This window comes from Panicum virgatum, chromosome 3N (assembly GCF_016808335.1).
Source record: "Panicum virgatum strain AP13 chromosome 3N, P.virgatum_v5, whole genome shotgun sequence".
NCBI classification, from domain to species: Eukaryota; Viridiplantae; Streptophyta; class Magnoliopsida; order Poales; family Poaceae; genus Panicum; species Panicum virgatum.
Window position 1 is genome coordinate 28,745,212 of NC_053147.1, and position 137,960 is coordinate 28,883,171.

At 46.3% G+C, this 137,960-nt stretch overlaps 13 protein-coding genes, 3 long non-coding RNA genes and 1 other non-coding gene across 24 annotated transcripts; 7 read left to right on the forward strand and 10 right to left on the reverse strand.

Annotated features, from left to right (window-relative positions):
- Nucleotides 1-7,193: 7,193 nt before the first annotated feature.
- Nucleotides 7,194-10,300, reverse strand: LOC120665547. Its single transcript, XM_039945139.1, has 4 exons — nucleotides 8,981-10,300; nucleotides 8,614-8,745; nucleotides 7,672-8,516; nucleotides 7,194-7,589 (listed from the first exon to the last, which is right to left on the reverse strand). Exons 1-4 carry the CDS (start codon nucleotides 10,222-10,224, stop codon nucleotides 7,348-7,350), a joined length of 2,463 nt encoding a protein of 820 aa, XP_039801073.1. The 5' UTR covers nucleotides 10,225-10,300; the 3' UTR covers nucleotides 7,194-7,347.
- Nucleotides 10,301-18,684: 8,384 nt separating this feature from the next.
- LOC120665548 lies at nucleotides 18,685-21,363 on the forward strand. Its single transcript, XR_005671204.1, has 2 exons — nucleotides 18,685-20,936; nucleotides 21,205-21,363. It is a non-coding gene; the product is annotated as an uncharacterized LOC120665548 (long non-coding RNA).
- A 340-nt stretch (nucleotides 21,364-21,703) lies between these two features.
- Nucleotides 21,704-24,352, forward strand: LOC120665549. Its single transcript, XR_005671205.1, has 2 exons — nucleotides 21,704-23,925; nucleotides 24,194-24,352. It is a non-coding gene; the product is annotated as an uncharacterized LOC120665549 (long non-coding RNA).
- Nucleotides 24,353-29,442: 5,090 nt separating this feature from the next.
- On the reverse strand, nucleotides 29,443-35,249 carry LOC120665550 (ricin B-like lectin R40C1). Of its 5 annotated transcripts, XR_005671206.1 has the most exons (6): nucleotides 34,880-35,249; nucleotides 34,267-34,728; nucleotides 32,736-33,047; nucleotides 31,956-32,622; nucleotides 30,574-30,775; nucleotides 29,443-29,743 (listed from the first exon to the last, which is right to left on the reverse strand). XR_005671206.1 is itself a non-coding variant. In XM_039945140.1 (4 exons), coding segments are annotated over exons 1-4 (930 nt in total). In that variant the 5' UTR covers nucleotides 35,144-35,248; the 3' UTR covers nucleotides 29,443-29,741. The 5 variants fall into 5 exon arrangements, 2 of the variants coding, with proteins under 2 accessions (XP_039801074.1, XP_039801075.1); XM_039945140.1 differs by lacking the exons at nucleotides 31,956-32,622; nucleotides 32,736-33,047 and having other exon boundaries at nucleotides 34,880-35,248; XM_039945141.1 differs by lacking the exons at nucleotides 31,956-32,622; nucleotides 32,736-33,047 and having other exon boundaries at nucleotides 29,443-29,864; nucleotides 34,880-35,248.
- A 2,449-nt stretch (nucleotides 35,250-37,698) lies between these two features.
- Nucleotides 37,699-43,591, reverse strand: LOC120665553 (1-(5-phosphoribosyl)-5-[(5-phosphoribosylamino)methylideneamino] imidazole-4-carboxamide isomerase, chloroplastic-like). Its single transcript, XM_039945146.1, has 9 exons — nucleotides 43,443-43,591; nucleotides 43,201-43,315; nucleotides 43,070-43,128; nucleotides 42,566-42,773; nucleotides 41,384-41,469; nucleotides 40,265-40,366; nucleotides 39,581-39,714; nucleotides 38,739-38,787; nucleotides 37,699-38,249 (listed from the first exon to the last, which is right to left on the reverse strand). The coding sequence occupies exons 2-9, from the start codon at nucleotides 43,304-43,306 to the stop codon at nucleotides 38,070-38,072; spliced, it is 924 nt and encodes a 307-aa protein (XP_039801080.1). The 5' UTR covers nucleotides 43,307-43,315; nucleotides 43,443-43,591; the 3' UTR covers nucleotides 37,699-38,069.
- A 60-nt stretch (nucleotides 43,592-43,651) lies between these two features.
- Nucleotides 43,652-47,797, forward strand: LOC120665554 (DNA-directed RNA polymerase II subunit RPB7). Its single transcript, XM_039945147.1, has 6 exons — nucleotides 43,652-43,898; nucleotides 44,009-44,174; nucleotides 44,316-44,366; nucleotides 44,633-44,698; nucleotides 45,101-45,169; nucleotides 47,421-47,797. The coding sequence occupies exons 1-6, from the start codon at nucleotides 43,783-43,785 to the stop codon at nucleotides 47,484-47,486; spliced, it is 534 nt and encodes a 177-aa protein (XP_039801081.1). The 5' UTR covers nucleotides 43,652-43,782; the 3' UTR covers nucleotides 47,487-47,797.
- Nucleotides 47,638-52,881, reverse strand: LOC120665552 (protein ABCI12, chloroplastic-like). Of its 3 annotated transcripts, XM_039945144.1 has the most exons (9): nucleotides 52,463-52,881; nucleotides 51,246-51,362; nucleotides 50,550-50,786; nucleotides 50,241-50,405; nucleotides 50,052-50,127; nucleotides 48,685-48,749; nucleotides 48,304-48,455; nucleotides 48,043-48,212; nucleotides 47,638-47,952 (listed from the first exon to the last, which is right to left on the reverse strand). In XM_039945144.1, the coding sequence occupies exons 1-7, from the start codon at nucleotides 52,832-52,834 to the stop codon at nucleotides 48,306-48,308; spliced, it is 1,182 nt and encodes a 393-aa protein (XP_039801078.1). In that variant the 5' UTR covers nucleotides 52,835-52,881; the 3' UTR covers nucleotides 47,638-47,952; nucleotides 48,043-48,212; nucleotides 48,304-48,305. The 3 variants fall into 3 exon arrangements, with proteins under 3 accessions (XP_039801078.1, XP_039801076.1, XP_039801077.1); XM_039945142.1 differs by having other exon boundaries at nucleotides 48,043-48,455; XM_039945143.1 differs by having other exon boundaries at nucleotides 47,717-47,962; nucleotides 48,043-48,455.
- A 1,169-nt stretch (nucleotides 52,882-54,050) lies between these two features.
- On the reverse strand, nucleotides 54,051-55,311 carry LOC120665555 (membrane protein PM19L-like). Its single transcript, XM_039945148.1, has 3 exons — nucleotides 54,877-55,311; nucleotides 54,498-54,763; nucleotides 54,051-54,410 (listed from the first exon to the last, which is right to left on the reverse strand). The coding sequence occupies exons 1-3, from the start codon at nucleotides 55,001-55,003 to the stop codon at nucleotides 54,294-54,296; spliced, it is 510 nt and encodes a 169-aa protein (XP_039801082.1). The 5' UTR covers nucleotides 55,004-55,311; the 3' UTR covers nucleotides 54,051-54,293.
- A 155-nt stretch (nucleotides 55,312-55,466) lies between these two features.
- TRNAE-CUC lies at nucleotides 55,467-55,539 on the forward strand. The gene has a single exon. It is a non-coding gene; the product is annotated as a tRNA-Glu (tRNA).
- A 2,918-nt stretch (nucleotides 55,540-58,457) lies between these two features.
- Nucleotides 58,458-59,933, reverse strand: LOC120665556 (translation initiation factor IF-2-like). The gene is made up of 3 exons (XM_039945149.1): nucleotides 59,317-59,933; nucleotides 59,069-59,210; nucleotides 58,458-58,992 (listed from the first exon to the last, which is right to left on the reverse strand). Exons 1-3 carry the CDS (start codon nucleotides 59,907-59,909, stop codon nucleotides 58,528-58,530), a joined length of 1,200 nt encoding a protein of 399 aa, XP_039801083.1. The 5' UTR covers nucleotides 59,910-59,933; the 3' UTR covers nucleotides 58,458-58,527.
- A 1,646-nt stretch (nucleotides 59,934-61,579) lies between these two features.
- On the reverse strand, nucleotides 61,580-63,579 carry LOC120665557. The gene is made up of 2 exons (XR_005671209.1): nucleotides 62,668-63,579; nucleotides 61,580-61,910 (listed from the first exon to the last, which is right to left on the reverse strand). It is a non-coding gene; the product is annotated as an uncharacterized LOC120665557 (long non-coding RNA).
- Nucleotides 63,580-68,542: 4,963 nt separating this feature from the next.
- LOC120663332 (putative CCR4-associated factor 1 homolog 3) lies at nucleotides 68,543-69,550 on the forward strand. Its single transcript, XM_039942139.1, has one exon. It carries the CDS (start codon nucleotides 68,625-68,627, stop codon nucleotides 69,324-69,326), a length of 702 nt encoding a protein of 233 aa, XP_039798073.1. The 5' UTR covers nucleotides 68,543-68,624; the 3' UTR covers nucleotides 69,327-69,550.
- A 2,506-nt stretch (nucleotides 69,551-72,056) lies between these two features.
- On the reverse strand, nucleotides 72,057-78,568 carry LOC120665558 (stromal 70 kDa heat shock-related protein, chloroplastic). Its single transcript, XM_039945150.1, has 8 exons — nucleotides 77,854-78,568; nucleotides 76,827-77,079; nucleotides 75,669-75,748; nucleotides 74,061-74,203; nucleotides 73,881-73,979; nucleotides 73,523-73,712; nucleotides 72,940-73,338; nucleotides 72,057-72,834 (listed from the first exon to the last, which is right to left on the reverse strand). The coding sequence occupies exons 1-8, from the start codon at nucleotides 78,334-78,336 to the stop codon at nucleotides 72,439-72,441; spliced, it is 2,043 nt and encodes a 680-aa protein (XP_039801084.1). The 5' UTR covers nucleotides 78,337-78,568; the 3' UTR covers nucleotides 72,057-72,438.
- Nucleotides 78,569-83,934: 5,366 nt separating this feature from the next.
- On the forward strand, nucleotides 83,935-85,280 carry LOC120665559 (chitinase 2-like). The gene is made up of 2 exons (XM_039945151.1): nucleotides 83,935-84,564; nucleotides 84,668-85,280. The coding sequence occupies exons 1-2, from the start codon at nucleotides 83,963-83,965 to the stop codon at nucleotides 85,074-85,076; spliced, it is 1,011 nt and encodes a 336-aa protein (XP_039801085.1). The 5' UTR covers nucleotides 83,935-83,962; the 3' UTR covers nucleotides 85,077-85,280.
- A 799-nt stretch (nucleotides 85,281-86,079) lies between these two features.
- Nucleotides 86,080-88,949, reverse strand: LOC120665561 (endo-1,3;1,4-beta-D-glucanase-like). Its single transcript, XM_039945152.1, has 7 exons — nucleotides 88,641-88,949; nucleotides 88,532-88,553; nucleotides 88,300-88,420; nucleotides 87,084-87,174; nucleotides 86,889-86,978; nucleotides 86,683-86,792; nucleotides 86,080-86,570 (listed from the first exon to the last, which is right to left on the reverse strand). The coding sequence occupies exons 1-7, from the start codon at nucleotides 88,771-88,773 to the stop codon at nucleotides 86,430-86,432; spliced, it is 708 nt and encodes a 235-aa protein (XP_039801086.1). The 5' UTR covers nucleotides 88,774-88,949; the 3' UTR covers nucleotides 86,080-86,429.
- A 1,332-nt stretch (nucleotides 88,950-90,281) lies between these two features.
- LOC120667722 (endo-1,3;1,4-beta-D-glucanase-like) lies at nucleotides 90,282-96,279 on the reverse strand. Its single transcript, XM_039947740.1, has 5 exons — nucleotides 96,265-96,279; nucleotides 91,105-91,195; nucleotides 90,889-90,978; nucleotides 90,690-90,790; nucleotides 90,282-90,293 (listed from the first exon to the last, which is right to left on the reverse strand). The coding sequence occupies exons 1-5, from the start codon at nucleotides 96,277-96,279 to the stop codon at nucleotides 90,282-90,284; spliced, it is 309 nt and encodes a 102-aa protein (XP_039803674.1).
- A 20,192-nt stretch (nucleotides 96,280-116,471) lies between these two features.
- Nucleotides 116,472-121,311, forward strand: LOC120665562 (4'-phosphopantetheinyl transferase HetI-like). 2 transcript variants are annotated; one of them, XM_039945153.1, is made up of 8 exons: nucleotides 116,472-116,639; nucleotides 117,457-117,632; nucleotides 119,031-119,095; nucleotides 119,189-119,290; nucleotides 119,404-119,559; nucleotides 120,062-120,160; nucleotides 120,580-120,697; nucleotides 120,777-121,311. In XM_039945153.1, exons 1-8 carry the CDS (start codon nucleotides 116,509-116,511, stop codon nucleotides 120,881-120,883), a joined length of 954 nt encoding a protein of 317 aa, XP_039801087.1. In that variant the 5' UTR covers nucleotides 116,472-116,508; the 3' UTR covers nucleotides 120,884-121,311. The 2 variants fall into 2 exon arrangements, with proteins under 2 accessions (XP_039801087.1, XP_039801088.1); XM_039945154.1 differs by lacking the exons at nucleotides 116,472-116,639; nucleotides 117,457-117,632 and adding an exon at nucleotides 117,650-118,442 and having other exon boundaries at nucleotides 119,026-119,095.
- Nucleotides 121,312-137,960: the final 16,649 nt, after the last annotated feature.

Genomic DNA, 137,960 nt, shown 5'->3' on the forward strand with positions numbered 1-137,960 from the left:
ACCAAAATTGAAGCGCGACCTGTATCTTACCAATGCCCCTTTACGCACCTAGTACGCATCAAGTTTACGTGATGAACAACAACCCTAGGCATTTGTCTTAATTATATATATATCCTCTTCAGCTCTTCCTCGCATATCCATATATATAATCTTCTCAAGAAACAATGCTCAAATTCTTTGATACTCCAAATAGCTACAGAAAACGACACATGCTACAAGATATATGCTGGCCAGATCTAGCATGGCGCGGCAACGCCGTGCCTATAGTTCTAGTTACTTGATAGGAAAAGAGGTACCTGCCCTCAATGCTAAGCATCCGTTTGGCATCCAGTGGCCGCCGTGCTATCTTTGTCCACCCTCCTTGCTCCATCCATTTCTCACTATCAAAGCAGCGGCTATCTGCGACCAAGCCTACTACAACTAGCAACTCTAGAGGATAACAAGATAAGATACTGGCAATCTGATCGACTGATCCCTTCATCCTTGCTAGTGCAGATTTAAAGAAATTTTACAATAATTGAAAAAAATAGGAGCTGTCCATCTAATAAAATTCTACGATGGTGAAGGTAGGAATTACTTAAAATAAAGTACCTGGCACTTCCAAAATGTGGGACCAAGTACTAAAAAGTGAGACCGAATATTAATTTTATTTAATTTTTATAAATAATTTTCATAGATTAACGGCTAGAAAAAAATCAAGGTAAAAGTACCTGCAAGTACTCACCAATCATTGTAAAAGAGCTCGCAGATTTATGTTCAGCCTTACTCGCAATTCACTGGTTGGGATCATTTACCCTATCCCATACGGAAAAGGTATAATGCAGAAGAAACGTAAATTTCCAAAAGCTAATGTTAAAGCTGTTTATTTTAAAGGACAACAAAAACTTGACGTGAGTTTTATTAGGAGAAATATATGTTGAAGTCGTAGATTCTAGTGTTTATGTCAAAATTACCGAACAAGCAAGCCCGAAAATATATGTTAAAGTTCAGTCGAGAGGCGGCCACTGGGGTTTTAGTTATATTCAGATAGGGTAGATGTAGGCCGTAAGATTTTTCATTCAATAGACACAAATTATTGTTTTTCAGTGTTTTATCAAGGAACACAAATATGATGGGTTAGGCACAGGATCTCAAATCATAAAATACTAGCATGGTGATGATGTAGTAATTTTGTTCAATAATCATTGTGTATGTAAGCTTATGTAGAACATTAGTGAAATTGAAAAATAACCCACTACTAGAAAAAGGGACATTCGTCCACGTTCAATTAATACCGGTTGCTTTTGAGCCAGTACTAATGTCAATTTAGTATCGGTCATATAGCACAGTACCTCCTGGAACCATTTAGTACCGGTTGGTGTTCCGACCCGGTACTAAATAGCTCCCGGGTCCCTCCAACCATTTAGGGCTATAACACCAACCGGTACTAAATGGCTAAATGGTCTGTCTCGGTTACTTCAAAAGGATGACATCTTCAATGCACTCACTTGTGTTGCGTAGGTGGGATGGTTGAAGAGACTAAGCGTGAGGCCACAGATCACAAGTTCAAACCTCGACACACATGCATTTATTTGGATGTATTTTTTTAAGGAATATCACATTTAGTACCCGGGCGCTACGACCGGTACTAAATGGACGTTAATTTAGTACCGGCTGGAGTACTAATGGCACCCATGGCCCGGTACAAAAGCATGTTTTTCCTGCAGTGACCATTGATATATACCAGTCATGGCAACATCATCGAAGTTTAAATTTCTAAAAAGGAGCTTTGAAATATCTTTGATAGTTTTTTTGCTGGAAATATCTTGCGTAGTTTCTGATTTTTTTTCAAGTTGGCTAACACATGCTTTGCACCTTTGTGCCAAAGGCAGATTTGATTTAATCTCGTGTATTGAAGAGCCAAGGGGTGAAAGTGAAAATAGGGGAGATCCTTACCCTTTTAAGTCAAAATGCAAGTCCATTGGGGGCAAGTGAGAACGAAAAGTTTGGAGGTCAAGCTAACCATACAAGCTAAACCATACATGGGTGTCGAGGTAGTAAAATGCAAAGTTCAAAGCACTACATGAGGCAACCAGCCAACGCACAAGTTGGGAGGAAGATATCACAACTTTCCCTAAAACAAACCCTCTTTATTAGAAAATGAATTTCAGAAAGCCCATGGAAAATGACAAATTTACTCAGTTTTGTTACTTTGCATCGAATCTTGTGGGAGGCTACTACCGTGGTTGAAATATCAGCTCGAGGTTGAAAACTAAACAAAACAACGGCAATCGGCACATGCGATTCACTTTGTCCGCCAACCAGCCAGTAGTGTTTTTCTCTCATACCAAATTAGCACCAGCCACCGGCTGCCTGCCAGCCAGCAATATTTTTCTCTCATAATAAATCAGCACCAGCCACCAGTCACAGTCAAGCGAACAGAGTGATGTCTTTTCCTTGCCAAACCACATGGCAGGTGGGCAATGGGCAGTGCCGGCATCACCATCACTGATGATTGATGAACGCTGCGCTCAGGTCGGGACCAGATGTTGCTTTTTGCTTGGATGAAATGCAGAACAAAAGAGGCTCGAAACTAATTTCTCAATCATATTTCATAGAGTGGAATGTTTAATGTTGTCTGGAACAAGGACCAATAGGAATACCTGTTGGTTTCGTAGTAACCAGATAGGTAAGTAAACCAGATAACAAACTTGTAGGTGTCAATTGTGAGTTGTGACTGCACAGAGCGTAAATATTTCTCAGCATCAGGTGTGCTTAATATTTGTCAGCATCAGCTGTGCTTTCATAGTTACAACAACCAATACTGGTAAGAAACGGTTTAACAACAGTCTGTGAATCATGAATCAACCCCTTTTGTTGATAACTTGTGAAGGCTATCAACAAATGAAATTTGAATGCCGAGACAAGAACAAATCATTTTTGAAAAGATGACAAGAACAAATCATATTCCTCAGCTTTCAATTACATCACTGACCTACTGAATTAATTCCAATAGAATGTTCAGAAAGTTCGCTTCTATCGAAGGTTGACCTGTATGAGCTGATAGTACTGATCAAGCCATACCTCATGTTCAGAAACTGTTGTAATTTTTTACCGTATATATGTGGATATAGAGGTCAGTTTAATCATGTATCTAAAAATCGCTAGCATCCTGTAAGCACTCTTGGATGTACGTAAACCATAAGATGGTAGCTTCCAACATTAAATGTCTGGCCCAGTACATGCAACGATAGAAATTTGAAAGAGAGCATCGTTAGTTCCCTGCCCAAACAAAGTGACGATCTTTTCAACATCCCTTGTTTTACTATTTGGCCTACATAAAACTGAAATTTGATTAGGAATCTGGTAGGCTGTTTGTTCAAGATTCAGGTTTTCATGTAATTGGCGCCACAAAGTACACAAAGGCTGATTCCAAATAGAGGCATTGGCATTTATAAATTGGATAGTGACATTTTTTTTAGATTATGGAAAATCCGGCCTCAAATTGGATAGTGACATGTTTCTCAAGAATCAAGATGATGTCTAATGCTGAGAATTGAAGTCCAGATAGTTGATTTTGAGATATATGGGACAGCAGTCCAAAGGGAAGTGTAAGGGCAGTATTTAGATTTGATAATTTTTATAATGGAATTGGATTGTGATAGGTTTGGTTTGCTTGTCCTTCTGGACACCTTGCCATGAGAAAGTTTTACTGATAGTGATAATCTTCGCAAGGAACTATCCCGTGAAAAGAATTTTTACCATATATAGTTAATGATAATAGAGGTAAAAACAGACTGCTCCACCAATCAAAATTCAGATTTTTTTCTTTTACTCTAATATAATCTTCAAGCACTGTATGCTGCACATGCAGACACTGGTCCACCAATCACAGACCGACACACGCTATTTGAGTACCCCATGCTAGCTATGAATAATACATGCACTCTCTTGTAATTATCGGTGAAATAATTCATCCCCGAACTATGGTGTTTGGTTCAATTTCATCCCTCAACTATGAAAATGTCTAACTTAACCCTCAAACTATCCAAATTGATCCAATTTCATTAATCTGCCAACAGGGCTCGCAGCTAGTTTGTAAAATTCTCTTCTTACCCTTAGAGGACTAAATTGGATCGATTTGGATAGTTCAAGGACCAAATTGAACATTTTTGTAGTTGACGATGAAACTGAACTGAACACGATAGTTCAAGATGAATTCAAATTTCACCATTTGAAAATTACAAGAGAACTATCAAGATGAATTAGGCTATTTCGCCATTTGATAATTACAAGAGAGTGCATGTATTATTCATAGCTAGCATGGTGTACGCAAATAGCATGTGTTGGTTCGGGGACTATGCCGGTGGCCAAATTTAAATTTTACATGAATTACATAGGGGAGAAAACGTCTTCTCGTGCACTAAACTGTAGGTCTCTCCATTATTATCAGCAAATGAAATCTTATCTTGACTTTTTTAATATCCTTGCTAATCAAATATGTTTCATGCTATTACTATGAAAAATTGTCATGGTTTCCCACATTTAACATTATTTGGTCTAGCAGCAAGACTCATTGACTTTGCACGAAAGCAGGCAAAGTTTCTTCTCAAACTCACAACCAAGTCAGCAACAACTACATTCAGACATGTGCAAAATTCATACAAAATAGAAAAATTAACACGCATTGTTGATCACCAATCTAATGGTCCTACCAAAAACACTATGACCGCTTTTCACCGTATATTTCCTACTTTTTGTGTACAGATATGAACTGTAATAAATGATCCTGCCAAAGTTACTATGACCACTTTTCACCTGATATTTCCTTTCACGAACAGCTTTTTTTTTAAAAGCTTAAGCCCTGTTTGGATCCTGCTGAACTTTAGCCTTTATTTGGATGTCAAAAAGAAAGACTAAATATGGGTTAATTGTTCAGCTGGTTGCACAAATAATAGCTAATTGGTATTAAAAACCATTAACCCTTTGATTATCTTTGATCAGCCAATTAATACAGCTGGGGCTAGCCCTTCTATTTTAGGCCATCCAAACGGTACCTTATAATAAATGATCTTGCCAAAAAATAGTACTATGAACATTCTTCACCTGATATTTCCTACCTTTCACGTACAATGTTTTTTTTAAATACTTGTAGTAAATTAGACCACATATGTAAGTTACTATTGTTTATGCTGCTTCTAGAAATTTGGCATGACAGCAGACAAACAATTTCCATGCACACACGAACAAGGAAAAATAGACTTCAATCGAATGCAAGACAAGTGAATATGAATCTAATTGCATGAATCACATCAATACATGACATCTCACACTAAATAATATTTTTTAGACAAAAAGGAGTGTAAACAAAGTTTAACTTAATTCTTGGTTCATTTTGTGCATTTGGTTATAATTACTAGATTGGATAAGAGGCTCTTACATTCCCACCACCAAACCCAATTCAATATCTGTTTGAAACAAAAAAAAGTGCCAGATAATTCATTTTGTAATCACACATGAAACAATAGCACAACATGATAACTTTAGAAGTCTTGTCATAGACAATCAAGTTAAAAGGTCCACACGAAAAAAAATCGAGAAAAACGCGGAGCGCTCGCGTCGCCCCCGCGCAGGGCGACCCGGGCGGCTGGAAACTCTAGTGCCGCCCAGCCCCCGCCGCCTCGATCCGCCTCGCCGCTGCTCGAGCAGGTCGCCGGGATGCGCAGCCCGCGATGACGGTGGCGGCGGGGCCTTTTCCTCTCCCTTCAGCGGTTCTCGGCGGGCGCGGCCGCGCCAAGCTGCTTGAAGTTGCCCGCCGGCGGCCAACGGCGAGGCCCGGCGACTGCGGATCCGGCACGGCGCCTGCCGGATCCGGTGCCTGCGCGGCCGTGTGCGCGTGTGGGGTGGCTGGGGCTCTCGGCCGGCGGCGGGGGCGAGCTTGCTCGCCGGCGGTGCGGCGGCCCTTCGTGGCGTCGGCGGCGGCTGGCCACGGATCCAGTGGTGCCCCAGCCGGATCCGGTGGCCGCGCGACGGGAGGCGCGTGGATGGGGGGGCAGCCGGCGCTGGGATGCGGCGACGGCGGCGACAGCTGGCACGGACGACACCGGCGGCGTTGGCGGCTGACAGTTGCGGCCGGTGTGGGCGTAGGGGGCTGCTGGTGGTGGCCGTGGTTGGCCATGGCCGGCCGTGGCTGGCTGGGCCGGCGCTCGGGAGACGGAATCTGAGGTGAGGTGGCTAGGCCCCCTTTTTCCTCCTCGATGGCGATGCTGGTCCGGCGCCGCCATAGTGGTGGGGCTGGGGGCTGGTTGGTACATGCTAGTGGCGTCGAGGTGGCGCTTGAGGCTGTGCCGGGCTTCTTCCCGTGGAGGCGATGCGGAGGCGAGTTGGCGTGGGCTACGGGCTTGGCCAAGAACGTGCGGCAGGCATGGTGCTGAGTCGGGCGAAAGCCTTCACTGATGTGTCGGTGGCGATGGTGGCAGCGCCCTTCGGCACCGTTCTCCCTGTTGAGGGCACCATTGTGAGGCACAATGTTCCTACTGCACGGGGCTCTTTAGGGTAAAAATCATGTCCATCTATGGACGTGCGATGGCGGCGTCATTGGCGTCGTGCCCTCGTTGGAGGTGCCGTATTTGGAGTCCCGCCTTGGCTAGGTTGTGGTGGTGGTTGGTTGGTGGTGCTGTTCGAGCGCAGCGGCAGAGGTGGTGCGCATGGTCCGTGCTGGCAGGGAGGTGCAGAGGACCCATGGGTGCTGGAGGTCTTGAGCTAGCGCACTTGGTGTAGTGGTGATCCTGGTGACGGCTGGGCGGAGGTTATTGCTTTCGGAGAGGTTTCAGATATCTGAGTCCTTGGCAGAGGAGTGTGAGGCGGTGGGTGAGGCGAGGCCCCCACGCAGAGTGGCCAGGATCAGTGTTTTCCATCGGCGCCGCGACGGGAGTGTTCTGCTGAAGTACCACTGGAGCAGGGGGATCGACGATCGTGTGCGCGCGGCTTGAGGGTGATAGTCCCCATGGTGGAGGAGTTCGAGCTGCGGCTCAGGCCTACAGCGGGCCGCGACATTTAGCGCGGCACAGCGTTGGTGACAGCGGCGCAGTTCGCGAGTGGCTTCTTTTGGCTCTCTCCCAGATTGTGGCGGTGTAGTGTTTTATTGTGTGTGTTGTTTGCATGTGTTGTTTGTGTGGTGGTGGTGTTCGCTTCGGCGCGTTATGTACGAATGCTTCTTCTTCTTATATGATGTGGCAGTGCTCCTGCCTTTTATTTCAAAAAAAAGGTTCACACGAGTACATGCTCATGATCCACATGTTTCAAAACACACTGCATCTCATAAGTTTCATGATGCACAATAAGTTATAAATATTGCAGCATACTTTTCTACAGAAGTTCTAAAGCTCGAGAGAAGGTCACGCTGTTAAAGCACCTTCGAGTCCTAATCGGTGGTTCATCACATAAGAAGGGATCAAGATCTGGAGACACAATGTAAGATCTTGCAATATCAACATGGCCAATTGCCTTTGGTTTCCGTTTACCATTGTGCAATGCTTCAGTCTTCACCTGGACAGTAGTGAAACGTATAGGATGGTAGTCATGCGGAAGACTAGGTTTGCAGTTATCATCTAGCATAGTTGTAAAGGCAATTGCATTAGAGATGCATTTTTTAGAATTCATAACAAATAAAAAGTAGTGAGAAATAATCACCTTGCACCACACAAAACATAATGGCACCAGTACTTCTGTTTTCCCCAATGCAATCCAAGCACATTCTTTCATGCTCCCAAGACTTGTGCCATGAAAACTGCAAATCAATCCCATCACCAAGGTAATAAGAATAACCTTCTTCAATTAACTCATATGCAGTAAGTCCTCCACTTGAACAAGTGTAAATAAAACCCCTGGCAAACACAGATCTTTCACTTAGAAACACACGTCCAGGCCACCAGCTTGGCAGCTGTTTTGTTCTATCTTGCAAAGCATACGGTTCGACAGTTCTCCACCCTCTTTGACGCAGGTCAATCAGAAAACACTGGTTTGATTCAGCATCAAAAACCATAAAGGAATTATTACTCAGGACTACGTATCCAGACAGGTTAACCTCTTTTTCTATATCACAACGAATCCCAAATGTACCGCAGCATTGCACAAATCCTCGTTGATCCTCCATAACATAGAGATATTGCAAAGTATTACTTAAAGCAACCATACGGCCCCCAACTTCGCAAACAAGATGAACGCCACGAGTAGGCATTCTACAGATGTCTGTTGCCTGCATTGTATCGAAATTGAGATAATATATATTTCCTTTGTCTGAGACAGCATACATGAAGTTATCGAAAGAAGCAAAATGAGACCCGTGAGGATATTGATGCATATCGCGAAGTCTGAGAGTCTTATCATGGCATGTCAACTTTCCATCCAAGATGTTAATCCCAAACACAGCTGTTCGAGAAGCCACTTGACAAACAATATATAGAGCTATGTTGGTCTGGATAGCAGAGCGCTCAAGCATAACAGAACGTGAGAATGGTGCTCCAATAAACAATTTCCTGTAAACAAGCGGAAAAAAAGGAGAAATGTCCTTATGCATCAAAATTGCAAGAAACCTTAAAACTTGAAGTAGAGCTGAGACATAAGTTTTGAAACCTGCAGCAGGCAAGCATCTTGGACGATTCTACCACATTGGAGCTGGCTAGAACTTCCTGGGGGACACTTAACCTCTGGCTCTTCTTTATGGGAGAGGCTGTCACAGTCTTGTGTTTGAACTCCTCATACACCCTACAGTTGCGACGCAAGAAATACATTGTTTTCATAGTAGTTAATGACTTGCCATGCAAAAAACAGATTCAATATACAGAATTAAAAATATTTCAGGTACACAAGTTTCTAGAAACAATTTATTATAATTCTGTTGAACATGTGCATGCCAACAATATAACTAGCTAGAGGCTTGACAAAAATTGGATGTGCAATAATGGAATTACATAAGCAGAAAGATAAATAATCCACTTACTGTAGAATGCTGAACTCAAATCGATTTGGCTTGCTTGGCCACATGACCAACCGACGGCAGGTGGAATGCAAGACTTCAATGCCCTTAGGGACAAATCCTTCAGGGAAGTTCTTACAGTCATCTTCCAAGACTCGAAAGGTGGTGATAAGCACATGTTTGGTGTCACAATTGCAGTTGAGCTTCTCACCAATCCAAACATAACACATGACCCTGGCACCAAGATGTGTTAGGATCCCATTTCCTTCATTGTGGAAAGGGTAAACACGGTCAACCATTATAGGTGGCTCCATCCTGTGTTGATGCTGATCCACTTGGCACAGCTTATAGGCATAGACACTGCCAGTACCGGCACACAGGGAATAGATGGTGTTGTCTCCTTCCACATACACAGCACACTTCTGTATAGAGACATAGCGAGTGGGCTGCTTCTCGTTGGTGATGACTGATGCCCAGGTGAGGGTGGAGCAATTGAAGGTGAAGAAGAGGTTAGTTGGAAAAAGCGATAATAGGATGATGTGCCCGACCACTGCGTAGCCCTGGAAGACAGGGTTGTTATTCGGCGGCCCGTCGACTCCTTTTCTCCCATGAGGCAAGTGGAGATCGGCGACTTCCACCCAGCAGAAGGCATCCTTGTCCAAGCGTTGCATAACAAGGCGGGATGGGCCACGGAGCTCGGTGAGGTAAGGTGCCCATAGTTCGCCGGCGGCCGAGATGGGGAAGGTCGGCATAAAGGGGCCCAACTTCAAGCAAGGCAGTGGGGATACGGTGGTCCTCGTGCCGTCGGCGGCGCCCAGCTCCATGTGCAACTCCACGGCAAGGGGAGCCTCGATTCTCTCGAGATCCGAGAGGTAGAGTTCACGAGAGAAGCAGCAGAGCGAGAGCGAGCAACCGTCGGGGCTCCGCGTGGCGGTGGCAGCGCGGATGCGCGACCAAGTGTTCTTGGGTTTGTAGTCGACGCCATCCACCAAAATCTCGAGGGCGTCGCCACTCCGGCCGAGGACGCGACCGGAGTTCGCGACGCAGAACCGATGTAGGCGTAGCGAGCTGTCGACGTCGAATTTCCACACAACGCCGACCAGAACCGAGAAAGCCGGACTGTCGACCGCGTCGTCCGGTATGTAGGTGAACTCACCGCCGGAGCCGACGGAAGGAATCTCTGCTGAGCATCGGCGAAGCCAGCGGCAGAAGCAATGGCTAAAAGTGCAGCTGCTAGAGTCTGCCGGCGACGGGAGCGGCAACGCCATCGTGGATTGGATTCGGCACGCTAGGTTTGGCTGTGTTTCTCTTCTCTGTTCCCCTTTATCACTGGGTTTGGATCAGGCCGCACCAGGACTAGAACTCTAGAAGTCTTGTTGGAAGGAGGGCTCTGTTCTATCTATTGGGCCCCTTTTTTCGTCAAATAGTAGACAATCTTGCCGGCCCTGCTGTCATTTTTTATTTTCTCTTTCTCACCTATAATTTATTTGAATTTCTCCCTTAAAAAAATTAGTGGAGATGTAGCCACATACACATATTTAATTTTTCTTTCATTAAACAATGATATTATTTATTTTTCTTTCAGATAATATAGGTCTTTCTTTTCTTACATAAAACAATAATTTCAAATTATTACAAATATAAGAACGCACAGGCATGCATTTAATTTTCCTTCCATCAAGCAATAATATTATTAATTTTTCTTTCGGAAATAATATACATCTTTAATTTCTTCCATAAAATAATGATGTCAATATTATTCTTTCAAAACAAAGAAGGACGTGAATTATGGTTGAATGCATGTGCAAAGAAAAGTAAAATATGTACCAAAGGAAAGTAGTAAGCAGGTACAAGGGGTGGGTTTGATGAAAATGCTTGGTGTAAAAAGTATTGAGATTTTGGTAGAAATATTTTCTTTCTATCAAAAAATGGTCTCCACCCCCTTTTGTCACATCTTTAGATCTGACAAGTGGAACCTTCGTGAGGAGTAAGGTGGGTGTCATTTTGGTGAAAATAGTTCCAATCCTTTCAGTTTTTATAGTATAGATGACAAGCGATGTCTAGAGAAGGCTAACACTGATATGAGTACAAACATCGTCAGGCAGCTCTACTAACCAAACATGTCTACCAGACCTTTCGCCAAGATAGCTCCTTGCAAATCTGTGCCCTTCAAAATTTTCCTCCCGACCTTCATGGACGAATTCTGTTATATTGTGATCCAAATTCTGATGGGAGATTGTTGGAATTTAGGCTTGGCCCATTAAGACCCATGTGGTGCAAACTTTTAATCCCACATTGCTAGTAGAAGTTGAGGAGACCACGTGACTCTCCTATATATCTAACCCATAGGCTTCACCGGAGAATATCAATCATATTATTCCTCTTGTAAGCCGCCGCTAGGCGTTGTACACAAACACCCGATATAGTGAAGTTCTTGCTGGCTGGCGCCCGTGGTTTTTACCCTTCGCATTGGAGGGGTTTTCCATGTTAAATCCTCGTGTCTTTCTACGGTTTGATCTTTCTATTTTTCATCGTTTTGTTCGCCGTCGCTTCTAACAAGTGGTACCAGAGCCGTGGTTTCAAGTTAGGGTTTTGTGATGGCGTCGATGAAGTATGATCTACCGATGTTGGACTACAAGACAAGATTCTCGCTGTGGCAAGTCAAGATGAGAGCTATTCTGGCGCAAACCAATGATCTTGATGAGGCGCTGGAAAAATTCGGGAAGAAAAAGAAGGATGAGTGGACCAATGAGGAGAAGCGCAAGGACCGTAAGACTCTTTCTCTTATTCAGCTTCATCTATCTAATGATATTCTACAAGAAGTGCTGCAGGAAAAGACTGCTGCAGAATTGTGGCTAAAACTGGAATCGATCTGCATGTCGAAGGATCTTACCAGTAAATTGCATATGAAGTTGAAGCTGTACACGCTTAAGATGCAGGAGGGTGATTCGGTGATGGGTCACCTATTTGTCTTCAAGGAGATCGTTGCTGACCTAGGGTCGATGGAGGTTAAGTATGAAGATGAGAACTTAGGTCTTCTTTTATTATGCTCTTTGCCAAGTTCTTATGCAAGTTTCCGTGACACCATACTATTTAGCCGTGATGAACTAACCCTTGCGGAAGTTTGTGAGGCACTCCAGTCTAAGGAGAAGATTAAAGGCATGGTGCAGACAGATGGCTCGTCCTCTAGGGGCGACGCTTTGCATGTCAGAGGCAGATCAGAGCAAAGATCCTCAAGTGATAACAACGATCGTGGCAAGAGCAATGACGGTAGAGGCCGCTCCCAGTCCAAAGGTCCCAAGAAGAAATTCTGTAAGTATTGCAAGAAGAAATCTCATATGATTGAGGATTGCTGGAAATTGCAGAATAAGGAGAAAAAGAAAAATAAATCTGATGGTAAGGCTAGTGTTGCTTCTGCTGGTGAAAACTCTGAGTCAGATTGTTTGGTTGTCTTTGCTGGTTGTGTTGCTGGTCATGATGAGTGGATTCTTGATTCTGCATGTTCTTTTCATATCTGCACTAATAGAGATTGGTTCAGTTCCTATGAGTCTTTGCAGAACGGTGATTTTGCGCGCATGGGAGATGATAACCCGTGTGAGATTATTGGCATTGGCTCTGTTCAGATCAAGACCCATGATGGCATGATTCGTATACTGAAGAATGTAAGGCACATACCAGGGATGAAAAGAAATCTGATCTCGTTGAGCACACTTGATAAAGAAGGACTCAAATACACCGGTTCAGGTGGAGTTGTGAAGGTATCTAAAGGTTCTCTTGTATGTTTGCTGGGTGATCTCAGTCCTTCAAATTTATATGTTCTCAGAGGTTGTACTTTGCATGGTTCTGTTTCTGCTGCTAATGTTGCTAATGCTGAACCTAGTAAGAGTGACCTTTGGCATATGCGTCTTGGACACATGAGTGAACTCGGTATGGCAGAATTGATGAAGAGAAACCTGCTGGATGGCTGCATTCTGAGTGGCAAGAAGTTATGTGAGCATTGTGTATTTGGTAAGCATAAGAGGGTCAAATTCAACACTTCTGTTCATACCACAAAAGGTACACTTGATTATGTTCATGCTAATTTGTGGGGTCCTTCACGTAAGCCTTCATATGGTGGTGCTCGTTATATGCTTACCATTATTGATGATTACTCTAGAAGAGTCTGGCCTTATTTTCTGAAAAGCAAAGATGATACTTTTGCTGCTTTTATAGAATGGAAAGTTATGATAGAAAGGCAAACTGAGAAGAAGATCAAGGTGCTTCGAACTGATAATGGTGGAGAGTTCTGTTCGGATGCTTTTGATGATTATTGCAGAAAAGAAGGCATTGTTAGGCATCACACCAAACCGTACACTCCTCAGCAGAATGGTGTGGCCGAGCGTATGAACAGGACTATCATCTCGAAGGCTCGTTGCATGCTGTCCAATGCCCATATGAACAAGCATTTTTGGGTTGAGGCTGCTAATACAATATGTTATTTGATCAACAGATCGCCTTCTATTCCACTCAACAAGAAGACTCCTATTGAGGTATGGTCTGGTACACCTGCAGATTATTCACACTTGAGAGTTTTTGGCTGCACTGCTTATGCTCATGTTGATAATAGAAAATTAGAGCCTAGAGCTATTAAATGTTTGTTTCTTGGTTATGGTTCGGGAGTCAAAGGATATAAATTGTGGAATCCTGAAACTAGAAAGACTTTCATGAGCAGAAGTGTTGTTTTCAATGAATCTGTGATGTTTACTGACAGTTTGTCCACAGATGATGCTTTAGTTGAGAAATTGCAGTCACAAGTTAGTGTGCAGGTGGAGCTTATGGATGACCAGGAAAATGAAATTGTTGGTAATGATGTTTCAGATAGTGTTCCTGATACTGTTCAGCACTCACCTCCAGTTTCACAGTCTGATTTGCAGCATGAGGAGGATGTAGATTTACCTATTGCTCTTCGCAGATCAAAGAGGAGTTGTGGACCTCCAAACCGTTTAATTGAGGAGTGTAATCTGACTTATTATGCTTTGAGTTGTGCTGAACAGGTGGAGGATGCTAGTGAGCCAGCAACATATTCTGAAGCCATTGATTCTGTTGATAAGAAGAAGTGGATCTCAGCTATGCAAGAGGAGATGCAGTCTCTTGAGAAGAATGGCACATGGGAGATTGTAAGCTTGCCTGAGAAAAAGAAGACTGTTTGCTGCAAATGGGTCTTCAAGAGAAAGGAGGGTTTGTCTTCTAGTGAGCCTCCAAGATTTAAGGCAAGGTTAGTTGCAAAGGGTTTCAGTCAGATTCCTTGTGTTGACTATAATAATGTGTTCTCTCCAGTTGTGAAGCATAGCTCAATTCGGACTTTCTTTAGTATTGTTGCTATGCATGATCTTGAGCTTGAGCAGTTAGATGTGAAGACTGCATTTTTGCATGGAGAGCTTGAGGAGGAAATTTACATGGATCAGCCAGAAGGATTCGTAGTGCCAAGCAAAGAGAATTATGTTTGCAAATTAAAGAAGTCCTTGTATGGTTTGAAACAGTCTCCTCGTCAGTGGTATAAGAGACTTGATTCATTTATGTTGTTAGATGGTTTTAAAAGATCTGAATATGATAGCTGTGTTTACATTAAGATTGTTGAGGAATCACCTATATACTTGCTGTTATATGTTGATGACATGCTTATTGCTGCCAAGAGCAGAAAAGAAATCACTACAGTAAAGAAATTGTTGAGCAGTGAATTTGATATGAAGGATCTTGGTGTTGCTAAGAAAATTCTAGGTATGGAGATTACTAGAGACAGAAAATCTAGTTTATTATTTCTTAGTCAGCATAATTACATTAACAAGGTTCTTCAGCGTTTCAATATGCATGATTCAAAGCCAGTTAGTACTCCTATTGCACCTCACTTTAAATTGTCAGCTGCTCAGTGCCCTAGTTCTGAGGAGGATGTTGAATACATGTCAAAAGTCCCATATTCTAGTGCTGTTGGTTCTCTGATGTATGCCATGGTTTGCTCTCGCCCAGATTTATCATATGCTATGAGTTTGGTTAGCAGATACATATCTAATCCTGGTAAAGAACACTGGAAGGCAGTTCAGTGGATTTTCAGGTACCTCAGAGGAACAGCAGATTCTTGTTTGAAGTTTGGGAGAACTGATCAGGGACTCATTGGTTATGTGGATTCAGATTATGCTGCTGATTTGGATAGGCGCAGGTCACTCAGAAGGTTATGTGTTCACTGTTAGCAATTGTGTTGTAGTTGGAAGGCTACTTTGCAGCCTGTTGTTGCTATGTCTACCACAGAAGCAGAATATATGGCTATTGCTGAAGTATGCAAGGAGTCCGTTTGGCTGAAAGGTTTGTTTGCTGAGCTGTGTGGAGTTGATTCTTGCATTGATCTATTCTGTGACAGTCAAAATGCTATTTGCCTCACTAAAGATCAGATGTTTCATGAAATGACAAAGCATATTGATGTCAAGTACCATTATGTTCGTGATGTTATTTCACAAGGTAAATTGAAGGTATGCAAGATCAGTACTCTTGATAATCCAGCTGATATGATGACTAAACCAGTTCCTGTAGCTAAGTTTGAGCTTTGCTCAAGCTTAGTTGGTTTGACAGTTTAGCCCAAGAGGCTATTTGGCGCCAGAAGTTCTGTTCTTTGTTGTGTTCAGGTGATGATTTTGATATGCTACAAGAAGGAATTTGTCTCAAGGTGGAGTATGTTATATTGTGATCCAAATTCTGATGGGAGATTGTTGGAATTTGGGCTTGTCCCATTAAGGCCCATGTGGTGCAAATTTTTAATTCCACATTGCTAGTAGAAGTTGAGGAGACCACGTGATTCTCCTATATATCTAACCCATAGGCTTCACTGGAGAATATCAATCCTATTATTCTTCTTGTAAGCCGCCGCTAGGCGTTGTACACAAACACCCGATATAGTGAAGTTCTTGCTGGCTGACGCCCGTGGTTTTTACCCTTCGCATTGGAGGGGTTTTCCATGTTAAATCCTCGTGTCTTTCTACGGTTTGATCTTTCTATTTTTCATCATTTTGTTCGCCGTCGCTTCTAACAAATTCAAAAGCTTGGAAGTTGCCTTTCCTTGATTTGATTTTCCGGATGACGTGTTCATAAGTTCCCATCGCTTCTTCCTTCAAAAACTGATGACATTGGCACAATCGCTCACCAATCTAACTCTACGAAGAATAAGATCACTTCCAGGGATATCCCCGCTCTACAAGCTAAAGGTTCCAACGTCTCCGGATCGGTCATATCTATGGTGAAAGTAGACGCTCCTAAGAAGCCCTCTGCCTCATCCCATACTAACTCCTTCACTCACTCACTCACTCCCTCTCACAAACTTTGCTCTCGGGTTTTCAGTGAATTTTGGCTCAAGTTTGGTTTTAAGAAATCTCTCTCTCATTTCTTTGCTGCAAGATTATCCACACAATTGGATCGGAGGAACAACTTTCGGATAAGAGATTCATTTTGATTTTGCTAACATAATCCGAATTGAGTTGTTCTTGTTCGTTCTTGTTGCAAGCATGAAGGGTGTAGGTCGGAAAATTTTCGAAGATCTCAAGAAGATGGCGGGGTCAAGCACATCCCATTCGCGGAGTGGGTCAAACTCCCATCATTCTGCCAAACCTACATCAACACCAATCATGATGGACTACGAACAAGAAGAACAAGTTGAGGAGCAAGCTAAAGAACATCAAATCTACGCCATGATGATGATGATGATGATGATGATGATGATGATGATGATGATGATGATGATGATGATGATGATGATGACGATGACGACGACGACGATGATGATGATGCTGATGCACCGTACCTCAACTTGCGGGATGATCGCGAACGTCAAGTCTACGCTATGCCCAAGCATCAAGGATTTGGTCATACCAAAGCCTTCGACCCGGACCACTTCGAGAAAATAGGTATATGGACATTGATTTTTCTCGTGTTTGGCATGCGGTTGGATGGAATGGTTTTGTGCCCATTGAGGATAATGGTTCTCATCTTCTCACCATCCAGTTTCTTTACACTCTTCGAGAGGTGGATAATGGTGTTTATTTCCGATTTTTCGAAAACGAATACTATTTTATTTGGAGAAATTTTAGCCACCTCCTTGGTTTTAATGTTCGCTTCTGTTTCCCTTGAAAAAGCTTCCTGCGGTTTTAATCCTCATGATTTTTAGGGTTTGATTTCGGTTCAAGTTGTCCATGGTAAGTTTGCACCTCGACATAATGAGATTCAAAATTCGACTCCTCGTTTCATGCACAAGTGGGTGGCTGTCACTCTCTTACCAAGAGATGATCCACGACTAGTGCGCAATGATGAGTTGATGATACTAGACACCATGATCTACAAGATTCGAGTCTTCCCCGCTAAAGCAATGGCTTACAAATTTTAGGACGACGGATCATATTGAGTGCACTTCTTTGGTTACTCACATCGCATCGAACATGGGCATCTTAGATGGGAACCCCGTTCCCTTCATTGAGGATTGGATTTCTTCTCTCTTGGTTATGCGAATGAGATCACGTTGACAAACGCAGGGTATAATTTGTATAACTGTCAATTGCTAATCATTCCTCTTATTCCACAAGAGGAAGCTCGCAAGCATAGTATTTCTGGTTTACCTGGCATGACCACAAGAAGCAAGACCAGAAGGAAAGGATTTCAGCAGCCACGACTACAGCCTCCACATCAACATGAGGCTGGTGGCCCTTCGTGGCAGAATGCTAGCTCCAATGAGTGGGCACGCCAGGCCCATGGGCACCGGTCCACCAGTTCCAGCTCCAGCGTGGTTCCGATCTCCGCCCGAAGCACAGTTTCGTCCAGAGGTTTCAACTCTCTTACTCAGCAGCTGGGCGAGATGAGCATGCGCGCCAACAACATCGATGAGTCACTGGGCCAGCACATCCAGTCCACCGAGGACTGGCAGCGACACACAGGCGAGAGGATCTATGCCATGGAGCAGCAACAATTGCAGCTACAGCAGGAGTGGAGGACTTACTACCATTAGGCTGGGTTCAACCCCAACCAACAATATTTAGCCTGAAACTAGTTTGAGAGAGGACCCCCACAGGAGGTAACTTGTATCAAGCTTCCTTTTTACCGCTTTCAAAATCCTTGCATGAAATTCATAAAAAATTGCGAAACCTAGAAAATTCATAAAAATTTGCAAAACCTAGGAAAACAAAATTAAAATCTATATAACTAAAACAAAATAAAAATGTAAAACTTAAAAAACCGAAGAATATTTACTTACTTTCCAATATGTGTAGTAAGCATGTGTAGTTTTTTCTTGTTGAGATGGTGAATAGCTGTTATGCTAATTCCTTTGTTATGCCTAGTTACAACTTTATGCTCTGGCTAAATTTTGAGTTTGGTGGAACCTATCAGTGTGTGTTCTTGGATAAACCTGAACTATAGATAGTGTAGTCACATTCCTCCGTGAATACGATATCCAAAATACTCCTAGGTGAAACCTACAGCGGTATTTGTGCGCTTACGAATTTATTCATAATATCGTAAAATACCAACACCTGCCGCACCTGTGCATGTCTCATGGTGGGGGCACCGGATTTGCTCAGTTTTGCATGGGCTCGTTCGACCGGTGCGACTGCCTGTGGCCTCGATCCTCGGCATTCCTCTTTCTCGTCCTCACACGTGTTATCATTGAGAAAGCTCCGCTGTTAGAGGATGGACAATGATGTAATATGTACATCCATATCGCTGGAAGAAAAGGAGTCCATCCGGCACTCGGCGTGTCTGTGCTGGCCGCGTGGCTTCCACACCTCGCTGGCGACCATCGGTATGTTGCGTCGATCCTACGCGCTGCAAACAGAGGCATACACAGGCAGGACTATGAGAGGCTTTTGTGTCGTCCCTGCCTGCCGAGCAAATCGTCTCCACCTGGTTCGCCTCGCTAGGTGGCAGCTCTCGCGCGTTGGCTCCACGCAGTACACCATAGAACTCGCAGTCCTTGCCTCCAGCGGCGCCGCAGGTCTTCTCCTATCTCCGTGGTGCTCCAGCTCATCCCTCGTGCCCATCCCCCGTTGCCTGCCAACCTCCATCACGGTGGCCGCGGGTGCCTCGCTTCCTTGGCTACTCCACCGAAGCGACCGAATCCCGTTGACCCGTCGCTCTCATCGCTGGCGCTGCCTCCTCCATCTCCATCCAAATCTCGGATGCATTGACTCCTGTAGCATTAGCAGGCAGCAGCTCACGGCGGCGTCTATGTGCGAGTGCAGTGTGGTGGACCTGTCTGAACGCACGGACAGGGAGAAGAATGGTAGCTCGCGCCAAAGGCAGGGCGCCACGAGGAAGCTGCCGGAGCTGTGGTCATCCTTCCGCTCCAACAGGCTGTGGTGGTCGCGCGCCCTCTACATGCTCTGCACAATGACAAACCCGTCTCCAGCAGGCGAAGCCGCCGTTGCCCATTCCCATAGGCTCCCCTGCCAAAGGCTTGTTGCTGGCCACGAAGGCTGCGACAGACTCGACATTTGCCTCGGCCTATCGTCATAAAGGTCTTTCACGTGAGCAATCCAGCTACATGCCTACATCTCCACTCGTGCCGACAAAGGTTGTCTGCCTCAATTCAGGTAATCAGGGCTAATTAAGGCACCTTATCACATTTGCTCATCACGAGTCCAGTGCCAATTCTGGGTATAACTAGCCCTCTCTCTCCTCAAATGGTGTAGTGGTTGATTGAAATCCTTCCTGTACACTCTTTTGTTTTCCCAAATTGATCTGCAATTCCTACCTGCAACCTTTTGTGTGCTCATAATTTTGCTATAGGTCTGTCAAGCATATATATGTGCTCGAGCATGCAGCGATTCCCAGTGAGGCATCTCTGTGGGTGATGAATACATTGTGTAGCAAAAGAAAACTGGTGATAACCTACGTCTATTTCATCGTTTTTGCCAATTTTGCAAATCTTATAATCAACATCATACAAATATGTTCATATTCCTATTTCTAAGCTAAGGTTCTGTAATCAGTTTCTTTTTTACTTAACTAAGGAGGTATGTTGGCAAGTTTTGATACTCTAAAACCTACCATCAATCTGGCACCTGCGCACCTCAACTCTTATACTAACAATATCACCTCATATAAATCATCTTTGACTTTGCTAGCAATATTGGAAAAATCATCTGAATAGTTTTGGCTACATCTGAATGCTAAACAGGGTATATTGTTTAGCTATAGAAGCTATTTAGCTCACTGTTATTAGGTTTGTAAAAATTTTCCCATCATGTTGCTTTGATCTGTGTAGCTTTATTTACCTCTGTTGTGCAACTTATTCGGCCAGATGGACCATGGACAACAAATTTACACAAGATAAAATTGTAGTGTGTAATTCAATAGACCGTGCAATGATTTTAATTTATTAGGAATTCCACTGAGTCTTTTCTTTATTAAGAAAAGAAAGAACATTTCAGAATATACTAAATGTTCAGAAGTACTATCTTGCTGATCTTTATGGGTGTTCCAAAGTAGCCAGGATAGTAAAAGATTACATATCAAATTAAGTTATTGCATGCCTATATTTAATGTTATGAAGTTCTCTATCTCAAATTAGTATGTATTTTAGTATACCAGAATTTCATAAGATAGGAAGGTACAATCAGTTTAGTCTAAGCATACTAATATGTTTTTTCCTTCAGACTTTCATAAGATAGCAAGGTACAATCAGATTGATTCTTTTCTCATTTCCTCTTCTATTTTTTGTAGTATTTTGTTGTCCCATGGTAGTATCAGATTGTTTCTTTAAAGCATTGAATTTGTAATGTTGCTCAAGGCACCCTACAAGGCATCAACCATACAGCTATGCACCTTTATTCTTATTGTTATTAGATTAAGGGGATAATGATTTCATTTACATATCGTTTTTTGTAGACTTTACCCTATGAATTGCAAATCCAAAGAACAAGAACCATGAAAAAGATCCTTTTTGGAAATTTTAGGTGCAATCATGAAATCGGTATGTGGTATCAACTTAGCCTTTGATTCTAAATGTTTGACCCTTTGGGCGAAAGGTTCATTTCCTTTTCTCATTACGTGCTTTTATTTATTGCAAGTTCTTTGGGTTCTAAGAATTGAGGTAGTAATCTTGGTTCTTGATATTTTGAATGGTTACATATCTCACACGATTGATGCTATAGTTTTTCACCTCATGTTATCTCCTTGCCGAAAGCGTCAATATTGTTTCATGCTATAATGTGTGACTCTGACTCACTTTCATGTATCAGTTTGAAGCAGGCCGGCAATACAAATTGGCACTATCTTGCGCATCCTACTCAGAGCCACAACATATGCAGTCATTTGTGCTTTATCATTTACAATTGTAATTGATCTATCTTTGTGATGAATGATTGCATGGCCCTAAGCAGTTCTTGAGTTATGTTCAATGCTTTGGTGTCAATTGATAGATGATATCTATTTGTACTACTGTGCATTAGTTTGCTGGCTCTTAAAAAAAGGCCTTGCCTTTTGTTGCTTGGACGACTGATAGCACAGGCATGCACCTTCCATACTCCACGGCACCCACCAGCACACGCAGATGCAGCACCGGCGCAGCGAAGCGTGCCAATCTTCCTAGTAGTCTATGTCAAGCCTCTCTCGTGCGGGAGGCCGGGAGCTGCCGCATGACAACTTTTGGCGTCGCCGTGTTTTGTGACGCTTAGGTATAGATGGCCAAATGGGCTGGGTGTACATATCGCTGGAAGAAAAGGAGTCCATCCGGCACTCGGCGTGTCTGTGCTGGCCGCGTGGCTTCCACACCTCGCTGGCGACCATCGGTATGTTGCGTCGATCCTACGCGCTGCAAACAGAGGCATACACAGGCAGGACTATGAGAGGCTTTTGTGTCGTCCCTGCCTGCCGAGCAAATCGTCTCCACCTGGTTCGCCTCGCTAGGTGGCAGCTCTCGCGCGTTGGCTCCACGCAGTACACCATAGAACTCGCAGTCCTTGCCTCCAGCGGCGCCGCAGGTCTTCTCCTATCTCCGTGGTGCTCCAGCTCATCCCTCGTGCCCATCCCCCGTTGCCTGCCAACCTCCATCACGGTGGCCGCGGGTGCCTCGCTTCCTTGGCTACTCCACCGAAGCGACCGAATCCCGTTGACCCGTCGCTCTCATCGCTGGCGCTGCCTCCTCCATCTCCATCCAAATCTCGGATGCATTGACTCCTGTAGCATTAGCAGGCAGCAGCTCACGGCGGCGTCTATGTGCGAGTGCAGTGTGGTGGACCTGTCTGAACGCACGGACAGGGAGAAGAATGGTAGCTCGCGCCAAAGGCAGGGCGCCACGAGGAAGCTGCCGGAGCTGTGGTCATCCTTCCGCTCCAACAGGCTGTGGTGGTCGCGCGCCCTCTACATGCTCTGCACAATGACAAACCCGTCTCCAGCAGGCGAAGCCGCCGTTGCCCATTCCCATAGGCTCCCCTGCCAAAGGCTTGTTGCTGGCCACGAAGGCTGCGACAGACTCGACATTTGCCTCGGCCTATCGTCATAAAGGTCTTTCACGTGAGCAATCCAGCTACATGCCTACATCTCCACTCGTGCCGACAAAGGTTGTCTGCCTCAATTCAGGTAATCAGGGCTAATTAAGGCACCTTATCACATTTGCTCATCACGAGTCCAGTGCCAATTCTGGGTATAACTAGCCCTCTCTCTCCTCAAATGGTGTAGTGGTTGATTGAAATCCTTCCTGTACACTCTTTTGTTTTCCCAAATTGATCTGCAATTCCTACCTGCAACCTTTTGTGTGCTCATAATTTTGCTATAGGTCTGTCAAGCATATATATGTGCTCGAGCATGCAGCGATTCCCAGTGAGGCATCTCTGTGGGTGATGAATACATTGTGTAGCAAAAGAAAACTGGTGATAACCTACGTCTATTTCATCGTTTTTGCCAATTTTGCAAATCTTATAATCAACATCATACAAATATGTTCATATTCCTATTTCTAAGCTAAGGTTCTGTAATCAGTTTCTTTTTTACTTAACTAAGGAGGTATGTTGGCAAGTTTTGATACTCTAAAACCTACCATCAATCTGGCACCTGCGCACCTCAACTCTTATACTAACAATATCACCTCATATAAATCATCTTTGACTTTGCTAGCAATATTGGAAAAATCATCTGAATAGTTTTGGCTACATCTGAATGCTAAACAGGGTATATTGTTTAGCTATAGAAGCTATTTAGCTCACTGTTATTAGGTTTGTAAAAATTTTCCCATCATGTTGCTTTGATCTGTGTAGCTTTATTTACCTCTGTTGTGCAACTTATTCGGCCAGATGGACCATGGACAACAAATTTACACAAGATAAAATTGTAGTGTGTAATTCAATAGACCGTGCAATGATTTTAATTTATTAGGAATTCCACTGAGTCTTTTCTTTATTAAGAAAAGAAAGAACATTTCAGAATATACTAAATGTTCAGAAGTACTATCTTGCTGATCTTTATGGGTGTTCCAAAGTAGCCAGGATAGTAAAAGATTACATATCAAATTAAGTTATTGCATGCCTATATTTAATGTTATGAAGTTCTCTATCTCAAATTAGTATGTATTTTAGTATACCAGAATTTCATAAGATAGGAAGGTACAATCAGTTTAGTCTAAGCATACTAATATGTTTTTTCCTTCAGACTTTCATAAGATAGCAAGGTACAATCAGATTGATTCTTTTCTCATTTCCTCTTCTATTTTTTGTAGTATTTTGTTGTCCCATGGTAGTATCAGATTGTTTCTTTAAAGCATTGAATTTGTAATGTTGCTCAAGGCACCCTACAAGGCATCAACCATACAGCTATGCACCTTTATTCTTATTGTTATTAGATTAAGGGGATAATGATTTCATTTACATATCGTTTTTTGTAGACTTTACCCTATGAATTGCAAATCCAAAGAACAAGAACCATGAAAAAGATCCTTTTTGGAAATTTTAGGTGCAATCATGAAATCGGTATGTGGTATCAACTTAGCCTTTGATTCTAAATGTTTGACCCTTTGGGCGAAAGGTTCATTTCCTTTTCTCATTACGTGCTTTTATTTATTGCAAGTTCTTTGGGTTCTAAGAATTGAGGTAGTAATCTTGGTTCTTGATATTTTGAATGGTTACATATCTCACACGATTGATGCTATAGTTTTTCACCTCATGTTATCTCCTTGCCGAAAGCGTCAATATTGTTTCATGCTATAATGTGTGACTCTGACTCACTTTCATGTATCAGTTTGAAGCAGGCCGGCAATACAAATTGGCACTATCTTGCGCATCCTACTCAGAGCCACAACATATGCAGTCATTTGTGCTTTATCATTTACAATTGTAATTGATCTATCTTTGTGATGAATGATTGCATGGCCCTAAGCAGTTCTTGAGTTATGTTCAATGCTTTGGTGTCAATTGATAGATGATATCTATTTGTACTACTGTGCATTAGTTTGCTGGCTCTTAAAAAAAGGCCTTGCCTTTTGTTGCTTGGACGACTGATAGCACAGGCATGCACCTTCCATACTCCACGGCACCCACCAGCACACGCAGATGCAGCACCGGCGCAGCGAAGCGTGCCAATCTTCCTAGTAGTCTATGTCAAGCCTCTCTCGTGCGGGAGGCCGGGAGCTGCCGCATGACAACTTTTGGCGTCGCCGTGTTTTGTGACGCTTAGGTATAGATGGCCAAATGGGCTGGGTCAAATGGGCCGCACTAGACATGACACGAAAAAAACCTTACCCTAACCCAGCCCAGCCCACGACCAATAGGGTCAGTACCGACCCGACCCGATGCATAGGGTCGTGTCTGAGTCAAGACCTCGACCCATAGTGCCGACTCTGACCCGACACGACTAATAGGTCCGACCCGATCAGACACGACTAATTTTGTTCCTAGCACAATTTAGCCCATTAGTAGCCCATACTCCCCCCCTCCCAAACCCTAAATCCCTAATCCCCATCCATCCCTCAATCCATCCGCTCCACGCCCAGCCGCCACTGGCCACTCTCTTTCTCTCCCTCTCGTCACGCCTACTCTGCTCCTCCCCGCCGGTCCGCCCCTTCACTTCCCCCGGCGACTATCGAGCAAGCGGCGGTGGCGGCTGGTGGGCGCACAGCTGCGGGCTGTGAACGGCGCGAGCACCTTCCAACGGGCGCGAGCAACATCCGGCAAGGGGCGCGGCGGAGGCCGGCAACCGGCGCGCGGGGCGGCGGGCGCTGGCAGCCGGGATGCGCGGCGGAGGATGGTGGCCGGCTGGGGGCCGGGGCGGGCAACGAACGACGGCAGCAAGCGCGCAGCGGAGGGTAGAGACCGCCAGGCCGGCGGCTGTGGTGGGCTCGGGTCGGCACGAGCACGCCGTGCCGACCGTGCCTATCGTGCCGGCCCGACACGATTGCCTGCCGATAGGGTCGTGTCTGGGTTTGAGGCGAGGCACGCAGTGCCGGCACGGCACGCACGACTAACTAGTCGTGCCGAGTCGTGTCGTGCCTGATTCGTGCCGTGCCGGATAGGGTTAGGGTCGGGTCGGGCCGTGCCGGCCCATTTGGCCATCTATACGCTTAGGTAGTTTATCCTTGTACACGGCCTAAATCTGGCTACCATATGATCATTTCTTATTTGCGATGAATGAGGAATTCGTTGTGTCTAGCTGCTCATTTGCAACAACAGGGTCTGTGCTAATATTCTTCCATGACATGCATAATTGGATGTCCTCCTGCTGAGTATAATTGCTGGATCGTTTGGTGCTTCCTTTTCCACCACTGGCTGGATTAACAATATCATCAAGTGGCATTGACAAATTCATTGTATCGATATCAGTCTCATCGGACATGAGGCCCGTCCAAGAACCACCTACTGCTGTCATATGCAAAAAAGAAAACAAATTTATGGTTAGCAATGTAATTCTAACATTAAGTTAAGAATCAACTCAGAAAATAATTCTGTCATCAAGTATATGAATAATTCTGTCAAATCCTAATGTGCAGCACATGTTCTTCTAAATGCATCTAAAAATGTAGTGTATTTTCCTTTTCTGAAGCTGAACGCACACATCAGACATCCTTTCTAGATGCAGAAACCAGACCATCCAAGAAGACAGCCAATTTCATTTTGTAACATTATGTGCTATTCAATTGCAAGAAAAAATTAAACTGCATCTGCTATTTTGTAAAGCATATGCAACATAACTTGTAGGGAAGAATGCATCTGCAATTAGTCAGCATGACTTCTAGGCATACATCATCAATTCCAAGATGGTACTCAAAATAAGCGCAGGATATATTGTTATTTGCTTCTAGGCATCACTGCTAGGAAACAATTATTCCAATTGAAATTGATTCCTACCCTGTCAAGGGCGGCTGGAGGCCCGCGGTGAAGATCTGAACCTTCTGCGCCTCGGAGAGGTGGCCGGCCTGGGGAAGAAGCGCCTCGAACCGCTCCTGGAAGTCGACGACGGTCGCGGTACGCTTGCACGCCATCAGCTCGCCCAGCGAATTGGAGGGGGGGGGGGGGGCAGAGGTTCAGCAGCTCGGTGAACCGGCGCCATGGCGGCATGCCCTCATCGCGCTAGACTTGCGCGTACCACCGCTGGACGCCGCCTTCAAGATTGTACAACGCCATCCACACCTTCTCCTCCTCGGCGATCCGCTGCTGATGGAAGGACTCACATCGGTTGATGAATGCGAGGGGATCGGACTTGCCGTCAAATTTTGGTAAGTCCATCTTCTGGAACAGGGGGGGCGATCGTTGTGGTGCTCGCCCGTGGCCGGCGACCGGGGGCCCGACGCCGAGGCATCGGTGGTGCGCTCCTGCTGGAGCACGTCGACCTTGGACTGCAGCGTGTCCAGGTTCATGGCGAGCTGGCAGATCATGGCCGCGAGCTCCGCCATGGTGGGTTCGGCCATGGAGTTGACGGAGGGCGACGGCGGCGGTGGCGCGGTGGTGTATGGTGGTGGGGTGGACGACAAGGATCACCTGGAAGTGATACCAGGTTGTCAAGGGTGTCGGCGCCCAAGACAGCGGGGCCTCGACTACGTAGCTCGTAGTCTCGGCGGGTAGACGCGCTAGGGTTTTTGCCTAGCTGCTCAATGGTGAAGGGGATGAGATTAAGAGTAGAGGAAGGAGGGTTGGAGAGAGGTGTTCATTGCTTAATCCATAAGAGTACTGATTAGACTGACTTCAACAGCTATCGCAAAAGCATTTTTGCCTCGTCTCAGCATACTGTGCATGCGAGAGACGTCCTCCAACAGACGACGCAATCGCGCAAGACATATTGCCTTCGAGGAGAGAGATGAAGCAAAATTGCATCGTCTCTCTCCTCAAAGGCATCTGTAGGGGAGGGGCCAGGGAGGCCGAGCGCAAGGAGGGGAGACGAGGCCGGCAGCGAGAAGGTCCCGCCGGCCGCTGCGAGGAGGGATGGGGAGCAGAGGCCGGCGATGGCGGCGGCGCCCCGCGCGGGGCTGTCGAGGACGCGGGGTCGGGCGGGGCCATGGCGTCGAGCTCGAGCGGCCGCGCGCAACCCCCCTCCTACCCCCCCTCCGCCGCAGCTGCGCACGCGAGGTCGGCCCTCGTTCGCGGCGGCCCGGTTCCGCCTTCTCCGAGGAGGCCCCCGCCAACCGCTCCCGCCCCACTGGAGGCCATCGCTCCGCCTCCGTGCCGCTGGATCAAGGCCGCGGACGGCCGGTGCGGCGAGGGAGGGAGGGAGGCAGGGCCGGCGCAGATCCGGGAGGGAGGCAGGACCGGCGCGGCGAGGGAGGGAGGGAGGGAGACTGAGGGAGCAGAGGCGGCCCGGATCCGGGGATGGAGGGGGCCGGCGCGCTCGAGGGAGTAGGGATCCGCCCCGCCACCGCCACCGCCTCCGCCGCGTCACCACCCCGCTTCACCTGCTCCGGCGAGCGGCAGGCGCGGGGCACGGCCGGCCGCCCGCGCGTGGAGAGCCGGCAGGCCACCTCCCCCCGGTCCTCGTCCTCCTCGCGCTCTCGCTCCTCGCCCTCCCCTACAGCCGCCACGGGCGAGGCCGGCGCGGGGCACGGCCGGCCGGCGTGTTCGGGTGGCGAAGGATGCCCCGGACCAGAGGAGGAGGAGGCGGCGGAGGATGCCGCTCCGGGCCCTGGCGGAGGGCCGGCGAGGGAGGTGGGGCGGAGGAGGGAGGAGGGAGCCGCCACCGCTCGGCCGGCGTGGCGAGGGAGGAGGGAGCCGCCGCCGCTCGCCTCGTCTCGTCCTCGCCTCGTCCTCGTCTCGGCCGCGCGCGAGAGGAACGGCCGTCAGTTGCTTTTGCCTCTGTGTGTTGTTGGAGACGACGATTTTTGCCGTGGAATGCATCTACTGTTTATGAGAGGCAAACCGAGTTTGCCCCTCCAAAATGCACCTCTGCTGTTGGAGTCAGTCTTACATGATATATAAAGGCCCATGGGCCCACAGGCTGCTAACCAAATGGAAACAAACTCCTCAAGTCTAGGGATCCTTGCATGCCGATTGCATGCTTGCCTGCCGAAGATCACGCCTAGCCACTTGTGGCCGGCGGCTGCTGCTCTTGAACGCGCGGCCTGCGCCGGTATTGGAGACCCCACATGACATACCCTCTTTGCTTTCCAATCACAAGAAAGAAAAAGAAGAAACAGCTCACCTCTGGGTCGCAGCGGCGGAGCCAGGGGTTGCTGGGGTGCTCCAGCCCCCCTACCTCTGTACAACCCATGGAGCTCCCCCTACAAATTTCAACCATGAATCAAGAGGAGGAGAAAGAAAATGAGGAAGAAGAAGAAAAAAAAGAGGGGAAGGAAGAAGAAAAGAAAGATGAGCCCCCCCAAAGTCCAAATTCTAGATTCGCCACTGCTAGGTCAATAGCGTAGGGGACATGATGTTGGTATCATGGACGTGAGAGCAGGCCTTCGATGTCTCGGTGGTGTGGAGTTTGGACAGGCGTCACCGCTCAGCTTCTTGCGGCATTGCGTTGGGACGAAAGGTGAAAAGCACACTGGGCGCGAGGTCGAGGACAGGAAATTGGCGCGTCGATACGGAGGACGAGACGCGGTGCCGGTGGCGTTGGGGATTGCTGGCGGCGGGCTGAGGAGGCACCGCCCACTTGTCTTCACGCAATCGCGCAGGAGGAGCGCGAAAGGGCGGGGAAAAAAGTTGTTGCGCGGGAGAAAGATGCGAGCGATAATATTTCATTCCCGCGAAAGAAAACCGTGGATGGGGCTGCGGGGGCGAGCCCCCAGGCCTGGGCGTGAGAGGGGGGAATTTGAAGGGATCTCTATAATAGGGATCCCATTAGAGGGTCGGCTGGACTTTGTTTTTGACTTAAGCCTTCAAATTTAGAGTAGGGATCTTATTTAGAGGGTTTGCTGGAGATGCTCTAAGCACTGCTCCTATGCGCCGGAGGATGAGGTCGGATAGCCCTAGCACTGTTTCATTGCATGTGCGGTCGCGCGTTCGGCCTCTTTTTGGCTTCGCATCCCAAGCCCCCGCACGTAGCGGGGAGACCGATCACGATGGTGCCCACGTTGAACTTCTGATAGATGACCGCTTAAGACGATCCCAGTACATTACACACAATCTGCTCTAATTATTCGTAAGTGTAGCAGATGAAATGCAGGGTGCTCATTTAGATAGCTAACCGGTGGCCAAACTCGTCTTATAGAATCAGGACACATAATAACTGGACTAACACACAGACGCATTATCACCACAAATCATACGCAACATCCTTCTATCGACACGGCAGCAGACAGCAGATTGATCTCTTACTCTAGATAAGGTCCAATGCAGCTCCAGCCTCCAGCGCAGTACTTTTCTGCAAACACAAGCTCTGTTACGCGGATACTCCTAGGAGGTGGCGTATCCGTATCCGTATCCGATACGTATCAGATACGGATACGCCCCGGATACGCCTCGGATATGTTTCTAGCCGCATCCTGAAAAAACGGAAACGTATTTGCTTGGATACGCGTATCCGATACTTTTGGGCCAGATGGGATACAACCCAAAGCAGTAATCAGCCCACCCAAATGCTGTTTTGATAGTAAGAGATGATACAAAATGATAAACTTGCTGCAATAGAATTGTAGAACTAGATGAACAGCAACTGAAGAACCCCTTGTGGAAAATCAATTGTGCTTTTAGAGAATGCTAGTTATAGAGGTAATGTTATATGGACATGCAAGTATTGCACATCTGAATATAGGGGAAGTTACTCAAGAGTAAAATCTCACTTGCTGAATATCTATGTGATATTTATATATAATTATTAATTATCCTAACCGTATCCCCGTATCAGTGTTTTTTGGAAAAGTGTGTATCCGCGTATCCGATACGTATCGCATCCGATACCCGCGATACCCGTACCAGTATCCGTGTAACATAGAACACAAGTAGCAAGGCATTAACATTATTTTATTTGACATAAAGCATACTTAATTACCCAACGACGGCTAATATTCTATCAGCCTATCAGTTTCTACCACCCGCTACTATATTTTTGCTGGTAGCTATGATGTGCAAAAGTATATAGATTCAAAATTCAAGAATGGCACAGGTAGAATTTAGTGAAACGCGTGCTGTAGCCAGAATTACACCATTCGCAGCAATGCTAGTGAAATGTGTACTGTATATTAGGAGACTTACACCAGCTGATGAACTTCCAGTGCTGCTCGTCTGCAGTGTCCCAACGCGACAGCACGACCTCCCCGGCACTGAGGCGGGCCTCGAAGTTGAGGGAGAAGTTGTCCATCATGTGAATGCATCGGAAGCCATTCCCTTTGTCCAAGTCCGTCGTCCATAACACAGACCCGTCCAGGTAATTTGGGTTATACGGCTTAAGCTTCAACTGTAAAATTGGATCAATGATTCCTCAATCAGTTTCCTTTCTAAGATCAACCAGTCAAGCATGCAAGAATAATACATCTCCATTATCTCCTGCTTTCCAAGAAAATCAACTCTAATAACGTCTACTGCTGTTTCAATTCCTGTGACTGCAAAAGTGGGAAGTCCACTCCTGTTAACAAAAATGTAAAATATGATAGTCTTTGGACAAGACCACATTAGCAATAGAGCTTTGCAAAAAATGTAGAACTATAACTAAATCCCTAGTAAATTGTGAAGCTGGATTAAACCATGAGCAGGGGGGCTTTCTGCTTCTGCTTCTGCTCCATAACATGGTGTTGACCTCATGTCAATGTGGCACCCTATGGGTAGTGTTAGAGCAACTCCAAGAGCGTAGGTAAATGTATTTGGCTGGGTAAATTTAGATTAGGAGCGGGAAAAGCTGCATCCAGCATACTCTCCATCTTCCTTCCCTTGCTATCTTGCTCGGCATCTACACGCCTTAGCTATCCTTTTTTGCCGAGCGCTCTCCCCTCGCCATCTTCTTCGCGCACGCGCGCCTCTTTTTGCACCGCCCCCTCTTGCCGGTCCAGCATCCACGTGCCGCTCCCAGCTGCTTGCACTGGCACCGCCCCGTGGCGCAGCTTCCCGCCGCTCGCGCCAGCGCCGTCCCATCGAGCAGTCCCGACCGCTCGCGCGGAGCCCATCCCTGTATGCCAACGACCCTTTTCTGACCACCTCCGACTCCAGCTCTTGCCTCAAATCAATCGCAGGTTATACGGCTCCCCCACTGCCGGCAAGCCCTCTTCTCGCCGGAATTTCACCTCCACCGCCGCAGCCATACCTGGGGACTACATTGCAAGCCCCAAATTATTTGAAGGGTGTTTAGTGCAAAATCCAGGATCTCGTGGCTGTAGATTTGGAGAGTCTATTGGTTTACCCTCTGATTATGAAGCTCTCTATTTTTTTTACAAGCCTTCTAAAACTTTAAATTTAGCTAGGACTATACCTAGACTCTTGGAGTTGCTCTCAGACCTTTAGAAGGCATGATCAAGAAAACACATGAGTTATGTAGAAATGCAACTGAAACAAATGATTGAAAAATGCAGAATTCGTAGTAGTTGTTTGGATTGGTGCAGGAAATTTATAGGGAAAGGACTATTAGGAAGTGTAACAACCCTAACCTTGGTTAAACAAAACAAATCTATTTCTTATGATTTCTTCAAATAAGGTTACTTGAAGATGGACCAGCAAAGCATTGATCTTTATCCTTTTCCTATCTCTATCCAGATCGTTTTCAGCCATCTAGCTTCTCTCTCCCTAGAGCTACACTTCGGTACTTATGTGAGCGACTGACTGTGTAATATCAAGCGATGTTAGGGGAGTGCACAGCCAGCAGTGTGAGATCAATGGATGGGGTGGCAGGCAGTGCGGCACAGAGGTGCAAGAGGCTAGCCATGCGATTTGGAATGACAGGAGGGCAGCGGCCAGCTTGCAAGCTCGAGCAGCAGCAGTCAGCTAGCAAGCTCAAGCAGCAGCAGGTCTTCAGTACTCCATGCAAAATACTGCCAATCTGGCACCATCATGTTCCCCGAGTGAAGAGGTTTCTGTTCTGTTCCTTTTTGTACTCCATTGAGACTTGACACTTCCCTTCCCCTCGCCCGTGCGCATCTGCTACATCACTCTTTTCATCTTTTGTTCTCTATGCTTTCATTTTTTTCTGATTTCTTTCCATGATTTCTGTGTTTTTCCTTGGTCCTACATTAGTGACAGAAAAAGAGGTCTGATGGATGTTTGATTTCGAAATCAGGTGAACAGGAATTTTGCCTCCAAATTTCCTATGCCTCAACCCTACAAAACAAAGAGGCAAAATTGGATCCATACCACCAAAAGAATCAAACTTCAGATATATACCATCAAAAGATCCCACTGTAGATATATACCATCAAAAGAATGAACATTACCATTCCGTTGGCTTCCGTTACCTTCATCGTTACTTTTTTTTCCAATATGAAGTTATAGTGTTGCCCTTCTATCAGAAAGATAGCAACGCAAAGCAGACCGACAAAAAAGCACTCGGCCTCTCATCGACTCGCGGCCCCTTACGAAGGGGCAGGCGACCGGCGACCTCCTCGATGTCAGCGGTACCTCTCCCCGGCGGCACCGGGAACCATGGGAGCACGGCAAGCTCGGCGATGCTGAATGCGCTCCCCATCGGGAAAATTTGCCCATCCGAGCGCATCCCGACGGCGCGGGTGGGGAGCTATAGTCCTTTTCTGAGTAAGGGTACAATAGTCACAGTTAACTTGGAGTTATCAGAAATGGTAGACTACAAAGAAGTGTCTTTTTTAATGGTATATATCTATAGTGTAATTATTTGATGGTATATATCTAAAGTTTAGTTTTTTTAATGGTATTAATCCAATTTTGCCAAACAAAGAGCACTACAGTTCCAGCTCCTATAGAAATGAGAGAATCCTTACTTTCATTCTATGTATTCATTCAATGTAATTTCTGTTAAACGAAGGAAGCCCTTGGTGTAAGAAGGCACTCATTCACTCACTGTTGACAAATTGACTAAGAAACTGTTGACAAGTTGACTAGACAAGAAATGTTTAGTTTGTAGCCCAGCTAAGGTGCCATTTGGATGCCTCTAGATTTTAGAATCAGCTTTCAAATCTAGTTAGGGATCCAAACGTCCTAGATTTTGCTCTCAGCTTTTAATAAATTTAGTTGACCAAAATCTGATTTCTATAATCCTCGGTTAACTAGAGAGATTTTAAAATTTATTAAAAGCTGAGACTAAAATCAGCAGAGTAAAATTGGCTTGGCGGGATTGCCACCACGTGTTCATGTGTCCCGCTCTACAGCCGGGTCTAGGAACCACGAAAATTATCAAATCCCAAACTCCAACCCTCTAGTGGGGTGAATGAAGCAAGTCGTCAATGAAGATGAGCAATTTATCGGAGAAGTCTGGACGGATATAGAATCCAATAATACTTAAGAAATTCGACAGATTTTGTCTCTTATTAAATCTTTCAATCAATATAATAGGCCAACGACTCCAGATCGGATTGCGCTAGAGAAGAAGAGCTCAAATAGAAGGGGAGGGAAACACGGCGCTGCCCAGCGTCGATCATGGTGAATGCGAATCACTGAAACCACAACATATTCAACCGCTAGGGAGGACCTCCCAGGTCCCAGCTGATACTGGAGACCACCCAAAAAAAAAAGATTCTGAAGACGACCAAACAAAGATAATGGAGGCGACAACCGCTGCCGAACACAGAGAAGCAACGGACGCCGCTCGATCTGGAGCACCAAACTACAGATGGGAGGGTAAATTGGGAACGGTAGCTGGCGGTATGAAGCAGATTTGAGAGGTTTCAATATGTTCTCTTCTATATTGAGACTGAAAAACGATATTTTTATTTTTTTTTTAACTGAGGGAGATCGAAAGAAGGGATTGAACAAGGGCGGCGAACAGTTGCTTACCGGGCCCAAGCCTGCGGAGCCCGAGATGGCCTCGCCTGTGATGCTGTTGACGAGGGCAAAGGCGGGGTAGCCATCCTCGTCCTTGAACATCTCTCCGGGCCGTCTGTCTTTAACCCAATGCTGGAACCAGTCGTCGCGGCGGGTTGGAGCGAGGCAGACGGCGCCGTTGCGGATTGTGACGCTCAAGCCCTCTGCAGCCTTGCAGCAGATGCGTACCGTGGGCTCGGCCTCGGGATGCCAGCCGTAGGGCGTCTCACCATTCCAGGGGGTCATCTTCCAGCTCTGGAAGTCGCTCTTGTCCGGATCCGAGAGTACAAGAGCAGTTCCCCCGTGGACGGCGTCCAAGTTGAGGCGGATGTTATGCATCATGCGGATGCAGCCGAAGTCCTTGCACAAGTCGCCGCTCTCCGTCCACAACACCGACTGGACGAAATCGTCCGGGCAAAATTGCGTCAGCCTCACCTGAAATTAAGGCCCAACAAAGGGATATATGAATCCAATCTCCATCCTTCGAGAACTTCAGAGATCCAAGAGTCGCGCATCACAAAAACGGGCGAATCAGTCGAGCATTGAAAAGCTTGCTAAGAGGGCGGACAAAATTAAAGGTACAGACCGGGTAGGAAGGGCCATAGGGATGTTGGATGGCGAGGCCAGTTGCCTTGTTGACGAGCGAGAAGACGGGGTTGCCCTCCTTATCCTTGATGTGCATGCTAAGGCGAACATCCTTCACCCAGTGTTGGTGCTCGTCGCCGGGGTCGGCGGCGGTGAGGACGAGGGTGCCGTCACGGACGGCGAGGCAGGACCCCTCATCAGCCTTGCAGAAGATCTTGAAGGTGGGCGGAGAGCCCTGCGGATTCCGGCCGAAGTAGCCGAACATCTCTCCCAAATCTTTTCCTGGAGAGGTTTTGCTGGACCTGGAGCGGTGTATATGTAAAGGGAATAAGAATCCGAGGTAAAAAGGTCGGCGGACATGAGTATTTTGGGCGGCCGCGAGTTGCTACATATTTATATTTTTTACTCTATCACTTTGTATTATTAATTGTGCGGGGTCCGACTATTTATCTTGTTCCGATTATGATTTAATAGACAATTATTATACCCGTGCCTTATTACAGACAAAGTTATTATAAGTATACATATATTTGCTAGTGCGCTAATTTATAGAGTCTACGTGATCAAGTCTTGAACGGCGTGTTTGTCCGACTCGCATATGAGATGGACCAAGGCCAACTTGTCAATGACACAAGATGGACCAAACAAAAAAATGAGGTGGAAACCTTATTCATTTTAGAAATATGTATAAATATAGATTGATTTATTTGAGTACCGATTAGAACTCCCATTGATGTGTTAAACAATAATTGCTTGTTTTAGGAATTGTAGAGATTTAAGGATAATTCTTATAAAATCGAGCATGCCCTTCCAAATAACAAGATTGTATTGGATTCCAAGGGTCCGATTGGATCCTTAGAATTGAATCTCATTTCATGAATTGTATCCCAACAATTAAGTCCCATAGGAAATAAAATTCCTAGAATTTGATTCTATTGAATTTTCTTGTTCGGATATATGTACAAATTTTTTATTAGAATTGAGTTCCAAATATTGTTTGGATGATTAATATGGAAATATGGAGTCTCCCATCTATTATCCAACTAAATGTTGCTCTCTGTCTCCCTCTCCCTCCCCCTCCACATGATGATCCAGCTCAGCGCTACTGTCTCTCATTCTCATCCTTCCGAGTTATGATCTAGCTCAACATTGAGATCTCTCTCTATTTCCATCATATGGATGTCAACAAGTACAAATTACTCTCGTGCCCGTGGGTAAAAACCCGCTAGGGCAAGGATCCGGTATGTATTTATGCCCATGGGTATAGGTGCGGTTTATACTTAATCTTGAGGGGTAAAATTTTGAGGGTTTGGAAATCATATACATATGCCCGCTCTACCCATAAACCCGCAACAACAACTAACATTTGGACCCCGTATACAAGTAATAAGCACTTCCAGGGTGATGTAGCCATGAACATGTTATTATATGTTCTATTAATTAATATGTTGATTTGAATGATTGATGGTTTTGCTCCATTTTAATTGCTAATATTAGTGTTGTTTGCATGATCATGGCCGCATACACCCGCATACCGCCATGATCATGCAAACAACACTAATATTAGCAATTAAAATGGAGCAAAACCATCAACCATTAAAATGGGGCGGACTGGGGGAGGGAGGCAGATAGCAACATTCAGCTGGATCATATATCCGAACAAGAAAATTCAATAGAATCAAATCCTAGGAATTTTATTTCCTATGGAACTTAATTGCTGGAATACAGTGGTTGAAATATCAGCTGTTCAAGGTTGAAAAAACAAACCAAATGACGGCAAGCGGCACATGCAGGCGGGGGAGAGCCGAAGCGCGCAGGGAGAGGGCAGGAAGCGGCGTCGGTGGGTGGGCGAGCAGTGGCGGCGCGCGGAGAGGAGGAAGTCAGGGCCAGGAAGAAGGGTATGGGAGAAAAAGGGTCTCGCTTCTGAGAAACACGGCGTCGGAGACGCGTACGAGAAAATCGAGTCTCACGTTGTTTCGCCAATTGTTAGCTAAGCGGCGTTCCAGATAAGCAAGAAATAATCGAAGTGTTTGGGTGGGATTTTGGCTTATTTCCATCCATAAAATGGCTTATAATCGTATCCAAACAGGACCTATGTCCTGCCCCCGTCCGTTTGTTCCTGTCATCCTGTGCGCAGCAGGCTGTCTTTCCATGCCAAACCACATCAGGTGCGCTCATGTCGGGACCAGGTGTTGCTTTTTTTTGCTTGGGTGAAATGCAAAAAAGAAAATGCAAAACAAAAGAGGCTCCAAACTAATTTCTCAATCATAGTCATATTTCATAGAGTGGGATGTTTAGTGTTGTCCGGAACAAGTACCAACTGGAATTCCTGTTGGTTTCGTAGTAACCAGATGTAGTGATATGGTATCATGGTTCATGGTTCTCTACACATAAACTAATGCCGACACATAACCAGATGTAGTGATATGGTATCATGGTTCATGGTTTCGCAGTAACCAACTGGAATTAGATTGGTTTCGTATTAAACTAATCTAATGTGATGTGCAGTTATCTTTTCGTATTTAGGAGCAACTAGTTGGTCAACACAGTATGATAATGTCACCAACTATGCATGTGGCTAGTGGTTACATGGTTATTATTCCAAATCTATTGTTCAATTCTGCAGACGCCAGACTAGTCTCATGGCCTACCAACATGCTATTGCTATGGAAACAAGTCCCAACCCAAACACATACTTGGTTCAAATTCAAAAGTGTGAATTTCAATAGGGGGGGGGGGGGGCTAGAACTAGCGCTCCTGGCTCCATTTCCTTCTAAATCCTTAAATTTGAATGAAAACCAGATAACAAAGTTGTGGGTGTCGATTGTGAATTGTGACTGCACAGAGCATAAATATTTCCCAGCATCATCTGTGCTTAATATTTGCCGGCATCAGCTGTGCTTAATATTTGCCGGCATCAGCTGTGCTTACTCATAGTTACAACAGACCAATACTGGTAAGAAACGGTTTAGCAACAATATCTTAATCATGAATCAACCCCTATTGTTGATAACTTGTGAAGGTTATCAACAAATGAAATTTTAATGCCGAGACAAGAACAAATCATATTCCTCAGCTTTCAATTACATCACTGACCACTGAATTCCAATAGAATGTTCAGAAAGTTTGCTTCTGTCGAAGGTTGACCTATATGAGCTGATAGTATTGATCAAGCCATACCTCATGTTTCTTCACAGTTGGCCAACCATACTTTGCTTCTTGTGCCAAAGGACAACATCTTTGTAGGGCAAATCTCCTCCAAATATATCTAGAGCACTCCCAACAGTAACATCCACTCGACTTCTGCCTGCTTTCTTTATTCTCTCTAGGTCATGCATTGTTGACACACCTCCAGCGTAAGTTACTGGGATCTACAGAATAAAAGATACAAATGTGATCTCAGTATCTCCCAAATAAAGAGTAAAAGAAACTCTAAAAACATGACGATACCTGCATCGTAAGTACATTAAAATTTCATTTGTTGATAGTCTTCACGAGTTATCACTTATGATAACTTGAGGTCAAGATAAATAAGCATGGAAAGATTGCTAATCAGCTAGTTCTTGATTTGACTTGACTGACACCTCTAAAATAATTCAGGAGAGTTTTAAATTATGACCATACGCAACTACCAAGTTAGTGCATTGCTCTTGAAATAACAATCACCATCAAAAATATTTGTTACAAAAGACAAAGGGGTATTCTTTGTTTTATCCTATTTTGGTATTTAATTTGCTGGCAGCATATTACAAACAGTAAAATGAGATGAAAATTATAATATGCAGTACAAGAGAAAAGCATGTAAAGAATGAAAAGATCAAGAAAGAAACTGGAAGTCCAAAGTTAATGTCTGTACATACTGGTGAATGGCGCCCTAATAGTTCCACAAGGTCCTCATCAATTCCCAACCTGTAATTTACATCCTAGCTTAAATAAGAAAGGGTAACTGTGTGATAGCAAATTTACACTGCTAGAGCAGGATTATCAACAAGATTTCAGAAGATAAAAACTATATAATGCAAACTGATAATATTCCCAAGCGGAAAATTAGATCAAACTTTTGCCTACATTAGACCTGAAACAAAGAGCTACTCCCTCCATTCCAAATTATAGGTCACTTTGGCATTTCTAGGTAGTTTTTCCTATACACCTAGATATACACTACGGCTAGATACATAGCAAAATTATGTATCTACAAAAGCCAAAATGATCTATAATTTGGAATGGATGGAGTAGATTTTAGATCCCTAGTAATAGTTACTAAAGGCCTTTATATAGTTAATGCAGATTTTTTCCTTTTTGTTGGTGGTTCACGTTGGGTTTCATCTAGCCTACACCCTCTTGCCTGGTACGAAAAGGTTATGATGTTGTTATTAACACACAAAAAAAGAGACAATGTAGTAGGACTTTCTCTTGGGAGCAGCAGATTAATTTCAAACTTTCAACGGTAGAACAAATTTAGACCTTTATCAAAAATCTCACAGAAGAAAAGATCTCTAAAGATTAAATCAGCATATGAAGACTAGTCTATCATATAAATGAGAGACAAATAGGATGCGACAACTTACAAAACAATTATATCCCATAAGCACTGTTTCAAAATGTGGTCCTATGAAATGCCTAGGCGCTGGGCAGAGCAGCAGCACCATAGCAATACTAATTTATACAAAAGTGGACTAGATAACAAGGAAAATAGTTGCACCTTTTGCCCTCCACGTCAACACCATGAACCAAAAACTCATCTGCATAAGCAGCAAGATATTCTAATGTCGGTTCATCCACAAAGACATCACTGAACTTCTGCCACCTTTCAGTTACAATGGTATATTTGCCATCCTAACCAAGAACACTATGGTCAGAAGATTAACAAAGAATGGAATAGTAAATGAGATGACAAAGTGTTCATACAAGGAATATGCTTGTTTTCTTTCTCAGGATTACAGTTCATGGAATGAAGAGTAGCATTTCGTTCAAAACTACATAAACATTTTTTAGCACTCTAAGATAGGCCTTGTATGCAGCCCTCTTGCTTATGTATGTTCCCACCAAAGAGTGCACCATAAAAATGCATCCAGCCTCAGTTCAAAAGAAAATAGTTAGGTAATTTCTTGGTTAGTTGCGTTTGGTCGCTCTAATGTTCATGTGGTGCATATGTAGCAAGTAAAAGATGTAAGGGTGTGTGTTGTACTTCAAATTTCTCTTCATAATGCATAATACATAACTCTCCTGTGTATTCGAGGGGGGAAATAGCATAATTCAGCGAATAACAGCCCCACATTGCTCACTTGTTTTATGATAATTCCAGTATCACAGATAAAAAGAACCAAAAGATGAACATAACATCCACAAAATGAGTTTTAATATAGTTGCCCTATGTAATTGGTACCTTTTTTCGACAACTAAGGTCCAACACAAGCCTCTGTTTCCCAACCAGCTCAACAAGTTTCCTTAGCCTTTCAATGTTCATCTTGCCATCGCTAAACACATACTACACAAAAAGACTTAGATTCATGAGTTAAAGATATCCAAATAATAGAGAAGCACACTGCAGTAAAAACAAACTACAGGCATTTTCTTGTGCAGAGTTTATATAAAAAAGACAACAAGCCATAAAAGGGGGATAAAAAAGGAGCTTTCCCCTCCACATTAGGCCAGCTCCAGTGTGTGTAGAAAGCGAACCGTGGGTGGAAAAATCGAACAGAGTACGTAGTGGCAGTCGATGTTTGCGTGTCAGAAAAGAAATCACATTCTGCAGAAGCATCGAACCGGGATGAATAAAAAATTCAGTGTGCACAGCAGGAACACCAAGATGAACCGGGAGCTGGCTCACAGGCAAGCGCAGGACTTGACGCGTGGACAGAGATATGTAGTTGTGTGTTGAGTGGTGGGCCCCATCAATCGATGCGCACGCTGTGAACCACGAACGCTCTACAGGTTACATATTTTGCAGAGCAAAATCGCTGAGACACTGGAGGTGCCCTTAGAACAAGCTAGCTCAGGACTGGCATCAACGGTTGCTTGAGCAGAAGCTAAAGGTGTTATTAGCAAAGAATCATCAATGCTACCAGCTGAAAAGGGACTGAATATCTGCTTCTTGCACCACATTCTAAGTAGCATGCAGGGATAAGAATTACAACAAGGATGACCACCTAAGAGTATTGACCAAGCCATGACAAGACTATTGACAAGCCCAATCAGGAAGAGGCATAACAAGAAGCTTATCACAGGGTTGTCCAAGAATGGTGGTAACGTATTCATCGACGGCAGCAATGTGACTACAAATTAGCATATGTTCATCGAGATGAAATTTAAATCGAGAGAGCAAAGACGCAAAACACATTGGCATTGAAGGAATTGCCAAAATGTGGTAACAGAAACTTGGTCAAGAGAAGTAATGAGGATGATTGGTGAAAGTACAACTAACAAACACGTCTATACAAGATGTCACAAAACGAAGCAAAAGCAGAATAATATAGTTAACACAAATTAGAGCATGAGCACATACAGAGGTTACTATCACGTGACTTGCCCCTTCATTAAGGTACGATATTGCATTCTCCAAATTTATTCCACCTCCAACTTGCAAACCACCTAGTATTATGATAGCCCATGTTTATTATAGTTTGTCATGATGATATCTCATGGCTTACAGCAGAAGCAAACCATACTAACAGAAGAACCACCAGAAGATGTACAAAATTCTCCATACACAAAGGTTGACGACCCCCTAAAGAAATTAACAAGCACAACAGATTGTAGCACTGAGATCATTCTTTATCCTGGGCTCTCACATATATTAGGGATTCAGCAAACATAAGTGTAGATGGAGTACATGGGTATCAGCAACAGACAGCCTCCAAACAGCCTTGAATAAAGCTTTCTATGGGGTGTCAGGCTCGTATATTTATGTGTTAATCCTCACCAGGTAACTTTATATCTTTTTTTCTATATAGTGGAGTCCTATCAGAATGGCACTTTAAGACAATGAAATTAAGTGTTGTACAAGAAGTACCACCTTTCTGTTTAGTAAATTTCATGATACATTACAAAGGTGGTATTATGATGCGCACATATTTGACAAAACAAGACACCTAGTAAGCTCTGTCTTAAATGGGATACCATACATTGGTATGCATAAGCAGACTCATCTAGTCTAAAAATTAGAAGCTAGAGTCACCATAAACATTTATGATATCCGTGATCCACGATTTACCAGACTTCACAATTTATTTTCATTGACCATAGATTGGGATGATAAAAATGAGGTAAACATAATTTTTCCAGCTAGCATCAGCAGCATTTGATTATTTAATATATTATCCTTATCCAGGCTACAAACAATTATGAATAAATAAAAGGGACAGTTTGTGCAGCTCATGGTGCTTTACCAAAAACAAATTTACTTCCAATTTTTTTGAAACAATATTTACTTCCAAATTTCAACAGCATATACTTCCCCAATATTGTACCTGATATTTCGATCGGCTATTTTTTAAAATAGACACTGCCTTTCATGCATATAGTCATATACATCCAGATTACACAATAGGAGCAAAGAGCAAATGACATGTGCTACAAGAAAAAATACTAATAAGGACAAACAACCAAATATACCGAGAGTTGTATGCACGAGACTAATTCAATGAACAACCATAGTTCTTGCAGCAACTAGACAACACATTCTCACCAGGATATGAATGTAACGCCTCCAGTGATGAAGCTTGGCTTGCAGGATCTGCGCCTAGCATTATAACATGTCCACCAACAAGTTCATCTTCTTTATAGAGTTTTGCGAATTCTGCAGCAGATTTGTCTGATTCAAAGTTTGTCACAAGTTCTGTGCCATCATTTGATGAATCCCGAAGAGTAGAACCAACAATCTGTTTAACTTTCCCCTGAAAATTCAATAAACACATCTCATAAGATAAACTATTATTGAGTGCTAGCTGAGCTGAGGGAATACATGGATAATGACGACAGTTCAGTAATTTTAGCACAATTAGTCCACAGCCTTATCACACAGCAAGAAATCAAGAAGCATACAAATCGCACAAACTGGTTGTTGCATGACACAACCAGGGCACTGATTTGCAACCAAGTATAACTTCAGATGACACAATGACCGCAGCGCCTTTTGATTTCGCACACATAGGCATCAAGATAACAAACTAAAGGCATCGTTCTTACACACCTTGTGTATGTCAATGCATGGCCTGAAGCTAACAGCGGCGCAAATGACCGAACGCCCTCCTGCCACAACGCACGGCCAATCAATCAATCTCAAGCCATGAACAAAAGGCAATCGAAAGGGAGCACACATACCCGACGCGCCGCATTTCGAGAGGCGGGCCGAAACCCACGAGCCCGCCCAGCCGTGCCGCGGCGGGCACCGCGGAGAAGGTACCCTCGCCGGGCACCTCGACGCCATCCTCCGGCACTGCGGTAGGCAGCGAACAGACAACACAGCAGGAAATCAAATGAGGAGCGGCAAGCAAGCAAGTACGATCCTCCAGGCCACGGATATGCAGGCAGGGAGGGGTAGCAGGATGAGAGCCGGCGCCTACCAGTACCGGTGCCGCGGCGGCCGGCGGCAAACGGGCCCGGCGGGATGGGGCGGCGGCGGCGGCGGCGCCTTCGGGATGGCACTGCTTGCTTCGAGAGTTCGAGTGGTGTGACGGCCAGACCAAAGGGCGGCTCCTAATTGCGGGATGAGGCGTTAATTGAACGGTCCAGATGCACTTATATGTGGATCCGACGACGGAGACGGCGCCTCACGGGTTTATTACTCTGGTGTCGCGGGAGAGGACAGAGAAAGCATTACCACTAGGCAATCAGAAAAGACTCTCGCGCCTCCACTCGCCTCGCCGCCGGCCGCCGCCCGCCGCCGAGGGGAGCGGAGCAAAGATGTTCTTCCACATCGTGCTGGAGCGGAACATGCAGCTGCACCCGCGGCACTTCGGTCCGCACCTCCGGGACAAGCTCGTCTCCAAGCTCATCAAGGACGTCGAGGGCACCTGCAGGTAGGGTTTCCCCCTCCCCCCATCCTTAACCTAGCTATCTAGGGCTGCGAGGAGGAGGGCTTGGGCGGCGCTGAGACGGCACGCGGGTTGCTCGCGCTCTTGTCTTGCAGCGGGCGGCACGGGTTCGTGGTGGCGATCACGGGGGTGGAGGACATCGGCAAGGGGCTCATCCGGGAGGGCACCGGCTACGTCACCTTCCCCGTCAAGTACCAGTGCGTCGTCTTCAGGCCCTTCAAGGGTGAAATCCTCGAGGCCGTCGTTACCATGGTCAATAAGGTGGGTTTGTCTACTTGCATCCTACCCTCCATTGTTGTGAAATTATGTTCTGAGGCGTTGGGTGGTGATGATATTGGTGTTGGAGGAGGTGATTGCAGGGCTGATTTAGTGGCTAAGCTGTTTGTGTTGTTGGTTCTGCAGATGGGCTTCTTCGCAGAGGCTGGGCCAGTGCAGATTTTTGTGTCGAATCATGTGAGTGATCTGCTTTTCTTGGGGATGCTTTGTTGTTCAAATTACCCAAATAAGCTTCAGAACTTCTCTTCCTGATAGGTTTCCTCAACAGTAATGAATTTCGTAGGAAGTTACTGATACTTCCTTAAAACAACTATGACTACTATATCTGTTCGATAAAAATGTCCGCTTTTTACAGCCACAGCATATTGTTAAATTTTACTGTCAGACAATATTGTGTTGCTGAGCAATGCTATGTTCCTGTGTGCTATTCAATCGCAATGCAGTTGATTCCTGATGATATGGAATTCCAATCTGGTGATGTGCCAAACTACACTACTTCTGATGGATCGGTATGCTTCCATCCTATATAGTTGTAGCTAAAAGTCTTCTCAATCATATGTAACTAGTGCTAGCTAGTTATAGTTTTTAAGTTCATCAAGTTCACAGTAAACGTAGACTTTTTTTCTGATGGATATTCGTTGGATCATTGTTCTCGTGTATGCTTTGGCACCTGTTTACTCTCAAGTATCAGTTGTTCTTAGTCATACTTTTGAAATAATTTTTCTTTATATATATCCACCTGCATGTTACACCAATGCATATTTGCAGTGACAAATTGTGAAGATATTTTATTTTTAATAAAATAAAGACCAGACGTGCATTGGATATCATGTTGTAAGAGGACTTCTGTTCAAAGCTAGTTTTAAGTCATTTTCCTGTGCTTGTTTTCAGTTGCTTGTTTGTCGTTTCAGGTAAAAATTCAGAAGGAGAGCGAGGTGCGGCTGAAGATTATTGGTACTCGTGTTGATGCAACAGAAATTGTAAGTTTATTACCATCTAAATTGTTTTACCATGAATGTTCGAACTTCAATATGCTTTTTCATTGTTTAGAATTTTGAGTAGAGATCTGTAGACGACCACCACAACTTATGCAATGCCACTGGATGTTTGAGTATTATTTGTTTTGTTTTAATACCTAGTAAACAATAACCATGCTGTTCTTTTGTCACATAAAAACAATGTTGCCCTGTACTTGCAGAGTTGTAGTTTGTATCCCATTCATCCCAAATTATAGGTCATTTTGACTTTTCTGGGTACATGCCTTTTGTATGCACCTAGATATAAGCTATGTCTTTAAAAAAGCCAAAACAACCTATAATTTGGAACGGAGGGAGTAACTAACTAGGCCTTTGATACTCTAGGGCTCTAGATCAGTTTAGCACTGCCCTAGAAGATCTGCTGGCACAAGTATCTTTCTGTGACAAGATGCTTTGCTTGTATATCCCTTGCTAAAAGCATAGTAGACACCTAAAGGAAGAATGGAGGAGAAGTATATTAGTACCTATCTTCAACATCACCCTTGTTTTTGAAGATAGGTATTAATATACTTCTCCTCCATTCTTCCGGCATCTTGTTTGACCGAAAAATGAGATTAAAAAGCTTAGTTAACCATACTATTGCTCTATCTCCTAGGCATCTCCACACCTCAATGGGGATACCATCAGGGCCTAGGAGATAGAGCAATAGTATGGTTAACTAAGCTTTTTAATCTCATTTTTCGGTCAAACAAGATGCCGGAAGAATGGAGGAGAAGTATATTAGTACCTATCTTCAAAAACAAGGGTGATGTTCAAAGTTGTACTAACTACCGTGGGATTAAGCTGATGAGCCATACGATGAAGCTTTGGGAGAGGGTTATCGAGCATCGCCTAAGAAGAGTGACAAGTGTGACCAAAAACCAATTTGGGTTCATGCCTGGAAGGTCAACCATGGAGGCGATTTTCTTAATACGACAATTGATGGAGAGATATTTGATGGAGAGATATAGGGAACAGAAGAAGGACTTGCACATGGTCTTCATTGACCTTGAGAAGGTATATGACAAAGTACCGAGAAATGTCATGTGGTGGGCCTTGAAGAAGCGCAAAGTCCCAACTAAGTACATTACCCTCATTAAGGATATATACAAGGATGCGACGACATTTGTCCGGACATGTGATGGCAACACCACTGACTTTCCTATTAACATAGGCCTACACCAGGGGTCAGCATTGAGCCCTTATTTATTTGCTTTAGTGATGGATGAGGTCACAAGGGATATACAAGGTGAGATCCCTTGGTGTATGCTCTTTGCTGATGATGTGGTGCTAGTTGACGAGAGTAGGGCAGGAGTTAATAGTAAGTTAGAGCTGTGGAGATGCACGTTAGAGTCGAAAGGGTTCAGACTTAGTAGGACCAAGACCGAGTACATGATGTGCGATTTCAGCGCGACTAGGCATGAGGGGGGAGACGTTAGTCTAGATGGACAAGTGGTGGTCCAGAAGGATACTTTTCGGTATTTAGGATCGGTGCTACAAAAGGATGGCGACATTAATGAAGATGTTAGGCATAGAATTTCAGCTGGCTGGTTGAAATGACGGCAAGTTTCTGGCATCCTTTGTGACAAGAGGGTGCCACAAAAGCTAAAAGGCAAATTCTATAGGACAGCAATTCGTCTGGCGATGCTATACGGTGCTGAATGTTGGCCTACAAAAAGGTGACATGTCCAGCAACTGAGTGTAGCAGAGATGCGGATGTTGCGGTGGTTTTACAGGCACACAAGGAGGGATAGAGTTCGGAACGAAGTTATTCGGGATATGGTCGAAGTGGCACCAATTGAGGAGAAACTTACCCAGCATCGGCTGAGATGGTTTGGACATGTCCAACGAAGGCCTCCTGAGGCGCCGGTGCGTAATGGGGTTCTTGAGCGGGTCGATAATGTAAAGAGGGGTAGAGGTAGACATAAACTGACGTGGGATGAGTCGGTTAAGAGAGACCTTAAGAATTGGAATATCTCTAAAGAAATAGCTTTGGATAGGAGCGCTTGGAGCCTAGCTATCAATGTGCCTGAACATTGAACTTATTTCTTTCGGGTTTCATCTCTAGCCTACCCCAACTTGCTTGGGAAAAAAGGCTATGTTGTTGTTGTTAAGCAACTTCATTGTATAGTTGAATTCCTGCCTCTATAGTGCCATTTAATCATTCGATGTTATTTGTTTGCTATGGTCTGACAGTTCAATCCTTCAATTGCAGTTTTGCATTGGCACAATAAAAGACGACTTTCTGGGTGTTATCAGCGATCCTGGTGCAGCAGTATAAACGGTTTAAGAAACAAGATAGCACTCCAGTGTACTGCGATGTACGGAGACTCAAATGCAGTGTAGTGTTAAAACTGCAAGGGTTGTACGGATATTTCAACCTGTATCGAGATTGAGATGTTAGGGTTTCTCTTAACTGTAGTAACCTATCCTCACCACCGAAACTTTTTTCCAGCTGGCTTTGATTAACTGGAAATCACGAGTTGTTTGTCACAAACCACAACTTCACCATTTGTATCTTCAAGTATCTTACCATAACTATGGTCAAGTACAGATAAGAAAAAATTGAAGCAAAGCTATAATTTCGCGTTACAGGTTTCAGGATGGATGTTTGACATGTTTCTACAACATAATGGAGAAGCAACACTCGCATTTCCCTTTTGAAGTTAAGAGTCAAATCTGACAATTATCATCGAACGCTTCCATGTATTTACACTTGCCGATGCTGACGCATGTAAACGTTGTGCCTACAAATGACTGACGTCAGATGACTAAAAAATCGTTCAGAAAAATGAACATGTACATCTCTTCATATATATAGAGTGCATTTAACTCACCTGCATGAGACATCGTGTTAGTGTAGTCCTACCGGTTTCCAAGGGAGGGGATCATATTTACTCCTTGTAACCCTAGTTTTCGTTCTCAACAAATCTTGTTCTTACTTTGTTTCCACAGCATTGAATGTGCTGCTTCAAGAAGTCCTGCCATTGAAGTCTTTTAACCATGCCTAGCGGTAACAAGAATAGTTCTCATGATAAATCCCGATGTGTCCCTGAAACAATGGATAATTCATGGATAATTGAATTCCTTTTTGGTACCATCAAACCAACTGATCAGAATAGGAAGCCAGGCCCATTAGAGCAAACAGGCAAAGCAATGAAAATAGATCCGCAAAGCCAAATGAAGATTCTGTAAGGAAGTAGATCTTGTGATTGCTTGGATCACCACGGAACCCTCGAGCTATCATTGCCTGGACAAATAAGATAGGAAGTTAAGAGTCAAAGCAATCGAATGCATCAGGATTATCATCCTATTATCACAAAACCTTACTTCTAAAGATGTGACCCAGGCCATGGAAATTTGGAATTAAGAAAATTTCTAATAGATAGTAGCTCAACATAATATAATTAACTCACAGATCATGTTACATTCATAGTAACTCAAGTCAAAGAAACCAAAAAAGATAGAAAAAGTCTAACCTTGGATATTTGCTCTGCATGATCAAATATATTTTTGAATATCCGTCGGATATAGTTGAAGAAAACTGCATGTTGCATGTAAAGGATATTTCAGTAAATATTTCCAATTCAGATACAAAATAGAGCCATAATGGTAGCCGCATATATCCTAAAGAAACAGAAGAAATTGCCATACTGCTGAAATTAAATAGGGTATTCAGCTAGAGTATATGCTTTGCAATTGCGCATTTATAAGAACCATCATCTTACAATCTCCAAGGAGCTATTTTTAAAGTTGCAACAGTATGGTACACTACATCTTCTGTCTTCAAACTAAGTAGGCATTTTGAGATGGCCTAAGTTGCCTGTAATTCTTGCAATGCAAGATATCTCATCTCACTCTTCCTTCAATCTTGTCACCAGAACAAATTGGTAGCGACAATGTTCAAAAAGGCGCTAGGCGGTTTCTAGGCGGTGACCCACCGCCCAGAGCCTAAGCGAGCTTAGGCGAGCCTAGGCGTTTCAAGGCGATTTGCTAGGCGGTGCTATATATGTAGATATTTCTTGCCATACACATCAACTATCTCTAAAAAAAAGGAAAACTTGAGAATAATGGGCCTAAAGTTAGCTAGAAAGCCCATCAAGCAGCCCAACCCAAGTCTCAACCCTAACTTATCCCTAGCCTCAACCTTATCCTCCCCACCCACCCTCCTCCACCCGTCTCTGCTGCCCAAGCCGCCACCCTCCCGCCCCTGCTTCCTCCGTTGCCCAGGACGACGTCGCCCGCCCGCCCGCCTATGCCTCCTCCTCCTCCTCCGCCACCTGCTCGGCCTCAGCCTCCTCCGCCACCGTCCAGTGCACGCCGCCGCCGCCTCTCAGGCTCCCACCTCCTCCACCGCTGCTTCCGCTTGATGTCCCTTCCTCCCTCGCCGGCGCATGGCGTCCCCACCTGGCGGATCTGCACGGCGGCCACCAGGGATGGAATTGCGGCCATCCTTTCACCGCCGACGAGCTGGCGCCGCCTAGGGGACCGCCTACCCCCATAGGCGAGGCGGGACCCCCTCGCCTAGAGCTTAAGCACGCCTAGGCAGCCGCCTAATTCCGCCTTCTTGAACATTGGGTAGCGACATTAATCATTTCATGAATGACTGAAGCCAATTGAGTGATTCGGACTAAATGGCAATTTTGGATGATTTAGGACAACGTCAGGTATATCCATATAATGAACAAAATATTTAATCAACGAGAAATTTTGTTCCTCCTGGCAAGCAGACAACATGCAGTAATTGTTAACAAGTTCTGGCTGTGATTGTTAACAAGTTCTTTTGAAGTCAACGATTACAAAGGTAGAAAAATACTGTTCTCCAGCAGATGCATAGAGTACTTACTATCTATAGTTTCCATAGCTGTCAGCTTCTTCCAATTTATCCGGCGTGCTACAATTGCCAGTGCTGAGTTGCGAACCTAGTTAAATGTTTCAGCATATTATAATCAAAATTTAGATCTCAGGTAGTAGAGCATCTCTCTAGATAGAAACATAAGGTATAACCATTAGTTTGCATTTACAATATACTTGCCTCATCAAATACTAAATTAATGAACCTCAATGAAAGTAGTAGTGTAAGTATTATCTCAGGTACTGCTACACCGATGTGCTTCAGTGGAATCATAAACCACCACAAAGCAGAAGCAAGCTGCTCAGGAGTGGTTGTTGTCAAGCAGAGACTTGCGCTTTGGAATATCTGCACACAGACATGTTTGAGAGTACATATTAAAAATAATGATAAACATTGCGGTCTCCACTCAAGTGGTGGTTGGCAGCCATATACAATGAGCATAAGAAAGTCTTCGCCAAAATATAGTTGTATGTCAAATGAAGGACATACCGCAAAGGAGAGGCTTGCCGAAGTACTTGCAACTGATAGGCCTTTCCTTGTAAATTGTAGTGGCCCCAGTTTCATGATTGTGTAAGAATACCCACTTGTGGAGCAAGGAATGTTCGGTATGCCTAGAACAGAAGAGGGAGGAGTTCTTGTCTGAACCAATGAAGGCGCACCATCGGCACCAAATCCCAGCATTATGAATATGAATCCTGAAAGGAGAGCAACCCTTCCAAGTTGATCCTACAGAGTAAATACAATTTGGTTTAAAGGTATAAGCAAGCGAATCTCCACAAGGATAGTTTCAATATACAAAGCATCACATGCTATGAAGCAGAATGATAAATAACAAACCTTAATCCTAGAAGGAAAAGTAGCAAGTACATAAGGAAAATATCTAACATTGCAATCTTTCAATGTCATGGAACCAATTTCTCCTAAGATAAAAGGTGGACAGCTGAGACTGGTTAAGTTAAAAACAGACGTTCCAACTTAATTGCCAAACTCAATGCAATTTTATGAAAACTTCATACGGATGTATCACAAATCATAAACTGCAACTATTTACAGAAATCATTGACACACCATGTATCATCATAAAGAAACTCCAAAATAATCGAAACCACAGCACACTAGTAAGCCCAAATAAAACTCTACAAAAGTACTAATGCATTTCAAACATGTCAGAGCATTAAATCATACCTTCCAAACATGATTTGGCAAAACCCACACTGAAAGAAGAGCCAGGAATACTACCAAACCGAACCGCATATAAATGTTTGACCTGGCTGGTAGGACAACAAGGGCCAAGAGCCACACCTGCGAAAACAATTATTTGCATTGTTTAATTGTAGGAGGCAACAACCGCAACACCATTTAGTGTATATCCAAACTTGGTTAGACTTATGTTAATAAGGAAAGGTGGCTAAAACAATGAAAATTGGTTTGGTAACATGATGTGATGATATCAGACATCACCAGGCAAGGAAAAATGATGTTTCCACCCACCAGGATATCCAGAAATACCCATACAAATTATTCAGATTACTTGAAGAATGTAAATGTTTCAAATAAGCAGGCAGTCAGGCTACGCCTAGTACCTAGCGATGGTACATTTTGCCGGCAGCTAGAATGGTGCCATGTTGTTAGGTGGAATAAATTCATATCAAAAGAAGAAAAAACCAATCTTACCATGCATCCATGATCTCTGTGGTCAAAGATCATCTTTCTCCCTCTAAAATTCGTTCCACTTTCATATAAATACCAAGTCCTAAACCACTGGAGGAGAAAAAAAACGCCTACGTGCTATGCGAGCAGCCAAGGCGGTGCTACTCGGCCCAGGCTTTGCCTTTCGAAACATAGTATGAGGTATTTATAGAGGCGCCATATGGTGTATACTGGTGGTCCAAGACATTGATTTTGCTTATGATATGAAACATAGAGGGAAACAACACCTTGGAGCATTCACACCACACGAGAATTCTCACTACAAAGTAATGAATTAAAAGTCATAATCAGGAAAATAGATCTTCTATGTTCGAGAGCACTTTATTATACAGGTGAGACACAAAAAGCAGTTTGATCAAGCATATATGAGCACTCCTAACTTTAGAAGCATAACGGATGGCTCTATTGATTAGAAAAGGGTCAAGACAAACTCTGGTATATGCAGTAAAGAAAGCAAGAAAAAGGAAAAGGAAAAGTTAAGAAAGAAGGTACTTGCAATAGCCCTCCAGTAGTTTCTCAACTGGATAATTTTAGATATAGGTTGCTGTAAAATGCACTGACATAACAAAGTAACTCTCTCGAAATAAAGCACTATCAGTACACGGATATCGTGCCTCCCCGAGTTTTTTTTTTTGACAGGACATCTTTTGTTAGTCTATTACAGTAGTTGCTAAAATCACACAGCTACGTACCAGCTTGACGCGCGGGTCGACGGAGTGGAGGAAGGTGCGCGGTTTGTCGACGAACTGGCAAACGGGCGTGGCCGCAGCACCGGAGATAAGCCTGAGCACCTGCTCCGGGCCCGCCCCCGCACGGCCCGCCGCCGCGCGCGGGATCCACTCCGCCCACCTGGCCGCTGCGGACGCCGCGGCGTTGTCCCCGCCCGAGGACGAGGGAGCCGCGGGCGCGGGGGGTGACGCGGAGCATACGAGCAGGGTGAGGCGGCTGCCCCTCCTCCGCGCCCTGGGTTTCGCCGGGAGGGGGAGCCAGCTGGGCGCGGCCTTCGCCGCGGGGGGGCGGAGGGCGAGCGAGTGGAGAGGGCGGAGGTGGACGGCTGCGGCCATCGGATGGAGCGTGCGCGGCGCGGGCGGTCTGGACCTCGGCAACGAGCCCACGACTGAGGCAATTTACCCTTTTGGGCTACCCATAATGGTTTTCTGGGAACGAACAGCGGTTTATTTCTCGCGGTAGTTCAAATTAGTTAGCTGCAGAAGCAGATTCAGGACATATTTAGTTTCCAAAAATTTTCCTACGCAACAGTAATTTAAAATATTTAACTACTAGTAATTACTAATATTAAATGTGGATAACTGACAAAATTCATTTCATAACTCCTAGGTGAAATCGTGAGACGAATGTAATAAACCTAATTATGCAATATTAGATAATGTCGTGCTACAATAATAATGGATTAACTAGATTTAATAGATTTGTTTCGTAATTTCCCGTCCATCCCTATAATTAATTTTATAATTAATTTATATTTAATATTTCTAATTAGTGTTGTAAAAGTTGCCCAAATTTTTTTGAGAACTAAACATGCCATCAGTGTTTTCCCATGTTTTCTCGGTACATCAGTGGAATTGCCGGAATTCGTAGATCCCGTGTATCTCCGGTTCAAAATTCCGTTAAAAATTATTTGAATAAAGTTGTTTGTATATTATATTAGAGCATTTTCAGCAGTTTGGCAAATCGAGTTGCCATCTTTGATTTTTGGTAAAAACGTTAAAAATACTCCTCCAACAGTTTGGCAAAAGACTTGGCAATTTTTGGCAACTTGGGAAAAACCAGCCTCCAGCGCGTAAATATACGCGCGCGGCGCGCAGTTGGCATCGTGGTTTCTAGTCAGGTGGGAGGGTGAAAAAAGAAATAAGTAACAGAGAAGGGTTCCTAATTTAAGTTTTCAAGAGGTGGAAGGGCATAAATATAATTTTGTTTCTCTCTCAGGATTTCTGATGTAAGTTAGATCTGGATTTGGCAAGTGAATTATGCCAAACTGTTGGAGATAAGCTCTTTTTTTACTTGGCATATCTATTTAAAAGTTGGCAAAACACAAGATATGCCAAGTAAAATATGGCAAACTCTTGGAGATACTCTTAGAGCATATAAATTTCTCTTGTATTCGGTATGCTCTGAGGAGATAAGCTCCTATCTTTTGTCTTTTCGTTTTGGTTTGAATTTTGCGAAGTTGTTTTCCACCATGTAAAACTATCATAGAAAACCCACCGTATTTCGAATTTTCGATTGTCGCAATGTGCAACTTTACTCGCAGGCTCACTCCATGGAAAAGAATCGCCATACCATATATATATAGTTCAATAATTCACCACGAGACCCACACCAAACACCTTGAAAGCGAATAGCACACACGAATTTCAAGCACCCACCGGCCACACACACACACATCGATCACGCGCGCACGCGCAGACCGCCGACCCACTGCGTGCCCAAGATGACAAGTCTCTCGTATACATGTCCGTCGTCGCCGCCGCCGTCTCAGACTCTCAGTCGATCACGTCATGATCAGACCCTGCCGCCGATGGGGGTGGTGAGGATGGCCGCGTGCGCGCCGGCGTGGAGCGACCCGGCGCAGAGCAGCTGCGTCCCGGCCAGGATGATGGTGAACGCCTCCAAGGTGCGCTGCGCGGAGAGGCAGAGGCCACACATGTCAGAGACGAAATTACCAGGCTCAAACTGGAAGGTCTCGCGCGCGTATAGTATTAGTACCAGGCTCGCGGGCCTCCAGCTGACATTGATCTCCTTGCAGGCCAGCCCCATGGCGAGGAGGGTGAGGGTCCAGGTGACGAGCGCGGCGGCGGCGGCGGACATCATGTTGGCCGGGAGCCCCTGGGCGACGTCGTGCAGGCCGGTGAGGGAGGTGGAGATGCCGACGACGCCCGCGACGAGCGCGAAGATGACGAAGAACCCCGTCGCCAGGTTGCCGATCGGGAAGTAGATCGGGAACAGGCGCACCGGCGGGGACACGCCCTGCACTGCACAAACAAACCCACGGCGGCGAACAGCAAGCTCAGCGGTGAGGTGATCCACGGCGAGCAGGTGAGAGCTCGCCGGAGGCCGGGCCGATCGAGAGGGCTAGCTAGCTTACGTGAGTTCCTGCTCTCGTCGATGCTGTAGTTGATGGCCCCGCCGGCGATGGCCGCGACGACGACGTACATGATGAGGTTCAGGAACAGGAGGGCGGACGCCATGGACCGCTGCCCGCCGGACGCCATCGCTTGCTGCTTTATTTCTCCCTGCAGGCGGATCGGCTGGAGAGGGATCGGAGATGGGTAGGCTTTGGGCTGAGGTCCTTCGTCCTTGTGGTGCGTCAAGGCGTCAGCGCGGCCGGCATATATGCGCGCCGGGAAGGATGGTGCCGTTTCTTTGGCTGGAAGGTAAGATCGGCGCCAAAGCAAGGCAGAGAATCAGGGCCAGAGATGTTCTTGCGTTTTGCTTTGCAAGGAAGCCAGGCGCCATTCCTTGCTGCCGACTGGAGAGTTGGGAGGCTGCTGGAGCCCGATGCTTTTTGCTGCGGCCTGCGGGCAAGGAAGGGATCCCGCTGCAGGGGAGCGACGCAGATTCGTCGGCCGCGCAGCCGAAACCCAATCCGGCGGAACAATTATCCATTGGCCACGGCTGACGGCTGTGGCTGGTAAAGACAGGGTTTAATAGCTTATATTTTCTGCTACAACAGAATCCGTTGTAGTCTAGCTGGTTAGGATACTCGGCTCTCACCCGAGAGACCCGGGTTCGAGTCCCGGCAACGGAAATTTTTTTCCTTGCCTCTTAGATTTGGTCACTCGCTGGATAATGAACAGAGTATAGTTCTTGTGCAAGCTTGAAGAAGGATATATATATGGCAAATTTGTAAAACTCTGAAGTTATCTGAACGACTGAACTTAAGGGTCTAGTGGAACCAAAAACACAAAACATGTTATTTGCTCAATTTATCTATAATTTCAAACCGAAAAACCTCACAAGTTATTTAACATGTTGTTCTTTTGCCAAATGAAAATACCAAAAGATGCGGATAATGAGATTGATGCCAAGAAAATGTTAAAGAGAACCATGGTTACTCGTAGAAACTTCATTTTTTTTTTCTGAAAGTTTGTAGACTGTATAACTTGAAAATTTAGAACCTAAATGAATTAGGTAAAAATTATATAGCCGAAGTAAAGAACATAGGAGCAATAAGTGAGTGTGTGTACGATGAATAAGGAGGAGTGTGCTTGGATGCATCAAATCCTTGAGTTTTAAGAAAATTGGTGAATCAACAAAACCAAGTGCGTAAGATGTTTGCTGATCTTGAAAACATCGTATGGATGAGAAGAGACAACAAAACCTTGATATTTGCTCACAAAAAGATAGTTTCCGAGAGGTCACTATGTAAGAGTGTGTACTTTACATGTAATTAGTGTATGGACTAAGAGGCTAAGGTGGTGGCAATACTCATGATAATGCTGAATCATGGCAGACTTAATGAAAATGGGCTGAAAGTCTCTTCATAGGTGACGTCATGTTGTTGGGATCAGCCACAAACCACCCAATACAAATACATATTTGGTGAATGTGCCTTCAGCTATTTTTTGGATCCTAGAAGTATTATATGGCTAAGGAAGAAAGGCATGTAGTTCCTGAGAGAAGAGCCGGGAAGAAGGCGATCATTTCCATATAAACCTACCGGGAGCATTGAGGGTTGATTTCGGTGCCGACCAATGATAATACTCCATCCGTTTTAAATTATAGATAGTTTGATTTTTTCGACCCCAAGTTTGACCACTCGTCTTTTTTAAAAAAATTGTGCAAAATATCACTTCTTTTGTTGTAACTTGCTTTATAAATACAAATTCTTCAAGAATGACTTAAAATTGATTATATTTGCACAATTTTTTTTAATAAGATTAGTAATCAAACTTGATGTTAGAAAAGTATAACGATTTATAATTTGGAACGGAGGGAGTATGTCTCATAGGTGGAGGTACACTGTGACGAGTATGATGATCGTTAGGGCACCTTTCAAATCCTATGTAGAGTGGCATCTTTCTTCTCCCATTCATTTAAAACTTAAAACTCAAACGTACCCCCTCAAATCACTATATTTAAAATCAAATTGAATTTCTTACAAGCAGCCACATTTTTTATCGCTAGTGTTAGATTGAAGATGTGTACACAGTACTTGTTCATCATTAGTGTCGGGTACCACGATTAGGGACACCATAATCGGGGTACTAAGATCACTCTAAAAAACACACGTTAAGGCAACTAGGCCCGCGAAGGCCCATGACCTCCTTCTAATCTGGAAGAAAGGAAAGCACTCAAAGAAGCCCAGCATACGGCCCATTCGCACCCCTCTCGGGCCCCGCGGTACGATCTCCGCCTCGCTCGAGGGCTCCCATCGGGACCCTCGACTGCGCCACAAATTTCCGCCTCGCTCGAGGGTAGCGAATCTACCCTCGAGCGGGCAAATCATCTCCGCATCGCTCGAGGGCAGCGAACCTCCCTCGAGCAGGTAACTCATCTCCGCCTCGCTCGAGGCCACCCCTCGGCGTAAGGGACAAACGGCCCTGCCGCTCAACCGCCCGTTGTACGGAGGTATTGAATGCCAACCACTCCTCCACGGTGCCCAGGACAGACGGTGTCAGGCCGCCATTCCCCACAGTGGCTGTGACTGGAGTCCCATCCGCCAACTCCGGTCACTGCTCCGCCATCCCGGGCGCTGTGACAGCACTGTGGGACCTACGACGCGGGACGCAGCGTGCTCGGCACTGCTCTCGTACTATTCTGCCAACTCCGACCGTCCGGACTCTACCTCATCACACGTATGGCCCCGGGCCCGCCTCCTACTCGGGAAGGGGTCCGGCGTCGCCACGCGCCCCCCGAAGAGGGGTGCCCAGCGATAGCAGCCGGAGGCCCGCGCCTCCCCCCTCGAGGGGTCCGGGACCTCCACATGTCTCCCGGACCTCCTAGAGCGCATGCCAGCACTCCGTCTGGGGGGTCCGGGGCCGCCGCGCGCCCCGCCGCCGCCGGTGCATGCAAGAACCTGACTTGCGGGGCCACGAAACGCCACCACGCCACATCTGGAGGCATGTACACCCTATAGTGACGACCACACCGTCTACTGGGGCCGGCAGGACGCCGGCGCGATCTCCGGAGGACTAAGGACGATATCCAGGACCACTGTACTCCCGCGATTCGGGGGGGGGGGGGGGGGGGACGACGACTTCCACGCTCCCCTGCTCATGTACACCGCCCCTCCTTGTGATTATAAAATGAGGAGGCGGGCTCACTTTAAAGGGGACATCCGGGACAACGGAGCGAACATTGCCACACTCTCAGCACCACTGAGCGCTCATCTCAACCGACTCCTCTTCTAGCAGAGACCTGGGAGTTTTCCTCCCTCTCTCGCCTCGCTTGTACCCCCTACTACAAGCACTCCGGGTGCAAGATAATACAGTGCCCTCGCACACCCCCTTTGCTGGACGTACGGCCCCGCGGCCGGAACCAGGATAAACCGTGCGTTACTGTGTTGCCTCTTGCATCAACATCTGGGACGAGGAAACACACAGCATTTTACTAGTTGGGATCCGCACCCCCGGGTCAGGTCACCGACAATTAGAAAAAAAAAAATCTCATCATGAACTTCACGAAACAAAATGCCATTCTAATCTGCATGTACGAACAGAAGAATAGCTAGGCAAACAGTAGATATATCGGCACGTCCAGCCTTGATCTCAACGTTCACACAAATACATGAAAATTACATGGATACATATTTGCAAAGAGAAACACGTAACGTCGCTGGAGGTGTACCCCGGCCGGCTGCAGCGGCACGGACATCTAATACTGCGCCGCGGACCTGATGACGCCGTCGAACGGCGCCTGGCCGGCGCAGTCCAGGCTCGGCCCGTAGCTGGCGCCGAGGACGTCGCAGTAGCGCTTGTAGAACGCGACGCGGCCGCTGGTGGCGGCGCACTGAAGCCCGCCGGTGAGGATGCTCGTGGTGAGCCCGAAGGCCGGCCTGCGCCCGGCCGCCCGGTCCGCCGGCGTCGGCGCCCACCGCCCCGTGGCGACGGCGTGGCACGACGGCTGGGCCGGCGCGCGCGGGGTCATCCACAGCCACAGCGCCGTCCTGAACGCGACGACGGGGTCGGCCGTGACGGCGTCCGGGTCGCCGAGCAGGTCGGCGCCGATGGCCTCCCCGGCCGCCCCGTAGTTGTAGTTGCTGACAAAAGAGAGAGCTTCAGATTGTCAGATCGTTCAGGTGTGCCAGCAGAACGAGGGAGGCTTCGGTTTCTTACTAGGAGATCTGCATGGGCCCACGAGCATGGTACGTCTTGTTCGACGCGCAAGGCCACCGCGCGCTCGGCACGCAGTGGTCGTCGTCCGACGGGGCGCCCTTCACCTCCTTGTAGCAGTAGCCCCAGGAATAATACGGCCCACCTGCAGTACGTGTGCGTGTACGTGGAAGAACATTTAAATTTTAATTACACTGCGATTCACCGTATAAAAAAAACGATCGTTTTTGCGTGCGACGTGTACGGTGTACCGGAGGTCTCGTGGGAGGTGTGCGCCAGGAAGGCGGCGACCTCCCGCTTGCGCGCGGCGGCGGAGCCCGTGGCGCCGAAGGCCGGGAACGCGCGGGCCGCGGCGAGGAAGGCTTCGTAGGTGTAGAACCCGCGCGCGGGGCACGCGGCGTCGTCGCGGTGCGGCAGCATCCGGTCGAAGAGCTCCCGGGTCAGCACGGCCGCCACGCCGCCGCTGGCGCACTGGCCCTGGCAGCCGGCGCCGCAGTGGGCGCCACCGAGGCCGCAGTAGCCGTACCGGCTGCAGCAGAGGCCCCCTGGGCACGCCGCGCCGCCGGCCTGCGCGCCGCACCGCTGCGGTGGCCTCGGAGGCGCCGCCGCGCCGCCGTGGGCGCACTGGCTCTGGCAGCCGGCGCCGCAGTGCTAGCAGCTGCGGCCGCAGTAGCCGTACCGGCTGCATCAGAGGTTGTTGGGGGCACAGCGCGCCGCCGGCCTGTGCGCCGCACCTCTGGGCGCGCGCGGGCGCCGCGGCGTAGGCGAGGGCCAGCACGGCGAGCGCCAGGGCGGCCGTCATGGCCTTGAGGCGCCTGGCAGAACTTGGTGGGACGAAAACCATGGCGATTTCTGAACCTTTGGATCAGTTGTGCGTTTGTGTGGTGGTGAAGTCGAGGATCACTGCGCGGCCAATTTATAGAGAGAATGCTTCATCTGTAGCACTAGTACACTACAACCTAGTGGGCAGTGGAGCAGCTCAACGGTGGAGCGGGTGGATGATTCCCACAACTGCTTCATCTCTAGCATACAAAACGACCAGTTCTAGTGCTCAGTTTGCGCACGAAATTTATAATTCCAGCAGGCTAAATATTGGAAGTAGTGAACGACAGGTGATGAAGCCCGATACACTCCTACTCATCATCTCTAAGAGAGCATCTTCGATCAGCATATTACTCATACGGCGCAATCTCCTCGGCTCCTATATGTACTATACAAATTTGATGATGTGGCGTAGAATTTAATATCACGAAACTCTTCATAGACTGGCCTTATTATTAGAGCATGAGCCATGTGTATTTCCATGTCGATCTTAAGATGGAATAGTGTGTTAGATAGCTAATGTTGTGCTAAAAGCTTTCTGCATTATCCATAGGAATAAGTTCAATATATCCCCCTGAACTTGTCAAGAAGTCTGGAATACCCCCTCGAACTACAATGACATCCATCAACTCTCAAAACCGGGCAAATTACCCCCTTGGCTGGTTTTTAGAGTGGTTTCGCTGATGTGGCGGCGGGCCCCACATGTAAGCCTGCGAGCCCTACATGTCAGCCTCTCCTTTCTCTTTCTCACTCGACCTCTCCTCCCCTACCTCCCTCTCTCTCTCCCTGCAACACCGCCGCCTCCCTCTCTGCTTGCTGGGGGGGCCGCGGCAGTTCGTCCCCACCCACCCCTGCACCTGCTGCCCCCGCCGCCGCCAACCACCGTTGCTGCCACCCCTGTAGCCTCCAGCAGCGCGGCGTGCGGTGGCCGAGACGCGGCGGAGGCGTGAGCGTAGAGGAGGCGGAGGGCTCCGAGCTCCGGCGGGGCGGAGGCGCCGCGTGCGGCGGCCGGAACGCGGTGGAGGCGCGAGCGCAGGGGGGTCGGACGGCTCCGGGCTCCGGCGGGGCGGAGGCGCGACGTGCGGCCGTTGGTCTGCGGTGGAGGCGCGCGCAGGGAACAGAGGGCCATCGAGCTCGCTATCCCCCTCATGTTGCGGTGCCCATGGCGTGAGGCGAGCAGACACTACAAAAAATCTATTGATCCATGACGATTGAATTTCGTCACAAATCGCTGAAAACCCGTCATAAAATAGTATCTATGACGATCTCAAATAACGTCATGTATTGAGCGTCACAGATCACACCTCGTGACGTTTCTTAAATTTTCGTCATAGATTGCTTGATCCATGACATTTTAAAACCGTCATAGAATATCCCCGGGCCCCCGAAGCCCAACTCAAGCCCGTTTTCTATGACGAAAATTAACGTCACGAACAGTATAATTTTCATCACAGATTCAATTGCCATGTCACACAATAAGGACATGGAAGATGACGTGGCCGATGACATGGCCATTATGTAGGAAGTAGTGGTGATGTGGCAAGTGACATGGCAAGTAACGTCAACCTCACAGCCCGTTTTTGAATGGGCCCAATTCAATTGGGCCTAATTTCAGCCCAATATTTATTATTAGCTAACAAAATTCAGCTTATACACAACCCATTTACCAAAACAAAAGTTACAGTCCAAAAGTCACAATAAGCAATTACAGCCCAAATTATAACCTCATATCAATAATATTTGCATCAAACATCATGACACCAGAATAATGGATCACATAGTGTTTTCCATGAATCAGAACTAGCAATCTAACATTGCAGGACCAAAGACAACAAAATGAACCAGAAAAAAAACAAAAGATAGTTTTCACCAAGAGTATGAACCAGCAGCAGTAACTAAGCAAAGAATTCTTTTTCAACACGTATCAGTTTTGATGAGTGTTGTGGCAGCACATTTGGCTACAATGATTTCTTCTCTGCGAGGCTTCTATTCTAACCGCCAGTTCTTTAACCCTTTAAATCACCTGCAGAAATTAATGTCAATGCATAGTTAACTTTTGAGAATGGTAGGGAATAAAAATGCAGGAAACTTAATCAAATAAAACTGCAGGACATATGAACTCAAAGAGACAAAGCTGAGATATCAAACAGCCACACACACAGCTGAGATATAGCTGTACATTTATCCACAATTTTGTTGGCATGGAACAGAATAACTATAACTACAGTGCTATATTAGGAAAGGTTTGAATTGTGGCAAACAGCTTGCAGCTAATTGGAAACAGAGACAGAGTAGTCATAGAAAGCAATCTTAATGGTGATATGACATGATACATATAAAAAATCAGTGCACTAGATGGTCATAGAAATCAATCTTACAGTGCTTTTTTTCAATGGAGAACAACTGAGGTATAAAGCATAATTAACATGTGAAAATATTAAACATAGAAAAGTGGACAAGATACACCAGATCACTGAAATAGGCCCTCCAAATACATGAGAATGATAACCTTGTACACAAAATCTATATACGAATTACACTATATCAATATAAGCAGTAGGGGGATGCTAGTTGTACCTAGAGGTCTGACTCAACGCCAACAAGAGAGCCATTCGGTGCATGCGCCTACTGCCACCGGCTGAGACTAGAGATGCAGAAGAAAACACAAACCACCAGTCAAGTCTGAGATGCACATTTAAGTTCCTATAAATCATTTGTTTACAACAATGAGTTCTAGCTCAATTTGCATACACATATCATAAACAATGATGCAGCCTTACCAGGGGGCTCACAGCTGTGAGAATTCCATGCGAGCTCCTATGACAACACCTCTGTCCACAGCTCTCCCTTTTTCCCACGCTCATTCAGAAGCAATAATCCTGAAAGACATACAACAATATCTCATCCAATCAATCAATGCACAGGAGGGCGTCAATACTAACACAGCTGCAGTACAAACAAAACTTGTAGAAATCTGAAAAACAGAAGGCTATAGTCTCAATGCAATTTACAAGACCAATTCACAGTTAGGGGCAAGAGAGGAAGAACTCAAATGTGTGAAATTGTAGGCGAAGTAGCAGCAGTGAGCGAATATGCTAACCCAGCTTCAACTTTACCAAAGAATTGCTCCTTTGCCATCAGAGATCCAAACATCATGTCACCACTGGAGCATTCTGTCGAGCACTTTACAGGCAACAATTATGGCGTGAGGTAAACTGCTGGTACAATTAGAAAACAGATAAATCTTAGTCAAGGCCGTGAAGAAGGGAATCAAGAAATTCAAGATGCCATGGAGGAGCCCCGTCATTCCCATGGATCAGGTATGGCCGCTGCTGCCTGCTGCTTCGTCCATATGCCTATCACAGCCATGATGGAGAGAAGGAGATGGCCGAGTGGTAGAAAAGGTCTAAATAATATGCAAACCTGAATCGCTGTTTGTTGAGTCGGATGCAGCAGCCGCTGGTGGATGAGTCTGCGGACCTCAACCGCTCCGCAGGAGAGGAGCAATTGGATGAGCCCCCCGGCGAGGAGGCGCGGCGAGGAGGGGGCCCGAGTCCGCACCGGCAGCGGCCACTATACATTGTATATCTGCCGGGGCCGTGGCTTGGAGCTCGCCCGGCCTTCCTCCATGTGCCCGGACGGCTGCCGCGCGAGAGGGCCGTCGCGGCGGCAACGAGGTCAAGGGAGACGGTGGCCGCGGCCCTCGACGAGTGAGAGGGAGCAGCTCACAGATCTAAGGAGAAAGAGAGGGAGAGGTGTGGAGGCCGGAGGGTTAGCCGCGCGGTGACGAGGATGCGAGGGCAGAGTGGGGCGGCGGGTGCGGATCCGGAGAGAAGCAGCAGAGGTGGAGGTGGGAGACAACAGAGGGCGCGAAAGGCCGGCGGTCGAGGTGGGCGTGGTTCGCCCATCGGGAGTAAAGCGGCGGCGGTAGCAGGGGAGGTGGAGGCGCGAGGAGGCGGCCGGCAGGGGTAGCAGGAGCGCGGAACAGGGAGGTAGGGTTTTGGCGGGCCTTTTATACACATAGGGATTCGTTCGAATCGTCGGATCGGAGATGTACAGCTGGTAAACGTCGGACCTTAGAGGAAAATGGCCCAGACAAGGTTTCATGGCCCGTTTAACATTTTTCTTTTTTATTTTTATTGTACTGCACCATTGTGAAGTAACATGTAAAAATAATTACCATATATATAAATTTATTTTTTACATATAATAGACTACATATAAGTTCTCCTACAGAAGTTTCAATAATTTTCTAAGTCATTTAATATTTTTAGTAGTTTAAATGACTTTCTGTGCGTTTATTGAAAATAATTACAATTTAAGCTACATGTATCTCAAATAATGTTTAAAATATTTGATAAAAATATATTTTAAGGACATATGAACCATTATAGCTTATATCCTAAAAATATATAAAAATTTCAAATGTTTGTTAGGGACAATTCAAACTTCTATTTACAACCTTATTATACAATAATGATAATAATACCTAAAACTTCTCCAAATTTTTTTGTAAATTGGGATAGAATCATTTCATGTATTTATATGCTTTTAATAAAAGTTTCACAAGATTTTATGGAAATTGTAATATACATTGTTCACAAAAATTTATAGGTGTGTCACATTGTTTCATAGATTTTGGAAGAAAATAGAAAAAAAAGAACCATCAAATTTGAAGTTCATACGAGGGAGTAATACTAGTTACAAATTTTAATTCCGGATTAAAAAGAGAAAGAACAACCATACATCTGGTCTTTGCTGTTGGGCTAACTTTTGAGAATTACAGGGAATAAAAAAGATTGGCTGCTCAAAAGAAAGATGGTAGTTAATGCTTTCCAACAAACTTAGCAATCTGCAGAGATAACTAACAATCCATAGTAATAAAAACTACGGGGTAACTAGCAAAGGGAACAGTACTACTGCAGAACTATGAACTGTGGGCTCTACTAATCCTTCACAAGTAGAGGCATGATCCAACATTCATGAATGTCAAGTGTTCTGTGCAAGTATTTTTTTCAGGAATAGAAAGGAGCAACAAATAGAAAAACATGCAGGTGAGGAGAAAGATTCATACAACTTTCATATAATTCTAATAAAGTGAAACTATACATTGTTCACAAATTGATACATCTCTCATATAGTTTCCTATAACTCAATTCAAACTTTGAAGTTTCATACAACTTAAGTTATATATTTCTCATATACACCTCAGATTTGGACACAACCTTAATTTTATGTTCTTGTTAACATTTGTAGATTTATATGGCCACTTTTTGTGCAAAAAACTTTTTTTCTATTTTTTAACTGACTAATTAATACACCCTTGTGAAGTAACTTGTAAAATAATTAATTTATATACACCTAATTATATTTTTACATGTAATAGACAACATCTAAGTTTCCATGTAGAAGTTTCAAGAATTTTTGAACAGATTTAGTATTTTGTACCATTTAAATGAATTTCTGCATGCTTATTGAAAGTAAATTACTATTTGAACTACAAGTATCTCAAATAATATCTAAAAAATCCTCAAAAATATATTTTAAGTGTACCCATTCTATTATAGCTCCTATCCCAAAAATGGATGAAAGTTTTAAATATTTGTTAGAGATAATTCAAACTTCTACTTGCAACCTTAATATAAAATAATGATAATAATATCTAAAATGTCTCCAAAAATTCTGGAAACTGTCATAGAGTCGTTATATGGATGTTTAAGCTTGAAATAAAAGTTTCAATAGATTTTGCAAAAATTAGGGTATACATTCTTTACAAAATGGATGGATCTCTCACATTATTTCATATCACTCAACTCAAATTTTGAAGTTTATACACCATAAAATCTATTTTTCTTCACATATATCTCAAATTTGGATAAAATCTTACCTTAACCATCCTATTAACATTTGTTGATTTACATTGCCACTTGTTGTGCAAAAGAAGGGTTGCAAATCTGCGCCTCATTGTAGAACCATGTTACAAAATATTATTAGTTATAGTTTCCGGACACCAACATAAATCAAGGTCTGGGTTCGAAGCCACAATTCTATCTCCGTGTGTCATTTTAATTTTTGGAATTAAAACTTGAGATACTATATAAATATATAAGCTAATGTCATGCTTCAACTAAGTTGTTGCTGTGTCGTAGTGGCGGGCCCCTCGATTCTGAATATCATGACCCAGGTTCGATTCCCATCTGCTGTTCCTGCGGCCATTTTTTTCCCTCCGCTGGTCCTCCTCCTGCGGCCATTTTTCTTCACCTCTGCTGGTCCTTCTGCTGCGCCAAAAACAACAGGGTGGAGAGAGACGAGGCCCGAAGCCTCTGCTGGTCCTTCTGCTGCGCCAAAAACAACAGGGTGGAGAGAGAGGAGGCCCTAAGCGCAAAAACGAGCTCGGCCCAGACACGTGAAAAAGAGCTAGGCCGTTGGTTTTTTTCCAAATTTTTCACTACAGCCCAAGAAAATGTTAAGATGGGCTAGAATGATTTTTTTCAGGATAAAAATAACGAGCGATTTTCTTATGCCACAGAAATTTTAATTTTAAAAATAAAAAACCTGGATTTAAGCTTGTACAAAATATTATGTTGCAAATTGGATGCATATGTGAACTCGGTATCTTATGGTGATTCGTGGGCTCATGTTAACTATATCACATTTTTTTTATCATCATTGTGGTTTGAGCGTGATATTAAATCCGTGACGATTTCTATTTTCATTCGTGGACTCGCAAGTGGGCCCCACTCAGCAGACCACGTGTGCGCTGACTAGGCTGCCACGTAAGCATCAAATAAGAGAAGAAAAAACTTGAATTAAAAATGAAAATGTCAAAACATATAGTTAAGATAGCTATGATGATTTTTATGACATTAATGTTAAAACGTCATGCTTTGTTGGCTAAATTATGACGAATTCAATAAAACGTCATATTTTGTGGGCTCAATTATGACGAATTCAATAAAACGTCATAAAGTTCTGGGCCTAGGGTCCATACCTTCAAATTCGTCATAGATTGTGTGCAATTCTGACGCTTCATTAAAATATCATAGAATTTTCGTCATAGATCACCACATTTCTTGTAGTGAGAGGAGCAGAGGCGCCCATGGACGCCGCGCCGTGCGGCCGAGCAAGCTCCCGGGGCACCACGGCGAGCTGCCGTGCTAGCCGTCGGTCCATCGCGCCGCGCGAGCCGTCGGGCCGCCGAGGAGGAGGGTTGCTGGCTAGCCATCGTGAGGAGAAGAGCAGAAGTGGAGGGTGGCTGGCGGCACTGTGGGGAGCGAGAGAGAGCTGCTGCGGCCCCCGCCGAGAGAGAGAGCAAGCAGAGAAGGAGGCGGCGGTGTTGCGGGGAGAAGAGGGAGGTAGGGGAGGAGAGGTGGAGAGAGAAAGAGAAAGAAGAGGCTGACATGTGGGGTCCGCCGCCATGTCAGCAAAACCACCCTGAAAACCAGCCAAGGGTGGTATTTTGCCCGGTTTTGAGAGTTGAAGGGTGTATGATGCCTGGTTTTGTAGTTTGAGGGGGTATTTCAGACTTCTTGACAAGTTCAAGAGGGGTAAATTGGACTTATTCCTTATCCATATCCTATGCTGGTGAGGAGGAGAGGGAGGTGAGATGGGAGAATAATTTTTTCTCCATCCTTAATGTATACTTTAAGTTTAGCTCACTTTAGTGTTTCTTTTCCTTAAGTGTACCCAGGATGGCTACTACTGTAGCATATTTTATTGTTTAAGGGTATCTTTTTACCACATTATGGTTGCCCTTACTTATGGAAGTGGCACGTTGTATAAAAAATATAATGAACTAAAAATATAAAAACTATATATCCAAACACGTATTATAATAGTCTGTTTAGGAGGGTTCATTCCGGCTTTGCCTTCACTTGATTTGCATAAAGTAAAATAATGTAGCATGAAACCGTTTAGTAAATTCGAGCTAAAATGAACTAGAAGTCGGGTGAAGTTAGTTTTTTTAGCTTCATTAGCTTTGGCTTCACTAGAAAGGAATCCTCCCAAACGGCGCCTAAACATGATAATTTATTTTTGATGGATGGTTTAAGAACTATAATTTTTTTAGTTTTAAAATTGTTTGCATGTGCCACTGTCCCCACGGTGGTGGCGGGTCAACTTAGGCTGCTGTACATAGCATCCGTAATAAAGTCATTACCTTTATAATGATAATCCAAACCTCGGTGAGTATGAATTTCCTCACATTTTTTTAATCATGCTCAGCTCGTGCTTTCATTCACCCATCGGTACAGCAAAGTCGCGGCCCACAAAATAAGATACAAAATCTGGAAGGGGATCAGACCAAATGCTTGGCTGATCCGGATCCCTGTCAAAGCCTGAACGAGCTAGTTCATGAGCACACTTGTTTGTCACTATTAGAAGTATATAAGTTGACAGAAATCTAGCAAAACTCTTAATTGTTGCATATATCTAATTGAGAGCGACGGAGTTTCAATCGATCATGGTGAGTCGATCGGAGACGGACGCCAGGCGATCTCGTATGTCCAGGGCTTTGACGACATGGAGCTAACGGACTCCGAGTCGTGAAGAACCATCTTGTTTTCGGAGTCGGAACAGGCACTCCCCTGATCTACCTCTCCGCCCTATAAAGTCAGTAATGCCGGGCAGGTGGCACCTCCACCGATTCATCCGGCCATCGTCCTCCGCGGCGTCGCGGCCAGCAACCCTCCCGTCGATCTCGATCCAACAGCGAGCTAGCGCTCTCGAGTCTTGATCGATGCTCTCCATGAAGGCCAGCGCCGCTCCAGCCATGTTCCCGCTCGCGCCTCCGCCGCCACCGCCGCGTGTAGTTCAGCTGCTGCCGCTGCCGCCGCCGGCGGCCCCGTATAACAAGTACAACCACGCCGTGGCGGCACCACCCGTGCTCGGTGTCCAGATCAGACAGGTCACGGCGGCAAACTACGAAGCGGAGCTGGATGCTATCGGCTCGCTGCTCGCGAGGTACCCCTTCGTCGCCATCGACCAGTCCCGCGCGCGCGGCGTGGCCTCCGCGGCGTTCGCGGCCAAGCTCGCCGCCATCCTGTCGTCGCGGCGGGGGCGGGGCGAGCTGACGTGGGCGGCGTTCGGCGGCGCGTACGACTTCGCGTACCTGGTGAAGATGCTCGCCGGCGGGCGGCCGCTGCCGGGGACCTGGCACGAGTTCGTGGCGCAGGCGAGGGCCCTCCTCGGCGGGCGACTGTTCGACGCCAAGTACATGGCGGAGCACTGCGAGTGCGCGGACCTGTGCGGGGGCCTCAGGCGCGTGGCCGCCAGGCTCTCCGTGCAGCGGAGGGACTCCCCGGAGCCGCCGCCGCCGGCGTGCCTGGCTGGCGGGAAGAGCCACAGCGCCTGCCGCATCTACACGGCGATGAGGAGGCGCATCCTGTACCGTGACGGCGGCGCCAGCCATCAAGGCCTCATCGATGGCTTGCACCACTGATGACAGACATTAGGGATTTTTTGTTGTTGGGTATTTCGAGGTTGATGTAATAACGCAGATGAGTCTTTGTAGATGCAGTAGGAAATTGGAACAACCTCTCGTCATGATGCTCAAGACGTCTCATTGCCTAGTGGTGCACTGCAATCTTGCCTCACCATCACCGGCTGATCTTAAAATTGCACAAATGTTAAAATTGCTCCGAAACCCAGCTCAGGTTTCTGAAAGATATGGATCGAAGCCTCCAGCAAATTGTCCATAGCATTTGGGTCGTATGGGATGTACAAGTTCTTCTTCTTCTTCTTTTTTTTTTTTGAAAATTGGGATGCACAAGTTGTTGACGAGCCGCGCCACCTTATTGCGCGCGCGATAAAAGGAGGGCAATTCTCTCTCGCCGCCTGAAGAAGCCCCGTCGCTCAGCTCCGTCTCTATGCCAACCCTTCCTGAGTTACCTGATGTTAGGTAGTACTTGCACGGAGGGAGTAGGTGCCACAATGGTACGATATTAGAATTAGTTATTATATAAAAATCAAGTTACCTGATGGAATATGACAGCTCCCTTCGCATTTATGTGACATCGCATCCAATCTCAAGGATAAAATGGCACTTCAGTTACTTTGCACAATCGACTTGTTTGGCTGGAGTCACGTTATACTTATCAGTTAACTAAAATATATAGTTTTAAAATATATAGGATATTGTAACGTCTAGTCACTGCTAATGGATTTTTCTACTGAACAAAAAGAGATAGCAGTGAATATCTGATTAACTATTTCCTTCAGCAAAGACAGAAAGCACCCAACCATCATTACCTCACTGGATCCTTTTTCTCATCGCCCTTAAACCGGTTGGATCCTTGAATCTGCCCTGAAGAACAGCAAACTGCAAAAAAATTTGGCATGGCAATTCAGCTGGAATTAATTGGCTGGACTGAGCTTATTTTGGCTGGGGGCCCGCTCCAGCCGAATGGCTGGATAGGCCAGCCACTCGCCGGATTAGACAACGCTTGCTACAGCTGGATGGCTTGGTGCTTGCTGCAGCTGGATGGCTGGATGTGCTGCTCCAGCCCAGCCAATTATTACCAGCCGAACAGGCTAGCAAGTTTGAAACCCTGTGATTCATTCTCGTTTGCCTTGTCCCACCCCGAAGTTGCCCCCCCCCCCCCCCCCCACCAAAGCCCAGCGTTGCCTGCGTCTCGCCCATGGTTTCGTTTTGAGTCGCCGGAGCCCGCATGCGTCTCGGTGCCGCCCGACCCACGTCTCACCGTGGCGCTGGTGCTGCTCGTGAGTTGCCGCCACCATGGAGTTCGGCGCCCAAGATTCACCGCCGCCAGGCCGCCGCGAGTCGCCGTCGCCCAGCCGTCGTGAGTCGCCGCCGCACCGCCGCCGCCATGGAGTTCTCCATGGCGCGCGGCCTAGCGGAGTCCGTGGCGGCGCCAACAGCGGAGTCCATGGCGGTGGCGGCGGTCTTCAAGTCCATGGCAGCGTCCTTCATGGCACCTGGACATGGGGGTTGCAGCAGACGAAATGATGGCCCTAGGGAACTGAGGAGGGATTACCAAAATTTTAGATTAATATTGCTAAGGGCGGGCGGTTAAGTGCAACATGTCCCTAGGTGAAAACCAGTGGAGCTGTGTAACCTTACAACTACGAATGAAGACCACAAGATGAGCTTCTGATGGCTAGGGATAGAGGTGGGTTAATTTTGCGATTAACCGCCCGCCCTTAGCTCTGCATATCTCATATTTTTGCAAATCACCCCAAAGCCCAGCCTCCGCCCACGTCTGGCCCGCATGGTTTCATTTTGAGTCGTCGGCGCCCGCATGTGTCTCGCTGTCGCCCGACCCCGTCTCGCCGTGGCGCCGCTCGCATGTTGCCGCCACCATGGAGTTCGGCGCCCAAGATTCACTACTGCTCCGCCACCGCGAGTCGCCCTCGCTCGGCCGTCGTGAGTCGCCGCCGCACCGTCGCCGCCATGGAGTTCTCCATGGCGCACGGCCTGGCTGAGTCCATGGCAGCGCCAACGGCGGAGTCCATGGTGGCATCCTTCATGGCGCCTGGACGTGGGGTTGCGGCAGATGAAACGATAGCCATAGGGAACTGAGGAGGGATTAGCAAAATTGCAGATTAACATTGCTAATGGTGGCGGTTAAGTGCAAAATGTCCCCCACCTCCATATTTGGCCATCGCATGAGCATCGTGTAGCCTGGATTTATAGTTTCCAATTTTGCACAGCTTACCTGGTTTAGATATGATTCCTATACGGGTATTTATCAATTTATTTTCTTACTTCGTGGGGATTTGTTAAAATTATACGACACGGGAAAGTTCAATATGGCCTGGGTGTACAGGCGCTGGGCCATCCATTTTTCCGCATAGGGGACGACAAGTGCCGTGGAGACTGTCTTGGTACGTGTAAAACAGTAAAAAGCAACGTGAATTCAGCATAGGCAGACAACTACTTCTGGATAAGCACACTATTTACTTCAACGGGAGTACGCTTGAGTACGCTTTTCCTCTGTACAATTTTATAAGTTAAACAGTGTACTGGATGACTCCCGTTGAAGACAACAGTGTACTGGATGACTCCCGTTGAAGACAAGGCAACAACAGGTGACTCGTTGAGGGGAGGGAGATGATGTGGATTTTTTTCCCTTTCAATTTCAAAAGGCACAAGCTTCAGTGAAAACCCTAAAACCACGTATATGATCCGATAAATACTGATCCGATGGAATAAACAAATGCTACCATTTTGAAATAAATTCCCAAAGTCCAAAGGTCACCAACATAAGTTATAAGTTCTCGGTTGAAAGAAAAACTCAAACTCATTGGGGCTTCCCAATAAGCTCGTGACCAGCGGCATCCACTGGATCCCTAGGCTTTAAGTGGTATCCATTTACATTAGCCATTAACAGACGCAAAGAAAGCAGGAAAACAGAAAAAGGCCTATGTATTCATTTGACAGTCAAATCTGAACTTGCCCGACCTCACCTCGTGCTCAGGTGCCAATCTACCAAAAAGTACACCCCACACATCCTACAACATCTTGTGGAATAAATACCCCTGGCACACTACAAGATGTCCCCAGCAACCCCCATCTAAAGCTAACACGACCCTCATTTGCTGTCGGTAAAATCGGCATCAATGACATCACCTTCATCACCAGGCTTCTCAGATGAACCAGCAGTGGCGTCAGCCCCTGGGGCAGGGCCAGCTCCTGGGGCACCCTGCTGGCTGTAGAGCGATTGCCCAAGCTGCATGACTTCCTGGTTCAATGCACTCAAAGCATCCTTTATCGTCTGTGTGGAGCCACCAGCAACAGCATCCTTGAGCTCCTGCAGCTTCGACTCCACCTTCCCCTTAACATCCCCTGGGACCTTATCACCGAGCTCCTTCAATTGCTTCTCAGTCTGATAGATAACTGACTCAGCTTGGTTCTTGGTGTCGATGGCATCTCTCTTCTCCTTGTCCTCCTTCGCGAATTTCTCAGCTTCATTAACCATCCTCTCGACCTGAAGATACAGGTTGAATCAATCAGCAGTGTTTTAATACTGTTTTGGCACACAGCATTTGCTGAGAAATTGATAGCATAATTCTTTCTGAAAGCATTTACATACCTCATCCTTTGGCAATGTGCTGGCCCCAGTGATTGTGATGTCCTGCTTCTTCCCTGTGCCCTTGTCCACCGCAGTGACAGAGAGGATTCCGTTGGCATCAATGTCAAACTTGACTTCAATCTGTGGAACACCACGTGGGGCAGGAGGAATCCCATCAAGTCGGAAACTACCAAGAGACTTGTTGTCCCGAACAAACTCTCTTTCTCCTTGGAGAACATTGATCTCCACACTGGTCTGCCCGTCAGCAGCAGTTGAGAAGACTTCTGACTTTGAGGTAGGCAGTGTTGTGTTCCTTGGGATAATCTTGGTCATAACACCACCCAGTGTCTCCAAACCAAGTGACAAAGGGGTGACATCAAGAAGGACAATGTCACTGACATCGCCCGACAAAACTCCTGCCTGCAGTAAAAAACTTGCACTCATAAACAGTTCAAACATGCAATGACCCTCTAAGATCTCCAAGAGCTGAAAACAACATAGTCAGAGGTAACAAGGACAACATACATATGGTATCATCTCTATGGTTATGATAGAAGCATAGTGCAACCTTAATTAATTTAACAAGGATTCCTCATGCACTGACCTGCACAGCTGCTCCAAGTGCAACAACCTCATCCGGGTTGACAGTCACATTGGGGTCCTTTCCAGTCATTTTCTTGACAAGCTCTTGAACAGCTGGTATTCTAGTTGAACCACCAACAAGAATGACCTCATCTATGTCTTTGAATTGCAACTTCGCATCCCGGAGGGCATTGTCCACGGGGGTCTTCAGCCTGAAATATCATTGACAACAGATGTTAGCCACACTTGGTTCTTTGGTTCAATAGGATCATATCCAGCATATAATAAAAGCATAAGAAGCATTCAATCTTGATAACTAAGCACATCTGAGTTTTGACCCAACCCATAGCAAAAACTATACACATAGCCACAGTACACACCTGTCAAGGAGATCTGAGCACAGCTCCTCAAATTTAGCCCTGGTAAGAGTTGTCTCAATATGCTTGGGACCATCCGCAGTAGCTGTAATAAAAGGCAAACTGAAAGAAGCACAAATAAGATGTTAGAGAATATACTAAACAGGAAGGAAGCAACGTTCAAAGATAGTTGAGGGAACTGACCTAATATTTGTTTGGGTCAGGGATGATAGCTCCATCTTTGCCTTTTCAGCAGCTTCTGTAAGTCGCTGCAGAGCTTGCTTATCTTTCAGCAAGTCAATACCCTCATCATTCTTGAAGTTTCCAGCCAGCCAGTCGACAATTCTCTGGAAGTGTAAATTGCATTATAAGAACAAGCATCTTAAAAAAGCTATGAATTATAGACCTTTGACCAACAATTACTCATAAACAATTTTTGAGATACAAAGTTGATTTCATTTATTGGTATTAAATATACTTACTTTAATACTTAATAGTGAGTACTTATGATTATAATTCTAACAAGCATGGCTATAGTTTGGTTCATGTTCCCAGTTATGGGATGCCACTATTTCACGGTTACTAGCCTATCATAACTCTTAATTCCTTGCCAAAACTTCCCCCAAGACTACAAGAGTGGTAGATGATTTGTTAGCCACAAATTATGGCTTCCCAAACCGTTGGCGCATGAACTGTGGTAAAATGTGGTAAGCAACCAAATATCCCTTAAGTCCTCAATCCGATAATTACAATTTTGGGGTCTTTCTAACATGGTTTTTAAGGCGGCAAGGTGAGCCGTGACGAGCCACTCATTCAAGTCGCCTAAGCGATGCCTAGGCGAGCATAAGGCGTGGCAAGGCAACGCCATATGATTATTAAAAACTTCAAAGCAGGAGCATGGTTTAGGGATAAAAAGGAAAATGGAAAATAAATAAAAGAAGGACAAGGAAAAAAAAAGGCCTAGCCCAGCAGACAGCCCATAAAAGCTCTCCCCATCTATTGTGAACTATCTAGGGATGTCCCTACTCCTCTACAGGTGCCTCTTCTTCCTCCCGATACTGCTCCTCTCCAACCTCCAGGTGCCTCTTCTCCCTCCCAATCCTGTTCTCCATGTCCACTTCTGGAGCTGCCTCCTTCCAAATCTCCCCTCCATTTCCACACTGCTGCTACTGCCACCTTCTAGATCTCCCAACCCCTTCCTCACTGCCGTCGCCGCTCCCCTTCTAGATCCCATGCGGCACTTCAAGAGCCAGAACCGAAGGGGAAGGAAGCAGAAATGGGTCGTTAGCCTTGCGTGGTCCTCCTTGAGTTCTTCCTCTCTCTCCTCCCTCCCCTACTCTCATTTTGCTGATTTTTGGTCATGGTGTCCGGGACGCCCAAGTACTTTTTAGCGCCTGGACGCTCGCCTAGGCAACTACTTAAAAACCGTGCTTTCTAGTTTTTATACATTATCAGTCACAGTGAGTGCTATTTTTCTAATTGTGCGGATGGAATATTTGTCATGTAAAAATGATATTTTGCAGAATTAGTCTAGATGGCTTTTTTGCCACTGAGCCATGCCACATCATTTGCATAACATTAGCGTCATGTTCAATATAGTTCATGTCATACATCCTGCTAATAGAGTAATAGTATAAGATGATGTTCTTAGTTAAAGAACACTGCAAAACCCTAATACAGCTCAGTTACCAATGAAGTACCGAAGAAATTTTATGTGCCAACATATATATAGCCAAAAAGTAATGAAGAGGACTATTGAAGTCTCAGGCAAAAAGGAAAACAAATGCACTTCCTGTCTAACGAATGACTAACCTTGTCAAAGTCATCACCACCAAGGTGAGTGTCACCCGATGTCGACAGCACCTCAAAAACACCATCACCAACTTCGAGTACTGAAATCAACAACAGAAATTTAATTAGCTTCATATATCATCCAAGGGATGGGAAATAAACAATGTGATTAATAACATCTATCGAAAGCTAGAAGCACAATAATAGAAAATGTGGATCAAAATGATACTAGTGTTCAAATTTTCATGGTATTAGGGATTCTTTTGACTAGCATTTTCAAGGGAACTAAGAGGATTGCAATCACTGTAATTTTGTCCCCATAGAGATTATTCAAATGAAGTAAATGACTTGCCAGATCAAACTTCCTTCGCACTATCCATTATCTTTCTTGAAGCAATTTTTCCCTTTGTTCTTACGTAATTTCCCATGAACTATTCCATGACACCTATCATATTATTCTCAGTATGAAGGATTCTGTAGTACTACTTGGCACTCTAGAGTCTACTCCCACATCCCACATCTTTCCTATTCTAGCATTTTTTTATTTCCTTCTTTATATCCAACGGGCTTACATGGCTAAATATGATCTTGACATATAGTACCCAATTCCTGCAGTCACATAATAATAATAATAATAATAATAATAATAATAATAATACTGATGATTTCCCTTTTTTATGGGCTTTTCACAGCATACAAGAAAACAATTATTCTTAGACGATTACAGAGTTTTAAAATATCAGTTCCCAGGAAATACAATGACTGTATATTTATAATGTTTGTAACTAATAATGTACTATATTAATACTAACAAAAAGCAGAATATTTGACCCTAACGTCGATTTCAAGATATTTTGATATTGTTCCAACCACGATTCGAAATACAGTACCACCCACAAGAATTACTAACAAAAGTAGCAGCCCAAATCTTTCAGTTTTCAATACAAGGTTTAGTATCTGTTAAATCTTCTATGGTTATTTCTGCTACAACTACACTACCTAAAATCTTCTGTAGTGATTTGTGCTACAACTACCTAAAACTATAAATACTGACAGAGAATTATCATGGATGTACAGAAAGCTCTGTGGATAGTTAACCATGCAGGGACAATAAGGACTCAAGTTTAGTATCCTGTAGATACAAAGGGTGTCCACAGAAATGCCAAACAGGTCAGATACCTGAAACATCGAAGGTGCCACCTCCAAGGTCGAAAACCAGAATTGTTTCATTGTTCTTTTTCTCAAAACCATAAGCTAGTGATGCTGCCGTAGGCTCATTTATAATACGTAGAACCTCCAGCCCAGCAATTCGGCCAGCATCTTTTGTTGCTGTCCTTTGTGAGTCATTGAAGTAAGCAGGAACTGTGATCACTGCCTTTGTGACCTTGTCATTCAAAAACTTTGATGCGTCATCCACCAGCTTTCTAAGCACCTGAGAAACATAAAATGTATATAGCCTGGATCAGAAATGGTATGTGCAATCAAAGTTATATCTCAGTTTTGCTGATTACTCCTCTATTTTAATTCCCATCAACAGACTTCCCATAGAAGATATTGGGAAGAATATAGAATGAAGAAATGCAGAGATAGATATTATTAATTATGTTAAAGTAAACAACTATGCACAATAATTGTGGACAGTTCATTAGATTCAACAAACTTAAGTGGCGATACAATCAATCAACCTTGCTTTTTATTTAAGGCACACTAGAGGGCTCCTCTCGTAAGGCATCAGGAAGGAAAATGCAAGGCCATTATAGTTAACTGCTGCTGAATTATTACAATATCACAATAAGCTAGCTAAGTACAAGTCAAACTATCCACCAATATTAACAACTGAACACAAGTCTAGAGTTCACCAATGAATGTCCTAATTTCCTTGAGAACCGTACAATTCCAGAAATCAGGGAAAAAACAATTAACCATGATAACAATTTAACTTTCAGGATAATTATGGCTAAAAGAGAGTCATGAACTAGAAGCAACCATTTCTTTCCAAGGAAACGCTTCAAACTAATTCTAATATCACGATAGCCTTCTACACTGCAAGGCAAATTATTCATTAACAGAAATGCTAGGCTAGCACAAGACAATGAATGCACCGATTTTGCTGAGATAACTGTACGCTTTCTGAAACCAGGAAAGATAACAGCAATTGACCATAGGAAGTGGTGAAAAAACATCTGAAATCAAATTAGTGGAATACCTGCGCAGAGATCTCCTCGGCAGCGAATTGCTTGCCAATCGCCGGGCAGTCTAGCTTGACGTTGCCATTGTCATCCCTTATGACGCGGTAGGAGACCTGCTTGGACTCCTCGTCGACCTCGTTCATCTTTCGTCCGATGAACCGCTTGACGGAGAAGAATGTGTTCTCCGGGTTCACGACGGCCTGGCGCTTGGCGATCTGGCCCACGAGGCGGTCGCCGGACTTGGTGTACGCCACGACGGAGGGCGTGGTCCGCGCGCCCTCCGCGTTGGTGACGATCGTAGGCTTGCCGCCCTCCATGGCAGCCACCGCGGAGTTGGTGGTGCCCAGGTCGATTCCCACCACCTTCTCGCACGCCACCCGCAGCGGGCGCCACCGGCGGCTCCGGCTGTAGACCGCGGCGGATACTGAGGGGCGGCTCCGGCGGGGCCCGTGATGGGCCGCGAAGAAGGGAGTCGAGGTGGGGAAGGTAGTGGTCGCCATGGCCGACGGCGGTGAACCCGAGGAAGGAGGAGGTTGCCTGGCCAAAGAGGAAGGTTCGCGAAACCCTAGGGAGGAGAAATGGCGAGAGGTCGGGGAAGAGATAAGGGAGGGGAGGAGGGTTTTATAGAATTCGCGTGCGGCGAGCCGACTCTGGGGCCATCCTGTGGCCGATCGATGTGCTTGGATTTTCCTCTTGTTGTGGACGCCACAGGATGGCCCGTGAAGCTGTGGTCGGAGCACGGCATCCCGGTGATGGGGAGAAGGTTCTCGAAGCACCGGGACTCTCGCATGAAGCCTCGCGCACCCGCCGAAAAATCAGGGCGTGTTTGGTTCCCTTCTTGGTAGGGCCTGGCTCGGCTCTTGGGAGGCAGGCTCTCACCGGCCAGCAGCGAGCGAGCCAGGCTCGGAAGAAACGAGGTCCAGTTTCGTTTCTCGGGAGCCAGGCTGAGCGCCAATTTCTGCAAGGGAAGACACGAGTCAGATGGAGATGTCTTCTATCAGTTGCATGCGCCGAGCCAGGTGCATGCGCCGAGCCTGGTCAGGCCACATACAAGCAAGCAAACACGCCCCAAATTACGCTCTCGGCACTTCCGGGCATCTGGAAGCAGGAGGTTGTTTCGAATACACGTGCTGACGTGCATCATAACTGGCAGTGCCCTTGTTTGATTTTGCAAGAATCCTAGCGCGCACATTTCTCGAAAAGAGAATCTCGCATGCATAGTGTACTAAATAAAGTTTATTTGTAAAATCTTTTTAGGGATGGGTGTAACTTTTCGTGACGAATCTAATGACGGTAATTAATCGATGATTTGCTACAGTGATGCTACAGTAACCATCCTATAATTGCGCGGTCAAAGTCTTAATTAGATTCTTTAGGGTCAGTAGCGCGGAGTTCTGAAGTTGATTTTGTAAACTGGATTTGTTTGACACCGTAATTAGCGGTCAAAGTAACATGGGGACAAAACCAAACAAGGCCAGTATTTAGCACACTTGCACTTGGGCCGAAAGTATTTAGCGTACTTGGCTGTTCTTTGTGTTTTGTGATGTTTGTTATGCTTTACTTGGTGTTTAATTCTATCACTTCACATTGTGAGTGCAATGCAATGCAATAGAGCTAATAGGTTCCAAAAATCAACCAACATAAATGGCTTTCTATCTTGCTTAATTTGTACAAAGAAACATTTCTGCGATGCTGATGGTATCGCTGTGTTCACTTGGCTGTGGTTGATGGCTGGTGCTGATTTGTTATGAGAGAACAGTACTGCTGACTGGTTGGTAGCTGGTGGCTGGTGCTGATTTAGTATGAGAGAACAATACTGCTGGCTGGTTGGCTGACACGCCAAGTGAACACAGTGGTTGCTTTTACAAAAATAATTCTTGATGCATGGGATAATGAACTTCAAAATAGATGGTTCCCAAAAATGATTTCCCTTGTGCAAATAAGAAATACATCCAAATAGTTGGATGATATCAAAAGAATTCTTGATGCATGGGATAGTGAACTTCAAAATAGATGGTTCCCAAAAATGATTTTCCTTGTGCAAATAAAAAATACATCCAATTAGTTGGATGATATCATTTTATCTACAGTGAAGCCCCACTACTAGAAAACAAGCCTTAGGTCCACCCTAAAAGTACCAGTATCAAGATGAACCGGTACCTATGGTAGCATAGGTACCGGTTCATCTCCATACCGGTACTTTTGGGGTGGATGGAATCTTTGAATGGGCCTTAGTCACCGGTTGGTGGCTCTCCATAGATACCGGGTGGTAATTTTTATATTAGTACCGGTGGTACCACCAACCGGTACCTATAGACGAGCCTTAGGTACCGGTTGGTTAGGAGCCTTTGGTACCGGTTGGTAACACAAACCGGTACCTATGGCTCATACATGGGTTACTTTAAAAGGAATATATCTCCTTATCAATTAGAACAACTATGTAGCTGAGATGGTAAAGGGGTAGCGTGCGAGGCTAGAGATCGTGGGTTCAAATCCCAGCAAAAGAATATTTTGTCTCATTTTAGAGGCCTTAGGTACCGGTTATTTTACCCGGTACTAAAGGCTCGAGCCATTGATACCACTTTCGGAGTACCGGTTCAAGAAACCGGTACCAAAGGGCAATCTCAACCGGTGCCTATGACACTTTTTGTTAGTAGTGCCCTATTGGTACCGTGCATCAATCGATACTAGTACTGCTCTTAGTTTGCATTTCGGATATAGTAAGACCATTGCCATTCTACATCTACCGATAATAATTGTCCCCTAATCGGGATACGCAGGTTTTAATACATGTAAAGGTTGTGGAAGTCTTTGATAGAGAGTTATGTGCATAAGACCGTCCACATCACTGGTCACGTTTACATGACCATATATGCACGCATGGGATAAGTTCATGCACTAGTTTGCAAGCCTTGCTACTTATTAAGCTAAAGTGATATACCATACAAGTTGTTATATAGTAGGTGCAATTCACTCTTTCTTTATTATTTATACACATAGGGATGGTAAAGAGTCTTAATTTTTTTGCCTAGATAATCTAAGGGTCGAAGTCTAATCTTATTCAATTTTGAGCTAAAAAATTAAGAGTCAAGTTGAATTGTAAAGAGAGCATTAGGACCGTGGCTCATTACCACCCCTATTTACACATACCTTGATTTTCATTTCCCCTCCTACCGTCCACTCATTCAAAATTTAAATGTCCAATTATTTTCTATTTTCCTATTTTATATCATGATTGGTGACAGACTTTTTGAATTTTGAATGCTCTATAGTGCAATAAAAATAGAATATACCCTATCACATACAAAATAATTTATATCTTGTCCCCTCATTTTTTTATCTATTGTCAATCTTAATGATTTTTTAAGTTAAAATTTACAAGATTTAACTTAGGACAAATCTAAATGTAAATATGTTCTGCGTCAAATGCGTGACTCCTGCGTTGAGTCTAGCATTTGCTGTAAAAGGCTTTCGAAGCACATGTTAGCTTTGATAAATCACAGGCATTCGAAGCCCATTAGTAGAGGCCTTTGAAATCTTAGGTGCACTATGTGCCAGTCCACGTATCGGTCTTGAAAATAGCATAATGAATCAGGACATCATAAAGATTCATCGAAATACCATCCAAAAACTTGTGACACGATTCTTATCACGTCTCCCGTTCTATATGCATCATGACACATAACTTTCCCAAGAAGACATGATCAAGAGAATTCACATGAATATGAATGAATCATTCATATGGATCCTTCACATAAACCTCTCACTACTACAAAAATCCCCTTTAATTCCAGTTGCTAACCTCCTTTAGTTCCGGCTGTAAGTACCGGTTGTAGCAATCGGGACCAAAGGTTCCGGTTGTAAGTCCCGGTTGTAGCAATCGGGGCCAAAGGGTCCGCGATGTGAAATTTTTTTCGCTCTACAGGATTGAACCCAAGATCTTTGCCTCACGCACAGCTTTTTTACCATCCCATCTACACAGCGCATGTGACTCTTTATGGGGTGACTTCTCTTTATACTAACCCGTAGAGAGCCCTTTGGTCCGGGTTGGTACCAAAGGGGTACCCTCTGGGTTGGTGGTACCACCCGGGATTAAAAGAGTTGGGTCTTTTGTCCTGGTTGGAGCCACCAACCGGGACCAAACAAGGGTCTTTAATTTGGTCCCGATTGGTGGCTCCAATGCAACCGGTAACAAAAGGCCCTTGCACTACCCGCGTGCCAGGTTAGCCGTTGGACTCGGGACAAAAGCCCTGGTCCAAGGTCCAACGACGGCTGAGATAAATGTGGGGATCAAAGGTTATTCTGTAGTAGTGTCTAGAAACTGCACAACATGTTTAAAAATGAGTGTCTCATTTTTTTTCCATTGTAGGTTCATTATGTGTGCACAACCGTTTGAAAATGAATCATTCAAGTCTGCATGAAGATCACATCAAATTGTTAACATGGAATTCAAGTGCACACATCCCATGTGCGTTCAACCGCATAAAGCATAGGGACAATAAAAAAACATGCTCACGTATATCTCAAGATATTGACACTTCCTAAATCAAAAATTGGTCGCATCTCTTTTGTAGTCTTATGATTTGGTGTGGTTCTTGCGGTGAAAAGTTTGTAGTACAATGGTCTTCATAAGAGCATCCACAGTGTGTTTTCTTGATTTCAATGCTTCAAAATGTCAAATAACTGATGATGCTTCATTTTAAGTTTTTATTGAAGTGAGAGAGCATTGTTTAGCTAAAGCCAATGACACATTAAGAATGGAAATCAAGAACCTTCTTTCTCTTTCTCTCGCCAGCAGGAATCATTCTCTTCCTGGTCTCTAGTTCTCTCTCATGACCGGCCATTTCCTTGTTTGTTTAGGCACCATTTGGTTTAGATTGTGGATTTTGAGAAGTTACATTTTAGATGAATTTTCAGAAGCTGGACTCCGGGTAAAATTTGGATGTTACTGTTTAAACTCTGGATTCCTGTAGCTAATTTCATAGATATTTGGTTTGTTTAGGCACCATTTGGTTCAGATTGTGGATTTTGAGAAGTTACATTTTGAATGAATTTTCAGAAGCTGGACTCCAAGTAATTTTGGATGTTATTGTTTAAACTCTGGATTCCAGTAGCTAATTTCATAGACATTTGGTGCATGCATCCTATTTAAAAACTCGGCCCGCGGGGGGAAGAAAACTCCGAGCATTGCATACGAGAAGACCTCTCACGCAGGCCAAGAAAATATCTGAATCCCTGCCCCACCCTCACGGGGCGCACCGTTACTTGTGTGAGTACGGCTTGGGACCTTCTTTTGTGCTTTGGTATGGTGCCAGGCGAAGAGACTTTTTTAACCCTAGTCTGAAATTCGCTTCCACCAGAAGTCGAAACTAGAACCTGAGAGTACCTAACCAATCCAGCTAGACACCCGTTCACATGCATCCTATTTATACCCTTACCAAAATTTTGCGTTGCCTATGGGATGACCATGGGTAACATAGTAAATTCACCATCCAGTAGTTGCTGGAAGCTACTTTTTTCCAACTTATGGGATTTTGGGGATCCTAAAATCAGTTTCTAAAATCTTTATCAGAATGTGACTCTTTTGGAAGTAGCTCAGCTTCTATTCTCCAAATCGAGCCTAATCCAAACAGGTCTTTTATTCAGCAAGTCTCGAGAGCTTCTACCTTCTGGATTCTCAAAATCGAGCCTAATTCAAACACGGCTTTATATTCGTCTCGAGGCCTGTGCATCAGTGCATGCATCGGCGCCAGAAATTTTTATGTAAGCATCGGTAGCTGCAAAGGCAATCATCCATGGCTTGACGCCTTGACCTTCTCCTTCTTATCGGAGCACCCAACTTTTGCTACACTGGTTGCTCCATGATCCCTCCAACCTCCACGGTGACAGGGTACGTTGATCCATGATCCCTCCAACCTCACACGGTGAGACGGAAGATGCCTGGGCACAGAGCTCCTATGTACATGTTCCATGTTGGAAGAACATGCCCAGTCTTTTGTCCAAGTCCTCACGGCTCATTTTCACGCGGACAGTGCAACGACTTTGCTCCATGGACCCCACTATCCATGTACATAGAAAGCCGGCAGTTCGCGCCACACCCGGCAGCAAAAAGATCAAAACAAAAGCATGTCAACACCGGGTGCCCCGAGCCCGTCCGCGACAGCGACGGCTGTCCTGTGGGTCGTCGTCCTGGCCGCCGCCGCGGCGTCGTCGGCCGCGCGCGCCCAGCAGTGCGGGTCGCAGGCCGGCGGCGCGTTGTGCGGCGACTGCCTCTGCTGCAGCCGCTTCGGCTTCTGCGGCTCCACCGACCCGTACTGCGGCGCCGGCTGCCAGAGCCAGTGCACCGGCTGCGCCCCCGGAGGCGCCGGCGTGTCGTCCGTGCTGCCGCGGGACCTCTTCGAGCGGCTCCTCCTCCACCGCAACGACGCCGCGTGCCCCGCGCGCGGGTTCTACACCTACGACGCGTTCCTCGCCGCCGCGGCCGCCTTCCCGGCCTTCGGCGCGACGGGCGGCGACGAGCAGCGGAAGCGGGAGGTCGCCGCGTTCCTGGGCCAGACCTCCCACGAGACCACCGGCGGGTGGCCGGCCGCGCCCGACGGGCCCTTCTCGTGGGGCTACTGCTTCAAGCAGGAGCGGACCCCGCCGTCCGACTACTGCGACCCGCGGCCGGAGTGGCCGTGCGCGCCCGGCAAGAAGTACTTCGGCCGCGGCCCCATCCAGCTCTCCTTGTAAGCATCTTCTCCCCCGATCCCTGTGGAGATCGAGCTGTATCGTGCATGTGAAATTCGATCTGACGAGCTCGATCTCGGTGTCGACCTGATGATCCGTCAGCAACTACAACTACGGGCCGGCGGGGAGGGCCATCGGCGTGGACCTCCTCAGCAACCCGGACCTCGTCGCGACGGACCCCGTGGTTTCCTTCAAGACGGCGCTGTGGTTCTGGATGACCGCGCGGGACAACAAGCCGTCGTGCCACGCCGTCATCACGGGGCAGTGGGCGCCCACGGCCGCGGACAGGGCGGCCGGCCGGGGCGCGCCCGGTTACGGCGTGGTCACCAACGTCATCAACGGCGGGCTCGAGTGCGGCCACGGCACGGACCCCCGGGTCGCCGATCGGATCGGCTTCTACAAGCGCTACTGCGACGCCTTCCGCATCGGGTACGGGAGCGGCGACCTCGACTGCGGCGGCCAGCGGCCGTTCAACGCCGCGGTGGCGGTCGCCGGCCTGGCGTCGCAGTGAGCGCGTTGCCCCGCGCCTGGATCGGCGAGGGGACTGCTACTCGTGCTAGATCGTCAGCGTGGTCACCCGATAAAATCGAGGACTTACTGTGCGGGTGTGTTTTTACATCGATCTGCAGAGGCACGGATGCCTCAGTTTGAATAAAGTTCATGTAAAAGTTTGTACTGAATTCCGAAAATAAAGAACTTGTTCTTGCCTCGTTTAGTTGCGTCCGTAATTTTTTTGAAATAGAATCTTTGCACATTTAAAGTATTAAATATAAACTAATTACAAAACTAATTACAGAATTTGTCTGTAAATTACGAGACGAACCTAATGAGTCTAATTAATCCATCATTAGAATATGTGTACTGTAGCAATTTAGTGTCTAATCATAGTCTAATTAGACTCATTAGATTCGTCTCGTAATTTACAAGCAAACTATGTAATTCGTTTTTTATTTCATCTAGACTTAATACTTTATGCATGTAAGATTCTCTTTCGATGTGATAGATTTAGAATTTTGAATTTTGTATCTAAACAAAGGCGAAAGGTTTCAACAACTCTTATGTGGAAAGGTTTCTCAGTCTTTCCTGAGGTAGGCAAGTAACAGTCCCATCATTCATTGATTCCATTGACCAATATTTGATAGTTCAAGCACATATTATATTTTCGTTGGATACTCATGTGAACCTACTCCATGTGTAGAGATAAGAACTCTGCTAAAAGAATGCTTATTATAGAGAAAAACTATTCTGCAAGGGCTGCTAAGGATTCAAACAGATGCATGTGGCTTTATTACTTTACAGCGAGTAATCAACCACAGGAAAAGGTTCAGTAAAGAATGCTGCCTTCCAAGTTTGACGATTTGCCTCTGTAGTAGGTTCAGTCTCCATATTCTACACACCAGTTAAAGACACGAATGGTTTCTAAACGGAATAGTAAATTAATTGAATCGAAAGATCAGTTCGATGGCAGATAAGCATGTATCAAAAGAGTAGAAGCTAAGTACCACACAAGCATGCTGCTAAAAAAAAAGCATTCATAACTAGACTGTAGATTAACATAACCCACTCTTAGCAGTAGTAATAGCCAGCACATATATGAAAACAAGCTCGAGCACCGATGAAGTCACACTGACACCTAACCACCTCTGTTCAGTTGACTTGTCAACCAGTCAGCCAGCAATATTTTTTTAAGATTACAAGTAGTGTTTTTCTCTCACATCAAATCAGCACCAGCCACAGCAGCTACCAGTCAGACAGTAGTATTTTTTCTCATAATAAATCAGCATCAACCACCAGCCACAACTACAGCCACGTCCTGTCGGGAGTTTATTTGTGTGGAGAGCTACCAGCCAGTTCATGTTTCACTTCATTTCAGGTGTTTATCAAACCAGCCGGTCATGTCAGCAAAGGCTTCCTCAGCGCTCTTAACAGCGGCCTCATCATCGTCACTGTATCTCACCGCCCACCCATGGGTGACGCCAGGAAAAATCTTGACAAAGTGAGCAACCTGTGAACCACAAAGCAAGCATTTCTCGATTTAAACCTCCATGGAGACACAACGGCAGCTCAGAATTTGTCAACCCGAGGATCAGATCAAGTTGCTGAAAAATGATACCTACCGCACAGTTTGCGGAAAGAACCTGCTCGAACTGCTTGACTAATTCTTGAGGGGAGAATCGGTCAATCTCAGCTCCAAGTACACAAATCGGGCATCTGACTTCTGATATTACTATATATACAAATATTACACAGTAAGGAACACTTGTAACAGAACAGCAGAAAAATAACGTTGCGTGTCCAAAACTCTGAAGAATGGAACTTAAACCTTTGATATCATCAACAGTAACTAACGAAGGGTGCGACATCACAGCAGCCTGGATCTCACGAGCTTTAGCCAACTCGGCGACTACCTTCGCTGAATGTGATAGAAGGCACACAATGCTCAGCAGGCCAAACCTCGAGAGTATGAGCGGTCCTACTATACTACAGAAACCCAGTAAAAGGAACAAATGGTACTCACCACCCCAGCAATAACCTGCAGCTCCAATAGTAGACATCCCCTTCTCCTTTAGAGCAGCAATAACTGGTTTTGCCTCCTCAAATGCTTTTTCCTAGAAAAGATTTTTTTAATGTTTATGAATCTGTTCAAAAATATTGTAAGAATAGCAGGTAAAGAAACCAATGCGTGATAGCTCCTAATTGATGAATGCTTTGTCAAGAAATTGTGGAACACAAAAGGACACCCCAAGTTACAGTCTACAGTCTTTGTTAATAGATGCCAACAAATAACTCGATCACTACCGGAAACTGCATGTTTGCCGTGTGTGCAATATCAGGCACACGGTTATTGTAAGAATAGCAGGTAAAGAAACCAACACGTGATAGCTCCTAATTGATGAATGCTTTGTCAAGAAATTGTGGAACACAAAAGGACACCCCAAGTTACAGTCTACAGTCTTTGTTAATAGATGCCAACAAATAACTCGATCACTACCGGAAACTGCATGTTTGCCGTGTGTGCAATATCAGGCACACGGCAAAGAACCGTGTGCTGCCAGACAAGCACACGGCAAAAACAAGACACACGGCAAACCGCCTCTTTGTCGTGGGCTAGACCAGCAAACACGGCAAAGAACAAGTACACGGCAAATCAAACTCTTTGCCGTGTGTCGGTCCAGAAAACCCATGGCAAAGATCAGGCACACGGCAAACCCACGGCAAAAAAAAGATGCCGGTAATAGCTAGCCGTCAACGTTTGCCGTGTGCTATGCCAAGCACTCGGCAAAACAAAAAGTTAGCCGTCTATAACTTTTATTTGCCGTGCAAAGGGGCCGTCACCGTCAGAGGGGCCGTTACGGAAACTTCTTTTTTTTTTGCCGTGGGCCATATGAGCACACGGCAAAGTCTTTGCCGTATGACAGAAAAATGACACACATCAAACGTGATTTTGCCAGCTGTTTGTCGTGGAGGTTCGTCATGTGCAACACACAGTAAACACTTTGCCATGTGTTTTGTGGGCTTTGCCGTGTGGCTCTGACACACGGCAAACTAGGTGAATCCCATAGTGGATGACATAAACCTCAACACTCAGGTCAATCGAACTTGAGCTGTGGTAGCGTAGGAAAGTCATCTAATGGTGTCATATAGATGTCACTGGAGTTGAAACAAGTTGTCTCAATTGACACCTCAAAACATGAAATCAAAAGGTATCAGTAAAGTTTCATGATATAACGAACCGGATCATGTGCTTGCAGCCACTGTAAAGGATTGGGATTGTTGGGTTCATATGGATCCCCATGCAGGAAATCTGGCACCACAACAAAGTAACCGCCCGAAGCAACTTTATCTGCTATCTCCCTTCGCGAGACAAATATGTTTAGGGTCAGTATATACCAATTCATAATCATATATGAAGGTTAGCACTAGCAACAAACTAACGGGTTTCAAACTCCAAAGAGCGCATAGTACCTCAGCTTTGGCGCTTCAAATCCTGCAAATAGGGAAATGGTCACTGACAGTCATCATCAGGGAAAAGGCAAGCAGCAGGAAATTTGATCCGTTGCTGCCGATCAGTTACCGAAGGCGTCGGAGACGAGAACGACGGACCCGGCGACGTAGGCCTTCTGTCCGCCGAAGTCGTCTACGACCTCGCCCCCTCCGCATGATGGGTCCAGCGCCGGCGGGTTCTCAAAGCAGTGCCGGCTCGCCATTTCTTTCTTTCTGTCTCTGCTTTAACTCGAGCTTCTTCTTCGCTGTCCCCTCTTCGGCTTTTCCTACGCATATATACTTGGATCGGGAGCACCAGTTCCAATCCAGTAGAGCTGGCGAGATTGAACACATGTTTTTCGTCAAAAGATTGGAGTGGTTAGGTGCATGACCTCAGTCCTGATGGATACACCCTTGGACCTATTCCTTGGAAGCCAAAGGACGGAAGCAGGTGCACCTTTGTCTCTGTTAAATAAGTCATCGATTCTACTTGCACGGCACGAAGAAGACTCCGTTCAGAACACTGAACAATCAGCTTCCAGATTGACGATTTGATTCAGTAGTGAACTAGTGATTGAGTCCGAATATTCAGTAGTACAACCTCTGTTTTACCATAGACGTCATATATTCAAGAACGGAGAAAGTATTAGCTGGTCCACCATCGAGACTCCAGAGTGATTGAGGAATTGAAAAGAGTGTAAATGGACTTCTATTTCAATTCTAGTATACGACACTCGATGAGCAAATAATTTTGCCATGGTTTTCCTTGAATTTTATTATTCAAAAAATAAGATATTTAAGTGATCATAGTCTGAAGTCTGAAGCTCCCTTGGATCAGTTTACCAACCTACAATTTGTGGCTTAAGAAGTTTTCTCGAACATAAGTTCATTTGTTGCCGTAATATTTTCCATTATCTAAGAAAAAAGTTGATTTGCTTTGTTTGAAGACTGCAAGACAGGCTCACAGTTCACAAGTAATAGAAGTACAACCACACAGGTAGGTAAACTGGGATATACATGTCATACATAAACAAAAGCACAAGCTGAAGTATTGACACAATGACACAAACTCAACTTTTTGAAGAAACTCAACTGAAGAGCAGTTCTTAATTCAATGGCATATAAAAAAATTGTACGACAAAAAGGTGGACTGCTAATTTAGCTCCTCAAGTATAGAAACAGTGCCACCTACTCAACCGAAGAGGCAGGTCCTACTGAACCATATAAACCACAAACACGGTATGGCTGAAAATGGTCACTGTCAGGAGCTTATTAGATGGAGAGCGGCAACTTCAGATTTCAGTTTAGGTACTTGTTAAAACAGTGGCTCATGTCCTGCAGAGCTTCCTCAGTGCCCCGTTTGGTTTCCTAGAATTCTAGGAAATCAACACTTTGACCGCTAATTACAGTGTCAAACTAAGTCAATTTACAAAATCAATTCCAGAACCCTAGTGCTAGGAACCCTGAAGAATCTAATAAGACATTTGACCACGTAATTAGAAGGATAGTTACTGTAGCATTACTGTAGCCAATCATCGATTAATTACCATCATTAAGTTCGTCGCGAAAAGTTACACTCATTCCTATAAAAATTTTGCAAATACATTTCATTTAGTACTCCATACATGCGAGATTCCCTTCTTGAAAATCGTGTATTAGAGAACCAAACAAAGCCCAGCACTCGTGACAGCTGCTGCATCTTCATCGTTGTATCTCACAGCCCACCCATGCGCTACTCTGGGAACTGCAGTGCAAAAGAGAAATATTATAGAACTGATGGCTGTGTGAAAGGTCTTAGTCAACTGAAATGCTCATATGGTGATCCAAGGATGCCAAACTTTATAAATGGTAGTGATTAAGGGCGTAATCAGAAATCAAAATTGACAAAAAAACAAATCGTCACTTTTCTTTTCATTTTTTTTGTGTGCCTGTGCGCGCGTGCGTGTTGTGTGTGTGTGTGTGGGGGGGGGGGGGGGGGGGGGGGACTATTAGAGTATGTACAGCCGAGATGGCTTGGATTACGCATACAAATTGTTCTGTGTTGAACGATCATTGGAGTTGTACATTCCCATATTGCCCATGTGTAAGTAAAATGGTTTAGCTTAATTGCTCAAAGATCAGGGTTCCTGCGCAAACTTACCCCAGATTTAGCTGAATGAACCTGCTCAAACTGCTTTAACAATTCAGGCGGGGATGTTTTGTCGATTTCAGCTCCAAGTATAGAAATGGGACATTTGACCTCTGAATATTAGATAGCACATCAATGAGTAAGCATTGCAAGCTCTTTCAGTGGAACAAGTTTGGCGTGTCAGGGAAGAAACTCTTCCGAAATAATTGACCTTTGATGTCATCAACAATTAGTAAAGAAGGATGAAACAATACAGCAGCCTGGATCTCATGAACTTTCACCAGCTCCACAACCACCTTTGCTGGAAATAGGTAACATTTCAAATACACATGGTTTAAGAATGGAGAGATAAAGGGCAGAAATCAAAGCACATCATGGGTATTTCAGGTTCCTTCAAAAATAAAATGCTGCGAAGAATCGAACTTACCACCCCAACAATAGCCAGCAGCCCCTATGTTCGACACTCCCTTCTTCTTTATAGCAGCAATTACTGGTTTTGCCTCTTCAAATGCTTTTTGCTATTAAAAGAGATAATGTCGGGGCTCTAGATAGATTATTCAGGATATATAAAATCATAGACAAAAGGAAACAAGTGCACATCATGGCTTATTTCTAAAATCATTCTTTTGCGAAGGCAATGTAAAAATGCAGAAATAGTTGTTCATGTTAGGCCTCAACAAAACACCACGAATCGGCTAAGGGCTGCCAGTCAACCCATGACCTTCTGTACCCCCTTTAGGTCTCGGATCGGTCCATCCGAGTGATGGCCGAAACTTTCTCAGGGTTGGGTTTGATGCCTCGCTGAGAGACGATGAAGCCCAAGAGCATGCCACGAGGCACTCTGAACACGCATTTCTCCGGATTAAGCTTAACCTCTTTGGCCCTAAGGCACTCGAACGCGATCCTGAGATCGGTCACCAGGTCATCCGCCTTCCTGGATTTTACAACGATGTCGTCGACATATGACTCTTCGGTTCGCCCGATATGGTCTCTAAACACGTGGAGCATACATCGCGGGTATGTAGCCCCTACGTTTCTAAGGCCAAATGGCATCGTGACGTAGCAGTACATGCCGAAAGGGGTGATGAAAAAAGTCGCGAGCTGGTCGGACTCTTTCATCTTTATTTGATGGTAACCGGAATAAGCATCAAGGAAGGACAAAAGTTCACATCCCGCGGTTGAATCAACTATTTGATCGATACGCGGCAAAGGAAAAAGAACTTTCGGACATGCTTTATTTAAATCAGTGTAATCTACACACATCCTCCATTTCCCATTCTTTTTCCTAACTAATACAGGATTAGCTAGCCACTCGGGATGGAATACCTCCTTGATGAATCCAGCCGCCAAAAGCTTATGCACCTCCTCGCCAATCGCCCGGCGCTTCAGCTTGTCGATGCGTCGCAGGCGCTGCTTCACCGGCTTGGAGTTGTGCTGGATGTCGAGGGAGTGCTCGGCGACCTCCCTCAGTATGCCAGGCATGTCCGAGGGACTCCACGCGAAGATGTCTGCGTTGGCGCGGAGGAAGTCGACGAGCACCACTTTCTATTTGCTGTCAAGGGTGGCGCTGATCTTCGGCGCTTTGCCGTCGGGGCAATTGGGGTCGAGGGGCACGTCCTTGGCACCCTCGGCAGGCTCGAACTTGCCCGCGTGTCGTTGCGTGGAGTCCACGGCCTCGTTCGCCATCTTCTCCAAGTCGGTTGCGAGGGTCTCATCCTCCGCGCAGGCCTCGGCGCGCTCGACGCATTCGACGTCGCACTCGTAGGCGTGCTCGAACGAAGGCCCGATGGTGATGACGCCCTTCTCAAGCACGACGCGCAGCTTCTGTGTTTGCCGATGCTCCTCCTCGAGCTTGGCCTCAAGCTCCTGGAGTTGCGTCAGCTGTGCTTGCCGCAGCTCCGATTTTGCCGACGTGGCCGGTTTGGGTGCCGCAGGTATCACCGGCGGTACTACCGGTGCGTTTGCTTCGTTGTTCGGCGTGTCATCGTTCTGCTCCTCCAGCTCGACGATGAAACACTCTCGAGTGGGATCATAATCCCCCTCGCTGGAGTCGTCGGAGCAGGTGAGGCAGAAGTCCGCCGCAGCCTAAAACGACAAAAAAGCCTCGCGATCGCGAAGCCCAGAGTAGTCCCACTCCGGAGCCACGCGACCGCGCACAAAGACGTACCCCTCGTCCGCAGAGTCGGGGTATGGGCTGTCCGGTGACGATGCGATGAGGTTCCAGATCAAGATCAGGTGATGCCCGGGCAGATCCTCATACACACTCATGTTGGTGCTGACGGTCGATGCGTAGGTCGTAGCGGGAGTGCGCTTCCCGAGGGGAAAGAGCGGCGGTTTAGCCGCGTTCTCCTCAGGAGGAACCGCTGCTGCCTTTGGTGGTGAAGAGGTGGCATCCTCCACCACGGCGACAGGTGGTGGCACGTTAGCCTCAACCCACGTAGGGGAGCTAAGGCGAGCCGCCTGTGACACCCCGGCCCAGGGCTTAATAGGATTAATAGGATACTCATACCAACAAGTTGCAACTTCTTTTTCGGAAGCCGGTCTCCAAAGAACTCCGAGGTTAAGCGTGCTTGGCCCGGAGAAATTTGAGGATGGGTGACCGACCGGGAAGTTCTTCCCGGGTGTGCACGAGTGAGGACAAAGTGTGCAGAAAAGACTGGTGTTGGTCTGTGAGGACAGTCTATGTCCTAGAAAGCAGCCAGATGTAAGCGGGCCCGGCCTCGGGGAGGTGGGACGTTACAGAATGGTATCAGAGCCGACTCTCGCGGTTTCACGGGCACGCACGGGCGTAAGTGCGGAGGCATGAGCACGGGCGCGTGGGGGCGCAGATGCCACCGGCATGTGCACGGGCGCGTGGCGGGTTAGTGCGCGGGCATCTGGGATGCACCGTTGGCACTGGACGTACGGACGTGGCACATGGGCTGCTGGCACTGGACGTACGTGACGTGGCCAAGAGAGGACGTTCCTGGCTTGGGATTGACCGACGAGGACGTCGCTCTCTTAAGGGGGTGAGCATGTGACACCCCGGCCCAGGACTTAATAGGATTAATAGGATACTCATACCAACAAGTTGCAACTTCTTTTCCGGAAGCCGGTCTCCAAAGAACTCCGAGGTTAAGCGTGCTTGGCCCGGAGAAATTTGGGGATGGGTAACCGACCGAGAAGTTCTTCCCGGGTGTGCACGAGTGAGGACAAAGTGTGCAGAAAAGACTGGTGTTGGTCTGTGAGGACAGTCTATGTCCTAGAAAGCAGCCAGATGTAAGCGGGCCCGGCCTCGGGGAGGTGGGACGTTACACCGCCCTGCGCCGCTCCATGCACGCTTGCCGTGCTCGCTGGCCCGAGCACCTCCTGCATCGGGGTGGTGGTGCCGGAGTGTTGGGGTCGGCTTTGGGTGGGAGGAGTTCCATATCGTAACCGTTGCCGGTTGCCATGAACTCAAGGCTCCCGAACTAGAGCACCGTGCCTGCCGGAAGCAGGCGTGGCCCGTCTGCCATCTAGAGAGCAAGCAAGAACAAGAAACAAATGTCACGCAGCTGCCCCCTACCTGGCGCGCCAACTGTCAGTGTCCAGACCTCACGGCCTAGCACCAACTAGTACGATGCTGTGTGTCCCAGTCCGTGGCTAGGACGCAGCCGCCAGCGCGCGGATCTGCCGTGGGGCAGGCTCGCTAGTGGCACAACGATGAGCAGGCTTCCCAGCTCCGAGATGGTGGATCCGGTTCCCCTATACCTATCCCACCCCTTTCTTCTTCCTTATCCATGGGATTAGAACGTCCTAGGGTTGGATTGTCTCACCAACTTTTGATGGTGGCGCAGGGAGCGTCCACCGGCGCTCCTTCCCCGGCAGCCGGAGTCGCAGCCGCGGCTGGCCAGGCCGACAGCGTGGCTGGCCTCGCGGCCCCCTGGATGAGTTCTTTATGGTCCCCATACCACCAACCGTAAAGCTGGAGTTCTTAATAATTTTGTTTGAGTTAACTTGTCGGTGTCCAGACCTCGCGGCCTAGCACCAACTAGTACGATGCTGCGTGTCCCAGTCCCTAGATGGTTGATGCAAGAGATAACACGATGACACAAGGTTTATCCTGGTTCCAACCAACGGGGCCGTACGTCCAGCAGGGTGTGCAAACACTGTATTATCTTGCACCGGGGTGCTTGTAGTAGGGGGTACAAGCTGGGCGAGAGAGGGAGAGAGGCTCCCAAGTCTCTGCGTACGCTAGAATGATTGAGGCAAGTGCCAATATCGGGGAGAGCGAGCTCGAGTGAGCGTGTGTGTGAGTTGGCTGAGTTCTGCCGTGGTTCTGCTCGTGTTCTTGGGAAGGAGCCCGCCTTCTCCTTTTATAGGCTCAAGGAGGGGCGGTTACATGCACGGGGTGATCTTTGATTTCGTCATCCTCTCCCCGAATCGGGGGGAGCAGTGGATAGTTGCTGTTGCTGGGCACTGTGGGACATGGCGTCAGGCGTGGCCGTCGTCCTGGGAAGCTTTTAGCCATGCGCGGAATGTGCCGGCGTCCTGTAGCGCTAATGGACGGTGTGACGATTTCTGTTGGGCGTACTGTCCTCCGCGTCTGACCAGGTGGAGCACCGAGGGTCCTGCTGACGGCGGTCTTGTCCTGGTCAAGGGCCGTACTGTGTTTGTGACATCCCAAAAATCCGTCAAATTAAATCGTGCGATGTTTAGTTTCAAAACCTAGTGTTCATCGTTGAGCTCAAAATTTTCATAACCCTTGTGTGTCGGGAAACTCTCCTTTTTCCGCCCGATCTCCCGATCCCTGTTGGACCCAACCCCGACAGCCAAATCCACCGCCCTGTTTCTCCCTCGACCCGCGCGTCGCGCTCACGCGCGCCCAAGCACCGCGCGTGGCCGACCGGGCGCCGGTTCCGGCGCGTTTCCCTCTCACTCTCTCTTCTTTCCCTCTCTCCCCTCCTTTTCTTTTTCTCTCTCATATTTTGTTTTTTTCCTTTTTCCTTTTTCCTCTTTTCTTTTCCTCTCTCCTCCCCTCCTCCCCTGCCGCACGGCCCGACCGCGCCACCCCACCTGCTCTGTCCCACTCCCGAGCGCCGCCCGACCCGGCGTTCCTTTCCCCGCCCCTGCTCCGCAGCCGCTCGGCCGTGCGCACGCCGCTCGGCCGGTCCCACTCTCCACCCGAGCACGCCTTTCCCCCCCGGGCCGTGCGAGTGCACGCCCCGGCCGACCTCGCCATCCCGCGCGCTGCGAGCCGCTCGCCGCCCCGCCGCTCGGCCGCACACGGCGCGCGCCGTGCGTTTCCCGGCCGCCTCCTGCCCCGCGCACGCTCACGCTCCCCACCACTGCACGCAGCGCCCCGCTCCCGGCCTGCGGCCCACGCGCACACGCACACCGTCGTTGACGCCCGTGCACCGCCGCCGCCTGCCACACGCAGTCGCCCAGCACGACGCCGTGCCGCCCTCGCCAAGTCCCCACCTCGCTGCAGCCCTCTCACCGGCTAAGCCTGCCCTGCTGCTGCTGTTTCAACGCCGCCGTCGCCTCAGCAGCAGGCTCGCCGCTGTTCGGGTTGACGCCGGGCTGCCACATGCCAACGCGCACACCACTACCCCCCTATGCTCACCACTGCTGCCCGTGCCATCACATCGCCATTGTGCGCCTCGCCGCTAGCACCGCCGCGTCGCGATGCCATTAACGCGGTCGCACGGCCTGCCGGCCTCCGCCGCGTTCCGCCAAACCCCCACCGCCTTGCTCGGGCTATAAAGAGGCCTCCACGCCGCCCTTGGCCACCACGAACCACCATCCCCGCTCTAGCTCCTCCCCTGCTCCTCTGGCGCCACCACCCGCCATTGCCGCCGCCCCAAACTCAGGCCATCGCGGAGCACCCCTCCCCGCTGCGCTCTAACCCAAGCCAGGTAGGGCATCCGGGCCTCCTCAATCCCCTCTCCGTTTTCCCCTCACTTCCCGGCCGCCGCCGCGCTCCGTGGCGCCGCCCCCAAGCTTGCCACCGCCTACCGCCACCCGCCGCCATGGAACCGCCCCTACGGGCCACCATTTTCCCAAATCGAGGGAGGGAATCAATCTCCCACGTCGCCCGCCCTCTTTTCCCCCTCACTCCGGCCGTCCCCGAGGCCCAGGGCCGCCGGCCGAGCGCCGCCGATGCCCTGGGTGGCCTCCCCTGTTTCCCAGCATGGAGGGAGGAGGGAGAGAGGGCATATTTGCCCATGGCCCCCTCCCCTTTTTGCTATTTGCTAAAGAACCCCCTGCCCTTGGCCTTTTACTAATAAAGCCCTAGCCTTTATTATATTTCCAAGCAAACCCTCCACAATATAAACTTAATAAAAATTAGGACCCTACCCTTTTCCTGAATGACCCAAGCTTTCCCAGTAATTACAATCAAGTCCTTTCCATTTCAAAAATGATTTGCAAATGAACCCTCGGACCCCTAATTAACCCTTTGACCTATTATTTCATGCACCAAACGAACTCTGATCAACCAAAAACTCTACCACACCTTTCTTAACCTAGTTTTGGCCATGCCATTAAGAATCCACCCAAAAATGTTACTCCGTACTCCATATCTTATGTGTTCCCGATTCGAGCTCAACGATAGATCTCTATTTTCTGAATATTGATTGTGTGCTTGTTTGTGTGCTCTGTAGACCACGGAGTGAATGAAGGAGAGCCCGTCAACGAGCAGTGCTGTGAGCAGGTGAATGAGGACCCGTTCTGCGACCCCGAGCCCGAAGGACAAGACATCCCAGAAGGCTTTGAAGACGGCAAGTTCAATCCCATCCTTTGATGCATGTTTCTGTCCTAGTTTTTATAAACACAACCCAATGGCCTGTTTTATAAAATTGTATAAGTTTTGCTTGCATGAAAACACGGTTGGATAGCCACCCCTTGATTTGTGATTACCATTCCTTGACCACCTAGATTAATGTCTGATTTTGTTTGGACGTTAATCGATATCAGAACGCTTAGAACTTTACTCATAATACGATTTATTTTATAAAGAAAATGTGTGCGTATGTGGGATGGGATAAATGTGGTGTTTTTGTAAAGAAAGTTTGGACGGGATGGATGGCATTTCTACGGATTTGCCATTTGGTGTGCTCGTGCCAATGTGGCAGGGCAAAGAAGGGAGATATCCATCTTGTCGTGTCTAAGGACCGAGTTGGTGTGTCATCTCACCTAACTCCACTATCGTGCAAACCACTCGACCGTTGAATGAGCAACGGCTTAGCATAAATCCCACTAGTTAATTTGATAGCCATCAGGAGAGCTGAGAGCAACGGGTGACTAAGGAGAAGGGATAAGCCCCGAGTGACTTATGCCCGGTTATACCTAAGTGAACGGTCGATGATTCCTTGGTGCATCTCGTGATGGCTAGTCAGGTTTAGCTAAGGTGGGTAATGGCTATGTCGGGATCTACACCGACACTTCGGTGCTCGTGTTGTGGTACCTGCTTGTGGGTAAAGTTGCACACCTCTGCAGAGTTAAGAATCTATTCGAATAGTCCGTGCCCACGGTACTGGGCGAGTTACGGTGTGGTCTCACTACTAGTGTTTACCTTGGGATGGGCTAGCGTGAGTTGTTTTGAAAATGTGTCTGGCAGTTGTGCCGTGTGCTACGACGGACGGGGAGTCCGGTAGCAGTTTAAAACTTAAACCCCGTATTATTCATTACAAAAACTGTTTTTCCGAAATGTTTTGGTTAAACGAACCCCTGCATAAAAATTAGCTTTCAGCAAATTAAAGCCATAACCTTATCCTTGTTTTACCTGTGCATGTTATTCTGATATAACCCCCTCCGTGGGTGTGGTTGGACTTGCTGAGTATGTTTGTACTCACCCCATTCTTACTTTTTACAGAAGAAGACCCAGACTTCGTACCAGACGACGCCGAGTAGGGTTATCGTTCTACACCCAACCTTGCCTGTGGAACCGGCCCTGTTTGAGATGTTTTCGCTGACACAGTACTCTGAGCCCGAGCTAGACCCCATGTGGGTTGCGGTCTGGTGTTATGTCGTAGCATGGTTACTTATTATTATTATCTGTATTGAGTATCCTCCTCGGAGGTTTGTACGGTAATGAACCATCGGATGTAATAAATGTGGCATCAGTCTCCTGGGACTGATGTTTGTATCACATTTAAGTCTTCTCTTATGAGGGGACGCTTCAGGTGGTATCAGAGCCGTAGGTTGGCCGTAGGACGTGACCCTAGGAGCGAAACCCTGTTTTAAGCCCTTTCGCACTAGGATTTTTCCTTCCTTAACCTTTTCTCACACAAACACTCACCACTGGTTCTTGCCCTATTCCAGATGGCTGACAATGGATGGATCGGCGGAATCTGTCACGCAGAGCCAGGCCTTCCTAAGTTGTTGATACTCAGCCTGGAACGCATCGGAGTTGTGGACCCACCAGAGTTTCTCTTTCGGGAGTACGACTCCAAGGGCACTCTTCGGTGCGACCTGATGATCTTCGTGGCAAGGAGCACCCGCTACCCAGATGTGGATCCCTGGTTCATCTCCACCATTGGTTTTCGCTTCCCGGACACCTATCGAAAAGCCGCCCACAAAGCCCTGCGACGTCTACGCGCGATCTACAGGCATCACCTCCAGCGGACTCCTATGAGATTTTTCCCGCCGACTGAAGGAAGAGGACGCACATGGATTGCCCGAATGAGAGGACTTGGAAGAGAAGAAGAAGATCTAGAAGACACGGTCTCTCACCTGTCCATCTACCTCATCGGCCTGGATGAACTCTACCGCGAACAAGTGGCGCAACTGAAGCAACAAGTCCACAGAGCAGAAAAGGCAACCCAAGAGCTAGACGAACAATGGACTAGAACCGTACACGCCGAGTATTCCCTAGCCGCTCTCCAAGTCCAGATGCAAGAAAAAGAGGCGGAACTGGACGAACAACAGGCAAGAGTAACACGCGCCGAGAATTCCCTAGCCGCCCTCCAAGCCTGTATGCGAGAGTACGAGGCCCGCAGAGGAATAGGTGGATGGATAGAGGAAGAAGAAGAAGAAGAACCTATGGAAACCCATTGGGATGTAGGTACTCAGTCAGAAGAAGAAGAACCCGAAGAAACCCACTGGGACAAAGGTACTCAGACCGAAGATGACGCGATGGATCAGTATCTTCCACTGAAGAAACACCCTCTTAGGATCGAGGAAGAGTCTCCATGATAGGAGTAGCACCCCAAGCTAGAGCCTTGCCCTAATAATCGTGTAACCATGAAGTTGTACCCCACCATGTTGCAATAATAAATATCATCTACCTCCTATGTGTACATCAAATAGTTGTGCAAGTATTTCACCCTATCTTTGTTTTCAGATGGCTGAGGAAGAATGGACCCAGGGCGACTGTCAAACTGCACCTGGTTTCCCCAGCCTCTTGATCAACGCCCTGGAAAGCCTTAGCGTCACGGAACGCCCAAGGTACTACAGCAGAGAGTACGAGCATCATGGCACTCTCCGCTGCAGGGTGATCCTAGTCATTGCCAGAAGTGACCGCTACCCAGACATCCAGTCATGGAGAGTGACCGCTACAGGGTTTAGGCACCAGGACACCTATCCCTTAGCCGTCAGGAAAGCGCTCCGTTACCTGTGCCGGATTTTTGAAAGACACCTCGCCCCCACACCAATGAGGTTCTTTCCGCCGACCATCAGAACTCCAGTTTAGGAAGCTCGAATGAGAAGCCTGGAACGCCGCCGCCATGAAGAAGGCTCCCTGTACCAAGTGGCTACCTACCTAGCCTCCCTGGATCAGCTCTTTGATGAGCAAGCCAACTTGCTGAGGGAACAGACCCATCGAGCCGAGCAAGCAGAGCTCGTGGTAAGACTGCAACAGATCCGAGCAGTCCAAGCCGAGGCAAGAGCTGCAGCAGCGGTCAGCAGTGAAGCAGTTGCTCAGGAGAGCCTAAGGCAAGCCCGGGACCGGCGAATGCAGGAATGGGCTAGAAGTGGAACCCCAGTCCCGGCGATAGGAGAAGACCATGTTCTGCTCGGTACGCCCGTCATAGGATGGGGACCACTCTTTGGAAACCTGCAAGCCCCACCCGAGAACCCTGGAAGGTCTACAGCCGCCGCCACAAGAGAAGCCGCTACGCAACCCCAGGAAAACGGAGATCTAGAGGACGGCGAGCATGGACCACTCATTTCCCTAGGAGCCGTGAGTTCCCTTCCAAGGGAAGAACCCACTCAAGCCGATGAGTTTGCCTAAAGTTCTAGCAACCGTCGAGGGATGAAGCCGTGTGGTCCGAAGAAGATTTGTGCCCCCTTTCTTTTGATGTTATGTACCCGGACGTGTAGTACGCGTTTGGCCTTGCCCGTGTTGTACCCTCCCTTGCAGTAATAAAGTTGTTTGTGCTTGTTGTTTGCTATGTGTGTGTGCTTGTTGTTTGTGTACTCATCGGCAGAAGTTAGATTCTGCCTTTTCAAAAATACGAATTAAACAACTTAAACATCACCTAATCTTAGTCCCAATCCACTCGATCTGCAGATGGTTTCCCGGAGCGTCACGAGGGCCTCCCGCAACCGGATTCCTCCAGTCGCTGATATGGGAGTGCAGCCGAATGGACAGAACCCTCCCCAGGATGAGCAAGAAGTGAGCCAGAACCGAGGAGAAAATCAAGAAGTGCCACTGCCACCACCACCACCACCTCTCGGGGACCTGGCACAAATAATCCACAATCAGACCCTCATCCTAGAAACACTGGCCAATGCCCTTGTCAACAGACAACCACGGGGACAAACCATGAATGACAAACTGACAGCTTTTCTGAGGACCAAGCCACCCACCTATGCTGGATCCAGCAACCCTTTGGATGCGGATGATTGGCTGCGTGTGATCCAGAGGAAGCTTGAGCCGTTCGAGTGCCAGGATCGAGATAAAGTTCTGCTGGCAGCACATCAACTCACCGGGTCTGCCCTAGCCTGGTGGGAGAATTACTGCGCTGCTGCCAGAGATGCCTCCACCATCACTTGGAATGAATTCGTGAGGGAGTTCCGCCGTTATCACTTCCCCTCGGCCACCATGAAGCGCAAGGCGGATGAATTTCGTGCACTTCAGCAGGGGAGTATGTCGGTGGAAGAGTATACTCACCAGTTTATGGAGCTGTCTTGCTATGCACCAGAAGAAGTGAACGACGACGAGAAGAAGCAGGATATGTTTAAGAAGGGACTAAACCCAGAACTCAGGACCCTGCTCACCCCTCAGATCTATCCGGATTTCAACACCTTGATGAACAAGGCAATCCTCACCGAGAAGGCTAAGATTGATGAAAGGAAAGAGAACAAACGCAAGTTCCTGGAGAGTAAGTCACGCCAGCAGGATCGCTTTCAGAAGACCAGAAGCTTCAGCTACAACGCACCAAGGTCCCAAGCTCTAATGCAGTACAGGACTCAGTCTCAAGTGACAGGACCACGGGCCCCTAACACCCAGCTCAGGAGCCAGAACACCATGAGGGCCCCGCAAAGTAATGCAAGCCAAGTCACCACCAACAACAACAATGTGAGGGCCTGCTTCAACTGCCGTGAGACGGGACATTTCATCGCCGACTGTCCCTACGCCAAGAACAAGCCCGCTACGTTAGCCTTCTCCAACACGGTGAACGGACCAAAGCCAGTCCTGACCGGTGCCAACCGAGTGCCCGTCCGCAACAACAGCAACGTCAACAACAACAGTCAATAGATGAGGCAGCCTCAGCAGTCGTTTGGATGAGCCCGCGTCAACCACATCGACGCACAGGAAGCTCAAGGAGCTCAGGGCGTAGTACTCGGTGAGTACCTAGTCAGCTCAACCCTCGCAACAGTACTGTTTGATTCTGGAGCATCACACTCATTCATATCCTCAAGTTTTGTGGAGAAACATAAAATACCTACAGTACTACTAAAAATACCACTATTAACCCGAACACCCGGAGGAGACATCAGGTGTCAACTGGGTTGTCTACGGGTAAGGATCAATTTAAGTGGGGTAGAATTTCTAGCGGACCTAGTAGTACTTAAGTCTGAAGGGATAGATGTAATCCTTGGAATGGATTGGTTAAGCCGACATAATGGTCTCATAGGCTGTACTGACAAAGTGGTACACCTAACAAACCCTGAAGGAGTACGAGTGACCTGTCACACCCGGGAAAGTGGAGCGAACCCGATGGTATTCAGCATGGAAGCCAAGTCCTTGGAAGAAGTCCCAGTAGTGAATGAGTACCCAGATGTCTTCCCTGAAAAACTTCCTGGTATGCCACCAAATAGGGATGTAGAGTTTGTTATTGACCTTGTCCCCGGAACCGCCCCTATAGCAAAGAGACCCTATAGAATGGCAGCCTCGGAGTTAGCTGGATTAAAGAAACAACTGGAAGAACTACAACGAATTGGTTTCATCAGGCCAAGTTCGTCTCCTTGGGGAGCCCCGGTTCTATTTGTCAAGAAGAAGGACGTAAGTATGAGGTTGTGTGTAGATTACCGGGCACTAAACGAAGTCACTATCAAGAACAAGTACCCCCTTCCCAGGATCGATGACCTGTTCGATCAGTTAAAAGGAGCCAAGTACTTCTCCAAGATTGATCTCAGGTCAGGATATTTTCAGCTCAAGATTAGGGAAAGCGATATTCCGAAGACAGCCTTTGTCACCCGATACGGGCAGTTTGAGTTCACAGTGATGTCTTTTGGACTGACAAATGCACCTGCTTATTTCCCGAACCTCATGAACAAGGTGTTTATGGACGAGCTAGATAAGTTTGTCGTAGTCTTCATCGACGACATACTTATTTACTCGAAGAGTATTCAGGAGCACGAACAACACCTGAGGGTAGTTTTGGAAAAGCTGAGAGTGCATAGGCTATACGCCAAATTCAGCAAATGTGAATTCTGGCTGGAAAAAGTAGCATTCCTTGGTCATATTCTGACCACGGAAGGAGTAGCAGTGGACCCCGAGAAGGTCGCAGCAGTCTCCAACTGGCAACCACCGACCAACGTCAGTGAGATCAGAAGTTTTCTTGGGTTAGCTGGGTATTATCGGAGGTTCATTGAAGGATTTTCTAAGATAGCCTGACCCATGACAGAGCTGCTCAAAAAGGAGAAGAAATTCACTTGGTCAGAGTCATGTGAAAGGAGTTTCCAGGAACTAAAGCGAAGATTGACTACCGCTCCAGTACTGACCCTACCAGATATTCATCGGGATTTTGTCATCTATTGTGATGCATCCCGACAAGGACTGGGGTGTGTACTGATGCAAGATGGGAAAGTCGTTGCATACTCTTCCCGCCAGCTTAGGTCACATGAGCAGAACTATCCGACCCACGATTTGGAACTTGCAGCCGTAGTGCACGCTCTTAAAATTTGGAGGCATTATTTGATTGGAAATAAGTGTGAAATCTATACTGACCATAAGAGACTGAAGTATATTTTCACCCAGCCAGATTTAAACCTAAGGCAGAGAAGATGGCTGGAATTGGTTAAAGATTATAATTTGGAAATCCATTACCACCCGGGAAAAGCAAACGTAGTAGCTGATGCCCTAAGTCGGAAATCCTATGGGCCCAAGGGTGATCATCTGCGAGAGGAAATGGCACGATTAAATGTGCACATTGTCCCTCGAGGTTCCAGCCAAGTGCTGAACATTCAATCCACGCTAGAAGACAGAATCCGAAAGGCACAAAGTTCGGATAAGGGGCTAATGGAGATACGGAGGCAGACCGGAGAAAATAAGGCACTAGACTTTAGAGTGGATAATAAGGGGACGTTGTGGTATAAAGATAGAATTTGTGTGCCCCAGCAGGGAGACTTCAGGCAAGTGATCATGGATGAAGCTCATAACTCGGCATATTCCATTCACCCAGGATCCACCAAAATGTATATGGACCTAAGACAAAAATATTGGTGGAATGGAATGAAGGCGGACATTGCATGATTTGTCGCCCGGTGCGATACTTGTCAAAGGATCAAAGCTGAACACCAAAAGCCAGCAGGATTGCTGCAACCCCTACCCATCCCGGTGTGGAAATGGGATGAAATAGGAATGGACTTTGTGGTGGGCTTGCCCAGGACCCAGAAAAAGGACACGACCCCATATGGGTAATAGTGGATCGACTTACTAAATCAGCTCATTTCATACCCGTATGAACCAATTATGGCGGAGAGAAGCTGGCCAAGCTCTATGTGGAAAACATAGTGAAATTGCATGGTGTGCCCAGCCGAATTGTTTCAGATAGAGGGACCCAGTTCACCTCTAGATTTTGGAAAAGTTTGCATAGAGCCATGGGCACCAAGCTAGACTTTAGCTCCGCTTATCACCCACAGACAGATGGTCAGACAGAAATGGTGAATCAGATTATGGAAGATATGCTGAGAGCGTGTGTCCTCACTTATGGCAAAGATTGGGAACAAAGCTTACCCTATGCCGAGTTCTCATACAACAACGGGTACCAAGCGAGCTTGGGCATGTCACCGTTTGAAGCTCTCTACGGAAGGAAGTGTAGAACACCGCTGATGTGGTCAGAAGTTGGAGAACGTGCCCTAGTCGGCCCCGCACTCATAAAGGAAGCAGAAGAAAGAGTCGCCGAGATTAGAGAAAAGCTAAAAGCGGCCCAGTCCCGACAAAAAAGCTACACCGACAAGAAAAGACAGGAAATAAATTTCAACCCAGGAGATTTCATGTATCTCAAGGTGTCACCCATTCGAGGAACCCGAAGATTTCAGGTAAAAGGAAAGTTGGCTCCCCGATACATTGGACCATACCAAGTTCTAAAGAAAGTTGGAACAGTAGCATACCGTCTAGAGCTACCGGAGGAAATGTCGGATATCCACCCAGTATTTCATGTCTCGCAATTAAGAAGGTGTTTGAGGGTACCCGAGGCAGAACACGTGCCAGTAGAAACAATAGATCTACAGCCAGATTTGCGATATCAGGAGATACCGGTCAAGATTCTGGATACTGTAACCAGGAGAACGAGAAATTCCGAAGTACGGATTTGCAGAGTCCAGTGGAGCAGACACGGAGTAGAAGAAGCTACGTGGGAATAGACCTGGGCATGGGCTGCCCGACCCGACGGACCCGACCCGACCCGCCCGAAAATAGCCCGACCCGACCCGACCCGAAGAGTTTGATGGGCGGGCTCGGGTCAAAATTTTTGACCCGGTATGACTGACGGGCCGGGCACGGGCTAAAAATTTTGACCCGAAACCCGAAAAACCCGAAGGAACCCGACATTTTACATAGGCCCGGCCCGGCCCGACCCGAACCCGACCCGACCCGACTGGCTGTCGGGTCGGGTGCGGGCTCAATTTTACGGCCCGGCCACCGGGTCGGGTCGGGCACGGGCCGCTAGAAAAAACACCGGGCTTTTTTTGGCCCGACCCGAACCCGACCCGGCCCGGAGGATGCCCAGGTCTACGTGGGAACGCGAAGATGCTCTAAGGAAGGAGTTTCCCCACCTGTTTAGGTGCCACCCGAATCTCGAGGACGAGATTCATTTTAAGTGGGGTAGGTTTGTGACATCCCAAAAATCCGTCAAATTAAATCGTGCGATGTTTAGTTTCAAAACCTAGTGTTCATCGTTGAGCTCAAAATTTTCCATAACCCTTGTGTGTCGGGAAACTCTCCTTTTTCCGCCCGATCTCCCGATCCCTGTTGGACCCAACCCCGACAGCCAAATCCACCGCCCTGTTTCTCCCTCGACCCGCGCGTCGTGCTCACGCGCGCCCAAGCACCGCGCGTGGCCGACCGGGCGCCGGTTCCGGCGCGTTTCCCTCTCACTCTCTCTTCTTTCCCTCTCTCCCCTCCTTTTCTTTTTCTCTCTCATATTTTGTTTTTTTCCTTTTTCCTTTTTCCTCTTTTCTTTTCCTCTCTCCTCCCCTCCTCCCCTGCCGCGCGGCCCGACCGCGCCACCCCCCCCGCTCTGCCCCGCTCCCGAGCGCCGCCCGACCCGACGTTCCTTTCCCCGCCCCTGCTCCGCAGCCACTCGGCCATCCCGCGCGCTGCGAGCCACACTCTCCACCCGAGCACGCCTTTCCCCCCCGGGCCGTGCAAGTGCACACCCCGGCCGACCTCACCATTCCGCGCGCTGCGAGCCGCTCGCCACCCCGCCGCTCGGCCGTACACGGCGCGCCGTGCGTTTCCCGGCCGCCTCCTGCCCCGCGCACGCTCACGCTCCCCACCACTGCACGCAGCGCCCCGCTCCCGGCCTGCGGCCCACGCGCACACGCACACCGTCGTTGACGCCCGTGCACCGCCGCCGCCTGCCACACGCAGTCGCCCAGCACGACGCCGTGCCGCCCTCGCCAAGTCCCCACCTCGCTGCAGCCCTCTCACCGGCTAAGCCTGCCCTGCTGCTGCTGTTTCAACGCCGCCGTCGCCTCAGCAGCAGGCTCGCCGCTGTTCGGGTTGACGCCGGGCTGCCACATGCCAACGCGCACACCACTACCCCCCTATGCTCACCACTGCTGCCCGTGCCATCACATCGCCATTGTGCGCCTCGCCGCTAGCACCGCCGCGTCGCGATGCCATTAACGCGGTCGCACGGCCTGCCGGCCTCCGCCGCGTTCCGCCAAACCCCCACCGCCTTGCTCGGGCTATAAAGAGGCCTCCACGCCGCCCTTGGCCACCACGAACCACCATCCCCGCTCTAGCTCCTCCCCTGCTCCTCTGGCGCCACCACCCGCCATTGCCGCCGCCCCAAACTCAGGCCATCGCGGAGCACCCCTCCCCGCTGCGCTCTAACCTAAGCCAGGTAGGGCATCCGGGCCTCCTCAATCCCCTCTCCGTTTTCCCCTCACTTCCCGGCCGCCGCCGCGCTCCGTGGCGCCGCCCCCAAGCTTGCCACCGCCTACCGCCACCCGCCGCCGTGGAACCGCCCCTACGGGCCACCATTTTCCCAAATCGAGGGAGGGAATCAATCTCCCACGTCGCCCTCCCTCTTTTCCCCCTCACTCCGGCCGTCCCTGAGGCCCAGGGCCGCCGGCCGAGCGCCGCCGACGCCCTGGGTGGCCTCCCCTGTTTCCCAGCATGGAGGGAGGAGGGAGAGAGGGCATATTTGCCCATGGCCCCCTCCCCTTTTTGCTATTTGCTAAAGAACCCCCTGCCCTTGGCCTTTTACTAATAAAGCCCTAGCCTTTATTATATTTCCAAGCAAACCCTCCACAATATAAACTTAATAAAAATTAGGACCCTACCCTTTTCCTGAATGACCCAAGCTTTCCCAGTAATTACAATCAAGTCCTTTCCATTTCAAAAATGATTTGCAAATGAACCCTCGGACCCCTAATTAACCCTTTGACCTATTATTTCATGCACCAAACGAACTCTGATCAACCCAAAACTCTACCACACCTTTCTTAACCTAGTTTTGGCCATGCCATTAAGAATCCACCCAAAAATGTTACTCCGTACTCCATATCTTATGTGTTCCCGATTCGAGCTCAACGATAGATCTCTATTTTCTGAATATTGATTGTGTGCTTGTTTGTGTGCTCTGTAGACCACGGAGTGAATGAAGGAGAGCCCGTCAACGAGCAGTGCTGTGAGCAGGTGAATGAGGACCCGTTCCGCGACCCCGAGCCCGAAGGACAAGACATCCCAGAAGGCTTTGAAGACGGCAAGTTCAATCCCATCCTTTGATGCATGTTTCTGTCCTAGTTTTTATAAACACAACCCAATGGCCTATTTTATAAAATTGTATAAGTTTTGCTTGCATGAAAACATGGTTGGATAGCCACCCCTTGATTTGTGATTACCATTCCTTGACCACCTAGATTAATGTCTGATTTTGTTTGGACGTTAATCGATATCAGAACGCTTAGAACTTTACTCATAATACGATTTATTTTATAAAGAAAATGTGTGCGTATGTGGGATGGGATAAATGTGGTGTTTTTGTAAAGAAAGTTTGGACGGGATGGATGGCATTTCTACGGATTTGCCATGTGGTGTGCTCGTGCCAATGTGGCAGGGCAAAGAAGGGAGATATCCATCTTGTCGGGTCTAAGGACCGAGTTGGTGTGTCATCTCACCTAACTCCACTATCGTGCAAACCACTCGATCGTTGAATGGGCAACGGCTTAGCATAAATCCCACTAGTTAATTTGATATCCATCAGGAGAGCTGAGAGCAACGGGTGACTAAGGAGAAGGGATAAGCCCCGAGTGACTTATGCCCGGTTATACCTAAGTGAACGGTCGATGACCCCTTGGTGCATCCCGTGATGGCTAGTCAGGTTTAGCTAAGGTGGGTAATGGCTATGTCGGGATCTACACCGACACTTCGGTGCTCGTGTTGTGGTACCCGCTTGTGGGTAAAGTTGCACACCTCTGCAGAGTTAAGAATCTATTCGAATAGTCCGTGCCCACGGTACTGGGCGAGTTACGGTGTGGTCTCACTACTAGTGTTTACTTTGGGATGGGCTAGCGTGAGTTGTTTTGAAAATGTGTCTGGCAGTTGTGCCGTGTGCTACGACGGACGGGGAGTCCGGTAGCAGTTTAAAACTTAAACCCCGTATTATTCATTACAAAAACTGTTTTTCCGAAATGTTTTGGTTAAACGAACCCCTGCATAAAAATTAGCTTTCAGCAAATTAAAGCCATAACCTTATCCTTGTTTTACCTGTGCATGTTATTCTGATATAACCCCCTCCGTGGGTGTGGTTGGACTTGCTGAGTACGTTTGTACTCACCCCATTCTTACTTTTTACAGAAGAAGACCCAGACTTCGTACCAGGCGACGCCGAGTAGGGTTATCGTTCTACACCCAACCTTGCCTGTGGAACCGGCCCTGTTTGAGATGTTTTCGCTGACACAGTACTCTGAGCCCGAGCTAGACCCCATGTGGGTTGCGGTCTTGTGTTATGTCGTATCATGGTTACTTATTATTATTATCTGTATCGAGTGTCCTCCTCGGAGGTTTGTACGGTAATGAACCATCTGATGTAATAAATGTGGCATCAGCCTCCTGGGACTGATGTTTGTATCACATTTAAGTCTTCTCTTATGAGGGGACGCTTCAGGTGGTATCAGAGCCGTAGGTTGGCCGTAGGTCTCCTACCCTCGGGCGAGGCGGAGATGCGGCGCGCTGCCGGAGGCCTCGGCGGGGAGGCCTCGGGCGAGGCAGAGATCGATCCGCGAGTTGCGAGGAGGCCTCGGGCGGGCCGTTCCTCGGTGTTGGGCCGTGGGCCGAGTGCACATTGGGCCTCTTTGAAACTTGGAGAGGATTTGAGCGCCGAGTAGTCCTTCTTCCCCGAGTAGTACTTCTTCTCCTTCGGATTGGAGGAAGACGGCTCGCCTTGGCTTTTTAGAATCCGACGAGGCGGTTGCTTTGGGCCCGATTGCTTATTTGTGTTTTGCGCTTTTGAGGGCGTTTTAATCCCTAGATTAGGGCGCCCCATATTATGGTACCCGACATAACTATATCTGGTGCTTGATGTATTTAGTCCTGATCTTTGTGGAGGGAAAAGCATATAGATGTTGCTTTGTATTTACATAACTCAAGCAATTTAGGCATTGGAATGCCAAACGACCATCAGATTATATAATTTATCCTTTCTTTTCTAAAGAGTATTTAAGAACAAATCTTGGAGGAAACTATTGTTGTTCCAACCGCGATGCTGCGACTCCAGTGATATCCTGTTAGAGTGGATATTGCATTTGTAGGAACATATTGGACTATTTGGTTATCCATTTCATGCACAATTGGAATGTTAAACACTAGCCATTAATTTGCAGGGCAACAGTAGTCACAGTAGCCATTAGAAAGCCACATGTTTGGGGAGGTGAACCAAAGTTATTCATGGCTTCGCATGTTTTTGAGTGAGTGTTAGCTATGGTCTCCGAAGATTTTTCTTACTACTTGCTACGTAGCTAAAGCTGGGATAAGTTCTACATGTACCACTTAAGAATATAGTGTATTTTTTCTTTAATTTAAGATCCATTAATGTGATGATGTTTAAAGAATATAGTCTACACGAGAATGGGCACTTGTACAACCATATAGAGGTAACCATGGTGATGGATGAGCCTACATTGCAGGGAAGCCATGTAGTAGTATTCTATGCTGCTGCCAGCTATAATATTTTTGAGATTTTTTTTGACTTCATAGAGGCCTTCTTCATATTTTTTTAAAAGATTTTGCTAGAAATTGTTCTTTCCTTGCTTGGAGAGTGACCATATGATATTATTGCTCTGTTGTTGGATAATATTTTTAACTTCATTTTGAAATCTGGAGAGATTCATTGAAGCCACCATACCTGTGGGTTATGCCCAGGTGCTCCTCCAAGGTTCGGATGCTCCATTCTTGAAACCATGCAAATGTCCTAAAATTTTACTCTTCGTAAGGTTCTTAGGTACTTCCATTGTCCTATAAATTCTCTGCTCCCAGTGATATTTGCAGCTTGCATGCCCAAAATGTAGATTAATTAGGCTCTCCAATTGATTCACTTATTCTTTCTTTTGAGATTGGCTTGATAAATGAAGCATGGATCTATTATTCAGTTTCTTGGTATAGGATTTGTGGCTTACATGTTGTGCACATATTGAGATTATTTTCTTCGTAGATATGAACCATGGCATGTCATGATGTTAGTGTAACATTTTGGTTTATTTACACTTGAGTTCTATTCATGAATTTGTTCCTCCAAAATGCAGGACAAGCAGGCTATAAAACATACTTTGGCTGAATGCGCTAGCTCTGCATGGTGGATTTGTGGTGTAATTAGATGGTGTGGCCTTTGAACAACCAAAGGTGTGTAATCCTACAAGAATTTTTTGTTTAGCATCTGTTAGCATTCAGCATGATAGAAGGATTCTTTATTTTTGATTTCTAGCTCAGTATTCAGCATTCCAGCTTTAAGTTTATTTAGTCACTGCAAGGCGTTCATTATTTAGCATTCCAGCTTCTGACATCCTTCTAAGCCAAGCGATGTTCGGAGAATGTCGGAGGTGAGCAGCACCGCGGAGCTCACCTAGCCGCCCGTGGTGGAGCACGCCCGCCTGCAGGGGTGTGGTGGATCTCGCGGATTCAAGTTTACAATTTCTGAAGAATTGATACTTTGACTGTTTGACATATTAGAAAGAAATCAGAATAACTTTTAGATGTTACTGGACTGCTTCCTACTGCTGTGTTGGTTACAAGTATATTATATCAGAAAGAAAGCAGCCTGAGTAGCTATGTACCGGTGTTTCATTTTTTGTCTACTGTTGCATTGTGCCCAATTGTCATGATGTTTTGTTATTGGCCCTTGTTTAGTTGCAAAAACTTTTGAAATTTTGATACTGTAGCACTTTCGTTTGTATTTGGTAATTATTATCCAATCATGGGTTAACTAGGCTCAAAAGATTTGTCTCGCAAATTACAGACAAACTGTGTAATTAGTTATTTTGTTTAGCTACATTTAATACTTCATGCATGCGTTCAAAGATTCGATGTGATGGGGAATTTTGTAAAGTTTTGGAATTTTGGATGCAACTAAACAAGGACTTGGTATAATTGCAGATACCTTTTGGATCACACCAGCGTGGTGCTTCTTGAGGGATTGAATAGCTTCTCTAATTTTAGGTAGTGTCCAGTCATCTGTCATCTGTCATCTGTCATTACAGTTTGCGTTGGTTATGCCTGATCTTGTTAGGTACTAACAAAAATACTACAACAACAACATAGCCTTTTTTCCCAAGCAAGTTGGGGTAGGCTAGAGATGAAACCCGAAAGAAATAAGTTCAAGGTTCAGGCACATTGATAGCTAGTCTCCAAGTGCTCCTATCCAAAGCTATCTCTTCAGAGATATTCCAATCCTTAAGGTCTCTCTTAACCGACTCATCCCACGTCAGTTTAGGTATACCTCTACCCCTCTTTACATTGTCGACCCGCTCAAGAACCCCATTACGCACCAGTGCCTCAGGAGGCCTTCGTTGGACATGTCCAAACCATCTCAGCCGATGCTGGGTAAATTTCTCCTCAATTGGTGCCACTCCGACCCTATCCCGAATAACTTCGTTCCGGACTCTATCCCTCCTTGTGTGCCCGCAAAACCACCGCAAGATCCGCATCTCTGCTACACTCAGTTGCTGGATATGTCGCCTTTTTGTAGGCCAACATTCAGCACCGTATAGCATCGCCGGTTGTTGTCCTATAGAATTTGCCTTTTAGCTTTTGTGGCACCCTCTTGTCACAAAGGATGCCAGAAGCTTGCCGCCATTTCAACCAGCCAGCTGAAATTCTATGCCTAACATCTTCATCAATGTCGCCATCTCTTTATAGCACCGATCCTAAATACCGAAAAGTATCATTCTGGACCACCACTTGTCCATCTAGACTAACGTCTCCCCCCTCATGCCTAGTCACGCTGAAATCGCACATCATGTACTCGGTCTTGGTCCTACTAAGTCTGAACCCTTTCGACTCTAACGTGCGTCTCCACAGCTCTAACTTCCTATTAACCCCTGCCCTACTCTCGTCAACTAGCACCACATCATCAGCAAAGAGCATACACCAAGTGATCTCACCTTGTATATCCCTTGTGACCTCATCCATCACTAAAGCAAATAAATAAGGGCTCAATGCTGACCCCTGGTGTAGGCCTATGTTAATAGGAAAGTCAGTGGTGTTGCCATCACATGTCCGGACAAACGACGTCGCATCCTTGTACATATCCTTAATGAGGGTAATGTACTTAGTTGGGACTTTGTGCTTCTCCAAGGCCCACCTCATGACATTTCTCGGTACTTTGTCATATGCCTTCTCAAGGTCAATGAAGACCATGTGCAAGTCCTTCTTCTGTTCCCTATATCTCTCCATCAATTGTCGTATTAAGAAAATCGCCTCCATGGTTGACCTTCCAGGTATGAACCCAAATTGGTTTTGGGTCACACTTGTCACTCTTCTTAGGCGATGCTCGATAACCCTCTCCCAAAGCTTCATCGTATGGCTCATCAGCTTAATCCCACGGTAGTTAGTACAACTTTGAACATCACCCTTGTTTTTGAAGATAGGTACTAATATACTTCTCCTCCATTCTTCCGGCATCTTGTTTGATCGAAAAATGAGATTAAAAAGCTTAGTTAACCATACTATTGCTCTATCTCCTAGGCATCTCCATACCTCAATGGGGATACCATTAGGGCCCATCGATTTACCTCCCTTCATCCTCTTCAAAGCCTCCCCGATCTCTACCTCCTGAATTCTCCTCACAAAACTTCTGTTGGTATCGTCAAAAGAGTCATCTAACTCAAGGGTAGGGCCTTCACTCTCCCCATTAAACAACTTGTCGAAGTACTCTCTCCATCTATACATGATCTCCTCATCCTTCACTAGCAGTCGATCTGTCCCATCCTTAATGCATTTGATTTTGTTGATGTCCCTTGTCTTCCGCTCGCGGATCCTAGCCATCCTATAAATGTCATTCTCCCCTTCTTTCGTGCCTAGCCGCTGATACAGGTCATCATACGCCTTACCCTTTGCTACATTCACAGCTCGCTTTGCAACCCTCTTCGCTAATTTATAGCCCTCGATGTTGGCTGCACTCTTGTCAAGGTGGAGACGCTTGAAGCACTCCTTCTTCTCCTTAATAGCCCTTTGCACCTCGTCATTCCACCACCAGGTGTCTTTCCCCTCCTGTTTGCCTCCCCTACTCACGCCAAACACCTCTGAGGCCACCTTCCGAACACATGTTGCCATCTTTAGCCACATGTCATCTGCTTCTTCTCCTTCTTCCCAAGGCCCCTCACCTAGCATTCTTTCCTTAAACGCTTGTGCCGCTTCCCCTCTAAGCTTCCACCACTTTGTTCTCGCAATCTTGGCACGTTTGTCCCGGTGGACACGTACCCGAAGACAAAAGTCCGCCACCACAAGCTTGTGTTGAGGGACAACACACTCCCCAGGTATCACCTTACAATCTAAGCAATCACGTCTATCCTCCCTCCTAGCAAGGATAAAGTCGATCTGGCTCGAGTGTTGTCCACTACGAAACGTCACAAGATGGGATTCCCTCTTCTTAAACACGGTATTCGCTATCAACAAGTCGTAGGCTAACGTGAAGTTCAACACATCCTCCCCCTCTTGACTCCTGCTACCATACCCAAAACCCCCGTGCACTCGCTCGAACCCTACATTAGTCGCACCCACATGGCCGTTGAGATCTCCTCCTATGAAGAGTTTCTCGCTGGTAGACACGGTACTAACCATGCTATCTAGATTTTCCCAGAACTGCATCTTGGTGCTCTCACTAAAGCCTACCTGAGGGGCATAGGCACTGATCAAATTCAAAACCGAATCTCCAACTACCAACCGGATTAGGATAATCTGGTCGCCTTGCCTTCTAACCTATACGACTCTATCCTTAAGGCTCCTATCAATCAAGATGTCTACACCATTCCTACCCGGAGTTGCTCCCGTGTACCAAAGCTTGAAGCCAGTATCCTCAACCTCCTTCGCCTTCTTGCCCTTCCATTTAGTCACCTGAACGCATAGAATATTTACACGCCTCCTAATTGCTACATCAACTAGCTCTCGCAACTTACCCGTTAGGGACCCTACGTTCCAGCTACCTATACAAATCCTAATTGGCTCTTCTTAATTTATTGAATCATCTGCGTTTCAGTGACAAGAACTACGTGGTTTTAATACAACTGGTCAGTAGTGTTTTCATGCTTCACTTAGCTCTTTGCCACAATTTCAGTTTTGTTTTATTCCCTTGCTGCAGAATATTTTAGATTTGCTCTTCAATGTGTGGAATTGTATAGATAGATTTGCGAGAGAAGAGATGCAAGCTATTTACTCGGCCTCCTGGTCTTATCACAGTCTTGTATGCATTGAGTAAAATTATGTGACACTACACTTATATATATTTTTTACCCGTGGCGTTAGCACGGGCCAAGTTACTAGTCAAGTGCTAAATGGAGTAGCCAATGTGACAGTCAGTATAAGAGACAGTTGCAACTTCTCTCATTCTTGTTTCGAATTTGGGCACTCCTCCAGTTCTGTAATTCTGGTGCAGCCTAATGGGGTAGCTTCTGCATTTTTCAAGTAGTAGCTTCTGCATTGACTTTTCTCATTAACTACTTAGAACTGATCTTTACTGCATTTTTCAAGTAGTAGCTTCTGCATTGATGCCACTGTAGGGGTTCAGAGTGTGCATCTTTCAAGTACTTTTGTATTCGATGGCAAACATCTATATTATCGATGCTGAAAATTGCATTTCTAAATATTTGATTGCCGAAATATAAATTGCAAGTATTGACTTTTGCATTCCCCTTTACAAGCTTCATAGTTACTGATTCTTAAGGAGTTGGGTGTTTCATAAACTTTTCCTTTTTATTTACACTGTGCAGGTTCTGGAGTTCGCGTATAGTGGTACACACCTCTGCATCTTAAGAAAGAATTTGATTTTCCACACCGTGAGGTTTTTTTCCACGGACGGCGGCCGCATCGTTGAAGCATGTTCAGCCCACGCGAGCCCACGGTGAAGCAGGCTCGGATCGAGCTCGGCTTGAGGTGACAGGCTCGCTCGAGCTTGGCTCGTCGACAAGCCAGCCCACGGTGGGCGAATCGACCCACTGGCCCGCCCGCCCATCGGTTTTGCCGACAGGCGCCTCGTTCCCATTGCCGATCCGACACCACTCACAGCCCGTTGGCCGCTCGGTCCGGGTCCAACTTCACTGTAGCTGGCACTGTTCACGGAACACTGTTCAAAAAGAGACTGTTTTGTACTGCAGTAGGGGTGCTGTAGCAATCAATACTGTCCATCCATCTCGGATCGGACGGCCCACAGAGACTCAAAAGTCACGGGAACAGTGTTCCCTGACTTGCCTTCAGCAAGTCAGGGAATCCCGATTGGCTCGGTCCGCGTGCTATAAACCAAGCGCCAAGCGAAGCTCGCTGCCGATGCGCCGCCGCCTGCTCCGCCGCGCGATGCCGCTACCGCCGCCTCCGCCTCCTGCGCCCCGGACTCCGGGGGTCGCCGGCGGACGCCTCTTCTCCTCGCTCCCGCCGCCGCCGCCGCTCCAGTCGCAAAGGTACCGCCCAGCTCTTTCTTCCATCCGTTAGCTCTCTGATCCTGTGGATGTTTTGAGACACTAGCCTTCGAGCGGAGCCAGCTTAGATGGTAGTCGCGGATTCCTATCGTTGCGGAGAGAGTGGTGGGAAGGGACAAATGGGCCGAGAATTTCCTAGAAGATTGCTAGGATTTGCGGTCATGAGCTCTAGTTTGGTAGCGGTTGGACTGATGTTGTGGTCCGTAAGTTGGGGAACTCATTGAGCGACCGAAATGGGTCGGAAAATTTCCCTACTTCTGCTGTGATTTCGAGTTAGGCATGAGTGCATCTTTGTGCCTGAAGGTAGAGCGACCATTCGCTGGTGAAGTTCGATGTTGTGATCTGTGGATGGGTATTGCGACAGCTCCTGGAATGTGGCAGTTGACACTACTCTCTTGCCGTGGACCTGTGTTGGATAGTTCCGCTACTGTATTGTGCAGAGTGATTTCTTTTATCTTATCATAGACAACCTGGATAAGATGGGATCGTTTCAGGGGAATTTGACATTTAGCTAAAGTTGAGTCTTTCAGAAATCTTTTCCTTCTAAACCGCGTTCAGGATATTGGACTAGAGCCATGCTCATGTCTGCACGCTGACTGTTCATATTTTACCCTTTTCTGCACTGTTGACCCCTGGTTTCTGAATTAAATAGACCTTGTTTGGTCCATTTCTCAATAGCTCCAATGTACCTCATATGTCTTATTTTATATTGTGAGATCAAAAGCTGCAAACAAAATTTTCAAATGTGCTTAAAGAATTCAGTTGTGTTAAGAATTAGCTGATTGCTAATTTTTCACAGAGAGGTTCATGTCTGGTACCTTTTGCCTGATGAGTTGAATGATGCCTCCCAACTGAAGATGTACATGGATCTCCTTTCACCTTCTGAAAGGAAGACTGCTTTATCTATGAATGGGGAGAAGTTGCAGAAAGGTGCTGTGCTGTCCCGTGCATTGGTGCGCACCACACTCTCGAGATGTATGGAACAATCAGCTACTTGTTAAACTTAATTTTGCATTTCATTTATGTTTCATGTGTCTTACTTTCATTTAGTTTTTATTATGTAGTTTTGCTCTTATGTTTTCTTAAATTATTAAATAAACTAAAGGTGCTAGATACATTATCTGTTGGTTAGGACTAGGGATTTATAAGTTGCCAGTTTTGATGGTACCAGTGACCATAGTTCTTAAGGCGTCGCCTAGGCGTCAAGGCGCTCAGGGAGGCCAAGGCGTCGCCGACGCCCAGCCAGAAGAGAGGAAGAGTAAGGGGAAGGAGCGACCGGGAGATGAAAGGAGGAGCAAGAAGGTTACCAGAACTAGCAAGCGACGACCTCCGCCTTCCTCATCCTCGACGGCACCGGCGCCGGCGAGATCTGGCCCCCAAGAAACTAGAGAGGTGCAAGGACTTGAAGGGGGAGCGGCTGCGGTGCTCCATTTGAGCAGCTGGAGGGGACGCCGGGGTTCGTTGCTGCACGGTTCTGCTGCGGCTGCAGTCGATGTGCAGGGGAGCGCCGGCGGAAGGGAGGAGAGGAATGCGGGGCGGAAGGGAGGAGCGGCGACACGGCTGCGAGGGAGAAGCGGCGCTGCTGCGAGGTAGCGAGGGAGAAGCGGCGGCAGTTCTGGATGTAGGGTTACGGGGGGTGGTCATGGGCTTGTTAGTGGGCTGGGCCTTACATTCTTCTTGGGCCTTTTCTCTTTTCTTTCTTCTTTTCTCATTTCTTTTCCCCTTTATACTGCTAATATGCTGCTTTTACGTTGGTGTATGGCGTCGCCTAGGCGTCCAGAGGAGGTAGGGCGCCACACCTCGCCTCAACGCCTTAAGAACATTGCCAGTGACCATTTCATTTAATGTTGTGATTTATGAACATGTTATTTCATAAGACATGGAAAAGTAGGTAATCTTTTGCAAGTCTTGCTTTTATATGGTGAAGACCTTTGTTTGTGCATGCAATTATCTCTATTGTATATACATGCAAGTCATGAGTCATGATCAACCATGTCTAAATTCTTGTATCAATCATCACTGGAGTCATGTCTTTATTAACAGCCTAGGACATATTATAATATTCCCATTCTCTTGATACATAGTCCTAGAATGCAAATGACATTGGTTCTCTGATTCATATACCAACTGTCCAGAACAACATAAAGAAGGCATCACATTAAATTAGCAACTTTAGAAATAGTGGAATGAGCAATATGCTATTAAACCTGCCTCTTGGCAGTTTAAGCATGTACTCAGTGTTTGTGTTTGGCACTTTATCAATTTCAACAGTACATTCTTCTTACTATTATTTCATATAGTGTTGGATATATCTTTGTATATCACTATAGGATTACTGACACGGATGCTGTTGATTTGTTTGGACTAGACTAGATACAGATTGCAAAGTTGATCCAGGATCATTTGAGTTTAAGAAAAACAAATTTGGCAAACCTGAGGTAAGAGGTTAGAAGCTAAGCTTTATAGTACTATCTTTTTCTGCAGCTTTTGTTCTATTGAATTTGCTTTTGTTTGTTTGCTTGTTTAATCAGATACTGTGGCAATCTGATGACAGCAAGATGGAATGGCCTTTGCATTTCAATATTTCACACACGTCTTCTTTGATTGCATGTGGCATAACCATGGATACTCCTGTACGTCTTCTTTAATTATTGTTTGACTATGTAAACTAGGGAACTAGAAATGTCCATACTTCTGTTGCTGTGGAACTTATGCAATCAATATTACTGTTTTTCATCTATCTCAGATTGGCATTGACATTGAAGAGAAGAAACGAAAGACAGCCAAGAATATTTTATCTCTCGCTCGCCGTTATTTCACCCCATCTGAAGTTGATTATCTAGCTAAAATGCCGGATCCTGATGCTCAGCAGAAGGAATTCATAAAACTATGGACTCTTAAAGTGAGTCTTTTGTTGGTTCTCTAATCTATATAACTTCCTTATTTGTTCAGTTCATGATTTTATATCACCATTAGACCATTAATCATTAGTACTTTTCCCTTGCAAAGCAGAAAATTCTTAACTGAACGAGTCACCTACCACTTAAAGCATACTATGACCAATTACATTGTCATAATATGTAGAACTATGTACTTATATTTAGTGTGGTTATATTTTTTTTGTTAACTTGCTAACTGTTGGATGTGAGCCATTTCGATGAACTTTGGATGGATTGGATTCGAGAAGATATGAGGGTTGCATGGATGGCCATTTCCTGAATTATTTATGAAGGATGCATCTTCTCATACACCTGTCATCTTTGACATCTCATCGGATTTTTTAGTCAATATGTCCTTCCTAATATGGAGACTTCCAAGTTGCAAGAACAATTTACTGATATGATGCTAAAAAGATAAGATGTTGCTTGCATGGATTGTCTATCATTGATGTCTTAATTTTGTAGGAAGCATACGTAAAAGCTCTTGGAAGGGGATTTTCAGGTGCTCCTTTCAATAAGTTCTCAATCGAATTGACAGCAAAGAATGGAATCCGAATTTCTGTGGTATGCAATTTTTCTCCCTTTATCCTCATGCTTTTCATCTTCCATGTGTGCCACATGCAAAGGGACTCTCCCAAACTACGTTTGCTATGCATTTGAGCATAGTTCTGTCACGGCCGGAAATAGCCAGACAACAAAGATGTGTGGGCCTTCAGGAGAGTTTTACCATGGGGGGATTATTTCCTTTTACTCCTGGTCACACACTGAAAAATATCTTGTCTGGAGTCTGGATCCTTTGTGCATGCTTGTCTTTCTCCTAAATGTTGGTTGATGTTGTGGAATTTTGGAAGGAAAAGATATCATGTTCTTATGTGTAGCAACATTACAAGCTTTACTGTTATGCAGATTCAACTTAGCTAGAAAATCTTGTGTCTAAAAAGAAATTAAGAATCTGATTTGTCTTAATCGTTTGCACTTGCCAGGCACCAAAAGCATTCAAGGATTCTGACTGTTTGTCCGAGAATTGGCAATTTGCACTTGCGGAGCTAAATAGTTCTCATTACATGGCAGTTTGTGTAGAGGATGACTCAAGAAGTTCAGGTTTGTACTTCAAAATTTTCAGTTTGCAGAAAAACTGTCTGTATCCTGTTCTGTGACTTATTGTTGGTGCATGTTGCAGATTCTGGGAATGGTCGGCTACCTCTAGGATTGAAAGTATGGAAGACTGTTCCCTTCGTAGAAGATACGCTTGTTTCTGGAACAGAAGCTGCGACTCTTATCAGTTGAGTATGTGAGAGTCTGCTATTAGCCTTATGGTTTCACCAGATGATAATGCGATACAATGAATTCATATTTTGGAGAAGTATGCAGGGAAACTCTGAACATTCTTCAAGCATTGATTAGGTGATTGCTGAGATCATGCATTAGTGGGTGCTCGGGAAATACGATTTTCAGAGTCCAGATATTCAGATTAAGACTGTTATTAGCTGTAGCCTACCACAGCAAACTATTTCGGAAGGAATAAACTGTTTGTTACTGTTGCAAAATTATGTATCATTGGAAAAGATACTCGTAACATGTATAGACTTCTATAAAAAGTAACATTGGAAGTAGCTCTTGTAGTATTTCATTGCATTGACCCAAAGTTGGATACGTTGTATGTCATAGTCATTGTGGTCCCAATATGATAATTTGGAATATGATTTGATGTGTCACTGTTAAGGACCAGCTCTTTTTACTGCAAACGGTAATGGCTCTCTGTGGCCAATCCCAGTGGGGTGTTTCAGATTTATGTTTCCAGGGCACATATGCAAAGCAGCACATTGCTGAACGAAACTCTCTAACGCATTGTTTGATGATATTGTTTCATAGGCATGTGGTGAATGTTGATAATTATCAGGTCAGATTTAGTGGGGAGTGTCATCGCAGGGTTACCAAGGCTATCAACTTTCTCATGACACTTCCTCTGTCCTCATAAATAACTTTGCCATGTCAGCAAATTTGCTGATATGACATGATATTTAATGCTCATGATATTTCTATAACACTTCCCATTAAGATTGATCTCATGTAGTTGCATTTCGCATGAACGGAACCTCATTAGCTAAAATTGACTGAGGGATTTCAAAAAATTGGAAAGAATGTCCACTAGATGAGGTCATCGAGATGAAACTAGTTTACTCTCTTTTTCATTAGGCAGTCTCAGTGGGGAGTGTTATCATAAAATTATCAAGATTGTGAACTGGTAACCAAGCCGGAAGAATATCATGTGACACTCCTCACATCCTATGAAACCCTCTCTCCCTTTTCTCCTGCTATGTTAGCAAATTTAATACTTATGACACTACTATGATACTCCCGTTGAGATTGGCCTTACTGCCATGTCATCATTTTTTTAATCATGTGACAACTCATTAATTTAAAATTGAGAGTAGCCCAAGAGGCACATTACCGCAGTTCTGCAAGTAGCCTAATTTCATATCCCATGCAGTTAGAGTGCGAAGCTGGTTCTACCGTGGTACACATCTCTTCAGTGGCGCATGTATGTTTGGGAATAACTTCGTCAGAAAAGCATCAGCAAGCAAACAACCATGATATCAAAATCATAGAATGTATGGTACATCGTCGATCACGGACAGGATCAAAGGAGCCAATACCCGATAGGCATGCGTGGCATGGCATGGCAAATTTGAATGGACTACAAGCAGACCAGGAGAAACAAACACATGCATATGCCAGAACTGTGCAGCATGAACCGCACACATCTTGATTGAGCTCTTTTTTTTTTTTACTTTGAGATGCCGAAGGAGATTCCGGAACTTAACAGCTCAACGGCTAGTTTTTGGGGATGGTATTTATACACCTCACCCCTTCCCATTTAGGGCTGCTGAGTTTCCACACGAAAAACACATACCCATAGCCCTAAGAAGCTCTCCCCACTCTAGATTTGCAAGAGATTTGAGAAGAGAAGTGAGTTGGGGTTGAGAGAGATATTGGGAAGCAAGATTGAGTGAAAGTGAGTAAATCCATTCTTGAGCACCTGAGTTCATAGTGAGAAATCTCCGTGGCGCTTGTTACTCTTAGAGGTCAAGCGTCCTAGACGGCTAGGCGTCGCCCGAAGAGCACCCAAGCTTGTGGTGTGCCGCGGGAAGTTTGTGAAGGCTTCGATTTCGCCCCCGCAAGGGAAGAAATCAAGAAGTAAAGTGGGGAAAGGGTTGAGAGCGACCCGACTTCTTTGGAAGCACCCAACGGAGACTTAGGAACCCGTGAAGGGTTCCGAACTTCGGTAAACAAATCCTTGTGCCATTTGTTCTTGATTTGTTGATTTCACTACTTGTTGCTTGTGCTAGCTCCTTTCTAGGTTTATCTCGATCTACAACTTGAGGAGGTTTGAGCTGCAAGTATCTAGTGAAATAGCTTGGATTCTACTTTTGGTTGAAGTTTCCATAAGCGTGTTGTTATATTTCTGTTATTTCCAGAGACTCGAAAGATTTCTACGGAGACTCTGGAGATTCCGAAGAATTGTGCGGAGATTCCGAAGAAATCTCTAGAGTATCCGTAATTACTAATTCCGCTGCAAGTTTTTGTGATAAATTTCAGAACCACATATTCACCCCCCTCTAGGCGACATCAAAAGTCCTTTCAATTGGTACCAGAGCCGAGGCTCCCAAATTTAGGCTTAACCACCTTGAGAGAAGATGTCTATGGGAGGCGAAGTATTGCTAGAACTTCTCTTGCTTGATGGTTTGAATTATGCATATTGGTCCGTTTCTGTGCTTAGTGTTCTTAGAACTATGGGTCCTCAAATAGAGTGGATTGTAGATGTAAGTATTTCTCCTCCAAATGTTAATTGGTCCAATCTAACCAAAGAGGAAGAGAAATGCTTACAACTCAATGCTCAAGCTACTAACATTTTTAATTCATGCTTTGAGTAAAGATGTACTTGATTTCATCATGAATGATGAAGATGCTGATGATATACCTAAGGATGCACATCTTATTTGGACAACACTAAAAGAAAGATATGCCAAGTCCAAATATGATGACAAAGAGCACATATTGGAAAAATCATTTGAGGGGTTTTCAACTTCATCTACAATCAATGAAAAGCCTCAAGTGTTTTTCTCAAATTGTCAAGATGATGTTTTCACATCCACATCCTCACCAACATATGAGTTAATACAAGGTAATGAAATGGTGAGTAGGCTAAAGGACCATTCATGTCATACTTCTACTTCAAGTTGTGCTTGTAGAACTAAAATTTTGAAGGAAGAAGAAGTTTATGGCTGCAATCACCCAAGTGAGGAATCAACCTCTTCTCCACACACAACATCCATTGACGAAACCAATGTGTGTCTCATGGCTCAAGATAAGAAAAACCAACAAGAGAAAATGAATCTCTCTTAGAAAGCCATAAGAGGCAAAAAAGAGTGGCTCATTGAGAAGATGGAGAAATTAAAGGCTCTAACTAAAGGGCATGAGGATCTCAAGAATTCTCATGCATCCTTAGTAGGTATGAAAAGCTCTCATTTGAGAAAATTTGTGCTACTAACTCTATCTATTGTGTTTCTCAATTAGAAAAAGCTAATTGTGAGCTAAAAGGTCAACCTGATAATCTCACTAGCAAGCATGTGGCCCTTCAAGAAAAATATGATGATCTATCATGCTCCCATGAAAAGCTTGTAGATTATCATACCATGATTGATATAGCTCATGAGGTGATGGTAACTTCCGTAAAATCCTACCTACCTCACATGAACAAATGCACATGCTCTCAAGTTCATATTGATTTTTCTTGTGCTAACCCTTGTCGCTCCCAAGAAAATATCTTCCCGAGTACTACTAGTGACTTGGATAATGTAGGAAAAAATGTGAAGCATAAGGGTCATGGAATTGGAGTGATCTCCAACAAGAAGAACAACTCCAACAAAGATAAGTACAAGGAGCAAAGTCAAAATAAGGTCAAGATCCCTCTCAAATGCTTTAATTGAAAGAAAGAGGGTCACCATGTGAGATATTGCTCCTTGAAGAAAGAAGAGAAGGATAGGAGCAAGAGCCAAAGTAAGAAGAAATGGATGGCTCACATCAAGTGCTTCAATTGCTCCAATGTGGAAGATTGTGCATCTATATGTCCCAACAAGGTTGATGACAAGACCTCACTTCCAAAGAAGAAAACAAGAAGATCAAAAAGGAAGTGTTATGGTTGTAATGAGAGGGGACATGAAATTGCATCATGTTCACACAAGAAGGATGATATTTGCAAATCATTGAACAAGAGGCAAAACGACAACAAGCAAATCAAGAATCAAGATGAGAAGAAAAAGAAGACATCTTGCAATCACAAGCAACACATTTGCTACACTTGCCGGAGAAGACATAATAGTAAGAATTGTCCCATTGGTAAAATTTCTAAGCCCAACTCTTCCATTGATCATTCTTTGCTTATAAAGGCTATAAATGGAACTTGTGCTTCTTAGATGACTCATCCACCTTATGGTAACACAAAGGCTCTTTGGGTGCCTAAGCATCTTGTGACTAACCTTCAAGGACCCAACATGGATTGTGTACCACCAAGTGCTTAAATTGGTTCATAGGTACTTGGGGATGCATTGAATACTTGGCTCACTTGAAATGAATTATATTTCACATCTTATGTCAAGATTCTTTCGGAATTGGTATTGCTCATCATGTGTGGAAAGGGTGCCAAGTATGGATATCATTGTTCTACTTCATGAATCAATGTCATCTCACGGTAACAAGTACTTCAATTGAAATGTCTAGCCCCTTGCTTTTTGTAGGTGTGAATTGTTTACAACTTGTTTCTAGTTGTAAACACTTATTGGGTGGCTAGGTAAGTTTTATTAATTTTTTGCATTATGCCATGTGATGCTTTTAATGGCTCTCTAGTAGAGCATGATCTTTTGGTGAATGTAGATGATAAATGCTTGGTAATGGTTAACAAGAATGGAATTTCGGATGAATCACATAGTTGTTGATATTTGGAATTTCTTACTCATCGAGATGCTAGAAAATGCATATATTGGATTTCTCAATCTTTGATGGAAATTTCTTATATGTGACCTCAAATCCTCGGTGAAAGCTCATTCAACTAGTGCCAAGTATCTCATTGGTCAAATCATGGATGTTGTTAGTACGGATATCCAATCTCCTTTACATGTTGCTTTGGTCTATGGTTATTCATCTATATATTCTCTATGAAGACTAACCATGTAGATGAAGCAATGTGAAATCAAATCTCAAATTAAATATTTCTTGAATGATTGGAGTATCCAAAATGAATGTTGAAGTTGGACCACACCCACTTGTGCCTCCTCAAGGAGATTATCTAGAAATCCGAGGCACCACTACATCAACAATATTTGTGGAGACGATCAAAGGATGCAACTCAAGAAGGAACTATTCTATGGATATATTGTCAGACCTGGGGTAGCGAGACTACTTACAAGCGAAGAATGTTCTAGAGTAAGGGATAGCGCATGGATGCACCTTATCTCTTTTGTAACTACTCGCATAGAAGTAGGACTAGTCGACATACAAGGAAACTACTCGAAAGGCATGAGATAGGACTCTGTTAGTATTCGGCTAGGACTTTCGAGAAAATTGCAAAAATAGGACTCCAATTGTTGTGCTTCGCATATTTGCCATTCCAAACATTGACATTGTAAAATTGGGACTCCAAACATGTGTCTCTTGATTATAATGCCATTTGAGGTATTTCCCCTCTTTGCTGTTTTCTTTTCAGGTATTAGGAAGGGTGAAATAACCTTCTTGCCCTTGTGTATTTGCATGAGCTTGTGGATGCATCGTCTTCTCGCTCTCCTCTTCTCCTATCGCAATACAAGGTCGATGCTTGGTATCCTCACAGCACAGCATGGTCAGGCGGTCAGCGAAGCAGCAATGGGGAAGCTCTGAACTCTCAGTGTTCTCACTTGCCCATTCCTTCTCCTCGATGTCTTGGCCGAGGTGGCCGGAGGTGAGCTCGCAAGTTATCATCCATGTGCAGCCACAGGAGGGCCAGGTGCTCGCTTCCGCTGACGACAGGGACGCCTGGTACATGTCGATAGGGACCACCACATCGCTAGCAGCTTTGCGGCCCGGCTGACCTGGGAGGAGCTCGACGTGTTGTCCACGGCGCTAAGCTTCGCGGTCGCAGTTCTGGTGGGCAGGCGTGCCCGGCACCCAGGGCGGCGGCGTGCCCCGCGCCTAGCGGCTGCGTGCCCATCTAGCATGGCGCAGCAAAAGCACAGAGGGTATAAGAGACTTTTTACACCCCAAATACATGAAAAAGAAAACATCAAAGATGGGAAATACCCCAAATGGCAACCTAATTAGGAGACACATGTTTGGAGTCCCAATTTTACGATGTCAACGTTTGGAATGGCAAATATGCGAAGAGCAACGGTTGGAGTTCTATTTTTGCAATTTTCTCAAGACTTTCCATGTATGTCCCCCCCATACTATATAAGGGCAGGCATGTACCCCTCCAAAACACACAATCATCGATCATTCCTCAAGGCAATACAAATAACAACATAGGACATAGGATATTACTATCTGGCGGCCTCAGGACTTTCCATGTAATCCTGCCCCCCCAGACTATATAAGGGCGGGCAGGTACCCCTCCAAAACACACGATCATCGATCATTCCTCAAGCCAATACAAACAACCACATAGGATGTAGGGTATTACTATCTGGCAGCCCGAACCTATCTAAATCTTGTGTTCCTTGCACCACCGCGTTCCTGATCTCGGCGAGTCTCTTCCTACAATCAACTATCTTGGGGTAATCCTAGATAGGCTTGGCGGTTAAACACCGATATGTATATGTATATGAAGAGTTGACTTGTGGGATTTGATTACTTGGCTCACATATGAAGATACAAGAGAATGTCAAGAGACAAGTATGAAGAATCAAACTCAATTCTAGTGGATTCATTCATCTTTCACATTCTAGAAGTCCCCACAAGAACAACTATCATATGGTAGATTGCAAGGGTATCTTTCTCATCTAATAAACAATCTACATGATATTATAGTTGGGAGTATTTCTTGGCACACGTAGCATTCTTTGCAAAATTTGTTTGCGCCATAACCCAAAATATAGGATATGCTCCTCTTGAGTCTTAGATGAACTCGTGCATCTTTCTTGTAATTCAAATACTTGGATGCACATATTTAGGGGGAGCTCATCCTATGTTTTGAAATTGTGAGACTAACTCATTTTCAAGTGATAGTTACATATTAGTCTCATGGCAAGTAAATAAAATCATCCTCGAAGGTATGCTAGATAAATCCTATTTTCTTCAATTAGTTTGATGGCTTATGTTTACTGTCGGGTACCACCATCAGGGGCACCCTAACCTAGGGACTAAATCGCCCTCAAAAGCACAAAACACAATTAGGCAATCAGGCCCACAGTGCCAACCGCCTCGTCATACCCTACAGTCATGACGAGCCAAGGCGAACTGTCTTCCTCCGATTCGAAGGGGAAGAAGAACTACTCGACGACGATCTTGGAGAGGAAGAAGTCGCCGAGCCGACTGATGGTCAACAAAGCCACCAATGATGACAACTCCGTCGTCACTCTGCACCCGGAAACCTTGGGGTTCCTACAGCTCTCCCACGGCGCCCAGATCCTCTCCAGGATCCAAAGAGGCCCAATCCGTACTCGGCCCACAGCCCAGCTCCACGGTACGGCCAATCCGAGGCCCCCTAAAACCCACGGAGCAATCTCCGCCTCGCTCGAGGCCTCCAGCAGCGCACCACATCTCCGCCTCGCTCGAGGGTAGGAAACCAACCCTCGGAGAGCAGGCCAACTTCGCCTCATTCGAGACCCCCTCGGCCGCTCCATAGGGCCTCGGCAAGGGGGGACTCTGCCTCGCTCGAGGCCACCCTCGACAGAAGCATTTAATGCCAACCACTCCACCGCATGGCATGGAGTCAGACGGCGTCAGGCCACCATACCGCACAACGGGTGTGACCGGAGTCCCGTCCACCAACTCCGGCCACTATGCTGCTATTCCCGGCACCGTTCCGAGCCTGTGCGGACATGACTGACACTGCACCCGCCACTGTGCTACCTACTCCTCGTACTTCTTCTACTACAGGACCCTCGGCGAACATGGGCGTAACCCTCGGGCGGGGTACGGACCTTGACCGGGGCAAGACCACCGTCAGCAGAACCCTCGGCATTCAACCCGGGACGCACGCGGAGGATAGTACTCTCCACAGCAACCAGCACTCCATCCACTGATGCTGCAGGACGCCAGCGCGATCTCATCAAGGCTAAAGGGCTTTCCAGGATGACTGTCACGCCCGACGCCATGCTCTGCAGTGTACTTCCAACTGCAACCCTCCATTGTTCTCCCACGATTCGAGGGGAAGATGACGACTTCTGAGATCTCCCCGTGCATGTAACCGCCCCTCCTTGTGTCTATAAAAGGAGGAGGCGGGCTCCTTCCCAACTCATCCGCAAACATTCATCCACGCAACTCGCAGAACATACACTCGACCCCGATATTGGCACTTGCCTCAATCACTCTAGCAGAAACTTGGGAGCTTCCCTCCCTCTCTCGCCTCGCTTGTACTCGCCTACTACAGGCACCCCGGTGCAAGATAATACAGTGCACTCGCACACCCTTCTGGACGTATGGCCCCGTGGCCGGAACCAGGATAAACCCTTGTGTTACTGTGTTACCTCCTGCATCAACCTTCTAGGATTAGGAACACGTAGCATCATTACTAGTTAGTGCCAGGTCGCGAGGTCTGGACACCAACATTTACCTAGCTAACTTCTATAATATAGCTTAAATTCCTCTTGTGGCTTAAATGTCCCATAGTGCACATAATCTTGCCTTCCACCACATGTGTGTGCTATATTTTGAGGAATTTAGTCTACATTATGAGGTTTCATGAATAAGTGGTCCAATTGCTCACTACATCTAAAAGGATCATTATTTGTGAAACTCTCCCTTGTGCATTTAATGTCTTCTCTTTTTTATGTGTGATATCAAGGTTCTTCCAAGGGCTTGAAAAATGGCTTCAAAGTTATTTCATATGAGTCAAGATGTCTTGAAGAGTGCTTCTTCTCAATTGGTCTCACATTCTATTGGTATCATATCAATTGAGACTTGAATTGGAATCAAAACAAGTAAAGTTGAAAGAAGAACAAGCTATCTTGGCTGAATGAAATCGAAAGAAGAAAAGATATAACAATGGAACAAGAGGAAAATTAAAGTTTCATGAGAATCAAGCAATGATGATGAGGAAGGACAAAATCATTTGATCTCCTTCAAGAAGTTCGAGACTCACTTGTTGGAGGAATGAATATCTCAAAGAAATATGAATGGTTTTCAAGGATTCTTGGATTATCTTGAATTATTTTGAGATGTTCTATTCTTTTTGGCACTTGAACTTTGACTGAACCGGAGAAAGGAAGGAACTAAAGAATGGAATTCATTGTTAGCTCTCCAATGTGGAAATCCATGATCCATTCAACAACAGGTGGTAACTCCTAGTTCTTAGTTTGCAAATGTTTTGAATTTTACCTTTGGCATCTTTGTGAGTTGCTTTAGGTAAAGGAAGAACTCAGATCATAATATGGATCTTGGATGATCAAAAAAGCTCAAATTCACCATAATACATCAACTGGGAGCCATTGTCATTCAAATTCGATCCATTCATGAGTTGGTTGTCAATTCAATATAGTTTTGTGTGGCAATCTACATACCTTGGTGGTGGTACATATTCGTCAGCATAATTTTCATTGTTGCAAATTTCTTGTGCCTTGACCAAGATATAGGGTGGACTCCCTATTGGCACTCCTTAACCTAACGAATTACTCCGCAAGCGCACAGAGACCGATTGTAGCTTTTCACCAGGGAGTATACCTGGGATATCGAATCCAAGGAATGGTAGAGCTTCGACCAAACTTAAAGATCGTCAACCAGACACAACCAGCGAGAAGAAGATACGGGAAGAGGGCCTAACTCCAGATAACCTACTACTCTAACTAGCTGACGAGCTAACTACTAACTTGATCTGCTTCGGCGGCTGGAAGAGGAAGGACTTCAGAAAGGGGTGAGAGGGGAGTCCAACGGCAACCTAAACTACTACTATGAAAACACCCGAACGTGGTGGACTACAAAGGACGGATAGGGTTGTCACCACCTACCGACTACCACAACGGTTCCGTGGGGTGGAACACAACCTAAGGTAACTACCAAGCCTGGGCACCACGCCCACAGCTCTCGAGCTACTTGCTCCTACCATGTACTTAGATAGAAAGTAACCTCAAATAAGTAGAACTTGCTACTTACGCAGACTCAGGATCCCGCAGACCAAAGTAAGTACTTAACTAGTAACTAGGATAGAAAGTAAAGCTAGCGAGAAACTGAAGTTGAGACAAGGAACTTACTCAACTAAATTCCTCCGAGGCGGATACAAAGTGGAGTAAGACCGAGAGAACTCGAGTCCGCTCCTTTTAGCTCGGCTTTCACAAGAGCACTCAACTCTCTTCCTACTCAACACAAGAGTACAAGAGACTCTCTTCTCTATGGAATGGTGTGTATTACAAGAGGGGTAAGGTGCTCTATTTATACTACTATGAGGTCGGTACTGGGCTGAGCGTCGGTTGCACGCAGGTAAGACGGTTAAGCTTGTCTTCCACGCCAAGATAGAGCTTCAGAGGCCGCCAAGTGGGGCCGGCCAGCCTCCCCTAGGCCGGCCGGCCTGGGGATGTGGCCGCGTGGCCACCGCCTTTGCAGGGACGCTCTGGATTGCTTCTGAAGGTCGGTAGCGGTTGTGTGGCTCCAACGGTGGCAGTTAGAGGCCGGCCGGCCTCTCCTAGGCCGGCCGGTCTGGCTCTGACTTCGGCTCAGGCTCGTTTTGTACCGACATGTTGATCTCTTGGCCCATGTTACTTCTCCGGTTGAATTGGGCTTTAATTCCTTGAGTTGTTGCAGGTTTTGATCTCCACTCCATTTGGTTTAGGCCTTTCGGTCCTTTCTTGTGAGATTTGCAAAACCCATCTTGATATGGCTTGATCTTGAGCTCAGGTGACACTCCATGCGGTTTGGTGGCAAAATGTGGTGGGTGTAGGCCGGCCGGCCTGGCCTAGGCCGGCCGGCCTGGGGTTTGCCCCATTTTGGCCCAGATTTTGTGTATGATGCTCCTCACTTCCAATAAACATCAAAACTCATGGAACTCATTAATGTTAGTAAAAATCTTAATAATGTAGTTCTAATTGAATGAAATCCGAAGGAATGTTGGCGGTGAAAATCATCAAAATCGACCGCCAACACACCCCCACACCTAGACTTTGCTCGTCCCGAGCAAAAGGGGTCGATAAAGATTCCTGAGGATCAAGCAAAGTCCAGGGTTCACAAACACTAATATGCATAAGAGTTATTTCAGAGCGTTCCTTTCATACCTCGGATTCCGGGTAGCTAACACTTTCATGTTCACCTATTGATCTCTAGAATAAATCGATGAAGATAGTGACTAGCCTTGCCTCGTAGTACTTGGAGTGATTTTGTTTTTAAAATAAACCCAAGACATACTCTTTTTGCTCGAGTCACTCATTCACTCTATTTCGTTCATACCTCACTTTTCTAAAGTTTGCTTTGTAACAGGGTATGTGGAGCTAAGGATGTTGCATATCCATAACATTTGTATTGCAAGATCAAACTTGGTGTCTCTTAGGAATCTAGATGTTCATCTCTTGGGTCAAGTGCAGGTGATAGATGAGAAGAGATCCATGGTGGTTTTATATATAGTACTACACATCTCCCCTTTCTCTTTTCTACTTCCCTTTTTTTTTTGAGACAAGGTATGAATATTGTTCATCCTTTGTTTTCTTTTTAGGGGAGCGTAGTACTTGTTTTGTTACCATACTTCATGGACTCGAGTTGATGGACGTGTACGTGAGTGATCCCATCGAGATGAATCAATCTAAATTTCCTTGGAGGCACTAAACTTGAGCAAGCTCACAATGCATAGGATTGCTATGTGTCTGGATTTCATGAGTATGGCTCTGGAATGGGTACGGTAAAGTTGAGCTAAGAGTTTGCCTGATTTTAAATTTTCAAATTGAAAAACTTCCAAGACTTTGAGGCAATAACTAGCATAACTCCATGTCCTTATATCATAGAGAGCAATAAGCAAGCAATCAAGCGATACTAAACATGAGTTCCAGAGGCATTTCGGTACTTGCATAAGAAATAAATCTTAGCACATCATAGTTTGTGAAAAGATTTCAACTCTTCTCAATCATTTTATTCAAATATTTTTTTTGATTTAACTAGCAAGTAGTTAAATGTATTTGAATGAAACCAAGAAGGAATATGGAGTAGAAGTGACAAACCATGCATACGCGAAAGGAGGCCAGAGGATGGCCGACAGGTGGGGCCGGCCGGCCTGGGCCTGTGGCCACTCTCGGTAGCCTTCTTAGCACAGACTCAGGCTTGGTCCATTCTGCTCTAGTGAGGGTGGTTTTGTAGTTTCTTCGAAAATCTCAGGTCGGCCGGCCTGGTTTGAGCCGCCCGGCTTGCGTTTTCTCCGGAATTTATTCAAATTTTTCCGACCTCTTGTGTTCACCTTCCTTGTTTGAATTTTCTGTGCAATGATGAAACGTGAGAGCAGGGGGTTGTGGTTGGCACACACATATGCACCAACCACGTAAACACAAGGGGGAACAACTTGAGATTTTATTTTATTGAAAGGGAAATGGGGGTGCTGCTGATTACAAAATTAAACTAATGAAGGAAACAAAGAAATGAAAGCACCCAAGACTAAACCTACTCTAAACCCACACCTACTTGGGATCCGGGGATCTATAAAGATCCTCGTTCCTGGTCGCCATCGCAAGATGCTTGATCTTGGAACAGACCGCCTTACGAAGGGTATCTACCCTATCCCCCAACTCCATCCGATCTATCTCTGTTTCGGCTACGCGCTCATCCATGTTGTTGAGGCATAAACGGAGAGCAGCAAGTTGCTCACGGAGAGATGCGACGTCATTGGGCTCCTCCTCCTCCTCGTCATCGTCGTCGGAGTCGGTGTAGGCATGTACCTCGATCGGTCCACGTATCGGTGGCGGCAGGATGTGGCGGCGCACCGAACTCGGCGGGAGATCTATGCCGATACGGTCCAACGGGGGAATGAGCACCTTCCCCCTGCCAACCTTTGCTCCAGTCATGCGGTGGCGTGGAGGGCTAGGGCTAGTGGGAGTGTACTCAGGGGAGTACGTGGACAGGTCCTGCTGCACCATTTGTAGTGCAGCGACCTGCGCAACGCGTGCCCCACTCGACGATGTCCCCGCACGCTTCGTCACGACCTTCCTAGGGGAAATAACCCCCATGGTAGGTCGTGTTGGACAGCGTGTGCAGGAGCGTATGAGGGCCCTCGACACCGGGCCCTGGACCGAGCTCTCCATCGAACAGGGGGACGAACGGCCTCGGGGTGAGGCCGGCCGGCCTCCCATAGGCCGGCCGGCCTGGGGATGGCGCCCCTGGCCAGCCGGCGGTGATGGTGAGAACGCGGAGATCTCCACCGGCTCTAAGATCCGGATGCTGCTGGATGAAGCCCTTGTCTAGTTCGATTTGGAGGGTGCCTTGGGAGTGGGTGTATCCATGGCCTCGGATCTTGGGGTTTTGGGTGAAGTTTGCGAGGCCATGATGGTGATCTTGGAGAAGAGAATGGAGTTCGGGATTGAAACTGGTGAATGGCTTTGAACTGAGGAAGAGAGGGGTGCCTTCCGGTTTAAATCACCTCATCGGGCTCCGAACACTTAGGATCAAGGGATTTGAATCCTGAGGGAACGTTGCACGAAAGGATGAGGCCGTTCGGCTGCGGGGCTAGGCTGGCCGGCCTGGGGTAGGCCGGCTGGCCCCACCCTGTCAGGTGTGGGCCCCAGGCTTCTGGAGGCTTCTCTAGTCCCTTTCCCTTCTCGGGTATGTAGGTGGGTTTGTCCAGAAATGGAAAGAAAGGAATAGAAAGAGAAATCTATCCTAAGATAAGGCACGTTTTAGGTACGGCGACGACCGAAGATGATTATTCTATCTCGGTGAGCTCGTAGACACCTACTTCTTCGAGTTCGGGAATTTCGGGCCCGAGGAATATTTTCAATCTTTGGCCATTGGCCTTGAGAACACTCCCGTCATCGTCCTGGAGGGTTATGGCGTTGTGGTCAGCGGCGTTCAATACTAAGAAGGGGCCTTCCCACTTGCTCCTAAGCTTACCATGACCAAACAGGCGAACACGGGAGTTGAAAAGGAGTACTTTGTCCCCTGCCTTGAACTATTTGATCTTGATACGCTTGTCATGCCATCTCTTTGTTCGCTCTTTGTAGAGTTTAGAGCTATGGTAGGCCTTCTCCCTCCATTCATCCAACTCAGCCAATTAGATTTGTCTATTGATTTCGGCTGATTAGAGATCCATGTTCCACCTCTTCCCTCGCTCAGACACTCTATGTCCGAGAACAATGCCTTCTCTAACCATAAAATGACACTTTTCCCAGTTGAGAACTAGGTGTGTCTCTTGGCACCTCTTGAGAACCTTTTCCAAGCTCTCAAGGCATTGAGAGAAGTCTTTTCCATAGATGGAGAAGTCGTCCATGAATACTTCCTACTCAACACAAGTGTACAAGAGACTCTCTTCTCTATGGAATGGTGTGTATTACAAGAGGGGTAAGGTGCTCTATTTATACTACTTCGAGGTCGGTACTGGGCTGAGCGTCGGTTGCACGCAGGTAAGACGGTTAAGCTTGTCTTCCTCGCCAAGATAGAGCTTCAGAGGCCGCCAAGTGGGGCCGGCCAGCCTGGGGATGTGGCCGCATGGCCACCGCCTTTGCAGGGACGCTCTGGATTGCTTCTGAAGGCCGGTAGCGGTTGCGTGGCTCCAACGATGGCAGTAAGAGGCCGGCCGGCCTCTCCTAGGCCGGCCGGCCTGGCTCTGACTTCGGCTCAGGCTCGTTTTGCACCGACACGTTGATCTCTTGGCCCATGTTACTTCTCCGGTTGAATTGGGCTTTAATTCCTTGAGTTGTCACAGGTTTTGATCTCCACTCCATTTGGTTTAGGCCTTTCGGTCCTTTCTTGTGAGATTTGCAAAACCCATCTTGATATGGCTTGATCTTGAGCTCAGGTGACACTCCACACGGTTTGGTGGCAAAATGTGGTGGGTGTAGGCCGGCCAGCCTGACCTAGGCTGGCCGGCCTGGGGTTTGCCCCATTTTGGCCCAGATTTTGTGTATCATGCTCCTCACTTCAAATAAACATCAAAACTCGTGGAACTCATTAATGTTAGTAAAAAATCTTAATAATGTAGTTCCAATTGAATGAAATCCGAAGGAATCTTGGCGGTGAAAATCATCGAAATCGACTGCCAACACTCCCCTAAATTATTAATTGAACCAAGTGCATGCATCAAGTAATTCAAGTACTTGATGCACATATCAAGGGGGCGCCCTATCATATGTCTTGTGTCTTTGAGATTAACCATTTCTTCTAGTGCTCATACATATAGTCTCTTGGTGAGAATGAGTTTATCAAGGTTTAAATTTCCTTATTGGACTTGATTAATCAAAGTGCATATGTGTTTGTCTTTCACATATGTGTATGCACTATCAAAAAAAAGGGGGATTTAGTCTATGATTGTGAGGTTTCACCCTCTAGTGATCTGCATGTCCTCCAAATCCAAATGGTCACTGTATGTGTGAAACTCAAGCTTGTGCTATTGAAGCTATCTCTTGTCTTTATGCATTAAGATGGTGACAACAAGAACTAGCAAATGGAATAAAATTTTATCAAGTGCAAGCTTTGAGAAGATCATGGTGAAGAAAATGATCATTGATAAGATTAGGCTTCAAGAGAAAGACAATCTAGATCTTCAAGAGATGAGCCAAAGACCACTGTTGTTGTGACATCCGAAGGCTCCGATCAAATTTGCAGAAACTCAGCAAGCTTAAGAGATTCCGGACAAATCTCCGGACACTCCGGAGATGCTGGTCAAAGAAGCTCCTGATCAAGTGCAACATCAAGCTCAACCACCTCATTCAAGAGGACACCAAAGTGTACAACATGATCATTCAATGGATAATATATTAGGAAATATTCAAAGAGAGTTGAAGTTTCTTATTGGATTTGAATCAAACAACTAAAGATACGCATGCTCAAATGTCAAACCAAGTATCTCAATCAAGGTCCTCTCAATTCAAATCTTGGGCCTTCCAATTGGTATCGCAAGGAGATGCTCAACAAGTTTGACATAAGGTATGCCAAGCCCATCAAGATAGAAATTCTAACTTATGGACTTTTTAATCTCTATGAAGAATGTGAGGCTTAAAGCAAAGGCATATCGCTCCATGAACTCTTGTATTACCTTTGTGCATCTAGGCCTTAACATGCTAGTGTGTGCATGCGTATGCAAAACCTTGTGTATGTGTTTGTATCTTGTTAATGATTATAGAATTATTTAGATATTTGGTTGATACCTCTTGTGCCATTTGTTTGTCTTGTGAGGAAAATATTTTCTAAGAGAGGTATGAGCCAAATATGCTAATTTCTCAAAATTTTGACCCAAGGCTTTGTATACTTCATTTTATAGGACAAATAGGTGAGAAATACTATGTGCCAAACTATTACCTCACTTTTCCCTTCACTTATGTATCCTAGTTTCTCCTTTTTGATGGAAAGACCTTTTTGGAGATTGATGCCAAATGGGGAGAGATTTGGGAGAAAGTGCAAGGGGGAGGGATACCTTGTGGATTTATGGGGTACACGGTAGGCAAATAAGTTTTTTCATTTGCTTGGTGTGTGAAAGGGTAGATTTCAATTTGGTATGTTTACTAAGGACCATTCATGATAGTGTGTTTTTGATGCCTTGGTTGGTGTAATGTCAATATCTAGTTCATTGGGTGAAAGCACATATCATGTACATCATGGTTATTATATTAACACTTTTGCACCCCACGTGTGCTAAGATATAGAGGGAGTTCCAACACATTACCTTAGTGTGTGCAATTGGCATTTCAAGCCAAAAGAATGAGATTCAATCAATGCACACACTTCGGGGAAACTTGCTATATCATAGGATTCAAAATCTTATTTTTATCAATCTTTTATAAGCTTTAATTGTGTTGTCATCAATCACAAAAAAAAGGGGAGACCGAAAGTGCATCTAGCCCCCCTTGTGGGTTTTGGTGGTTGAATGACAACACAATTAAAGAACTAATGAGCTTGCTAAGTTTTGGATAGGTCTAAATGCAAATGAGTGTATCAAAACTATGATATCTCAATTGAAGAAAGGGCAAGCAAATTGAAAAAAGTAAAAGAGACATAGTTG

Excerpts from the sequence above, each read along its gene's own strand:
- LOC120665547 (XM_039945139.1), bottom strand. The coding sequence starts at position 10,224 with ATGGCGTTGCCGCTCCCGTCGCCGGCAGACTCTAGCAGCTGCACTTTT. Across the intron at positions 8,517-8,613 it reads AAGATGCTTGCCTGCTGCAG|GAAATTGTTTATTGGAGCAC; the intron begins GTTTCAAAACTT and ends GCTTGTTTACAG. Across the intron at positions 7,590-7,671 it reads TATGTTTTGTGTGGTGCAAG|ATGATAACTGCAAACCTAGT; the intron begins GTGATTATTTCT and ends CAACTATGCTAG.
- LOC120665550 (XM_039945140.1), bottom strand. The coding sequence starts at position 35,143 with ATGTTCGGCTACTTCGGCCGGAATCCGCAGGGCTCTCCGCCCACCTTC. Across the intron at positions 34,729-34,879 it reads CCTATGGCCCTTCCTACCCG|GTGAGGCTGACGCAATTTTG; the intron begins GTCTGTACCTTT and ends CCTTAATTTCAG. Across the intron at positions 30,776-34,266 it reads GCTCCGCAGGCTTGGGCCCG|TTGAAGCTTAAGCCGTATAA; the intron begins GTAAGCAACTGT and ends CCAATTTTACAG.
- LOC120665553 (XM_039945146.1), bottom strand. The coding sequence starts at position 43,306 with ATGGCGTCGAGGTGCCCGGCGAGGGTACCTTCTCCGCGGTGCCCGCCG. Across the intron at positions 41,470-42,565 it reads GGCGTTACATTCATATCCTG|GTGGTTTGCAAGTTGGAGGT; the intron begins GTGAGAATGTGT and ends TCATAATACTAG. Across the intron at positions 39,715-40,264 it reads ACCTTAGTTGTCGAAAAAAG|GATGGCAAATATACCATTGT; the intron begins GTACCAATTACA and ends GTTCTTGGTTAG.
- LOC120665554 (XM_039945147.1), top strand. The coding sequence starts at position 43,783 with ATGTTCTTCCACATCGTGCTGGAGCGGAACATGCAGCTGCACCCGCGG. Across the intron at positions 44,175-44,315 it reads TCGTTACCATGGTCAATAAG|ATGGGCTTCTTCGCAGAGGC; the intron begins GTGGGTTTGTCT and ends TTGGTTCTGCAG. Across the intron at positions 44,367-44,632 it reads AGATTTTTGTGTCGAATCAT|TTGATTCCTGATGATATGGA; the intron begins GTGAGTGATCTG and ends ATCGCAATGCAG.
- LOC120665552 (XM_039945144.1), bottom strand. The coding sequence starts at position 52,834 with ATGGCCGCAGCCGTCCACCTCCGCCCTCTCCACTCGCTCGCCCTCCGC. Across the intron at positions 50,406-50,549 it reads CGGCAAGCCTCTCCTTTGCG|ATATTCCAAAGCGCAAGTCT; the intron begins GTATGTCCTTCA and ends GTCTGTGTGCAG. Across the intron at positions 48,456-48,684 it reads ATGCAGAGCAAATATCCAAG|GCAATGATAGCTCGAGGGTT; the intron begins GTTAGACTTTTT and ends TTATTTGTCCAG.
- LOC120665555 (XM_039945148.1), bottom strand. The coding sequence starts at position 55,003 with ATGGCGTCCGGCGGGCAGCGGTCCATGGCGTCCGCCCTCCTGTTCCTG. Across the intron at positions 54,764-54,876 it reads CGACGAGAGCAGGAACTCAC|TGCAGGGCGTGTCCCCGCCG; the intron begins GTAAGCTAGCTA and ends TTGTTTGTGCAG. Across the intron at positions 54,411-54,497 it reads GCTGGAGGCCCGCGAGCCTG|CGCACCTTGGAGGCGTTCAC; the intron begins GTACTAATACTA and ends CTCTCCGCGCAG.
- LOC120665556 (XM_039945149.1), bottom strand. The coding sequence starts at position 59,909 with ATGGTTTTCGTCCCACCAAGTTCTGCCAGGCGCCTCAAGGCCATGACG. Across the intron at positions 59,211-59,316 it reads CACCTCCCACGAGACCTCCG|GTGGGCCGTATTATTCCTGG; the intron begins GTACACCGTACA and ends CACGTACTGCAG. Across the intron at positions 58,993-59,068 it reads GGGCCCATGCAGATCTCCTA|CAACTACAACTACGGGGCGG; the intron begins GTAAGAAACCGA and ends CTCTTTTGTCAG.
- LOC120663332 (XM_039942139.1), top strand. The coding sequence starts at position 68,625 with ATGCTCTCCATGAAGGCCAGCGCCGCTCCAGCCATGTTCCCGCTCGCG.
- LOC120665558 (XM_039945150.1), bottom strand. The coding sequence starts at position 78,336 with ATGGCGACCACTACCTTCCCCACCTCGACTCCCTTCTTCGCGGCCCAT. Across the intron at positions 75,749-76,826 it reads TGGCACCTTCGATGTTTCAG|TACTCGAAGTTGGTGATGGT; the intron begins GTATCTGACCTG and ends TGTTGATTTCAG. Across the intron at positions 73,339-73,522 it reads CACTTGGAGCAGCTGTGCAG|GCAGGAGTTTTGTCGGGCGA; the intron begins GTCAGTGCATGA and ends TTTTTACTGCAG.
- LOC120665559 (XM_039945151.1), top strand. The coding sequence starts at position 83,963 with ATGTCAACACCGGGTGCCCCGAGCCCGTCCGCGACAGCGACGGCTGTC. Across the intron at positions 84,565-84,667 it reads GGCCCCATCCAGCTCTCCTT|CAACTACAACTACGGGCCGG; the intron begins GTAAGCATCTTC and ends ATGATCCGTCAG.
- LOC120665561 (XM_039945152.1), bottom strand. The coding sequence starts at position 88,773 with ATGGCGAGCCGGCACTGCTTTGAGAACCCGCCGGCGCTGGACCCATCA. Across the intron at positions 87,175-88,299 it reads GGCTGCAAGCACATGATCCG|GAAAAAGCATTTGAGGAGGC; the intron begins GTTCGTTATATC and ends AATCTTTTCTAG. Across the intron at positions 86,793-86,888 it reads TACTGTTGATGATATCAAAG|TAATATCAGAAGTCAGATGC; the intron begins GTTTAAGTTCCA and ends TTGTATATATAG.
- LOC120667722 (XM_039947740.1), bottom strand. Across the intron at positions 90,979-91,104 it reads TGCTGGCTATTGTTGGGGTG|CAAAGGTGGTTGTGGAGCTG; the intron begins GTAAGTTCGATT and ends ACCTATTTCCAG. Across the intron at positions 90,791-90,888 it reads AATTGTTGATGACATCAAAG|AGGTCAAATGTCCCATTTCT; the intron begins GTCAATTATTTC and ends TCTAATATTCAG.
- LOC120665562 (XM_039945153.1), top strand. The coding sequence starts at position 116,509 with ATGCGCCGCCGCCTGCTCCGCCGCGCGATGCCGCTACCGCCGCCTCCG. Across the intron at positions 119,096-119,188 it reads ACAAATTTGGCAAACCTGAG|ATACTGTGGCAATCTGATGA; the intron begins GTAAGAGGTTAG and ends TTGTTTAATCAG. Across the intron at positions 119,560-120,061 it reads TAAAACTATGGACTCTTAAA|GAAGCATACGTAAAAGCTCT; the intron begins GTGAGTCTTTTG and ends TTAATTTTGTAG.